The sequence below is a fragment of the Callospermophilus lateralis genome, chromosome 4 (genome assembly GCF_048772815.1).
Source record: "Callospermophilus lateralis isolate mCalLat2 chromosome 4, mCalLat2.hap1, whole genome shotgun sequence".
NCBI lineage: Eukaryota > Metazoa > Chordata > Mammalia > Rodentia > Sciuridae > Callospermophilus > Callospermophilus lateralis.
The window spans coordinates 64690813-64813604 of NC_135308.1; the positions used below are offsets into that span (position 1 = coordinate 64690813).

Sequence of the window (122792 nt, forward strand, 5' to 3'; positions counted from 1 at the left end):
AGTCTAGCAGCATAGAACTATGATTTCAGAGAAAAGGCAAACAAATTAGGTTAGCCCTTCAATCACCTTGGTTTTCTGCCTGGAGAAACCTCTGAGGTTGCAGTGCAGGGAGGAACCAAAGCAGAGCGCAGTAGCCTGAATTGAGGACATGAGTGGAGTTTGAAGAGGCTGAGATGGTGGCAATTTAGAGAGCAGAGTGCCAGAGAAGAGGGAGTTATGAAAAGAAATATATCTAGCAATCTGCAGAAAGCCCTCCTTGAATCTGTTACTGAGCACTAAGCTGCAGATATACAGGGTGAAATTCTATAAGGCTGAGCAAATAATTATTGGTGGTGGGGGTGCTGTAAGCTGAACAATTGTCAAGGCTCATACAAGCCTGGAAAAAATTAGAATAAAGATCAGAGTGAAGAGACTCTGATGGCATTCAATGAGATTCGTGAATGATTACACTTTAGCAGTGGAGATAAATTAGTCCTAGAGTAATAATTTCCATAGATATGCCTTACAAATGCTTAAAAACAAATCTTGAAAGGATCAAACTGACCCACAAGAAACTTACCTACCCACAAGAACAAAGTCCAACAAAATTTAGTACTCAACAGTCATGTTCAAAATGTCCACTATAGAATAAAAAATTACTAGACATGTAAAGAAGCAAGAAAATGAAACCCCAAACTAAACATAACAAACAAAAAAGATCTGCAATACATAAAAAAATAATAAAAGGAACTTATAGAGTGAAATTATTCAAACTGAATAAAGCACAGAGGAAAAAAGACTGAAAAAATTTAGAGACCTATGGAACCATATTAATCTGTTTAGATAGTTGTTTCTTTAAACTGATTTTTTAAAATTCTGCATTATGCATCTGCTATTAATCATATTCAGTAAACTTTTTTTTAGATATTGTATTTCTAGAGGTTAAAAAGTCTTAGAAATTTCATTTAGCTCTTTTTTTGTCTTTCATTTCTCTCCTCATTGTGTCCACATATTTCTGCACATCCTTGAACATATTTAGGACAGCTGTTTAAAACCTTGCCTGCTAATTCCATCTCTCAGTCATTTCAAATTCTGTTTCTATTGATTATTTTTCTCCTTGTTTTGCATCACAAAAAAGAATAGAACAGGCCCAGCAACCCGTAGAGGGGCAGAGCCCCCCCCTCCCCCCGCACCTGCAAGGAAGGCGGACCTGCAACCCACCGCCAGCGTGGTAGACACATAGCCCCGGTTGGGGGAGGGGCAGAGCCGCCACCAGCGCCTGCAAGGTAGACAGACCTGCAACTGACAGATAGAACAGGCCCAGCGGCCCGCAGAGGGGCAGAACTGCTGCCCGCACCTGCAAGGTAGGCGGACCTGCTACCAACCGGCAGAACAGGCCCAGGGGCCTGCCGGCATGGTAGGCACATTGCCCCAATTGGAGGAGGGGCAGAGCCGCCACCTGCGCCTGCGAGGGAGACTTTGCAACTATACAAGAGCAATATAAATATATAGGGGGAAAATTCAATAACACAACAGTTTCACCAAGCAGAAAGAAACGCGAACAGTATGAAAAGACAGGAAAGAAAGGACCACAAGCAATGCAGGTCAACTCAATGTTAGAAGAGGTAATATCTGCAGCAGATGGAATGTCAGATAAAGAATTCAGGATATACATGCTTCAGATGATCTGGAGTCTCAAGGAAGACATTAGACAGCAAAATCAGACAATGAAAGATCACTTCGACAATGAATTACATATACAAATCCAAGAGAGGAGATAGAGGTTATAAAAAACAAACAAACAGAAATCCTAGAAATGCAGGAAGCAATAAACCAACTTGAAAACTCAATTGAGAATACTACCAGCAGAGTAGAACACTTAGAAGATAGAACATCAGACAATGAAGACAAAGTATTTCAACTTGAAAAGAACATAGACAGCTCAGCAAGACTGTTAAGAAACCATGAGCAGAACATCCAAGAAATATGGGATAACATAAAGAGATCAAACTTAAGAGTCATTGGGATACAGGAAGGTATAGAGGTCCAAACCAAAGGAATGAGCAATCTATTCAATGAAATAATATGAGAAAACTTCCCAGACTTGAAGAATGAGACAGAATCCCAAATCCTAGAAGCCTACAGGATGCCGAATGTGCAACATCACCCTGATTCCTAAACCACACAAAGACACTTCAAAGAAAGAAAACTACAGACCAATATCTCTAATGAATCTAGATGCAAAAATCCTCAATAAAATTCTGGCGAATCAGATACAAAAACATATCAAAAAAATTGTGCACCATGACCAAGTAGGATTCATCCCTGGGATGCAAGGCTGGTTCAATATACGGAAATCAATAAATGTTATTCACCACATCAATAGACTTAAAAATAAGAACCATATGATCATCTTGATAGATGCAGAAAAAGCATTCGACAAAGTTCAGCATCCCTTTATGTTCAAAACTCTAAAAAAACTAGGGGTAACAGGAACATACCTCAATATTGTAAAAGCAATCTATGCTAAGCCTCAGTCTAGCATCATTCTGAATGGAGAAAAATTGAAGTCATTCCCTTTAAAATCTGGAACAAGACAGGGATGCCCTCTCTCACCACTTCGTTCAACATAGTTCTCGAAACACTGGCCAGAGCAATTAGACAGACGAAAGAAATTAAAGGCATAAAAATAGGAAAAGAAGAACTTAAATTATCACTATTTTCAGATGACATGATTCTATACCTAGCAGACCCAAAAGGGTCTACAAAGAAACTATTAGAGCTAATAAATGAATTCAGCAAAGTGGCAGGATATAAAATCAACACGCATAAATCAAAGGCATTCCTGTATATCAGCGATAAATCCTCTGAAATGGAAATGAGGACAACCACTCCATTCACAATATCCTCAAAAAAAAAAAATAAAATACTTGGGAATCAACCTCACAAAAGAGGTGAAAGACTTATACAATGAAAACTACAGAACCCTAAAGAGAGAAATAGAAGAAGATCTTAGAAGATGGAAAAATATACCCTGTTCATGGATAGGCAGAACTAACATCATCAAAATGGCGATATTACCAAAAGTTCTCTATAGGTTTAATGCAATGCCAATCAAAATCCCAACGGCATTTCTTGTAGAAATAGATAAAGCAATTATGAAATTCATATGGAAAAATAAAAGACCCAGAATAGCAAAAACAACTCTAAGCAGGAAGTGTGAATCAGGTGGTATAGCGATACCAGACCTCAAACTATACTACAGAGCAATAGTAACAAAAACAGCATGGTACTGGTACTAAAACAGGCGGGTGGACCAATGGTACAGAATAGAGGAAGAAACCAATCCACAAAACTACAACTATCTTATATTTGATAAAGGGGCTAAAAGCATGAAATGGAGGAAGGATAGCATCTTCAACAAATGGTGCTGGGAAAACTGGAAATCCATATGCAACAAAATGAAACTGAATCCCTTTCTCTCGCCATGCACAAAAGTTAACTCAAAATAGATCAAGGAGCTTGATATCAAATCAGAGACATGGCGTCTGATACAAGAAAAAGTTGGCTACGATCTACATACTGTGGGGTCGGGCTCCAAATTCCTCAATAGGACACCCATAGCACAAGAGTTAATAACCAGAATCAACAAGTGGGACTTACTCAAACTAAAAAGTTTTTTCTCAGCAAAAGAAACAATAAGAGAGGTAAATAGGGAGCCTACATCCTGGGAACAAATCTTTACTCCTCACACATCAGATAGAGCCCTAATATCCAGAGTATACAAAGAACTCAAAAAATTAAATAATAAGAAAATGAATAACTCAATCAACAAATGGGCCAAGGACCTGAACAGACACTTCTCAGAGGAAGACATACAATCAATCAATAAGTACATGAAAAAATGCTCACCATCTCTAGCAGTCAGAGAAATGCAAATCAAAACCACCCTAAGATACCATCTCACTCCAGTAAGATTGGCAGCCATTATGAAGTCAAACAACAACAAATGCTGGTGAGGATGTGGGGAAAAGGGTACACTTGTACATTGCTGGTGGGACTGCAAATTGGTGCAGCCAATTTGGAAAGCAGTATGGAGATTTCTTGGAAAGCTGGGAATGGAACCACCATTTGACCCAGCTATTTCCCTTCTTGGTCTATTCCCTAAAGACCTAAAAAGAGCATGCTACAGGGACACTGCTACATCGATGTTCATAGCAGCACAATTCACAATAGCAAGACTGTGGAACCAACCTAGATGTCCTTCAATAGACGAATGGATAAAAAAATGTGGCATTTATACACAATGGAGTATTACTCTGCATTAAAAAATGACAAAATCATAGAATTTGCAGGGAAATGGATGGCATTAGAACAGATTATGCTAAGTGAAGCTAGTCAATCCCTAAAAAACAAATGCCAAATGTTTTCCTTGATATAAGGAGAGTAACTAAGAACAAAGTTGGGAGGAAGAGCATGAGAAGAAGATTAACATTAAACAGGGGTGAGAGGTGGGAGGGAAAAGGAAAGAAAAGAGAAATTGCATGGAAATGGAAGGAGACCCTCATGGTTATACAAAATTACATACAAGAGGAAGTGAGGGGAAAGGGGAAAAAAAAAAAAAACAAGGGGGAGAAATGAATTACAGTAGATGGGGTAGAGAGAGAAGATGGGAGGGGAGGGGATGGGGGATAGCAGAGGATAGGAAAGGCAGCAGAATACAACAGACACTAGTATAGCAATATGTAAAACAGTGGATGTGTAACCGATGTGATGCTGCAATCTGTATACGGGTAAAAATGGGAGTTCATAACCCACTTGAATCAAAGTGTGAAATATGATATGTCAAGAACTATGTAATGTTTTGAAAAAACAACAATAAAAATTAGAGAAAAAAAAATATTTGTTCAAGAACAAAAAAAAAAAAAAAGATAAGAATGATCAAGGACTTCTTGCCAAGACATTGGAACAATATTTGTAAGTGCTGAAAGAAAATAAAAGTCTACCTAGAATTAACTATCCAGAAAAAAATACACTTCAACAATAAAGGACAAATAAAAAACTTTTTTCAAAGTTATAAAAATGGAGTAGGGATGATTGGAAACAAAGTATTGTAGTGTTTTTCATTATATGTGAAATATTATAATATTATTTGAAAGTAGAGAGTAAGGAGTCAATAACAAATATTGTAAACCCAAAATCAACACCAAATAAACAAATGAACAGGGAGTATCAATAAGCCAACAGTGGAAATGAAGTGGAATACCAGAAAAAATAACCTGAAAGACATCAAGAAAATGTGGAAAAGAAACAAAACCCAAATGAGATAAATAATTAAAGAGTAAGAAGATAGATTAAACCCAAACATATGGATAATTAAATTAAATGGAGGCAAGTTAAACACTTAAATTAAAACATAGATTGTCAGAATGGATTAATGAAAAGATCAGATTCAACTAAATATAATCTACAAGAAAAACACCATAAACACTTAGATAGGTTAAGAGTAAAAGAGTGGAAAAATATATATTGGCATATTGCTGAAAGATATATTGCTGGTGTCCAACTACAACTAAAAATTAAATATTTTTTTTAAAAAAGATATATTGCTGTATTGGTTTTCTATGGTTGCCATTAACAAATTATCACAAGCCTGATAGCTTATGCAATAAAAATTTCTTATCTTATAGTTCTATTTGTACACAGGTCTCAGTAGGCTAAAATCAAGGCACTGACATATCTGCATTCCTTTCTGGGAGTACTAGAGGAGAATCGGTTACTTTGTTTTGCCACCCACATTCCTTGACTCATGGTCCCTTCTTCTATTTTTAAACAAGTAATGGTGAGTCTAGTCTTTCTCATATTTCACTGCTCTAACTAACCATACTTTCGTAGTCACATCTCTCTGTGACCACAGTGGGAAGAGGTTCTTTGCCTCTAAGATATAGCACATGATTAGGTTAGCTCCCCTGAATAATCCAGGACAATCTTGCCATCTCAAGGTCCTTCATTTTAAAGACTTTAGCAAAGTCCCTTTTGCCATGTAAGGTAATATATTCACTGGTTCCTGGGGTTAGGCTACAGACATTTTGGGGAGCCAATATTTTGCCTACTACACATGCAAACATTAATGAGAAAACTAGAGTGGCTATCAGACAATTGCCCCTGGATCATTTATCAAAATATACCATATTTTGGACCATATAAAAGTTTCAATAAATTTAAAAGATTGAAATCAATAGAATATGTTCTCTGACCGCAAAGGAATTGAATTGGAATTCAATAATAGAAAGACTTGGAAGTAAACAATACACTTTTAAATAACAAGGGAAATTACAAAAGATTTTGGAAAAAAAATGTAAACAAAACATGTGGGCTGCAGCTAAAGCAGTGCTTGGTGGGAACTTTAGAGATTTGAGTACTTATATTAAATAGAAAGAAAGGAAAAATCAATAATCCAAGTTTCCACCTTAAGCTAGTGATAGAGGTGCAAATACAAAACCAAAAGTAGGCAGAAGAAAATAAATAATAAAGGTAAGAGTAAAAATCAATGAAATAGAACACAGACAAACAACAGAGAAAAAATCAATGATACTAAAAACTGGTATGCTTTGAAAAACTTTGAAAATATCATAAAATGAATACATTTCTAGCTAGACTGATTTAAGGAAAAGAATACAAAAATTACCAAGATCAGGGATGAAAAAGGAACATTATATAGGCTACAGATTCTAAAGAGCTAACAGGAAATATTATGAATAACTTCATGCCAACAAGTTTGACAGCTCAGATAAAACTGATGTATTTCTGGGGAGACACTATACAAGTTTCTTATTGCTATTGAAATAAATTACCATAAACATTGTGACTTAAAACAATGCAATTAATTTATTACCTTATCATTCCATGAGTTAGAAGTACAAAGGGGGCTTCATCTGGCTAAAATCAAGGTATTGGCAGAATTCTATCTCTTCTGGAGGCTCAGAGGAGGAGGATCTGTTTTCCTCCCTATTCCAGATTTCATAGGCAACCTGCATTCCTTGACTCCTGACCCCCAGGGAGCAATCACAGCAGTCTGACCTCCACTTCTGCAGTCACATCTCTTCTCTGATTCTGACACCCTGCACCCCTCTTATGAAGGTATTTGTGATGACATTGGGTTCGCTTAGATGATCCAGGATAATCTTAACAGTTCAAAATCCTTAACTGAACAATATATTTGAAGTTCCTTTGCCATGTAAAGTTACACATTTACAGGTTTGGGGGATTAACAAATGAGCAACTTTGGGATGTTATTCTGACTACCAGAGATAAAAATTACCAAAATAGATACACAAAGAAATTAAATATCTGAATAGGCTTATACTATAAAGAATGTGTATTTGTAGTTAAAAATCTTTCCACTAAGAAACTTACAGGCTGAGATGACTTCAGATTTTAGTCTGTCAAATATTTATGGAAGAAACAAACATTGACTCTTCATATCAAACAGAAAAATTACCCTAAAATGATATTAGAGACCTAAACATAAAAGCAAAACTTATAATATTTCCAGAATAAAACCCAGAAGGACATGTTTATAACCTTGACGTAAGCAGGAACTTTTGATAGGACATTAAAAGCATAAAAAATAAAGTCAAAATTTAGAAGAAAAAGTGCTTCATTAAAATTAAAGCGTTTGCTCCTCAAAATATGTTAATGAAAAAGCAAGCCACTGACAGAAAACATTTGCAGTACATATGTCTGACAAAAACTGCTTTCTAGGATATATAAAGAACCCTAACAACTCAATAAGAAGAGGACAAACAATTCAACAGACACAGTGGACAAAGGAGGTATACGCTGCTAAGTACACAAGAAGATGCTCAACAACATTAGTTGGCAGGAATACACTTATTAAAACCATACTGAAATTGATATAACTATGTATGCACTCAAATTGATTTAAAAAGGGAGGAAAATACCAAATGTTAGCAAGGATGACGAACAGCTGAACTTCATATATTGCTGGTAAGAATAAAAAATAGTACAACCACTGTGAAAAACAACTTGGCAGCTTCTTAGTCGGGTAGAAATGCACTTTCTATAGTCCACCAATTCAAATTTTAGGTTTTTACTTCTCAAAAAACATATGAAACATATGAAGACATGCATACATACAAAGACCTGTCCTTTAATGGTAGCAGCTATATTAAAAAAACAAAACAAAACAAAACACAGAAGTGGAAGCTGGTAACAACCAAAATGTTCATCATCAGGTGAAGAGATAAAGAAATTATGGTATATTTACTATGAATGCTACTCAGAAATAAAAAAAAGAACAAAGTAGTGATATTTGTAACAGAATGGATGCACCTCAAAAATATTATGATGAAAAAAAAAGAAAGACCCACTGTCTGGGGGTGTAGCTCAGAGGTAGAGTGTTTGCTTAGCATGCAGGAGGCTCTGGGTTCCATCCCTAACAATGAAGAAAGAAAGAAGGGAGGGAGGGAGGGAAGGAAAGAAGGAAGGAAAGAAGGAAGGAAGGAAGGAAGGGAGGGAGGGAGGGAGGGAGGGAGGAGGAGTCAGGTGTGGTGGCACACACCTGAAATCCCAGCAGCTGGAGAGGCTGAGGCAGGAGGATCTCCAGTTCAATGCCAGCCTCAGCAACTTAGTGAGACCTTGTTTCAAAATAAAATGTAAAAAATAGGAAGTATTCCATGGTGGAGCACTTGCCTAGCATGTGTGAGGCACTGGATTCAATTCTCAACACCACATTAAGTAAATAAATAAGTAAAATAAATAAAGATATTGTGTCCAACTACAACTAAAACAAACAAACAAACAAATGAATAAATAAATAAAAAGGGCTGGGGAGGTTGCTCAGTGGTTAGGTGCCCCGGAGTTCAATCCCCAGCACTGAGAGAGAGAGAGAGAGAGAGAGAGAGAGAGAGAGAGAGAGAGAAGGGGGGAGATACAAGACAGTAATTATTGTATAATTTCTATTAATATTAAATTTTACAACAAACTAATATGTATTGACAGGAAGCAGGTCAGTGGTTAACTGGGACAAGAGGAATTAACTGCAAAAGAGGTTATTTTTTTTGCAATGATGGCATTTTTATTGCAGTAGTGATTACATGAGTGTATTATTTGTCAAAATTCATTGAACTGTGTGCTCAAAATGAATGCATCTTAGTGTGTATGGATTAGGCCTCAATAAAGTTGATTTCTAAAAATAAAAGAAAAAAATTAAAGAAACAAACATTTGGGCCCCATTCCTAGTGATTCCAATTCAGCAGGATTGACATGGGGCCCACATATCTGCATTTTAAACAAGCCCCATCAATAATTATGCTCCATTTATAAAAATAGTACTGGTCTCTCCAAACACCCAATTCCTGGGCAACCAATAAACTAGGCAAGCAGAGAAAAGTCAAAATATAAGTGTTTGAGTTTTCTTGTGGCCTTGTTCCATCTCCAACCTTCATTATTTAGTTGGAATATCCTCCTGGGTACTCTGATCTCCCAACTGTTGCCTCAGCTGTGGATATACTTGAATCATTCGTTATTTACAGAAGAGTGTTTGCTGGGAAAATAAATGGAAGAAAAGCAAAATAAAAACTCATTATAAATGCAGAGTGACCAATTTATTTGCAGAGAACAAATTCCTTCCTACAAGGTCATTCAAGTCTGGCACCAGGTGGGCTTGGCTGACACAGTTCAGTGGGTACATTATATCCATAAATATGCTTATCCTGGGGGAAGAGCAGGTGGACAGGGAGTCTGATGGGCCACCTGTGTGGAGAATGAAACAGCACAACAACAAATACACTAAAAACATCCATAGTCCTGCCTCTTCCTCATCCCACTTCTAGAAAAGAAGAAAGAGTCATTTCCCTGCCAAATTAGATGAAACCAAAGGGCTCTATTTTCATTCTTTGGTGTTTTTCTGCTACCTGGCATATCTTCCCCATCTTCTGTTCCCCTGCTGTACCTACCTGTTGAAATCTTCCTGTCCTTCATGACCTGGTTTAAATAACACTTTCATCAGGCTTTATCAGATTCCCCGTAGTCAGAGGAAATCTGTCTCTCCCCCATGAATTCCTGTGGCACTTGACTTGAAGAACTCTTGCAAAAATCTTGACTTAAAATTTATTTATCCATGTGCATGCCATACGTATTGTATTAGATTGTGATATACTTGATTGTAGAAACTATAACCTCTGACCTAGGCTAGCTGAAGCCTGAATAGATCCTAGTAGAATGCTTTGCACTTAGTGGGTGTTTTATATTCAATTATTGTCGAAATGAATGAATGATTTGATCCATGCTCGTTTATTCCTATGAATTTTTGCTCATGCTGTCCTCCCTTCCTGGAAAGCCATTCCCACCTCAACTATTACTTCTTCCAAGAAGACCTCCAGATCCCCACATTGTTGGCTTCTACAGCACGCTGGACGTATCTCTATTTAACCACTTGCCACCACCACCATATGTCAAAATTAATTATTACTTGTTTTACCTACTTATTTATAAGCCAAATATTCCATCCTTATCTTACCACCATCCACCCCAGTGTTTGCTAATAGCATGCAATTCCAAAAATTTGAACCGAATGATCTCTTCAGAAGTTTCTGGAAGCATTAGCCCCTGCTACAGAGGGCTGCGTTATTTAGTTTGTGTTCCTATTAGACTGTCCAAAACTGCCTAAAGGTCTCATTCCCAGAGAAAATCCAGCACAGCCTTCTGGCCCGAAGTTTCCACATGACTGAATGAAGCAGCAGGTTTTCCTGAGGGTCTTTAAGTCCCATGATCCCGCGTTCCAGGGAATCCCCAGAAGAATAGATTGTTGAGTACAAAAGAGGTGAGTGTGGCTTCTCCTCGCAAGGTCTTTAAGATGGGGCCCCAGTTCTCTAGGGTGACTGGACACAGAATTTCGGGACCTGAGTCCCAAGAATTCCTCACCTTTAGTGTATTTCTTTCTATTTTGCCCTTGTCCCCTCTTTTCAGTTTCCTCGTTCTCCCAGCCTCTTCCTTTTCTTAACTGTTTCTTTTACCAGCCCCGCTGCACTGTCCCAGTACCTCTGCTTTGGGTTTCTCTCGCTTTCCCTTCCTCGCCAGTCGGATTTACCTCGTCCATCTCGGGTCCCCTTCGTTCGTTCCGCTCCCCCACCCCTGCCCCCACCCCTGGGGCCACACACACGCACCTCTCTGCCCTGCGGGATGAGAGCTTCCTCACCCAGCCAAGACGTGAGAGGGTGGGTGGGTCCTGGCGCCTCGGTCCCGCCCCTTGGTGCGTGTGTGAATGTCTGTGTGGCGGTGACGCGGCGCCGGCGGCAGGCAGGGGAGGGAGGCCGGGCCCGCCTGAGAGGGAGGCGAGCCGACCGCTGGGGCTGCTCGGCTCCTGCGCGCCCTCGCGCTCTCCGCCGCCTGCCGAGGCGCTGGCAGGGCGCAGGCGGCGGCGGGCGGCATGGAGAGCCTGCTGGAGAATCCGGTGCGCGCTGTGCTCTACCTCAAGGAGCTCACGGCCATCGTGCAGAACCAGCAGAGTCTCATCCACACCCAGCGCCAGCGCATCGACGAGCTGGAGCGGCGTCTGGACGAGCTAAGCGCCGAGAACCGCAGCCTGTGGGAGCACCAGCAGCTGCTACAAGCGCAGCCTCCGCCTGGGCTCGTCCCCCCATCGTCAGCCCCGTTGCCGGCTCCCCCGGCCACCGCTCCCGCCGCGGCCCAGGAACCGCTCCAGAACCACGGACAGCTCCAATCCGCCACACCACAGTCCGCGCCCGAGCAGCCACAGCTTCAGCACCACGGACAGCTTCTGGTGCAGCCCCAACCGGGCCCCAGCAGTAGGGCTCACTCACCCCAATCACCCCACCAGCACCCGGTGACACTTGGGGCCGTCGCTGACAAGGAGAAGGAGCGTCCCCCGAATTGTTGCGCTGCCGCCGGAGCCCTCCTTCAGCACAAATCCCCCGCCGCCCTCGGCAAGGGCGTCCTGAGCAGGAGACCCGAGTGAGTGGGGAAGAGATGGGGACTGTTGGGAGGAGAAGCAAGTGGGTGTGAGGAGACAGGGGGGAAATCGGATACACGCAAGAGTCTGAAGGACTAGGGTAATGTGAACTGAAGGAATGAGAAGCTGCCTTGGGGGTAGAAGCGTGTCAAGGAGATTTGGGGAAAAGAAGGAAGGGATATCAGTGTTTGAGGTTTTATGGATATTGGAGCAAAAGGGTTATTCAGACTGTCTTGGGGGCAAAGAAGCAAAGAAATGGATTTTAAGTGATTGGGCTGTTGGGAACTGGAGGGCTTAAAAGGGACAAAAGTGGGAGGAGGTTGTGGTGAAGATTAAACTGAAGAAAAGAGAACCATCGAAGGATTTAAGTTAGGAAAAAAAATTGAGAGTTCGGGTTCAAAAATTATTTAAACAAAGTGAAATATTTTTTTTTAAAAACCACAAAGGTTTGACCAAGAGGCTTCTTAAGAGCTTTAAAAGGGATGGGGTCCAGATGGAGTAGCATTGGAATAGAGAGGAATTCAGGAGGTAGAGGTAAAGCTGAAAGGCAGGAGTGATGTGAAAAGAGAAGGGATCTGAAGACAGGGGGAGATAAAGGGTAGGAGAAAGCATTTCCCAGAGGAGCGAGATGGCTCTTTAACTGATGCAGTGGGAGTCAAAGCCAGGAGTGGCTCATTTAGGGAAGCTTACTCTGCTCTCATCTGAGTGGCCACCTTTCTTCCAAATCCCTGCAGAGCCAAAAGAGTGCAAGGAAACAACTCACCAAGCCAATGAAGGACTCTTGATATAGCTTGGGGATTCAGTCTCGTTACAAAATTTTCCTCTGATTCAAGGAGGATATCTGTGAAAAGTGGTCGGCAGTTGTGGAAAGGGAACAATGATGAGGGAGACAGCTGGAAAACAGTAGTTATGTGGATATAATGCGGCCTCTTTAAATCCGTTATATCTAATGATTTCAAACCTTATTTCCCCTTGGTTATTTGCTGATAACTGGAGTCTCACCTTGGGTACCAAGAGAATGGTACCATTGCCAGCGGGGTTCTAGGACCTCAAGCTTTTTTCACTCATGAGATCCATGAACTAGGAATGTGGGAAGAAAAGATGAAGGGGAGCTAAAATATCTTCTCCTCAGTATCAGGAAATCTGTGATCACATCAGCTTTCCCTCTCTGATTAAACAGATGATGAAAGAACTGCATGGAAGAACAGCCCTGGGGAAATCAGTACCTGGTCAGCACCTGGCCCGGATGATGATGATACTAAAGGAATGGAGGGAATTGGGAGTGGGGGAAGGTGGAAGGAGGCCTAGGAATCTTACCCTCATTCAGTCTCAAGGGTGCTTTATTTCTGGAGGATACTTGTGAAAATTCACTGTATTCCTTAAAAACTCATTTTCTTCCCAGCATTCTTCCAACACAAAACCCCCTCATTTTGTTGGCCCAACTGCTGCAAAATTAGAGGAGGTGGGTCAGGACATGTTAGTTCAGAAGATACATTTGATCAGAATCATGGGATCTAAGGAGTAAAGATCTAGAATGATTCGGCTTGACAGATCTGAAGTATTTGATTCAAGCCCCAAGAAAATAACAACTTTCTTCTTCAACTCACTCAATGGCCCACTTATCCTCTCAGTTTCATGGTTTTTCTTTCTTTATCTGAAATAAAAAGCAGAAAGTCAGTTTTTCCTCAATTCCCATGGCTCAGCAAAAGGCAAAAATTTCCCAAGGTATTATGCAGCCTTTCCCCCAAATATAGGAAAATGAATTATTCCACTCCATCTCTTTAGAGGCAACCACAGCTTCCTGATAATTAATTCTTCACCTGATTCATCTCTTCATGACATTTGGGGTCTCCCTTCTCTCCCACTGCACCCCCACTTTCTTTGCATCTCTTCAGGAGACTGTGTGAGCAAGAAGGGTTGATGACATATCTTTTTCTTGCATAAAGACTTTTTCTGAGGCCCCCACAGTGGTCTAGAGAGCTCACACCTTATGTCCAGATGCTCCTTCATGGAAGCCAGGGACTTAGAATTTACCTGGCTTCCTATCCAGTCTCACATGTCAATACCATGTGATGTTCTTATCTTTCCTTCTCCTCTGCCCTGCTTTTGCTTCTCAAGAGAGCGGAACAAAAATAAGAAATAATTAGCATGATGGAGGAGAGTAGAAGTTATTGAAAATCTTTCATTTAGAAAGTTGTACTAGACACTAAGAGGTTAATAACACCAATAGCTCTTTACTTTCTCCAGAGCTTCAAGCTCTGCCTCTTGTCCCCAGGCCTCAGTACCCAGAGACTTAGAGAAGAGGGATATGCCTGCATTACCTCCTCCCTGCAACTCTCTTCCCCTAGATGTGAAACCATTTACATCTTGGCTGGTGGGATGATTTTTAGACCACCTGTTTCTTTTCCCACTGTTGTGCTTGATGTCAACCCAAATTTCCCTTAGAACCTTGGGAAGGAATCACCATTGCTAACTATGTGTTTGGTCCCCATTCTGGATGTTTGACCTCCTCACACCCCTCTCTAGAGTGCAGGGCTAGATGGAGCAGCGGGCAGGGAGAGATCTCCACGGATAGGGTGAGGTAGGGAGAAGAGCAGAACCAAAAACCCTCTGGCTGGTGTTTCTCCAGGGAGCTCCCTGATGAATCAGTTCTCTATAAGCATGCTGAAGCAGGAAGAAGAGATCACAGAGAGGACTCTGGATCATAATTTCGCTGTAAATATTTTCTCATTCCTCTATGCCTCATTATATAGCAAGAATGTGTTCTGAGCATGGAGACTGAAGAGAGGGTGGTTTCTGTGTTAGATGCATTATTTCAGCACAGAGTTTGAAGTTATCCCCTTAACTCCCTTTCTTGCTCAATTCCAGGAGAGGCAGAAACCCTGGAAAACCTGTGACTACAAAATAATGAATCATTTAATTGCCACCTGGTCTACATTAACATGTGACCTGCCTTCTCTCCCTCCTTCAACTGAGAGACACACAAAGTGGGTGGCATTGGAGGTCAGACTAAGGAAGAAATTATGTGGAGGTGTGTGAGCCTAGAAATATTATGAAAGAAAAATCCTCAAGGGGTTAAAATTCTTTCTCTGCATGCTTCTCAACTCTTGCTAAGCTCTGGCCCCCACTGCTTATGCTTCTTAATGAAAGCAGCAAACATAGCTTTCTCCTCTTTATTTTTTCAATCAAGGCTCACAGCATCTACGGAACTGACTATTATCTCTTTCCTGGTTGGAGCCAGGCCTCAGCCTGACCTGGCAAAGTCCCCTTGCCATGGAAGCACATGACCCTATCTAAAGCTGCTGGCTTCAGTGTGACCACAGCTTCTCTGTTTAAGCAAAATTGCCTACCTACTTGATCATGCATCTACAGTATGGATACCAGCACTTGCCTGTGTCTCCACACCCATAGGCAGGTGATTACTGGAAGTTAGATAAGATTCTTATATTATACTTCAAATTCAGTTTTTACTCTAAGCTCCCTATCTCAATGTGGCTGCAAAGTCTGAATGGCTTAGCTTAATAATTCCTGTCTTCTTTCTTCCTCCTTTGTCTTCCTTTTATATCCTTCCTCTTACTTTCCTCTTTTCTCTCTTCTATTTTTCTTCCTTATTGTTTCCCTTTTTCTTCTCTTTCCCTTAAATTCTTTCTCTCTCCTTTGCTTCCTTCTATCCTTCACTTTCACTTAAGCTACACAGGTTCGTCTCTTTCCTCTCTGCACTTATCCTTTAATCATGAAATAAATCTATTTTTTTCTGATGCTGGGAATGCCACCTGGGGCCTTGCACAAGCTAGGCAAGTGCTCTATCACTGAGATACACCCCCATCCATGCATGAAATAAATCTTGAGTCATCTTTGGAGCTCCTTGGTCTAATGCTGGCTGGAGGCTGGGGATGGCTAAAAGAGCTCTTGCTTTTAGCTGGATGTAGTTTTTAGCCTGAGTTTTCTAAGACATGAACAGCAGGTGTTTCTGTTGTTATTGAGTGAGGTCTGCTTGAAGATGGCAGCTCCTGTCTGCTTGATGATGGCAGTTCCTGTCTGGTCCATCCTGGAAGCTATTAAGAAAGTGTGAAGGTCTATCAGTCAGCCAACTAAATGTATCATGTATCCAGTCCATTCAAAACCCTTCACTCTGTGCTGTAGAAAAATAGGAAAGAAGCAGGTGGTCCTTGCTCAACCCACATGAGACACATATCTGGAAACATTTAAACAAGTGTAAGCATATTGCAGTGATCTAAAGCTACCTTCTATCAGAACAGCACCAGATAAGAAAGTTGTATACATATTAGGTTCAGAGCCAGAGAATTCTTGGTTGGATTTAAGAAAGGATTCATGTCAGGAAATAGTAAAAGTCAAGGATAACCAGAAAGGAAACAACCAGGATGATTCAAATCCTAGAGATGTCTGCATTGCACGTGAATATCATTCCATCCTCTGATGGTACAGCCCCACTCCTTTCGTACCCTCCTGACCTGGAAAGCCTCAGCACACAGGGAATCTATCTTGTGTCTAAAAGGCCTGAGGAAGCATTATACAGCCAAGCCTCACCAATCTGCTTATCCTTTTTTGTCTTCTCCTACCCTCACAAGGGAGAGGACTCCTATTCAATAAGTTGGAAAATAGGGCCAGAATGAAGGCTCATTGAGAAGAGGGAGTATGTGTCTTTTTGCTCATTCCTGGAAGCTGGTGCAGAGTGAATGTGATGTCCCCTACCTTTCCAAGGTCCTGGAATGTTGTTCTTACCTTCCCTTCATCCAAAAGGAACACAATTTTAGAAAAACAGGTCATTTCTTTGCCCCTGGGAAATCCCTGTGCCTTGCTCCACCGCATCTCTCTCCTTCCACACTCTCAGGCCCTTCCCAGACTCACACAGTCAACACCACAGGGCCTTACGAAGACATCCTGGCACATTTTCCCCTTGGCCCAAAATCAAGAGAGAGGAATAGCAATTGGTCCTGCTGATTCAGCAAATATCTATCTGTGCAGCCTGAGTTTCAAAGGTCACTTATGCAAAAAGAAAAAAAAAGGTGGAGGTGAAGTATGTTCTATGGTTTAATAGCTGTCTGTAACAGTAGCACTAATATAAAATAGGAAAGTTCTAGTATTAAAACATTAAAACAACTTTAATACATTAAAAAAAAAGAAATAAAAAAGAAAAAAAGGTGGGGGGCAGATGGGGTCAGGCCTGGGTGGAAAAGGAAAGAAAATGAGGGTGATATGAAAAAGGAGGAGCAAGCTGGGCCAAACAGCTGAGCCAGGGTCTGGCAAGAGGCGCAACTCTTGAATTTAAATCCCATGTAAAGATTTTTAGACTAACTGTTCTTATTGGGGAGCCCAAACATTTTTTCCCACTGGGGTTCAAACATATTCTTGGCAGCTCTGGACACAGGGTAGCAGCAGTTTAGTTAGGGGACACTTTCATTTTGCAGCTGGCAGATTCCCAAATGTGAGGCCATCTGGCAGGATTTCCAAGGTTTGGGCCATTGCAGCAACTTCTTCCTCTGCTTCTGGAAAAGGTTCCCACAGAAGTGGCAAAGGGTTTCTTGTTTCCATGGAGCAAAGGGATGGTCATCTTCATTTCAAGTGATGAGGGCATTAACCAAAATAAAGGGAATCAGGAGTAAGGTGAGGAAGAAGCTGGACTTTTTGACTGAAAGGAGATTCTGGAAATCATAGAGTCACAGAATGTTCAAGATCTAGAGTGTCAGAACATGAGCTTTGGGAAAGACACACCTGGGGAAGAATTGTGTTTCACCATCTACCAGCTGTGAGTCCTTACATTCATTATTGCCTTCCTTTAAGCTTGTTTTTTAAATATATAAAATGAAAAATAATATCTACCTTAAAGGATTGTTTTAAAGTTCAAAAATTTGATATTATCACTTTCTAGCACTGTTCTGAGCACATAGTAAGTGCTCGATACATGCCAGTATTTTTTTTTATTGATTGTTCAAAACATTACAGAGCTCATGATATATCATCTTTCATACATTTGACTCGATTGGGTTATGAATTCCCATTTTTACCCCAAATACAAATTGCAGAATCACCTCGGTTACACACTCACATTTTTACATAATGGCATATTAGTGACTGTTGTGTTCTGCTACCATTCCTATCCCCTACTATCCCCCCTCCCCTCCACATGCCAGTATTTTGACATAAAGAAAGCAGGACCCAGAAAAGATAGGAGGCTCATCTGATGGCAGACAGCAGCACTAGAGTGGAATCCACATTCAAGATTCTTTCTATTCTGCCAGGCCACCTTTTCACATGTGCCTCTTTCTCATTTATTCTGCCTCTGCACAATGGGCACCAAAACTTATTCAGAGGCATGAATGCTGAGCTTAGCTTGAAAAGCAGCCAGGCAGGACAAATCCACCACCCCTTAGTGATCCATACACATCTTCATAGCTGGGAAAGGCGTCTTTTAAGCTTAACTGAAATATTTTTTGTTGCATTTTAAGGTTATTTGTTCTTCTCTTAAAAACACCAACAGATATGAGTTAGTACTAATGCCATATGGTGATAAGAGGGACCGCTACCCTGTTTCCCACTGACCTGTCAAGGACAAAAGTGATGAGTGAAGGGAATGGAGGCTGAACCCAGAAAGCATCTCCCACTTCCACAGAAAGAAAGCTGAATCCATTTCTCCAAATTGTTTCCTTCTAAGGGATTAAAGGTAAAGCTGCTTTTTTGCAGCATTCTGAGGTCAGAAAGCAGAGGAAAGCAGGGAGGGACAGAGAAAAGAAGCCTGATGTGTTGTTGTGAGTGCTCTGGATGGTAATGAGGGGGCTAAGGATCCTACTTTATTTGGTCAGGCCTAAAGGGTAAGAGTCTTCTCTTAAAGACTTTTCTTCAATGAGATATATTCTAGGGGGAAAAGATAAGGCAGGCTTCAAAAATTCTACCCATGGTGGTCATGGCTAAAGACCACTATGCAAAAACTATTAGAGTGTGTATGAGAGAGAGAGTGTGTGTGTGTGTGTGTGTGTGTGTGTGTGTGTGTGTTGAGGCCTGGGTAAGATGGAGGATGGGCTGTTTTGCTGTTGCTCTTTGCTTGCAATATCTAATCTGGAGGGTTATGTAACCAATGATATGCTGAGTGGTACCTATCCTCCCCCACGGGCCGGCTGCTGTGGACAGAGGGCATGACACAGCCTGTCCAAGTCCCTGCCTAGAGAAGGTCCTAGCCTCTGGCTTCAGAACATTCCATCTGGGCCCATATACAGAGACTGGGGACTTTAGAGGCTGGATCAGAGTCCCCCAACCCCTTTGGGGAGTCAAGCAAATGTCAGACCTGGATGGAACCTTAAGGCCACCTGGTCCAAACTTCTCATTCAGCAAATGAAAAAAAAAAAAAAAAAAAAAAAGGTCCTGAAAGGGCAGTGACTGGTGCTTCTAAACTAGTTAGTGGCAGGACTTAGGTTTAGAACTCAGATTATCTTTCTTTTAACACTTAGCTAGTTCTCTTGGTCTTACATAGAGATGAACCAGAAGAGCTAGTCAGGGCTCTTCCATGGGTGTGCTGGACCAAAATTACAGCTAGTAATTGGGGCTTAGGGGACCCAAAGAGGTCCCTCTGCTTTCTAGAATTTCTCACCTATGCTGCCAATTCCACAGTCAGAGATTGCTTTGAGTACTTCAAGGTTATCTTCTTGAATAAAACACAAATTCTCCTAGGACAGGAGAAAAACAAAACATTTATCCCTATCAGTCTTTCACACTTCAGCACGAAAGCATGTATCTGGGCATTTCCCAGGGCAAGGCTTGGTGAGAGGCGATACACAGCAGCACTAGTTGACTATAGGCCAGGCCAGGAGGCTCATAAGGAGCTGAAGGGTTCATGAGGTAGGCTGTTGAGTGTCTAAATGTATCTTTATTTTCACTAAATTTTGCAAAGAGTTGGAATTGTCTTGCTTGACCTTGGCAAAGAAGGGAAAGGGACACCGGGCATCCCACACCAACTGGTTGTAGAAAAGTTATTTGGGCTATAGAAGGGATACTTCTCCAATGAGCTTCATTCATGTGTAAAGTCACAAGAAAACAAGTACATAAAGGGGTATTGTGGAGCTTGTTTGCTTCTTTCTAGGATCTTAACATAATGTTTTTGATAGTAAAATGTCCCAGGACTCTTGGGGTTTGCTGAGATAGGAAGTATGGGTTGGTAGGGGTTGGTGTCCATGAGCCTGAGGAGAATGGGAGATGAGAGCCAAACTCAAGACCTGGGTGCTTAATAAATACTAACTGAATAAATAAATTCATAGTTGTGTGGGGCCCAGGCAGGCTCATGAATTATGGAGAGAGAGAGAAGGGTATGGTATCAGGGTTGAGAAAGAGCTCTGCTGAAGGGAGCTTCCTCCAGGAAATAGGTTGTGCTTGAGCTCAACAGCACAGCTCCTTGCATGTGTGAAACTTGGAGGTTCAGCTCTTCACATTGGTAGGGAAGTAAGGGGGTGATGGTGGATGGAGGACTGCCCATCCCTACTAATGACACCCACCCGAATCCTACACAATCCTACATGTGAGCAAGAAAGCCCTCCTTTCCCTCTGCCCCAGCCTCTGAGCAATCTCTCAGCCTAGGAAGCTTATTAAGAACAAAGTTAATGTTTTATCTCAATGACACTTGTGTGTGCATGCGTGTACACACACACACACACACACACACACACAGCCTGTCAGAAGGTTGGACAAGCAGTGGACAATGGGTCTATGAGGATGTGAGGGAAAGGAGGCCTGAATTACAGCCTGTTTCTGGAGGAAAGAAATGGGCTGGGGTGTGGGTCCATGGTAGAACATGTGCTTAGCATGTGCAAAGCCCTGAATTCAATCCTCAGCAGAGAGAGAGAGAGAGAGAGAGAGAGAGAAGAAGAAGAAGAAAGAAACAGAAAGACAGAGACAGAAACAAACATAAGAGAAAGAGCAACCTGGATTCTGGTCACGACATAGCCAGCACCCAGGCTGCAGGCCTCTCTGTGACGCAGTACCAGTCCTGTTCAGGACAAGTCAGGATCTTGATGGAAGGTGAGTGGGTGTGTGCATGGTGTGGATGTGTTTGAGACTAAGTGGATATGGCGTGCATGGGTGAGTGTGTTGCTGAGTTGGGCTGGGGTGTTGGATGACAATTCACCTCACACCACAGGCTGTGTAAACCTCCCAGCAAAGATCAGCATAGCTTTATCTTGCTATCTCCAATGACGCAGAGTCTGGTCACACTGTCAGGATTCTGGGTTCCTTCTCTGCACAACATGTTTCATCTCTCTTGCTATCCAGTTTCTCCTGGGTCTGTCTCCTCCCTATAAAATGGGGTGAGTCTACAGTCCACATCCATCCTGCTATCAGTACCCTACTGTTTGGAACCCACAAACCAGGCTCCAGAAGAGTGAGCCCAGAGGCAGAAGGCTGCCTGGAGGATGGGCGGTTGCAGCTGGTGTGGTCTGGGATTCTCTACTGAGGTGTAGTGTTTGGAAGCTCAGGTACACTGCAGCAGAAAGCACAAAAATCTGCAAAGTGGTTTTCTTTGGCCAGGGCCTGCTGCTAGTGACTTCTCAAGGCTTTGGACATGCCAGGTCAAAGCAATATTCTGCCTGCCTTCAATCTGGAATGTACTCCTATCCCAGGCAGAGAGGCAAGGGAATTCCACAATTTCTTCCTTGATGAATGATTCCAATCTACCACAATTTTCATTCAATGCATCAATTTAACACAATGATTATTTAAAAACAACAGAAACAAAAAAATCTGCAAAGTGGCAGGGAATTTCTTGCTTGGGCCTAGCTTCAGTATTTCCAGTGCCAAGCAAGCCTCATATTTACAGATCCTGTAATGGGCCTGGATGCTTCCAAACTGGCACTTCGGGTACCTTTGACATTCTAGATGCTTCTTACTAAGAGCCCCTCAGGGAAGACCAAAGGAATTTCCAGAGACAAGTAGATGCTATCTTTTCAAGCATCTGGATTTTGATCCAGAAGCTAGGACTCTGGTTCTCATGCTTCGCCCTCCTCACAGACCCCCAAGCAAACCTCTCTCTGCGCAAGGGGACAATCATTTTTCCTTCTCCTAGTCCCTCTACCCTCAAGTCTGGTGAAGCAGAGCCTTTAGGAGGTTGCTGTAGCAGAGAGGGCCTCCCTCCCAAGAGAAAAATGCCTTCTACAGGACAAGAACCATAGGAAGGAAGCCCAGGATGGGGGACTGAGGGAGACTCTGAATTCACTCTCCCTTTCAGGAAAAATTGTGGTAGACCCCCGTGCGCCCTTTAGCAGGATAAAGTGAATTCCGCAGAGGATTCCAGCTATCAAGTACCCCGGAAATTTCCACTGGGTTCCCTCTGGTCATTAATGCGTACAACCAGGGGCAGCAGAACAGCGTTCGGATCTAACCTGTTCTTTCCTTCCCCAACCTGACAGGGATCCCGCTCCCTCAGGCCCCTCTGCAGCTTCGCGTGCCCCAGTCGCTGGGCAAGCCAGGGGAAAGCCCTTCCTCCTCCTCTGGCCGCGCTCCTGGGGGCTGCTGGCTGGGGAGGGAGCGCCGAGTCAGGATCTCGGTGTGTGGGCGGCTGGCTAGCTGCTGACAAGCAGGATGGGATCTCCCGGCCCACGCGCCCCCTCCCCCGCAGCGCTCGGCAATCCCTCGCGGGGGCGGGGGCGGGCACCCCAGGCGCAGGAAAGCCGCGCGCCCCTGCCACCCCGCGCGCCCCCGCTGCTGAGTCACGCGCTCGGGAAGTGCGGTCCCAGCCACGCGCAGCACCTGTGCGCTCCAGCCGCCGCCCGCTTCCCGGTCCCGGCGCTGCGCACTCGCCCGGTGCCCCTGCCTCCCCCCCTTGCCCGGTGCAGCTCCCGCGTCTGGCTGTGTCTCGTCACCTTCCTCCACCCCCGCGGCCCTCTCCCGCTCAGCCCGGCGTGCACGCGCCGCCGGCCGCCCACGGCGTCTGGGAGCGCCCCCTCCCCGCGCTCCGCCTCCGCGCACCGCCCCGAGCTCCCGAGGGGAGAGAAACGAGTGTCGGTGTCGCGTCACTGCCTGCCCCAGCGCTCAAGGCTGAACACTGGACACTCTTCTTGCCCGGCCTCCCTAGGCCTCAGTCCTCGCTAATGTGAATGGATTCCCTTTGGAGAAAAAGGGAAATTAAGGCGGGAGAGGCCAAGGAAGTCAGGGATGAGGAGTGTTACCGAGTCCAGCTTTTCAGCATCCACCTCTCCTGATCTTCTTGTACCCGCAAGACACCTCCTCTGCTAAAGAATCGCAGCCCTTTTGTCTTTGAAATGTATTTTGTAGCTCAGTTGTAGAATTCTAAAGGATCTTTGGGTCCAGCCTGTGATGGAGCAGGAAGTGTGGCACTGGGTTTGAATCTTAACTCATTCGCTAATTCTATGATCTTGAGCAGGGACAGCTTCGGTTTTCTTGTCCCCACAATGGGTACCAGGAATAGTACCCATCTTGTGGTATTGCTACGAAAATTCAGAAGGAATGCCAATGAAGCGTCAAGCAAGTCATGTGCATAGTGAGGGTTGAAAGTAAGGTACTTGCTGTTATTTGGGGACTGTTTCACTGGCAAGAACTCTCCAGAAAGGTGTTTTGTTTGTTTGTTTGTTTGTTTTTTCAATGGTACTGGAGAGGATGGAGCCCCCAGAGCCTTGGGCATCTAGGCAATCACTCTCTACCCAATCACTCTCTACCATTGAGCCACATGCCAGCCTCAGAAAATGCCTTTTGAGGGTAGAGTTCTTGTCCTCACTCCCACTGTCTTCCATAGGGCTCAGAACAGGACTCCCTCTTCAGTTTGACAGCCCCTCAAACATCTGAAGATAGTCATCCTTCCCTCCCTAGCCGCCTTCCCACCCTCCAGCCCTTGCCATCTTCACTCAGATGAGCACACCCAGTCCAGCACTTCCTGCTCCACATGATTTTGTGGGTGGCTCTGTCTCACCTCAGTGACAGCTCTTTCAGAGCGCAGTGCCACCAGCAAGTCTGCAGCCCAAAGGGTGTGGCCAGATCAGCCTGGGCACAGGGAAGCCCTGCCTCAGCCCCAGCTCCATCTGAGCTCTGGACCTTGCCCAGCTTGCTGTGCTGGCTGGGAACCTGCTGGCTTTCTCAGCCCCAGCCACAGGAGATCTATCCGACACCTATACAATGGGATGTCAATTGCCATTTCTATGTGTACAGGTGACTTTCATTTTTACAAAATTGCTGGGACTTTTCACACAGACCTGTTGTTTTGCATTTCCCCAATCTGATTGTGTTCTTTTTTCAAATCGAATTTACTCTTTTCAAATAGATAACACATGAACCTAGTGCAAGATTTAAAAGATGCAGGAGTTTACAATGAAAAGTGTCTCACTTACCCATTTTCTAAGTATTTTTTTTTTATGTATTTCTTTCGAGGGGTTTTTGATGTACAGTCAAACAACTGTGTGTGTGTGTGTGTGTGTTTTTACAAATGGTAGTATACTATCTGCTGTTCTGCACTTGGATTTCTCCCCCTAATAAAGTATGTTAGTGATCCTTCCATATTCGGTATAAAAAGAGCTGCCTCATTCTTTTTAATAGCTGCAAAGTATTCCATTGCTGGGAGTTTTGGAAGGCATGCTCTGTGTAACCATTCTGGGTGGGCTTTTCTGAGAGTCAGGGGATTGGGTGATAGGCAGACACTGAGGGGCTCCTTTGGAGATTGCCCCTCCAGTTGCTGACATGCTACAGGCATGGGTAAGTTGCAGTAGAAATGAGATTCAGAGACTGAAAACCATGACCCTGCTTTTGTTCCCTGGTGCTTCCTCTGTGGTCCACAGGCTTCAGGTAGGGGAAACCTTCAGAGTATTATAATGTTGTTCACAAAAAGCTGAAGCAAATCCTAACACCCCACCCCCTTTCAGGGAGTTTTCCTGAATTGATCTGAGAAATAAGCCGATGCTCTTGCAAAAGGTGGTTTCCTTCTCTGAATATGCATATATTTTAATGGCATATGCATTCCTTCATTCATTATGCTTAATAAATATTTATTGAGTATTTACTGGGCCAGTTACAACTCTAGGCACTGGAGTATAGCAGTGAACAAAAATCTCCCAGATCCTTTCAAGAAGCTTGCAGACCAAAACATAAACAAAATAATGAAAACTTATAATGCATCTTATGGGATAAATGCTCTGGAGCCGAGAAGGGGGTCTGGGAGTATAAGAATTGTGATTTCAACAGGATACCCTGGAAAGGCTACACTGGGAAGATTAACACCAGAGCAAAATCCAGAGGAAGAGATAGGAGGTTTTCAATGTCTGGGGAGAAGTCTCCTGGCAGAGGGAAAAGCCTGCACAAAGGCCAGAGTGGGAACCAGCTTGGTTGTTCCAGTTCCTGGGAGTGCAGAGAGTAGCCTCAGGTGAAATCAGACTGGTGTGGGATGTAGGGAGAAGGGAAGTGTGCAAGGGTGGAGCAGATCTTGTAATCATTCTCAACTGGGACTTCCAAATCCACCAGGCCATGTTTGGAAATGTGTAGGAGATGTCAGAATGGCCGATGGACTTGGGGGAGGTGGAGTTGCTCTACTAGAATTTAGTGACAGGGGCCATGTCAAACATTCTGTAGAGCTCAGGATGGTCCACATAATGAAGAATTTTCCTGCCAGTGATGCCAGTGTTTCTTGTTAAGGGCATTGGAATCCACTGTGAAATGTTTGGCTTCTACCTTGAGAAATACTGGGAACCATTGGATAATTTTGAGCAGAGGATGCTTAAAAGGAACTTTGAACACTGGATTGAGAATAGACTGAAGAAGAAAGGGAGATATAGAGTGGGGTTTAGGAGAGAGGCTGGCACAAAATCCAGGTAGGAAATGGTTAGTAGCTCAGACCTGGATAGTAGCAGTGGAAGTGGTGACAAGCTGCCCAGACAGTTGTACTTCCTGAGGGATTAATTTGTGTAGGGAAAGACAGAAAATGAGGATGAGTCCAAGGTTTGAGCCAGAGTCACTAAAAGAATGAGATGGGGAAATCTTGGGTATTGAAATTTAGGAGGTCAAGTTCAAGATGCCCATTAGACATTCAACTGGAGATGTTGGAATTGGCATTTGGGATGGCTGGGCATATAAATCTGGGCTGGTTTTTAATCCTTAAGCCTGGACAAGCAGTGAGAAAAGAAGACTAAAGAGAACCTGAGGCAGAGTCCTGGAGCACACCAGTATTGGGAGATGGGGATGATGGCCAAGAAGAGACAACCAAAGGGCAAAGAAAAAAGCTTAGAGAGCAGAGGGGTTTCTAGGAGGAAACCATGAACCTTAGAGTGAAACACTGCTCACATGTGGAATAGAATGAGGAATTGTTCATTGGCTTTGGCTACATTCAAGCAATTGGAGACTTGAAAAGCAGAATTTTGCTAGAACACTGGGATGGAAACTTGACTAGTAGTATGCATTAAAGAGAGAAGGGGAGGGCCAGGGCTGCGGCTCAGTGGTAGAGTGCTTGCCAGGCATGCATGAGGCACTGGGTTTGATCCCAGCACCATATAAAAAATAAACAAAATAAAGATATTGTATACCTCTACAACTAAAAAAATTTTTAAAAAGAGAGACAAATCAATTAAATGTAATGTGTGGACCCTGATTAGACCCTCATTCAAATGAAGCAACTAGAAGACATTTTCAAGACAATCAGGGAAATCTGAAGAGAGACAAGAGAATTGCTGTTATGTAGATATGAGAATGATACTGTTGTTATATCTTCTTAAAGTTCTTACCTGTTAGAGATACAAACTATTCTAGCAAAAAAATGTTGGGAGGTAGAAGATCAACAAAAGGTGTGTTTAAAGTTTTTCTAGTAATAAATATAAGAGTGTTCCCTGATATGTGGAAGCTAGTCCAAAATAAGGAGGAGGAGAGAGAGAGTGAGAAGGGGGAAAGGGGAGGAGGGGCTCCATCAAAAATGAAGGAAGGGCTGGGGTTGTGGTTCAGTGGTAGAGCACTTGCCTAGCATGTGTGAGGCACTGGGTTCGATTCTCAGCACTGCATATAATAACAAAATAAAGGTCCATTGACAGCTAAAAAATGTTTTTGTTTTTTTTTAAATGAAGGAAGACTGGTGGGCTAGATGAAGGGGACTGAGGGAGGGAGAAGAGATAGGATAAGGGAATAACAGAGGAATGAATCTAACTTTCCTATACGCATACGTGAATATACCACAGTGAATAATCTCATCATCGTGTATATCCACAAGACACCAAACAAAAAAGAAAAAAAGAAGTCTAAAAGTAAATAGCAGAAAGATCAGTAGAGGAAAGGAAGGAGAGACGGGGAAGGGAAAATACTAGGGTCTGAATGATATTTTTATTTCATGCTTTTTTAATTATATCAAAATGAATCCTAGTGTATGTGTAACCAAAAAGAAACAATTAAATAGGTTTTTAAAAAGTGTAAGAAATTATGGAATTGAGAGGAATTGTAGAAAGTAGGTATAGAAAATTCTTCGATGGGTTTTACTAGGAAAGGGGGACAATAAATGGGGTAATAACTGAAGGGGAAAGTGGTTTAAGATGAAGGATTATAAGCTGGAAGAAATAATAGTACATTTGCTTTTGCAATACCTCAGCCAACACCATGTATTGATCCTTGCACCACAAGAAAGATCCTGTGCAGAGCTCTACAGAGAAATCTAGAAAGACTCCTATAGGAAGTGAATCATTTAATTACTTTGAGTGCAGAGGAAATATGACTATGTGCTTATAATGGGTTAGGCACTTTGTTAAGTGTTTCACAAACTTTTTTCTCCATATGTCCTAAAAACTTTATGAGCTAAGCTCTGTCCTATATTCCAAGTTACTTGTCCCATTCAAACCCAGGCAGTATGGGTCTGGCAGTTGGGGCTCTTGGCCTCTACTCTCCCCTGCCTTTCTGCAGATGACTGCAGTGTTTCCAGATTTTTTTCAAATGTACTTGTCCTGGCCTCTGCCCTGGGGAATGTCACTCAGCAGGGGACCAGGGGAAGAAGGACAGACAAGCATGCTTTAAATGAAGCTCTCAAGGGATTCAGATGCAGCTCCCTGCTTAAAAACCATTAGGATAGATCAGCCTGAACACATTCATTTATCAACACATACACAGATATTCACACCACTGCTGTATGCAATTAGACTAGCTGGAGCTGAGGGGAAATTTTGAAATATTATGCACTGCTATACAGAAGGGAGGAGAGTAGAGAGAGGGAGCTGAGTGTGTTTATTGTTACTTAGGGATGGAAATTTTTATTTAGGTTCCTCAAGGGCAGGAGTCATATGTATACACTCACTTAACAAGTGTTATTGAACACCTCCTGCTAACAGCACTGCTGTCCGCACAGAGGATTCATTGTGAATAAATCAAAGACCCTGCTATCATAGAGCTCTGAGTCAAGAGGAGAAGACAGGCACAAAACAAGTAAATTTGCACATATGTAATCTAACTTCACAAGGATTGACAGGAAAAGAAGGGGATGAGCCAAAGGAAGGTTTTTGTTGTTGTCATTGTTTGGGCAGTGTTCAGAATGGAACCCAGGGTCTCACACATACATGCTAGGCAGGTGCTCTACCACTGAGTACCCCAGTTCAGGAGGGTTGTTTTGATAGGCAAGACCTTGCTTAGGAGATGACACTGCTGCAGAGAGATTAAATAAAACAGGCAGTAGAGGGGACCGAAGCTAAGCGCACTGACTGCCAGAACCACGCTGCCTGGCTTGAATTGAAACAAGTAACCTTTTCCATGGGGAAAGCATTCCTGGAAAGGGCCCTAGGCCAGAAGAAAAGTATGTGTCAAAGAACCCAGAAAGGAAGGGGTGGCCAAGAGGGGACCCAGAAAGGGAGACAGCGAGAGAGGGGGAGAGGAAATGGGGTTGGGAGGGGCTTTCTGGAGGAGTGTCTGGGTGAGATATGTCAAGTGGGTGGAGACCCTGAGCAAAGGAATGATGTCATCTACTGCTACAGAAAACCGTTCAGGGGCTTGAAGGGCAGAAAAAGGAGACTAGCTCAACAGAGACAGCCCCAGAAAAAAATTCATAATCATTCCATATTCACTCATTTATTCAAACTTTCTTTAAATATCCATGTACTTAATTTTTGCTATGTATTAGGCATTTATGTACTTTATTATCTCATTTATTGACACAATCTTGATGGGATGATATCATTATTCCTATTTCATAGAAGTAGTAACTGAGGCTCAGAGAAGTTAAGGTGACCCACCTAAGGTCACATAATCAAAGTGCTATATTCAGGAGTCACATGAGAGCGGTAGCCTCTTATACCCTGTCTCCACTCTAGGGGGGGTCCCCTGTGGTGCAGAAAGTGCTTCCTCCAAGCAAAGTATAGTCTGGGATATATACCAGTATTCAGGGACAAAAAGGATGGTGGCACTATGCCCATACAACAGTTGTTCATGTTGTTGCAGCTCTGAACTTGGCCCTTGGCCCACTCATCTCTGTCATGCAAGGCAGTACTAGGCTAGAGGGCTGGCAGAATGCCACCCACATGTAGACACAAGATGGATGGTTGGCAGGTCACTGTGGGGCATCGAATCCCTCCAGGGCCCACATGGTCAGAAGTGTTCACATATGGGACGAAACATCCTTGGCCTCAGCTCTGTATGTGTGTGTGCACACACACGCAATGTTGTATGTGAAAAAATATATGTTTGTGTTTATGTATCTGCACATTCAAGAGTGAGTGTGTGTGCATGCACATGTCTGAACATGTATGTGTGCCTACATATGCATACATACGTTTGGAGAGTTTATATTTAATGTAAGACTGGGAGTTCATTTAGGACCTATGGGAGTACACTGAATGTGTGCTTGACATTAGATATGTATGTTAAGAAATGTATGTGTGGATGTGTTGGGCACAAAGGGGCACGTGTGTATGCTTGTATGTATGAATCTTTGCACACCCGATTGTGTGCATGTATGCTGAGTGTTAGAGTTCAGCTGATTTATCAGGAGCAAACAGGTTTTTTGATAAGTGTGTGAGTTGGGTGGATGCCATGAGCAGAGTCAGTGTTGGGAGGTCAGTGAAAGTTATGGGATGGAGTTGGCTGAATGAGGTTTGATTTCTGTTGAATTTTAAGAGCCTGAATGTGTTATTAAGGGCAAGATCAAGGCTCTTGTATTCACAACTGAGAGGCCACCTCCGCTATAGATGCTGGGGGAGCAGGTATAGTGAGTGTGGGAGCCAGAGGCAGGTGCAGCAGTGAAAGGGGAACGGGGGTCATCAGACTTCACTTAGCCTTAGTTTCCCATCGCTCAAATGGCATTAATATAATAATAATGATAGTAATTAATAGAAATGTTATGAATTATCTTATTATACTACATTATTATACATATGATTCTTCTTAGGGTTTTCAAAAGTGTCTTGTAAATGAGAGACTCTGTAAAGGTACAATCATTATTCACCCTCACTAGGTTTCCTCACCTTTCCTGGTAAAGCAGTGCGGCCCACATTCAGCTAAGGGTGGGTTAGTGCACAGTGTAGACGTGCTGTGTGCTGCTCTGGCCTTGAGTAGTCAAGACTTGGTGAGAAGCAGCCTCTGGGGCTGGCATGGGCCTGATGGCCTTGATCTGTCCTCTCAAGCCAGTTTCGCTCAACAGCCAGGCTGAAGTCTGCCAGGTAATAAAGAGGTCTCTTGTGAGAGAAACTGGCAAGATGTAGTGACGGCCAGCTCCGTAATTCATGCTGTGCTGCCCAGTCTGGCACCAGAATCCCTCCTGGCTCCCTACAAAGAGTGCTGGGGTTCAGAAAAACTCGCTTGGGTTTGGACAACTACATGGCTCCAGGCTTGCTGGGCAGGAAGGAAAGGAAAGCATGGAACTGGAGGGCTGGGATGGAGCTAGTCTCCTAATGGTTCTTAGGCTGGGCTGGGTGGTGAGTATGGAAGGAGGAAGGGGCTAGGGCCCCCTGACACATTCAGGTTACAGACTGGGTTTCCTCCCAGAGACTGCTAAGCTGATGCCAAGGCTGTGTGATACTGAACAAGTATCTTAGTCTCTCTGAGTCTCCTCTTCCATAAAATGAGGATTACAATGAGGTGATGTGTGAAAGGAGCTTACACACTGCTTTGAGCATAAGGATGAGTAAGTCTGTGTCTCTGTGGTGTGTTTTTTGTTTGCATGCTCACGAGTGTTTCATGTATGTGCATGTCTGATTCTCCATTTCTCCCCAGCACCCTCAGGAATAGGAACTTATTTATGCATTCTGTCTACAAACAGTATCGGCTCTATGCCACATGCCAGGCCATGTCCTGTACTAGATGTAAAGATGCATTGGTCACAGAAGTGTTCTGGAAAACTCATTCCAGTATAGAGAGATATAACATGCATATAAACAGTGATCCAGCATAGAAAATTTTGATGTTGCAGCCTGTTAGTGCATCAGGGACACCACCAACGGAGCTCAGAGGTGAGTGCTTCTGGCCCAGGTGGGGACAGAGGCCAGCAGAGCTGGGGGTAGGCCCAAGGACAAACTAGGGAAGACTTTCCAGGAGAGATGCCCAGCCCTGGTCCTACAGGTAGCCAGAATCTGGATATTTGGAGTTTGGAGGAGCCTGGAATCTCTGACTGAGGCTTCCATCATCCTTGGTCTGTTTCTTAACTGTAAATTGGGGATATAGATCTAGGCTCTGCTGTTCCCACATCCTTGTTGCAAGACTTTTGAGTTTGCAGCTGCAGGCCTTGGAGAAGTAATTGAGTCTGGAAGCAAAAAGTGCAAACTAATTGGTCCAGGCACAGTACTAAACACTTAGCTCATTTACTTGTTATAGAGACCCTTTGAGGTATATGATGATGATGATGATGATATGCTACTAGTATCCTATTTTATAGGTAAGGAAACTCAGATTCAGCCAGGTCAAGCTACTAAACAGAAAGTGAACTTTGAACTTTGGACTGCTGGAGCCCATATCAGGGCACAGCTGGGTACAGACATTTTCTTCTATGCTTGCCTTGTGCTACACTTTGTGCTAAGCACTAAAAGTGTTATCTTGTTTGACTTCCACAATAGCCTGATGATGTCACTTCTTTGATGACCTCCCCTTTTCAGAAGAAATTGAGACTGAAGAAGCTCAGATAATCTGCCTGTGAATCCACAATCATTGCAGTGGGAAGATGAAGCCTGAATGCAGGCCGTCCTGAGTCCACAGCCTGCTGGTTTCCTGGGAACCATGCCATTTCCTGTTTTTTGAGAAGAGCCTTCAGTGAAATTCCTTCCCCAGAGATTTTTTGGCTCCTCCACACACTCCAAAAGGGGGCACTCCTAGGACCAGAGACACACAACCACAATATGCTATGAAAACTGTAATGAACCATCGCAATATTTAGTGTCATAAAGCCACCCCCCAATTCAAAATACAGTTAAGCATCTGTTTTGCTAATAAATCTGCAATTTGGACAGGATTCATTAGGGATAGTTCCTTTGTGCTCTACCTGGCATGAGCTAGAGTGGCCTGGCTAAGGCTGACCAGACTCATCTTCAGGATGGTCACCAAATGGCTGGCAGGTTGTTTTGATTGTTGGTTGCTTTCCACATAATTCTCTCCATAGAGTTGTTGAGGCTTCCTCCCAGAATGGTGACTGATTTCCTCTTACTTCCATGAAAAAAAAAAAAATGAAAGGAGGAAAACTAGGGCAGATCACTTTTCTGGAAGTCAAGTGAAGAGGTGTTTCAGGAAGGAGGCTTTGGCTAACAAAATCTGTAGGGAAGTCAAATTAATTAGGAACTTGGGTCTGGCAATCAGGAAGACATTGTAGACCTCCCTGGGGAAAGTTCTGCTGGGGTCTGGGGGAAGAACCCAGGTAATGGCCAGTTGGCAGGAGATAAAGGTGAAGGGAAACTCATGCAAGCAGTACTCTTTCTAGAAGTGGCTGAAGAAAGTAGCAGAGAGTTATAATCAGGGGAGAAGAGTCGCAGGAAAATAATATTTTTTTTAGAATGATTTGAGCATGTTTACATGCTTATGAGAATAACAATATTGAAGAGGGAGGAGATAGGATGAAAACAGGGTGAGGCATGAAAAGGACATGAACACCACTCTCTCAAGGTCAAAGGGAGAGAAACAAGAGTGGCCCTAAGTCAGACATATTAATAACAGCTTCCACTATTAAACTAAGTTGTACTGTAAGCGCTTTATGTGTTTTTAACTCATTTCATCTCATACGACCCTTTAAAGAAGATCTATGGTTCAGACATGGTTTCTCCCCATCAAAACTCATATCAAAGTTTGGTTCCCAATGAAACAGTATTGAATGGAAGTGAGACTTTTAAGAGGTGGAGCCTAGTGTGGGGGGGCTCATATCCACCCTTCTAAAGAAATTAATGCTGGTCTCAAAGGACTGGATTAGATCCCATGAGAGCAGATTAGCTTCTGAGGAGCTGGTTATTATAAAAAAGTTATTTTGGCCCCTTCCTGCTCTCTGGACCTCTCTCTCACCATGTGAGCTATATCTTGCATGCACTCTTGCCACATGATGTCATTCACCATCTTTGACTGTAGTTAAGGAGGCCCTCACCAGAACTGGTGCAATGTTATTTGCACTTTCTAGTCACCAGTGTCATGAGTCAAATTAACTTCTTTTCTTTATACATTACCCAGCAACAGAAATTTTATCATAGTGACTCAAAATGTGAAAGAGACCCCTTTTGAAATTAAAAATTCCAATCAAGGGATGGGAGATGAGGAGGGAGGGAGGGAGGAAGTGCTGAAAAGTTATATTGACCATATTATTATACTGTTATATTGTGTGCTTGTGCAAATATATAGCAACAAATTCCATTAATTTGTAAAAGGATAATGCATCAACAACAACAACAAAAAAGTGGGGGGAAAAGATTCCTACTTTAAAATTCAGAAAAAATTTAAAACTCTAAATTATTTTAACTTCTAAACTTTTTCATATTGAGGATGGAGGCCAAGGGGCTGCCTCCTGTCCCTCACAGGTTTCCTGGGAAACCTAAGACTGTGACATGTTTCTAATTAATATAATCTAGCTAAATCTATGCATGTATATCCCCTGGCCTTTAATTTTTTTTTTCTTTAAATCAAATGGCTTCTGTGGGATTGGCAGAGAAGCAATCTAGTTTCTAGCAATCTAGAAGCAACTAGATTGATTCTCCCCAATTTGATCAAACTGCATAAAATTTATGTTTCCTTTTTTCCATCATTTGCCTATTTCTTATGCAGGAAGCTGAATTCAGCTAGCTGGGATCCAGGCAGTTTCCCTGGCTGGGCTGCTGGTAACAAATGGACATCCATTTCGTCCTCATACAACCCTTTGAGAAGTTTAAATATGATTTGTCCCTGTCAAAACTCATGTCAAAGCTTGATTCCCTGTGTACCAGTTTTGAAAGGTGTGGACCTTCCATCCCATTTTACAGATGGGAAATGAAGGCAGAGTTTGTACAGAGGAGTTAGAAAGGATTTCTCAAGCAGGCTTCCTACAAGCAGTGAGGAAAGGAGGAGCAGAACACAACCTGGCTGGACAACCCTGTCCTGAATATCAACAGGCTGATATTTTCTGTTGTATGTACCCCAGCTGCTGGAACAGCTATAAACATGTACCTTATTAAGTGTCAGATTGCACCACTGAGCAAAGGAAATCCTGACCTGAAGGAGGAGATGGGAGACCCAGGAGAAGGAAGTCAAGAAGGTATCCTGGTAGGGCTCTGTTTGCAAGCAAGCTGTGGTTGCTGAGTTCCTCAGTGGCAGAGACTAATAATATCAACAATCATCATTATAAGATTTTGCATCTGTACAGGGTTTATTATGTTTCTCTCAAGGTAGTTTCACATTTGCAGTCTTACTGAATCCCACAACTCAACAAGTTAAGCAAAGTGGGACAGAAACCTCATTTACCATGACCTTCCTCTCCTGAGGAAGAGCAACAGAATGGGGCCAGGTCTCCATCTTCAGCTCAGAGCTATTTCTGACACACCTCCTGGGGACCCTCTCTCAGCCCAGGCCCTGTTTCCCCCATTCATTTGTCCACATCCCCAATTTTCTCATTGTCCTAGTTTCTGGCCCCCTGCACTCCGTTGGCTCAGTGATGAGCCATCTGGTCTCTGAAAATACAATCTAGCTGTTGAAAGAAGGAAAAACACAATGTCTTTCTGCTGCTTGGAAGGGGGTTAATAATTAGGTGATCTGGGGGCAATGGGTGGAGGGAAGTTAAGAAAAAAACTGATTCTAAAGCCTCTTGAAGTAATAAGAACTAAGGAGGAAAAGAAAAAGATTTTGGTCTTTTCACTTTTCAATCAGTTGTATTAAAGTAAAATGACAAACAATAAAAGTCACCCATTTTTAGGGTATAGTGTGATGAGGTCTGATGGATGTCTGCAACATGTAACCACTATCTTAATCAAGATGTAGAACATTTCCATCACCCCAAATGAAACCTGATTCTCTTTTGTCATTAATCCTTCCCCTTCCAAACTGCTGAAACTTACTTTCTGTCACTATAATTTTGCCTTTCTAGAACATCATATAAATGTAGTCTTTTGTGTCTAAATCCCTTCATTTAGTATAATACTTATGAAATTCATCCATGTTGGGATATGTAGCATAGTTCCCTTTCATTGCTGAATAGTACACATTTCATTGTATGGATATACTATAATTTGCTCATCTATTTGCCAGATGATGGACATTTAAGTTGTTGCATTTGTTTTTCTACTCTGAACATTTGCTGCTGTCAAGAGTTTTGTGTCATTATGTTTGTATTTATCTTGGGTAAAATCCTAGGAATGCAATTGCAGGTGCATATTGCAAGTGTGTGGCCTAACTTCATAAGAAAACGCCAGGCTATTTTTCAAATGTTGCACCATTTTGCATTCTCACCAGAAGTATAGGAGAGTTCCAGGTGCTTCACACCCTTGTCAACACTTGGTGTTGTCAGACTTAAATTTTAGTTCCTCTAGTGGATGTGCAAAGGGATTTCATTGTGAGTTTTAATTTGTGTGATGACTAATGGTACTGAATATCTTCTCACGTGTTTATTTTTCTTTGATGAAATGTCTGTTCAAATTTGCTGTACATTTTCCTATCAGGTTGCCTTTTCATATTAGGTTATAAGAGTTATTCATTTTTCTTATTGGTGCCTTTCAAAGAGAAAATTTGATATTTAAAAAATTTCTTGATGAAGTCTATTTCTACCTATTTATTTATAATTTTTGCAGTGCCAGAAACAGAACCCAAGGATTTGTACATGCTAGGCAAGCATTCTACCACTATGTCCCCAGCCCTAATTCTGGCAATTTTTTTCTTTTATAGTTTGTGCTTTTTGGTCTTAAGAAATATTTGTGTAATACTCCATTGTGTATAAATGCCACATTTTTAAAAATACATTCATCTATTGAAGGGCATCTAGGTTGGTTCCACAGTCTAGCTATTGTGAATTGTGCTGCTATGAACATCGATGTGGCAGTATCCCTGTAGTACGCTCTTTTAAGGTCTTCAGGGAATAGCCCAAGAAGGACAATAGCTGGATCAAATGGTGGTTCCATTCCCAGCTTTCCCAGGAGCCTCCATACTGCTTTCCAAATTGGCCGAACCAATTTGCAGTCCCACCAGCAATGTAGAAGAGTACCCTTTTCCCCACATCCTCTCCAGCACTTGTTGTTGTTTGACTTCATCATGGCTGCCAATCTTACTGGAGTGAGATGGTATCTTAGGGTGGTTTTGATTTGCATTTCTCTGACTGCTAGAGATGGTGAGCATTTTTTCATGTACTTGTTGATTGATTGTATGTCCTCCTCTGAGAAGTGTCTGTTCAGGTCCTTGGCCCACTTGTTGATTGGGTTATTTGTGACAAAATCATGGAATTTGCAGGGAAATGGATGGCATTAGAGCAGATTATGCTAAGTGAAGCTAGCCAATCCCTAAAAAACAAATGCCAAATGTCTTCTTTGATATAATGAGAGCAACTAAGAACAGAGCAGGGAGGAAGAGCAGGAGGAAAAGATTAACATTAAACAGAGACATGAGGTGGGAGGGAAGGGGAGAGAAAAGGGAAATTGCATGGAAATGGAAGGAGACCCTCATTGTTATACAAAATTACATATACGAGGTTGTGAAGGGAATGGGAAAAAAAACAAGGAGAGAAAAGAATTACAGTAGATGGGATAGAGATAGAAGATGGGAGGGGAGGGGAGGGGGGATAGTAGAGGATAGGAAAGGTAGCAGAATAAAACAGTTACTAATATGGCATTATGTAAAAATGTGGATGTGTAACCGATGTGATTTTGCAATCTGTATTTGGGGTAAAAATGGGAGTTCATAACCCACTTGAATCTAATGTATGAAATATGATATGTCAAGAGCTTTGTAATGTTTTGAACAACCAATAAAAAAATAAAAAATAAATAAATAAAGAGGTGATTATACCATGAGGCTCTGCTCTCACATAGGTGGTTAATGCCATAAAAAAAAAAAAAAGAAATATTTGCCTGCCCTAAAGTCACAGAGTATCTCCTATGTTTTCTTTGAGAAGTTTTATCTGTTATTTTAGGTTTATGATCTATTTTGTATTCATTTTTTTATATTGTACAAGGCAAGGACTGAAGTCCTTTTTTTGGCATATGGATATACAATTGTTTCAGCACTATTTGTTAAAAATATTCACATTCCCTTTGAATTATCTTGGCACTCTTACCAGAAATCAATTGATGACCTATGTGCTGATCTGTGTGTAACCTCTGTATTTGCTTCAATCAATCCATATGTTTATTCTCATGACAATACCACCTATCTTTTTTTTTTTTTTTTGGTGGTGGTGGTGCTGGAAATAGAACTAGGTCCTCATGCATGTTAGGCAAATGTTCTGCCACTGAGCTACACCCCTAGCACCACACCATCTTAATTAAGGCAGATCTATTTTAAGTCTTGAGGGCACGTAGTGTTAATTCTATAAGTTGTTGGTTTTTTCCAAAGTTATTTTGGCTAGTCAGTCCCCCTATATCCCTAGGAAGAGGAGAATCTTCTGAAAAAAATAAAGATCTGTTTCTTCCTATTTATCATGTTTAGATTAGAGAAGCTTCCTGGAGGAGGTAAGAAAATTAAGAGAAAAGTGAAAAGAATCCAATTCATTTTCTAGGCTTTACCCTCCAGTGAGGGCGGTGTTAAGGGTGGGGCATGGGAATATGATGGAAAGTGAAGTGATTTTAGGGTTTCTCCCTTTCCCTGGAATTCAAGGCAGCTCTTTTAGAGAGTTTCCCTGGAGGTTTCCTTTCAAAGTCTGGGGGGAAAGTCTTCTTGCTTGGTGAAGCAAGCCTCCAGTTTGGTGAAAGGGTAGGAGGGATCCTCCTTCAAAGTTGCCCCACGGAGATTCCTGGGTTTTCTTCCTGTATGTTCCTGCAGAGTCCCTTTTCCAACCTCTCTGCCAATTCCCCCATTGCACTCCTGCACACATCCTCAGGTCTAAACCATGCCACTATTTTTATGGCCGTGCAGTGGAATCCTGAGTCTCAAACTAAATACAGATGTGGGCGGTCATAGGTTTATAGCCTTTCATAATTTTGAGAACCTGGCACCAGTAAAGCTTTCATGATGTCCCTTCTCCTTCCAACCAGACGGCTGGCCCTTCAGCCCCCCTTCTTTCCCCAGCAGTGCCCTCTCTCAGCTGTCTCCTTATTCAGAAGCAGGGTCCTCTTCTCACTCAGCCTCAGCTTTCCTCCTCCTTGGGGTCCCGCCATTGCTTCTTAGCAGATCCTTCGCTCCTGTCTTGCTTGGCTGATGCCTTCAAATTCCCAGAGCCAGCCACTCTGCTGGCCCAGAAACCTGGAGCTTTCTGCTCTGCTCTTCTCTCACTCCCAAGTCCTCCAAGCTCCTCCCCCACCCAGCCTCACAGCACAACCAGGGACCACCAACCTGTGAAAATCCTCAATATCGGTCCTCACATCCAGGTGTCGCTGCCACCTCTAACCACACACCAGTTCAAATGACCCACTCAGACTCATCACTTTAGGAGACCTGGGGTTGCTGAAGCCAGGGAGGACCAAATGTGCCCAAAGATATGGGCCCTGGAATTAAGGGTCCAAGGAAGAATTGCTTTTGTTCTGGATCCTACAGCCTGGTTCATTTGGCATTCCAAGAGCCAAGGACTAAGAATGTGTCATATTCTTTTTCAGGAAGGGTCCCTTTCATTGCCAATTTCTAGTGTCCTTCAGCCCCAGAACTCCTTGGGTTGTGAACCCCTCACATTACAATGTAAATGATGCATGGGAACTGTGTGACAAGGTAGCTTGGAGAAGCCCCTCCCAGGCTCTTTTGTCAGGCCGGTTGAGGGCTGTATGAATTGAAAGCCTGGCTCACATTCCTGATGTACCCCTACCACCACCCAAAGTGTGATGATTGTGCTCGGCCTATGGGGATCATTCTCCTTTCTTTACGTTTCTGGTAGCAGCGACTCCTTGGTACTCAGTGGTAGAGCCCCGCTGGGTTCAATCCCCGGTACCCCCCGCAAAAAATCCAACATCCAACAAAACTTCCACATCTTCCTCATCACTCTAGAGGTGAGGGAACTGAGGCACAGTGAGTTTGTGAACCACTGATAAAATATCAAGCATTAACACACATTACCTCACTTCTTAGGGGAACACTTTGTGGTGTGTGTTATCATCCCCTTTTGTACAAATGAGAAAGTAAAAACTCAGAGGACTTAAGTGACTTGGGCAAAGTCACACTGCTAGTTAGTAACAGAGCTAAACCTGGCAGAGGGCAGTCTGATTTCCAGGATCATGCCCATTACTCCTCTTCAAAAGGTTTCATAGCCAGTGGACATTCATGTCTTCATTCTCTAAACCTGGAGTGGGAGTCCTCAGTACCCAGCACAGTGCCTTGGTGCTCAGCGCATTGACAAAGGTCAAAGTCCTTGTTTGAGTGAAGCTGTAGAGGAGGCTACATTTAGAGTGTGGACTAAGGGATCGGGCCTCATTTGTACTTGTCTGCCTGAGTCTACAGTTTTTCTTGACACTGCACTCAAGCCTCAGTCTGAATCTCTAGTCTCTGTGACATGGCCCTTCCCCTCACTCTTCCCATCCTCCCTGGAAGTTGCCACCACAACAGATGGACACTGGACATCAGAGAATGGGAAGGAGCACAGAGGACAGGAGGAAGGACCCAGGGTTCCTGGGGTGGCAACAGCCTAGGGCTGGTGGATCTTCACAGCCTGTCCTGTCCATGTTCGAGGCCAGGGGCCACAAGTACAAGCTGTCTCTGTCTACAGAAATTAGAGTAAGCCTTTCTCCCCGCAGGAGGGCCAACCTGAGGTCTTGCCACCATCCGACTCCAGACAAGCTTATGGAATGGATACCACATGCCCCAGTTCCCCACATATGGATCACAACCCCTGCGTGTGTTCATTTAAGTCCCTTATCTTTCAAAGCTTCAGTTTTCTCACCAGTTGAACTAGAATAATAGCAACATCTGTACCCTGCAGGGCTTTTAAGGGGAGCAAATACCCAGAAAATGGAACAGTGCATCATAAAGTTAAAGGCCACGCAGGTGAACCTTTCATTCATTCACTTTCCTGATCCAGCTCTTTCCTTCCATCAGTTCAAATGACAGAATGGAAGACAGAATTCTTTCTTCTACCAATGATGTTTCCTACATCCCCGAAGTCAAGCACTGCTGCATTTTATGAGCACCCAGAGGCAGAAATGTCCCTTCAATACAGCAAGAACCAGTGGCTCACAGAACTTCCTGACAGAACATGTTCTACACACTTGATTCATCACTAAAGCAGATGATGACATGCAACATCTCTGCATCCCCATTTCATTGTGGTGGAAACTGAGGCCTGGTGCAGAGTAAAAGAGGGTAACAAGAGTTCAAGCAAATCCTCAAGATGCTGGACATTTAAGCAGAGTACCAAGAAGCCTCTGCTACCAGAGAAGTAAAGAAAGGAGAAAAGTCCCCATTTGGGTGGTGGTAGGGGGTCATCAGGAATGTGAGCCAGGTCTAGGAATCATACAGCCCTCAACCTGCCTGACAAAAAGTTCCTGGGAGGAGCTTCTCCAAGCGACCTTGTCACACAGTTCCCATGCATCACTTACATTGTAATGTGAGGGGTTCACAGCCCAAGGAGTCCTGGGGCTGAAGGACACTTGAAACTGGCAATGAAAGGGACCCTTCCTGAAAAGGAATATGACACATTCTTAGTCCTTGGCTCTTGGAATGACAAATGAGCCAGGATGTAGGATCCAGAACAAAAGCAATTCTTCCTTGGACGCTTAATTCCAGGGCCCATATCTTTGGGCACATTTGGTCCTCCCTGGCTTCAGCAATCCCAGGTCTCCTAAAGTGATGAGTCTGAGTGGGTCATTTGAACTGGTGTGTGGTTAGAGGTGGTGGCGACACCTGGATGTGAGGACCGATATTGAGGATTTTCACAGGTTGGTGGTCCCTGGTTGTGCTGTGAGGTTGGGTGGGGAAGGAGCTTGGAGGACTTGGGAGTGAGAGAAGAGCAGAGCAGAAAGCTGCCAGGTTCCTGGGCCCCAGAGTGGCTGGCTCTGGGAATTTGAAGGCATCAGCCAAGCAAGACAGGAGCAAAGGATCTGCTAAGAAGCAGTGGGGACCCTTTTAATTTTGAGACAGGTTCTCAATAAATTGCCAAGGGTGATCTCAAACTTGAGATCCTTCTGCTTCAGCCTCCCAAATAGATCACAGGCATGCACCACTGCACCTGGATGATGTCAGGGATTTGTGAGAATAGTAAGTTACTATCTGTAAAGTGCTTAAAACCATATTTGCCACATAGTAAATACTATAAAGTTCTAAGACACAATCAATGTTTTCCTTCTCATTTTATCATCTGTATCAAATAAACTTCAGACTTTGTAGTTCCCGTTTTTCCACTGATGTCCTCTTTCTGCTCCAGGATCCATCCATCCAGGACACCACACTGCAGTTGCCATGTCTCCTTGGTCTCTCCTGGTCTGTGACAATTTCTGTCTCTTTGTTGCTTTCATGCTCTTAACAGTTTGAAGAGTATCAGTCAGGTGTTTTATGGAGTATCCCCAGTTTAGAACTTGAATTGTCTGCTAGTTTTCCCTGTTAGACTAGCTAGGGGTTTGGAGAGGATTACCCAGAAGGAAAGTGCCTTTCTCATCACAACTCCAAATTGATTTTTATGGGAAAAAATTCTTTGGCTCCCTCTGTTTGGCTTTCCCTCAGGGTGGAGGAAAGGGAAGTGTGCATGACTGAAGGACAGCTTCAGCCAAACCAAGCTAAGACCTGCCCAGTCAGGGGACTTGGACCATGACCTGGGGCAGGGGAGGTGGTTAGAGGCAGACTGAGCAGGATCAGAAATTCAGCACGGGACAAACCCCAGGAGAAGGCCAGGGGGTCCTAGGGGAGCCCCTTGGCCAGGCTAAGGAGGCTCAAGGAATAGGTTGTGGATAGAGGAGCCACAGGGGAAGAACCAGGAGGTGAGCCCTTCTTGGCTGGACTGTCCTGAGGGGCCCCACTGGTAGAAACCCCAACAAAGATTTTGCCCCCTACAGCTCTGCCAGCCTGAGCCTAGGGTGCAGAAAGGTCAGGATCCTTCAGGCCTATGTTGTTCACTGTATGGGCCAATGCAGCCAAAGACTGGGGGTGGAGGGAAGTCCCTTGGAACCTGCCCTCCACGTCTGGATAGAGAAGCAGCACAGCCCTGGAAGGAAGTCTCTGGGAAATGCAGGGAGGATCAGAGCAGAGTGCCCCCAGGCACCTCTGTGCCAGCAGGGGACTGTCTCCTTGGGCTTGCCTTCCAGAACTGCCAGTGCTGTGGGCTGGCAACCAAGCTGCGTTTGTACTCTTGATGAATTTTGTCAGGAATCCCAAACCTGTCCTGGATACAGGCACAGCTGGTGGCCTGGAACTGGGGGTATGGGTGAGGTATGCCATTCAGCTACCAGGGTTCATCTACCCCTCCATTGTTTGGGCTCTGAGCTCTTCTGGTTCTTGCACTTGTCTCCTCTTCTTCCCCTTTTCCTCAGGCCAGAAAGCCTTGGGTGCTAACACAAGACCTTTTGGTTCCAGACAATTCTCCAGGGTCTCTGATTTGCCACAGGAACCCATGGATGGAAAAGGGAGATGGGGGAAGGACAGACTAGCAGACAACTCTAGGCTTATTCTCCATACCGGGTCTCAGCTTTCTCATCTGTAAAGTGAGGGATCGGAATCAGTTACTTTTATTGCATTATTACTATTATTATTATTATTATTATTATTATTATTATTATTATTATGCTGGGATGGAACCCAGGACCTGGTGCATCTAAGCACATGCTCTACCACTAAACCACATCCCCAACTCTTGCTCTTTTGAAATTTCATATTAATTGCATTAATGATTAATCTGTGGTCTATAGATTACATATAATCTATAATCCAAATAATCTATTAAAGTAATAAAAGTCCAAGATAAAAATTGCTCATGATCCCATTCTGAAATGACATGAATATTTGTGTTGGTTTCTGATGATTTCTAGTTCTTGTCCAGGTACTTATTCAATTTTAATGTATTTCATAAATAGGAATTTATATTTAAGTTAACATTATTTATATTTATATTTCAGTTAACATTACACAGAACACTGTTTTTTCTTTTGTTTTTCCTACCTCAACCTTCTTTTATTCCCCACTCTCCTCCTGCTGCAAAGTTCACAGTTTAGTTTGCACTCATAAAATATAATATACTGATATAGTACCCATACCACACATAGAATTCATATTTGAGGGGAGAGGGGTCGTGACCTATTTTACAAAATTGAGATCATGCTACATACATTTTTCTGCAAATTGTTTTCCTCATTTAGCCATATGTTGTAGAAATCCATTCAGGCCAAGATAGAGTGCTAACTGATGCCCTTTGATAAGTGCATAATTCCATAAGATGAAGCTATTGCAATTGATTCAATCATTCTGTGATTGATGGGGACTTGGGTTATTTCTAGCTGTTTCTTCTTCCCAACTAAAAACAATGCTGCCATAAACATTTTGAATAATAATACCTCTAGGAACAGTTACTTGCATTTCTACAAGTATGAAATACCATGGGTGGGATTGCTGGATAAGACTGCATAAGATTCACCAGTGTCCTTTTTCCCCCAAACAAGAATAAAAATTCACATCTACACAAGTAGTGCATGAAAGCCCCTGTCTCCCCACATCCTCACCAGCACTGGTAGTTAGCAGTCATTTTAATGATTGCCAGTCTGCTTGATGAGCAATGGCATCTCAGTGCTATTTTAATTTGCATTTTCCTGTTTACTAGCAACCTGGAGCATCTTTCCTTGTATTTATTGGCTTTCCAGATTTCCTCTTCTATCCATAGCTATTCACACCATTTGCTCATTTTTTTTTTCTTCTGGGTTTGTCTTTGCATTATGAATGTGTTGGAGCTCAATGTAGGAATGTTTAAGTTGCCTTTTGTGGGATGTAATGCAAATATATTTTCCCAGTCTATTATTTTTCGTTCAACTCAGTAGGGAATCTTTTTCCATACACGATGTTCTCATTTTATTTAGTCAGATATGTGTCTTTTTCTTTGATGTATGAATGTGTGTGTGTGTGTGTGTGTGTGTGTGTGTGTGTGTGTTTGTGGTACTAACACATATGCTAGGCCAGTGCTCTACCACAAAGCAACATCCCCCGTTCTTTTTATTTTATTTTGAGGCAGGGTCTTGCAATGTTGCTGAAGCTGGCTTCAAACTTGCCATCTTCCTAAGTAGGTGGGATTATAGGCATGTACCACTGTGCTGGGCTAGATATGTGTATCATTCTTAATGACTTTTCAAATTCCTGTTTTGTTCTTAAAATCTCCCCAACATATACACTATATTCCTAAATTTCCTTTTGAATTTTTCCTTGCTTTATTTTTTTCTCATTAAACAAAATCTCTCTGGAATTTATTTTGTTGAACTAAAATATGCTCCAATTTTACTTTTTTTCCAGGAGGATAGCCAAATTCAACGTTTCCAATCTCCAAGCCTAGGGGATCCTAGGAGGTAGCTAGGCAGCTACTAATATTGGGGTTGAGGGTGGGGTGTCTGGGAACTGATGTCAGACTCCCTGTCCCCCAATTACGGGGCTATTCTACATTTGCTGTTTTACAAAATGGGCTTCCAATAAAGATCTGATTTGGACAAGGTGTTCTTAAGCCTTAAGGAAGTCTGAAAACCCCTTTCAGATGATCTTTGGGGATCCTCCCAGGCTTGACACTCTCTGACTCCGTAATACTCAGGATATCAACCATTTAGTAAAGAAGAGGAGGTGACAGGTCAATGGAACTTTATCCAGCAGTGACTTCAGCATTAACTCCTGAGTTGGCTCCAGGTGGATATCATACAGCACTTCAGAAACAGATGAGACCTGGAAAAATCATCTAGTCTAGTGCCTCTCAATCTTGGCTGCCTTTAGAATCATCTGGGAGTTTATAAAAAGTCCTGGTGCCCTGGGCCCGTGCCAGACTACGTGATTCAGAATCTCTGAAAATCATTGGAAAAATTATTTTTAAAATCTCCTGGTAAGTCTTATGCAGCTAGGGTTGAGAACGACTTCTGTAGTTCAACCCTCTGAATTCAATAGTAAATATATTGAGAACCAGAAAAAGTGAATTCATATCATACAGCTGACCAGCTATAGAGATGGTACTAGAACCAGGATTTCCATCTCCTGGGTTGGTCTTCCCATCTACATCAAACAAATCCCCCATCAACACCTTGGACTTTCCATCAGACAACACAAAGGGCTCTGAGCGCTATGTACATTTGCATACGAATCAGTATATTCTGGGTGAATAGGCGTAAAGGACTTAGTGGGGAACTGGGTGGTAAAGAACTAACTATGATAAAAGATTGAGCAAGGCACATGGAAAATCCAGGTGTAGGAGCCCACTGCAGGGATGGAGGTGTGGAATAAGGCAGAGTGAGTTGACCAGGTAGGTCAGGGAGGCTTTGTGCAGGAGGTGGCATTTGAATAGGGCCTGTGGGTGACTGAAAAAGACTTGGATGGACAGAGAGTCAATGCCAACATTTCCCCGGAACAGCATTTGGCTGCCTTGGTATTACACAGAGGCTCAAAAGCCAGGGAGGGGGAGCAGCAAGGATTCCAGGCAGGAATGCCTTAGTGTAGGTGGATCTAAGGTCCAGCCTGTCTCAGCCCTGCTCTGACCTTCTCCCTCTGCTCTGCCCACAGGAATGAAACCGTGCTGCATCAATTCTGCTGCCCAGCCGCTGACGCCGAGCAGAAGCCCTCCTGCTCTGACCTGGCCTCCCAAAGGTGGGACATGGTGGCCCTTCCTCCCTTCCCCACCCCCATCTCTTTTCCTCTCAGAGCAGAGCACACAGCACAGTGCTGTTTGGCCTCCTCTTGAGTCTTGTGTGGTTGTTTGTTTGTTTTTATCTCCTTCCCCATCCTTCCATTTCTCATTCTTTCCTCTGAGCCCAGATGAGTCATTCCCAATTTTTAAGATCATTACACCCTGCCATTCAAATTCCAAACCAATGCTCCTTCCTTCTAAACAGGTTGTATAAAGTTCAATTTTGCTAAACATCAAGGGATCTGACTTTGATTTTATATACAGATATGGCAGCGAGTCTGAATGTAGTGGGTACTTAACTCATTAACAGCGACTGCCCATCCTCTATAACAAAGATTTTTTATTTTTCTTTCTAATCTTTCTCCTTCCATAAAGGAGCCAAGGTCACTGACTAATTTTAGGGATTTCTCAACCCTCAGGGAGTTGGTGACAACCTGGCAAGGAAGGGGGAGTGTTGACAAGGCAGGGTTGATGTCACTACCCGGAGCTCTGGTCTTCATTTTTTCTGGGTCATTCCTGCTCCTGGGTCTCCTGTCTCCCTTCCCTGTAGCACATCATGCCCTCATGCCCAGTCCTCCCTCCATGTTCCTCTCCATCTCTCTACCCCTGTGTTTCTCCATCTCTCCTTTTCTCTGCCCAAGTCAGTGCCCCTTTCCATTGCACTTTGATCTACTCTCAGTCTCTTTAGCTTTGTTTTGGTCTCTTCTTCACCAGTTTTTCTGCCTCATTTCTCCACATCTCTTTTTTCTTGACTTGTCTTTACTTTGCTTGAATTCTGGCCTGACATGGGCCCTGTCACCAGCTTCCTGATGTAGGAATGACTTTGGGCAAGTTATTCAACTCCCCTGGGCCTTAGTCTCCTTATCTGTATAGTGCTGGGGGTGGGAGGTGAGGGCTGGTCTGCCTGTCAAGAAAGTAGCATTTAAATAGAACCTAACTGATTTCCCAGCTGTCCAGTGAAGTCAGGTGAGGCAGGTTATTGTCCCTGCCTTATGTGAAAGGGTCAGAAGACTCAGAGATTTGTCCCCAGGAAGTATCTGTGCCTGCACTTGAACTAGGAGAATTTGGCTCCCAATGTTCACCATTTTCACTTTTAATATTCAGTAATTCTATCATCTTTTCCTTTTTATTCCATAGAAAATATCTAGATAGTTTTCAGAAGTGGTGCTATACACCTTCACATTACAGACAATCACCTCCTAAAATTCAATGCTACTTGTTTTCCCTCAAGGGGAAGCCAGCAAAGGTTAGAGAAAGAGACTATGGGCGGTGGGCCCAATAGTCCTTAAATCTAGGACCAAGGGAGGGATGGGACTCCCTGAGTCTGACCAGATTGGAAGATGGGAGGCCAAAGGGAAGGACCAGCCAATGCTCTGGGTAGTCTTCTGGCCAAGTTTTGGGTCAGACCCAGGGACATGAAGACAAATAAATCCTACCTACTTGGATCCCTGGGAAGCCCACACCTAATGGAGCATTAGGATTCCCCAAAGTGAAAATTTCTCACCTAGGAATTAGAAGGAAGAAGAGAAGTGGTAGAATGAGCTAGTAGAAGAGGAATGAAGACAAAGAGCGGAGCTCTGGAATGAGAGTGGCATGGAAGGAAGAGGCAGAAGGGGCCTGGTTCCTTCTTGTGGACTGCCAGTGTTCAGACACATGGCCCGAGTCTCCTTCCTAGAGATCTACTTCCTTGGCAGGGGAGGAAGAGTTTGCCCCTACCCCCAACCCCACCCCATCAGTTCAATTCAACTCAATGGACATTTTCTTGATGCTAAGGAAGCACCAGGCTTCAGTGAGGTTGAATAACTTCCACCCTCAGGAAACTCAGGCCTGGGCAGGGGCAGGCAACAGAGAGCCTCCCTTGGGTTTGCTGTGGTCTTTTCTCTGGTTCACTCCTACCCCTCAGGTTCTTCCTTGTGGCAGAACTCTGCCTACCTGCAGCCCTGGCTCCAGGTGGGAAGGGGTAGGAGGAACCAGCATGCCCAGCCTTGGAGTAGGCACGTGGAAGGTGGGGCAGGGGAGAAGTGCTGCCCTTTGGAGCCAGGGCTCCAAAGAACTAGGGTTGATTCCAAGGTTGGAGTGGATGTTAGGAAATCCATTACCTTATTTCCCAAAAGGTTGGTTGTTTGTCTTCCCCTTAGGCATGCAGATGCTGAGGTTGGGGCTGGAGGGGCTCTGGGGAAGGAGGGTGGGAGGTGGGAGATGCTCTGGATTGTTCATGGAAGAGCCTGAAAGCCCTGCCCACTGCAGCCTCCCCTCTACCTGGAAAAGGAAGCCTGGCCTTCAAGATGGCCCAGGGCTTCAACTGCTGTCTGTCTCTGGTTCCCAGTTATTCCAAGTTGTCCTGTTTGTCTGTATGGTTTGTAGTTTCCTAGAGCCTGTTTTTGTCTGTCTGTCTATCTGTCTGTCTGATGTCAGTTTCTCCCCTTCTTGGGAAGAGGATTCCTGGATGATTTCTGAACAACCCAACAGTCCATGTGTCAGTTGGTCTGTCTATTCTTGACTTCCCTGGGGGAATTCCATCCTAAGGAAAGTTTTCTCCCACCAGACTCCTGCTGTCTTCCTGCTCCCACCATTATCAAAGACCCCTTCACTACCCCTTCTCCCTTTTCCTGAACCAGGTGTCCCACCTCCAAACAGGGTAACCCAAACTTCCCCAAGGAGTTCATCTAGAGGGTGGGGGGCTAGAGCAGGTGTAAGTGGGTCACAGAGGCCCCTGGGCATCCCCTGGAACTGTGAGACAAGCCAGGCTCCTCCTACCAGTCATTCTGGCTTCCTACCAGCTCAGTCAGCCATCAGCCAGATCATGGACTCCTCTGAGGATTTCTAGGGATAAACGAATTGATCTCTACAGGAGATCTCTCTAGGGAATTCCAAACCAATCAGTCAGATCTCAGGGCCTTTGCTATGTGGATCCAGGAAGTTGTGGGAGCTCCCTCACCTTCTCTTCCTCTGCACTATGGTTAAGGCCAAGATCAGTCCAAGCTTGCTCAGCTGTCTGTTTCATCCCTGCCCTCAGGTCAGGCAGTGTCATCCCTTGGGGATAGCTTACTTATCTGATCAGCAGCTGTAGCCTAGTTCAACCCTCAGCACGGAGGAAAGACACCGGGACCTAGAGAGACCCTCATGCTCCTAAAGAGGCAGAGAAGTCTCAGCCTAGTGTAGGGTAGGATGGCATTGCTGGGGGATGGGACAGACTTCTCCACCCACCTGCAGAGCAGCAGTTGGGGACTGGTACAGGAGAAGCTCTTATTTACCAGGGAGAGATGTCCCCTGGCATGGGAAGACTTAAAACTGAGCAAGTCTGGAAGCCTGGGTGTCCTTGAAAGGGAGGCTGAAGCTGGGCACCAGGGACTAGGTACAACAGAGTAGCTATGGGCTAGCAATGGGCTCTGAGTCTGGATCTCCAGTTAGGATCATCATGGGCTCCCTTGAGCCTGGTTCCCCACACACCCCATGACTAGGGGTAATTAGACCTCAGGTGGGAGCTGGGAATTGGGGCTCCTTGCAGCGGGGGAGGGGGTAGGTAGGCACTCATGGTTCTTTCTCCCAGAGGTTGGGGAGCAGGTGGGGCCCCTTCCCCACCTCCTCCCCCAGTGCTAGCTAATGACAGGGCTTTATTCTGGGGAGCTGAATAGGCTTGTAATTGCAGCCCTACTTTTGATACCACAGGGCTCCCCTCCCTTTCAGGCTCTCAGTGATATTAGGAACAATGACCAGGGAGCTGGCCAGCCGCCTCTCAGCATCAAGCAGAATTGCAGCCCATTTGTCTCCGTGGGTGGTAATGGGGCTGAGATGAGGAAGATTGGCTTCTATTAGAGTAATGGGAGGAGGCGGCAGGAGGAGGGGGCGGGGCAGGGGAGGACATAGAGCAACCAACCCCTAGTTGTGGGGAGAAAGAGGAGACCTGGAGTCAGGGGGTGCCCTGGGACCCAGCAGCCTGAACTGCTTCCCTTCCTTCTGGTGCTAGCTCCTTCCTTTTATTCCCCACCCTTCCTCCAGGATGGAAGAGACGCTAATATGTATTGAGCATGCCAGGAACGCTGTGCTAAGCACCCTCCATATTTTATCTCCCCTCATTCTGTGAGATAGATGTGATTCTCCTGTACAGATAAAGGATGTGGAATGGAGAGACATTGGGTATCTTGACAGAGGGACCACTGCTAATCGGATCTGGAGCTGGAAATTAAACCCAGATCTAACTTCAAAACGCAACCTTTTTCTGCAAAGCTGCTGTTGGATTTTTTTTTTTTTTTTTTAAGAACTCAAGAGAAATCCTTCCAGCCATTTCATTTGGTTTCAAATAACATCTATTTCCTCTGATTATTAGTTATACATGCTAGTTGTTGGAAATGTGAAAAACACAGAAATATAAAGAGGAAAATAAAAATTGAATCCATTCATATAAAATTAACTACAGTTAATATTTGAGGATGCAAACTTTCAGTGTTTTATTTTTCTATGATTGGGTTTTACATTTTCCCAGCACTTAAAAAAAAAAAAAAGATTTTATAGCCTGCATTTCCCACTTGGTATACTGTATCAATCTGGAGAGCCTCATTCTTAAACCGTCCCTCCTGAGCCCCCACTCACCCAGGTGACACACCCAGCTCATGCCCTCACCTGCTAACCAGCCAGCCGAGCAATGTCTGCAGTGTGACTCCAGGCTCTGCTGGTGGCTGCAGCTGCTTGATGCCCTTAAGGAAGGGGCATCCTTCCAAGAATGGCTGTCGGGGGAGCCCGGCATTAGCATGGCCAGAGCATCCATTCCGCCTCTCCTCGACTCACCCTGCTGGCTGTGATGGGCCTGAAGCATGATCAATGGACCAGCCAGTGTTTACTCAGCGATTACGGAGCAATTAAATTCCCAATCGATACAGTTTAGTCCTCAAACAGCTGGGCTGGGGTGCTTCTGCGTCACCTGCCTGCTTCATTAGTCACTCTGAGGCTCAGAGGCTGCTGGGAAACCCCCTTTACCCACTGGTGGAATAGAGTGACCAAGTGGGTGGCTCTGGGCCACCTCACAAGGCTTTTCCCCAGAGGGGCATGGAAAAGCCCTTGGCTTCCTTCAAAGGCCCTGAGAAGCAGGCTCCCCGCCTGCCTGGTCCCAGGGCTCTGGAGTCTGTGCATCCTCACATCAGGAAGAAGTGGGTGGCAGGGGGGGCCAGAGGAAGTGTGTGTCTCCTTTAGAGAAGCTGGGATAGTGAGACTGAACCCAGGAGGCCAGGAAATGCCCCTGGTGCCCTGTCACTTCTGGGAGCAGCTCTTCAGGGACTGACGATCCCCACTCCAGCTCTATGCCGACAGAGCAAAGCCGGCCTGGCAGGGGGGCAGGCAGGGAGCAGGCCTGCTCCTTCCTCTACGGCCTTCTGAGCATCTCTCTGTCAGGCTCTTCTGGTCACCATACCTGGGATGACCACACAAAGGGTGCAGAAGAATTTGGTCCTAGAGCTAATGAAATCTGTTCCCTGTCCCTGAGGAACTGTGTTACCTGTCACTTCCCTCTGTGTGCTTTTTGCCCCATTTGTGTCTTCTTTTATTAGACACAAAAACCAAAATAAGTGTGAAAGTACTTGGAGCTGGGGAGAGGTTATTAAAACACAATAGAGAATACAGGTTGAGTGTCCCTTATCTGAAATGTTTGGGGCCAGAAATGTTTAGAATTTTGAAATTTGGGGGATTGGGGGAATATATTCATACACCAAATGAGATATTTTGGGAATGAGACCCAAGTCTAAACAGCATTCATTTCTATTTCATGTACATTTCATTTCTATTTCATATACACATAGCCTAGGGATAATTTTTTTTTGTTGTTGTTGTTCCAGGGATTGAACTCAGAGGCACTCAACTACTGAGCCACATCCCCAGCACTATTTTGTATTTTATTGAGACAGGGTCTCACTGAGTTGCTTAGGGCCTTGCTAAGTTGCTGAAGCTGACTTCGAATTTGTGATCCTCCTTCCTCAGCCTCCCCATTCTCTGGGCCTGAGGGTAATTTTACACAACATTTTTAATAATTTTGTGCATGAAACAAAGTTTCATGGTATGGAATTTTCCACATATGACATCATTTCCATGTCCAGAATGTTTCAGATTTTGGAGCATTTTGGATTTTAGATTTTGATATTAGGGATGCTTAACCTGTGTAAGAACATCTGTGTCTTGTCTTTCGGATCTCCTGATCCTCATGGCTCACCTTAGCTAAAATTGAAACTCATGTTTACAGCCAATGCTTTGTCCAGGCCAATTTCCTTGTATAATTTTCCCTCCCAGACCTTGAGACATCTTTTAAGACTGGCCTGTTCATGTGACCTAGGCTGTCTACCAAGGGTACTTAAGAGACTTAATCTTTTCTTGCTGGGGATTGTGCCATATTAAGGAAGGGTTACTTTTGCAGTGTGATTAGAGGAGACTAGAGAATTCCTTCTAATTCTACATTTCTATTTGTGTCTCCTACCATGGGTGTGGGGAGAGAATATTAGCTATTATATATTCAGCACCTGATCTGTGTTATACAAGTATTATTTTATTTAACTCTCAGTTGTAGCTTGTGAAATGTTATTCCCATTTTACAGACAAGGAAACTGGGGATCAGAGAGGCTGAATGACTTATCCAAGAGCCACATACCTGGTAAAGAGCAGAGTCAGATCTGAACCAAGTGTCTGTCCTTTGCAGGCCATAACTGGCCCAGTCAGATGAGAAAAGGGAGGGGTTCAAGTACACGGGGCTTTTCTTTCCTTCCCTCTACCCTGCCCCACGAGGCTGTTCCCAGACTCATCAGAGCAGCCAGGCTGAAGGGAGAAATGACCCAGGGGAATATTTTTAGGGACAAAAAAAGAAAACCAATTCCAGGTTTTATTAGTTAAAGAAACTAAACATAACTGAAGATTATACTTCCAGAACAACAAGATGAAAGCTACCACAAGTAATAGCTAGCTCTCTCTGTGCTATTGGTAGTTGCTAATGCACTTTGTCCAGTTTTCTGGGAAAACCTGTTTTTGTTTTCTGTACTGAAGAATCTTGTTTGAATTTCTTGGATATTCTTTTCTCATCCCCAGTAAGAGGAACCTCTTTTTGCAGGCCTAGAAAATTTCTAACCCCATGATTTCCTGTGCTTTTGTTTTGCTTTCTCTGCTGAAAAGTCCTCTTTATTCATTCACTTATAACAAATAACCTGACCGTGAAAATCATTTATAATTTTTATAAATGTATCTAATGTATGACCAAAAAAATTAAAAATTTGTTTCTTCAAACCAAGAGGGGAAGAAAGAGAATATCTGTAGCGAGTGTGACTTAATCCGATCAGGTCTTCTAAGGACTTGACTGCCTTTGAGGGGCCTTGGAATGGTTTAAGAAAGGAGGTCCTGGAAATTTCTTTGGTGATGATTAAAAAACAAACAGGAAAGAGCTGTCTGTGAGGGAAGCCTGGAGTGTGCTGCTGCCTCTAGGAGGAGGGAGAGTGGGGAAACAGAGAGTGGGCTCCTGGATGTAGGGGCACCAGCTGAGCAGGAGAGTCGAAGGACCCCTCCAGAAGTGACTGTCTACAGTTTGCAGCTGGGGAAGTACAGGCCAGAGTTGAACATGGGCTCCTGGATCAGGCAAGACACTCTTCTCTAGGCCTGAGTTTCCTCAATATGACGTGGGGGTGGACTGGCTAATTCAAGGCCCCTCCAGCAGCGATTCTCTCAGAAGGTGTCTGCCTTGGCCAGGGATGGGCCACATGAGCAGAGACCAGGAGCATTTACAGAGCAAGACGACAGGTCAGGGATCTGATTAAACAGCAGACCAAGAGGCCAATGGGAAATCCAGCCCTGGAACTATGTGTGCCCCTTGCCTAAGCAAGGAAAGGGCAGAATTCAGTTGCCCAGTGCATGGGGTTTTATTTCTATATTTCACATATTGTTTAAACACTGCTTTTATAATACAAAAGAAAAAAATTTGTTTTTTGTTTTTGGTACCAGGGATTGAACCCAGAGCACTTAACCACTGAGCCATATCCCCAGCTCTTTTTAATATTTTATTTAGAGCCAGGGTCTTGCCAAATTGCTTAGGGCCTCACTAAGTTGTGGAGGCTGGCTTTGAACTCACCATCCTCCTGCCTCAGCTTCCCGAGCAACTGAGATTACAGGCATATACCACCAAGCCCGACTCAGAATAAAATTTTTAAAAGAAGAAAAAATGATATCTCACAGCCCACCTCTTGTTGGCCCTCTTCCCCATGTGTCTGGAGCAGTGCAGCCTAGGTATTAAGATATGCTCTCTAAGGACCCCAGGGAAGAACCAGTCACCCACTCCCTGCCTCCATGCTGGCAGCTCTCAGCACTTGTTCTGGACTTGGGTGTACGGTTTTTTACTCCAAGAACAGACATGATGGGTCATGAAGGAGGATTAAGGGGAAAGTCAGCCCTGACCCTAACAAGCAGCACTTTTAAAGGCTCTTCCTGATTACAAAATTCCTCCCACCCCCTCTCCTGATTCTCACCCCAAGGATCCTCACCTTCTGGCCTTGCAAGAGAATTACTGTCTCCATTTTACAGCTGAGGAAACTCTCAGAGACGATGGGCCACTTGTTCCAGGTCACCAAAGGTAGAAGCTGATAGACCCCGAGTCAAGCAGAATGAGGAGATCCTGGTGTGGTCACCATGTTTTGTGTCTATGCTAAAGCTTTGAAGGTTTGGAGAATGAACTAGGCTATCCAGAGGTTCTTGAACTCTAGGAAAACTGACTCACCAGAAACAAATTTATAAGAGAGTGATATATCTTATTACCATTAATTTACTAGTTCCTAATGAGAAATTATCCAAGAGAACTGGATACACATATTTATTGATGGCTAAAGAATTTAAAAACATGAGCATCCTCTCCCGTTATTTTCTGGGGCAGAGGAATGAGCCCATGTGGTTTTTGAGGATTCCCTTCTGAGAAGGAAAGGAGAGAAGGTGAGGAGATGGTAGGAGAGTGCTTCAGAAGCACTGTGAAGTGGAGCCGGTGAGAGTTCAGACTAGTGTAATTCAAACCCAAGTTCAAGTCCTGGCTTGGCCACTGACAAACTCTAACCTTGGGTAGGTTACTTAGGCTTTCTAATTCTCAGCTTCCCCATCTATATAGTGGGGATAACGGCAGCACTTGCCTCTCAGAGTGTTTGGAAGGTAAAATGAGATGCACTGAGAGGTGCGTAGCTAGCTATTTTAAAGCTGGACTTTCAGGGCTGGAGGTTTAACTCAGAGGTAGATTGTTTATTTGTGTGGTATGTACAAGACCCTAGGTTCTTCCTCAGCACCACAAACACACATACCCACACACAGAGCAGATTTTCAAGAGCAGAGAGGAAGAAGTCAGAAATTAGGCAAGATCCAGGGTCAAGAAGCCCAAGGATGCCTGGGAAATGTTTAGAAAGAATGGACCAACTACTTCAGGATGCACCCAGTGGCAAGCAGGAGGGGACTCGCTACCCTGTATGTGGTTCATGGTCACTGTGTTAGGCGGCTTATAATCGATTTAAAAGGAGGAAAGGTTTATTTTGGCTCTTGGTTTCAGAGGTTTCAGCTTATGGTTGCTTGGCCTTGTGGCTTTGGGCCTGTAGTGAGGCAGAACAACATGGCAGGGAGTATGTGGTGGAGCAGAGCTGCTCACCCCAGGCATCCAGAAAGCAGAGAGGAGGGGGGAGGGGGAGGGGAAGGGGCTGGGGGTCCCAATATTTTCTTATGGGCACACCCCCAATGACCTAACTTCCTCCCACAAGGCCCCACCTCCTAAAAGTGCCACCAGCTCCCAGAGGTGCCATCAGCTGGGGTCCAAGTCTTCCACACAAGGGCCTTTGGGAGACATTCCAGACCCAAACCATAACAGTCCCTGAGCTGTGCCCTTCAGAGAGAGGGTAAGGTCCCTCCTTTGGGTTGACAGGAGCAGAAGAAGCAGTCTTCAGATGTGTCCATGCAAGCCCTGCCTGCGACATATGGAGTATTGGCTAGAAAGAGCCCAACATGAGAGAGAGAGAGAGAGAGAGAGAGAGAAGACTCTGACTCAGAACCAAGGGACCAATTTGGAGCAGAGATCAAAGCAGCTAACGGCCCCGATGGATGTCAATCAAGTCAGGTCAGCAGGCTCAGGGAGATTTTCCAGACATCGCCCAGCACTAGGCAGTCATCGTGGAGGCTGAATGAGACTAAGAGCACAGGCATCTTACCAGGAAAGTCTTCTTGCCAGCAGCAGTTTGACCGTCTGCTCACCCAAAAGGAGACTGTTAGACCCTGGCAGGGAAAGGTCTATGGCCCGGCACTGCTCCCTACCCTGCCCCATGGGCTACTCCCCAAGCTGGGATCTCCGAGTCTTCTTACCAGAACTAGTATGTCCTGCAGAGACAGTGAACAGATGTTACATAGTCCTGTAGGCTGCAGCAGCCCAGTATCGCCCGCTCCTCCTAAACACTTTCAGATATAACCCATGTCATCTCAAGGCGCATGGGAAAGAGTGTGGCCAATCTGACGCTGCCAGCTTGTGTTTTCTACTGCATCAAGAAAGATTGAGGCCAGACATCAGGAAGGACTTCTTGTAGAAGGAGAATCTTGCTCCATAGCAACGAGGAGATCATGTCCAGAATTACTGGTAATTCTGCCGTTTCCTTTTCTTGGGTCACAAGACTCCTGCTTTCAACAAGCACACTGTGACTTCCATAGGCACCTCTAGGCCATCAGAGACCCTATGGTGAAATTGAGCTTGTGAGGCATTGTCCTTCCCTGGAAATAACTCAGGACCAAGGAACGTCCACCTGGTGGGGAGAGTCAGGATTGACCTCGGTTGGAACAGGAAAAGAATGGAATGAGGGACTTTATAGCCCTGAGAATACAAAACACCTGGGCAAGTTGTCGTGGCCTGCCCTGGAATGGGCTGGGTACATAGAGTTTGTGTGAGCCACCATAATAGGCTCTGGGAGGGGCCACAGTGGAGGACACAAGGTCCCCACTCTCCAGGGAGCAATTGATTTATGAACCTGGCACTGAGGAGGCATGGCAGGCCCAAACAGGTGTCACAAGGTTCTTGAACATTAGTTCATTAACTCTCCCATGGAGTAGGTATCCCCATTTTGTACGTGAGGAAACAGGCTCAGAGAAGTTAAGGAACCAGCTCAACCCCACACAGCTGGTAAGCAGTGGGATTTTAAGCAAGGATGGTCTGCCTGGTTCTAAATCTTCCACTTGTTACTCGCTGCTGTCTCCCAGTCTTTCTTACTTTCTGTTATGCTTCTCTTGGCACCATCTCTAACTCGGAGCTTCAGAAATTACACCATACAGAAAGCCCAATACCTCTCCATTGAGACAACTCCAGTGCAAGACACATATAAAAAATGATAGTTCAAGTTGGACCGTTCTTCATTCTAAAGTAACAGCCTTCCCACGGCTCGAACTCTTTTACAATGGTCTAGGGAAAACGGATGATGCTCTTGCTTTTTGTTTTCATATTTGACGGAATGAATGTTGGAAATCCTGAAAAAAGAAAAAGGGAGCTGCTCCTTACGAGCATTTTGCATTAATTATTTCCTCCATTTTCACTGTCTTCTTATGGCCATCTCTGTCCATAGAGAGGACAGTGGGGCACAAGGTCAGGTGACTTACCCAAGGCCACACAGCAGGTGCATGGCTCAGCTGACTTCACACCCAGGCAGTGTGGCCACGTCTGCATTTGTGACCACAGTCGGCTGCCACCACCTGTGGTCTCCCATGCTCCCTCCTCTCAGGGATGCCAAAGGCACTCACACCCTGGACCTAGTTGGGCTGATACCTCTCTTACTGGGTAGCCTTCTCCCAACATCCCATTTCTGTGAACTGTTCTTTTTCTTTTGATTTTTTGTAGTGGGAGTTGAACCCAGGGGCACTTTACCACTCAGCTACATACCCAGTCCTTTTTGTTTTTTTAATTGGCCCCAAACCTGCCATCCTCCTGCCTCAGCCCCCAGAGTCCCTGAGATTATAGGTGTGCACCACTGCATCCAGCTCCATTCACCTGTGGCCCTGGCTGGTCAACCACTGTCCATGTGGAGATCATCACAGATCCAGGCCATGAAGAGCCAGAGGGGGAACACACCTAAGGAAAAACTCCATTTTCTTTCCTAAAACTCTTCCTTGCTGTCATGTTGGGGTCCCACACTGTGAGGCACAATCCAGCTGCAGTCAGAGCCCTGCCATCTTGCCAGCCCTGCCAGCATGGAGTTGGAAGGGCCACTGCCCTTGAAGGTGCATCTCTGACCCTTGTGGATCTTCAAGATCCTGATTGTTCTGGAGCCTCCTCCATTGTACACCATGCAAATTTGGTGCTCATATGAAGAAGACACCAGGAACCCAGGAAGAACATTGCCGATAAGGAGAAGTTATGGTATGAGGAACGCAAATCAGAACTCAGATTCTCCTGAGAAGGGATAGAATACACAGGGTATGAAAATCTTCCAAAGTCCTGTTTCTTGTGTTGGTTACATGCAAATATTTTTCTTTATGTCTCACATATCTGTTGTACATATTTGCATATAAAATAATTCATAAGACAAAAAAATTAAGCAAAAACTAGTGTTCACTAAGGCTTAAATCCTTTTTTTTTTCTTTTTGTGGTAGGGGCTGGACCCAGGGCCTCGTGTATCCTGGGCAAACTCAACCACACTACAACACCAGCCTCAGGCTGAAAAATCTTAAATGCTGTCCAAATCAGCTGTGGGATGATTTTAGGTTGTACGTTCAAGGGAAAATTCCAGATTCTCCCTTTTAAGATGGGGAGATGAGAATGTGAGAAGACAGGAACTGCCTTCTTCTAGGGGGAGTGGTGCAAACAGACATGAAAGGTAAGAAACTGTGAGGTGTACTCAGGTGCCCCGGAATTTGTCGGCTAGGCCAAAGAAAAACATGCAGATGTGAAACTGTGTGGTGCATTAGGGAGGGGCAGGAGGGCATTCTTGATTTGGCTTCCAGATCTGTGCCTATTCATGAGAACATAAAGTGCTTGGAAATAGTCAGGTTCCAGGGGCAATGAGGTAGCATTAGTCAGAGGTCCAGCTTAGGAGCCTGTGAGGGAGATGATATCCTGAGAAGGCCTGGGGAAGCTTCCAGAAGAGGCCTCCATGAGCACTTTAGGGTTCACCATACCAGATGTTAGTTTTCATGGTTGAATGGGCAAAGCAGGAGGGTTCCATATTTACCACCTAGACAGTCAGCAGTGACACCCTACTGTGAGTGGGTGGCCTGGATGGGGAAAGGCTTGAGCCCAAAGAAGTGGCTGTAATTCTTTTGACAGGAAATCCCTAGAGACAAACCAAACCTGCTAGCACCTTTTGGAACAGCTGGGGAACCAAAGCCTGGAGTCTCCAAGGAGTCAACAAGGAGAGAAAATAACTTACTCTCTCAGAGCCCTGGGGGACTGGGCGGGAGAAGCGGCTGTCACAACCAGTAAAGTCAGGACAGACTCTGGAAGTGGCTGAGCCCAGAAAGCCACATCTACCCTCCTCCAGGGGTTCCTATTCTAAGCCCTGACTTCTGGCTTGGTGATGGCCGACAAGGGGCCACAGGCCAGGGGAAGGGCTGGCTGGCTTGGATCAAATGACATAAGGAAGACATGGAAAGGCTTCTACTGTGTCCTTGGCTGTTGGGGGCAGGGGAGGTGGAGCCAGCTGATGGCTGTAAGCAGGAGCAGGGATGGACAGTGTGGGCCCCTGGCCCATGTGAAGAGCACAGGAAGATGGAGGAAGCTAGGCTTCTCCTTCCTCCCAGATGTCAGAGCATCTTGTCAAACTTCTCACTTTATGATGGGAACAGGGCAACGTGGAGAGGGGACATGATTTGCCCAAGGTGACACAGGAGGCAGAGGGTGGGACTCCATCCGACTCCCAGGGCAACATTTTTGAGCCTGTTCTTTGAATCAGCATGGAATGAATTTGTTTCATTCCCTGTCACTGACACTGGTCTTCTGTTTACCTCAAACACTCTTAGCACCGTCTGGGACCCCAAACGATGCTTGGCTTCCCACGCTCAGTGCCTTCATTTTGACCACCTAAAATCACTGCATTGATTCAAAGGAGGGAGCAAAATAAGTGTTTTAGTAACGGTTGAAAAATCTTGAGGGGATTTGAAGCATGTTGTTAGCTTTTGTCTGGAAAATGCTGCAATTCTTTGTCCCAGAAGAGCTTTGAGAATGGCTGGCAGAGCCAGGGATAATCGGGTGCAATTGGCTAGGGCCTCAGGAGAAGCCTCCCGGCCTGAGTATGCCTTCAACCTTCAAAACCCTGCTAGCAAGAGCTCCCATCATTACAGTCATTGCAGAGATGGGCAAACTGCCCTCAACTTGACCTCCCACAAGTGCCCATCATATCAAGACCAGTGACCCCCTCAGGGGTTTAGCCTCCAGGGCCTCTTTATTTCCTTCTCCCAACTCTCTGCCATCCAAGCCAGTCTCTGGCAGGAGAAAGATGGGCCTAGATGTGCCCTCTCCCCCTCCCATGTCTCCCCCTTCCCAAGCAGAGCCCCCTGCCCCCTCTAGTTCTCACTCAGCAGCTCTGCATTTGTTCCTGTCCCTTCAGCTCCTGGCATTGGATAACCTGGCCTGCCAGAGCCTGTCCGGAACCTCGGAGGGGACACTCACTACCCAGTCAGTTCCCTGGCAGGGGCTGTATGAATACTGGTGCATACCTGCCTGTTTCTGTATAAAGGCTACCCATGGGTTTTTGGTCTTTATCACTTTCCTGGAAAAGAGATATTTGCATCCCTGTTTTGCAGATGAGTCATAAGATAAGTATGTTCACTCAAGACCACCCAACTAGTAAGTTGCAGATCTGGGGGCCTTGCTCCTCTCAAGTTCTCTTACCTCTGAATGAAGATTCCCTCAGCACTAAGAATAATGACCACCAGTGTCTGAAAAGCCTGGTGGTGTTGGGTACCCAAACATTTTCTCTGTATGACCAGAGCTGCCTATAGCCCTTGATCAGTTCTCAGCATATGGAAAGTATGCCATGATTACTGATCCATAACAGTGTTTCTAGTCTGGGTCCATGAAGTCTGCATAGCCCCTGATGTGAAGGTAATCATTGACATGTCTCTAGGAAGAGAACCCAGAACTTTCAGCCAAGGTGCTGGAGCCCAGAAAAGTTCTATAGGTCAGGGAGTTAAGAGACCAGGGTAATTCCAGATATCAAGAAAATGAAAAGAAAAAGAAACCCTGGGTATCTATTATGGGGCTGAGTTCTCCAGAAAGCAGATTCTGAGCTTAGTGTGTGGACTTTTTGCTAGGGTACGCTTGGGATAAGTCTCCATAGAAGGTTGGACCTGTGGCACAGCACGAAGCAAAGACCAACTGCAAATGTCCAATAGCAGCCTTGGCCAATCACACCATGAGTTCTGGATGGAGAATGACTTATCAAACGTGTCCTATGTTGGGTCAGAATGGCTGGGTCTGTACATTCCCATCTCAGTTGGTCATCAGATATGCACAGCTCTGGAAGAATGTGACCATGGGACAGGGAGTTCTCTGTAACTGAAACAATCCCTGGTGGGGACAATCTCTGAGGGATGATAGAGCTGACAGCTGAAGACAATTCCCAACAGTACTCCTCCTAGCTGGGCAAAAGGTCCTGCCACAAAGGAAGGTCTAGGTGGTGCTTTGCCAAGTCTACCTCCCATCTCAGTATCTCTGTCCTTGAGAAAGTACATAGGTTAAATGCTGTACATCTGCCCACCTATCCATCCCCCAAGCCAGCCAGCCAGCTATTTATCCAGCTAGCCATTTATTCAAAATTTATGAAACACATCTTACAAACCAACCTATTGTGACAAGCATCTGCGATTAAAAGGTGCACATGGCAGAGTCTGATAGAGAGACACATTGGTGAATAATTAGAGCACAAAGTGGTCATTGCTAAAAGAGAATCAAGTGCCAAGGATTATCAGAGCACATGAGAGGTGGATCTGACTTCCTGGGGGGCAGCAGGTGAGTCTTGAAGAAGTTGACAAGGCAGAGAAAGGCCTGGGTGGAAGGGCAGGGGGGCATGGAGAGAAGGAGGAGATCCTCTGAGAGGTGCAATTGTCTGAAATGGCTTGATGGACATGGGGACAGTGTGGACAAAGTGGATAGGTCACTTGGTGGTGATGAAACTAGAAAGGGAGACAGAGTATGATTGTGAGTGGACTTTATCCACCAGTACTCTGCAGTCACTGGTGGGTTTTGAGCAGAGAATTGGCACTAAAGCACCTGCATTTTAAGAAGTCAGCTCTGATGGGAAATGACAGAAAGGATGAAGAGGTCACTGGGATCCTGGGGGAGTTGTATATGTGCCAGGACCAGGCATGCACAACAGGTGCCTAGTATCCCTCCAAGCATAAGCCAGCTTCTCCCCTGAGTCACCTTCTTTTGATGGGATGTTTGGGTTCATCACACAGGTCATTGTGATCTTGAGCACATGTAATGTTCCTCTGAGCAACTGCTTGTTCCTCATTTTCTCATGCATGGGCTGACCTGCAGATGTATCAGCCTAATGTCTCAAGGACAAGCAAAGCTTTCTAAGAATTCCCTCATCAGGGTGCCATCCACATTCTATTTTTTCCTTCTACAGTTTTACTTATATTGTCACTCAAGGAATTTTTTTCAGCAGCTGGATGGGGAGCCTAAGAGAGCTAAGATCTTGAGGACCCTCCCCTGCCACCACCCTGGAGCTCAGTGGAGGGGCTTAAAAGAAGTTATTCACTTTTTTTTAAAGTGCTATGTTCAAGGTCCCCAAGACCAGTCCAAGCTTTTGTGATCCATTAGGAGGACTCCCAGGACTCAGCATCTGATCAGCTACATGGCTTGACTTGTTATAAAGATAGGACATAAAGCAGAAGCTCAGAAAAGGGGAAAGGCACATGGAATGAAGCCTGGAGGAAGGCCAAAGGTGCAATGGAATGAAGTCAGACCAAGCTGCCCAGAGCCTTCTCCCAGTGGAGTCATGCAGTTCTTCCAGCATCGAATTGTGAGAAGTGTGAAGTGTTGTCTCCAGGGAGGCTCACTGGGAGCATAGTGCCCAGGGATTTTTCATGGAAGCTGGTCCTATAGATGCCCTCTGCCTAGTAGGTACCCGAGTTCTAGACTCCCAGAAGGAAAGCAGGCATTTACATAAACCATTTTGTGCAACAGTTTAGGCAGCAAGCCATCTTCATCATTGAGGGAATGATGGTAACATTCCCGAAATCCAAGTTTCCAGATGCCAATCAAAGACTGACCTTTTAAGAAGGACTTTCCAAGGATAGCAGTTCCAGGCCTGCTGTGAGAACTCTTTTCTTTACAAGTGAATACTCTGTGACGGACTTATGTGTCTTCAGTCTCTTTTAAGTGTTTTTATTAGTGCATTATAGTTATACACACTATTGGAGTTCACTTTGACATAATCATACATGCATAGAATATAATGTGCTTCACTTCAGTCCCCAGTACTTCCTCTTTCCCTTCCCTCCTTCCTCCTCCTGTTTCTCTACTACTTTCCAAGTATACATCTTCCAAAGGAGGAAAATATAGCCGGGCATTGTGGTACACGCCTGTAATCCCTGAGGCTCAGGAGGCTGAGGCAGGAAGATCGCAAGTTCAAAGCCAGCCTCAGCAATGGGGAGGTACTAAGCAACTCTGTCTCTAAATAAAATACAAAATAGGGCTGGGGATGTGCCTCAGTGGTTGGGTGCCCCTGAGTTCAATTCCCAGTACCAAAAAAAAAAAAAAAACTACACACACACACACACTCTAGAACTTCATGGACAAATCATGTGATATGTCCCTTTTTTATAATTACTGTACAATTTAGCCTTTTAGTAGTCTCTGCTACATCTAAGTTTCAATAAATTTAGACGTCCAACTGAAAAGAATAAAAAAGAAGATATTCATGTCACAGAATGAAAGAATGAATGAACCCCATCCACAGGATTCTTGTCCTAAAAATCTAACCCCCTAGCGATGGCAGCTGCTTATGTTGGGTTCAACCCAGCAACTTCTAGAAGCTGAAGAGACTATGTCTTGGAAGGAAAGATGTTCTGGATTCTGTGGATTGAAGAAGATGGTCCCTAAGAAATAGAAGATCCAACCTTCTGTAATAGCCTAGGATGAAGATTCCAACCTTTCCTCAGACTATCTGTAAACATGGAGTGCAGAGTCGAAAACAGCCAAGAACATTCTAGTGATCCTCAGCTACCAACATTCTACTGATGCTCTGAGCACTCAGGGCTCTTCTGTTCCCTAACAAAGTGACCAAAGCACTGGTCTACACTATGGGCACTGGATAAATGTCCATCCAGGAAGTGCCCCACATTGTGGTGGGCATAGCTAATGGGCCTGCCCTTGCAGGTGCTTAGCACACAGAGATTCCTCAGAGGCCACGGATCCCATGAGCTGGTGCCATCTAAAATCTCTTCACCGTATTGCTGCTCCAGTGGGTCATCTGGAGGGCTGGAAAAGGCTCTGAACTATGATGGAAAACCCATGTTTCAGTTTTGTGGAGGTTGACAGGAAGGCCAAGTGTGGAGAACCCTCCATATTATTATTATTATTATTATTTTAGAGAGAGAGAGAGAATTTTTTAATATTTATTTTTCAGTTTTCGGCGGACACAACATCTTTGTTTGTATGTGGTACTGAGGATCGAACCCGGGCCGCACGCATGCCAGGCGAATGGGCTACCGCTTGAGCCATATCCCCAGCCCTCCATATTATTTTTCTGGGGATTTCTTTGAGACTATATGTAGGGGTCTAGCTCAAAAATAAAGCAGCCACCACCACTGTCACCATTTATTAAGGACTTCTGAGTGTCAGGCACTGTCCTAGGGGCTGTGCATGCCTTATCTGTTCCTCATGGCAACCTTGCAAAATTCTTATTAGGATATCCATTTTGCAGATGAGGAAATAAAGCCACAAGGAAGACAGGCAACTTGCCCAACATCACATAGTAAGTAGCAGAGCCACTTTTAACCCTTTCCTGACACGAAAACTCATGTCTTTTGTCCTCTACTATATAACCCGAGACTTTGCCATATTGGTGAGTGCCCTCCAGGTTTCCATTGCCTCCTTCCACCAAACAGCCTATAGGGAAGTCTAGGGCAGGAAGGCAAGGACAAGATCCCCTTTCCAACACTTTCAATATACATCTAGAAGGTTCCAGCCTGTTGGGTCCCTGTGCATAAGCAGACAAAGGTGGAGTGTGTTCTTAGCCAGAGAACCTGGATCCCTGGGGCTGGTGGGCTCTGGTGGACTGGCCTCTGTACACTGTGTGTGCCTGTGTGCATGCCTGAGTTGGCTGTGCACAGCCTCACCCCCAGGCCTTGTGAATGAACTCAAGGAAGAAGGCCTTGTAGCCTTTGTCTATATCCCGAGGGGCAGCCACAAACAGAGGCTCATGCCAAGGGCCTCTGTTATTTCTAAAAGTTGATTTGTTTTAATGCCAATAATTTATTTGGGACAAGGTGACCCCAGGAAGTACCCATAGGAGAGTGGGAAAACAAGATATAGAAGAGAAGGAAGCCAATGTGGTCTTTGTAAATGATCCAGTCACTGCTTTGGGCAGCCAAGGATCAGTCAGAAAATGGTGCAGAATCTGCCTCACAGTTATCCCACCCAAAGGACAAGGGTGCTGTGGCGTTTACCCCCACCCCCTTCATTGTCATTAGCTGAGTGCAGCCATTGAGGGGCATCAATTACCTAGAATCTGTTGCCAGGCATATTCCAGCAATCAAAGCAAGAAAAGGGCTATTATTATAGATATTTGTGGCCCTGAGTAGCCACTAGTTCCCTAAAGAGTCTTGGAGACATTCTGGAGTGAAGCAGCCTTGGGTGTCTGTGCTGAGAACAGGCTGGAGAAGAGATGGTGAGGCGGAGTGCTCCTCCAGGCTCTGGAGCAAGTTGTGCTCTTGGTGGAAAAGGACGATTTTCGTGTTCTCTGAGGGAAGAAAGGGCATATGCTACAGCAAGAGGAGTTGAAGTTAGATCTTAAAAAGAAATTTCTGGTGATGCTAATGGAAAAAAAAAAAAAACATATCAAAGATGCCCAGACCTACATCCAACCATGCAGCTTGACAGGTAGCCACACAAGAAATGGTGGAGCAAAGAACTCTGCAGTAGCAACAAGGGTTCCCTGTTGCCAAGGTCAGCCCATAAGCCATCCTCCAGCTGTGAGGGTTCAGGGGGGTGTAGGAGGACAGATGGAGATCAGGTAAAGAGAGCATTTTTCATCCCACTCCTGGTTATTCTAGCACATCTCTGTGCACCCCAAGAGGAAGAAGTCCTTCTTCTGAGATGAGTTGGAGAAACTTCCATGAAGGCAAAATTTCAGAAGAAATAAGTCCTGAAGTTGCCCATTTCTCTGTGCCAAAGTGCCCCACCTCCTTGGGCCCCCTGCTTCTCCTCTGTAAAAGAGAAAGGGTTGCCAGACTGCATTAGATGACCCTAAGTCCCCTTCCAGTCCTGACCTCTATTCCTGTCTATGTAGAGGCCACTCCCAGGACCCTTGGGTTCTTTTTAATTCACTCATCAACAAGTATTGATTGAGTACTCAGTGTTTGTTCAACACTCACTGGGGAGATGAGAATCAAATAAAATCAGGCCCTGGCTTCTAAGAAGAGATAGAAAGGGGAAAAGTAGTTTATTTATTGAGCATGTACTCTATGCTGAGCACCTTACATATATGGACTCCTATATTCCTCACTATACCCCCACAAGGTAGGCATTAGTACATCCATTACACAGATGAGGAAACCAAGGATCAGAGGCAAAACAGCCTGCCCAAAGCCACACAGTAGTTGGGTTAGGATTTGAGCCCCTGCTGGTAAGCATGATGCTGCTCCTCCTCCAAGAAATAAGCAGCAACTCTCTAAGGACAAGTCCTATCTAGTGTTCTTCTAGAAGGCAGGGCAGTGAAAGCCGCAGTCACCTGGGTAGGCTCCTGGAGAAGGTGGTTTGGCTTTGGGCCTTGAGGGAGGGACTAACTTGGAGATTTGGAGATTATTGGGGGGAGAAAAGCAACCTGAGTTCACTAGCTCCCCAGAGTATGCTGCAGTGTGGCTGCTTCTGTCAGAGAGCTGTCTTCTTAGGTAAGCAGGAGGGCAGCAGCCATGCTCAGCCTGCTAGTGGCTCCTTGAAGAGAAGAGGGGCCAGGAGAGAACAGATGCCTCCTTCAGCCCAGCAGGACAAGATCCCTCTTCCTCAAAGACCCAGCTCCCAAAACCAGAGTCCACCCACTCTAGAGAGGCTTACATCCAATTCAAGCCTTTCAGTATCTCTCATTGCCCAAACTCATTTGGGCTAAAGATGACACTGCTTCTGTGCAAATTCACTCCCTCCCTAAGCTAATGGCCCTGGAGCCAAAGCACTGATAAGTAAAGTAGTTAACACTTATATATAGCAGTGACCATGAGCCAGGCAGTTTTAAGAATTTTAACTAACTTTAGCCGTCCAAATTCCCCTTTAGGTAGATGCCATTATTCTGCCCATTTTATAGATGGGGAAACAAGAGGTTATCAAAGTTAAGTCACCGAAGTTAAATCAGGAACACATAGCTGAGAAGAGGCAGATTCCAGATCTGAAGACAGTCATTCTTAACCTCTCTGCTTCTGGTTTTAAGCAGAGGGTCATGGACTCTGGCCACTGTTGATCCTTTTCTCTATCTGAGATACCCTCCCCAAGTTCAGGTTCACCCCCTTGCCATCATCATAGCCCCTCCCTAGAGGGGACTGCAGAAGACACCCCCAGCGGTCCCCCTCACTGGAAAGGCCCAGTTGCCAGAAAAGTCAGGCCACATGCCTGTTCCCCTCCCCCCCAACCGAGCACCCGTTGCCTTTTGTTCACAGCGATGGCTCCTGCGCCCAGGCTGGTGGGGGCATGGAGGACTCCGTGGTGGCAGCGGCGGCGGTGGCAGCCGGCAGACCCAGTGCCCATGCCCCGAAGGCTCAAGCCCAGGAGCTGCAGGAGGAGGAGGAGCGGCCGGGGGCGGGGGGTGCCTCCCCGAGGGCCGGCCCCCACCGCGTGGCCTCCCCTGGCCAGCAGCAGCCTGCCCTGACAGCGCTCTGCTCCCACGCCCCTGCCGCCTCGGATTACGAACTCTCCCTTGACCTAAAGAATAAACAGGTACCCAGGGCCTCCCAGGGGGGCGGGGAGGGTGGTGAAGGGGCCCTGCCTTTGGGGGCTGTCCAGGGTACCAGGGACCTCCCGCTCTTGGCCCACCTGCAGGCACACCCTCTTGCCCTGTTCTTCTGCATTGAGCCACCTAATCTGCCCTTCCCTGGAGTCAGTTCTTCAGGGAATGAGCCACAGGTCACTGCCCAACTCCCATCCGGGTCCTTTACACGACAGGGCTGTCCTTAGGCAGTCTATGCAGGGACTCTGTCCCCTTCATAATGTGCAGGAAGCCTAAACTGTCCCACAGGCCCCTAGTCAAGGAACCAAATGTTCACTGAAAAAGTCCTCACCTCCACTCTACTTACAAGACAGAGCCCAGCTTACATGTCCACCCAGGGCAAGCCTAATGCCCAGGCACACAGGTGCAAATGAGGTGTGAGCCAGTGTCCTTTTCTAGGTAGACAGAGGATTCCCAAGATTAACCCAGTTCAGGGAGTCTAGAGATCCCCTGTTGGAGAACAAATTCCATAGAGGAGTTCTTGGCCTTCATCTGCTGTTCTGCAAAGCAGGAGGGAAAAGTGGTCAGTCAGACATGGGGTCCCACTGAACCTAAAACAAAGATGATGCCGTTGTATGTTTTAGTGGACAATTAAGGAACCTGAAGGAAGGTCTTAAAATTCAGCCCTCAGAACAAAGCACAGGGTGAAGACAGTCGTGTGAGTGTGTGTGTGTGTGTGTGTATGCACACGCGCACACATGCTTAGAGAAAGACATGATTATGTGATGCTCTTAAGAAATAGCTTTGAACTTGGAGACAGAAATGCGATTCAATCCTTGTTGTTCCTCTGCTAACCTGTGATTTTGGAGATGATAGTTAAGCACTCTGGGACTGGTTTCCTCATCAGCAAAATTGGGAACTAGACTTTGAATCACCTCTAAGATCCCCACTGGCTCTGGAATGTGTAGGATCTAAAGAATCGTTCTTTAATCCAGTGGACAAGGTGAATTTTAGGAAAGGAAGCAAGTAGTAAAGTTATAGGACTGGGTCAAGCCAAATTAACCTCTTTTCTTTCTTTTGGCATCAATCCAGGCCATTATCTTGGATTAGGGGCCAGCTGTATCAGTGCATCTGGCTTTCAGTGAAGTATTTTAACAGAATCTCCCATGATATTTATGTGAACCAAAAAGGAATAGATGGATTAAGTGACAATGTAATCATATGTGTTGTTCTCAACCAGAACTAACTAACTCTCTCTCTCTCTCTCTCTCTCTCTCTCTCTCACACACACACACACACACACACACACACACACATACCTCACCTCCACTTTACTTACAAGACAGAGCCCAGCTTACATGTCCACCCAGGGCAAGCCTAATGCCCAGGCGTGCACGCACGCGCGCACGCACACACACACACACACTGGTTTTCTATCAGTGCCAATTCCAGTGGAGCTAAGTGAGTGCTGTCGTTGGTCCTGTCCAAGTCAATCATTTTGACAAAGAACTGAACAAAGGCATGAAAGTTACATTTCCCAAACTTTCCAAACTTTCTAATGGCATAAAGCTGAAGGAGAACAGCTAGCAACTTGATCATAGAATCTAAGATTTTTTAAAAAAATATCTTTTCAGAAGGATATTTAAATGAAAAAATTCAAATTAAATAGGAAGAAATCTAAAATTTTGCTTGTAACTTAGAAAAGGCTGTAGCACTAGTAAATAGGTGGGCAGGCCAGGTTCTGGGAGAAAGGCTTTAGGGTTTCAGTCTACTGTGAGCTCGAGGTGCACCAGAAGTAAGTGGAGCAGCTGCCAACACAGCACACACACCTTCAGCATCCTTCATAGGAGGGCGAATAAGGCCCCGGCCTCAGGGTTATTGGCCAGGGCCTTGTCTGCACCCTGTGCTTTGTTCTGAAGGCTGAATTTAAAGGTGAAATGAGAATCCTGAGTTTCCTGAAGAAGTAGAGCAGAATGAGTTGGGATCAAATGAAGAACTTCTAGAGAGGAAAGAAAACAAGTTTTAAATATGAAGTACTGGCGTGTGAAAAAGTGACTAGATGTGTTTTTCATCATTCCAGGTAAAAATCGGGTACTGTGATAGCTTTAGGAAGGGAAGGTCTTAACTTATTTAGCAATTAAAATATAGAATACCCAGTAATGAGTTTTTATTATTATTATTAGATGATCCATCAGGAACATGACAGTGTGACCTAGGAGTCACTTGGCCCAGATGAGAGTCCATGCAGTTCCATACCACTCTCTGGTCTCCTTGAGGACACAAACTATCTTGCATTCATTTTTGTACCCTTCCCTTTGCATCTAGCAGAGCATCTTAGACATAATAACATCTCATTCAGTGAGTCTTGTTTTTAAATAACCATGCTATACAAAGAAAGAAGTGGACAGGGTACCAAGAAAGAAAAAAACATGCTCTTACCTGCTACTTGCAAAGATATTGCTGTTCCACTTAAGGGGTATCCAGCTCATAATCCCAAAGAATACTTGTGCTTTGGCTTGGGCAGGAGACTTATTGAATTTTGACTGACTGAGTGGCTATAGAGAATTGTGAAGAATTCTGATTAGTATTATAGACTTTTTGATAATAGGTATAATTCTAACTGATGGTTTTGCATGTCAAGCTGGTAGGATGAGGTCAGTAAAGGTGAGGACTGGCAGAGGACACAGGACCTCTTGCCAAGTGAATCCAGCCTTGAGGAACTCACTTGGCTTGTCCTCTGGCTTGTCTATCTTTCTAGACCAAGCATAGTCTGAGGGTGAGGAAAAAGGGCCAAAAAGGAATCAAGAGCTAGGGCAAGGTGATTGAGAACAGCACATATTTACAAGAGACTGGTCTCTACTTTTCTCTCTTTCTTTCTCTCTCTCCCTTTCTGCCAATGAGCTGTGTGACGATGGGCAAGCAGCTTCACTTCTCTGGGTCTTAGCAACCTCATATATCTCCTTGGGGCTTTTCATGCTGTTCCCTTTACTTCCATCTCTGAAGTTCCCACTCCCGTCAACACTCCCGCATTTGTCCTCCTTGCCTTAGGAATCACCAAGGTACTTCTTCCTCCTCTCTGGCAGCCTCCCAACCCTCCCAAGGCTGCCCAGGACACCCATTACACGCAGGTGCTCTCTGTGGCTGCTCTTCAGCCTTGGATTTTTATTTCCTGTTGACTTGATTCTCCTTGAAGGCAGGGCAAGGGGCTTATTCATCATTATTTCCCTGGTCCTAGAACAGTGCCTGGCATGAAGAAGATGCTCAAGAGGGAGGAAAAATCTAGTGACCTAAGGAGAGATGGGGAGGGGGTCTTGTCTGTGCCCCTGGGAAAACTCCCACTGGTTCCCCTTCTTGAGCGGTGCCTCTTCCAACCTTGTCTCCAGATTGTAGCTGAATCTAACCATGCTGTGCCCTGGTGTGAAAGCCCTTGGTGGCTCCCCGTTGCGTGCAGTACAAAGGCTCCGGCAGACTCCCCCGTCACAGACCCAACCCCACACCAGAGTCCCAGACATTCCTATGGCCGTTCCCTGAACTGTCCAGCTGTGCTTTGCCTCTGGGCCTTCCCCATACCTTAGTGGATGTTACTTCCTCTGCTGAGAATGTTCCTTGCCTATCCACAGTCCTGCTTCACCTGGGAGGACTCCACACATACTTAGGCTCAAGGTGAATCCACTGAATGCCCATAGTTTACTCTGCAATCTGATATTTGTCCCACTCATAAGGACAAGGACCATGTTGTCCTCAAGTCACTGGGTGGAGCAGCTTGTGCACTGAACACCTCCAGGGGCGCCATTCACTTCATATTCCACCGGAGGAGCAGGTGGCTCCCGAGTTGTGCATGCGAAGCTGCCCTTATCTTTCCCACCACTGTTCTCCAACACCCAGCACAGTCCCTGGAGCTTCGGAAATGCTCAATATGGATAACGAATGAATGAATGAATGAGCAAACAAACGAATGAATGAATGAGGCCCAGCCTTGAGTTTCTCTGTTCCTGAATGTCCTTTTCCAAAGCCCTTCCCTATTTTTAGTCTGCTATTTTGCCACTGTGACTAAAAGGCCCAACCAGAACAATTGTAGAGGAGGAAAAGTTTATTTAGGGGCTCATGGCTTCAGAGGTCTCAATCCACAGACAGCAGACTCCATTTCTTGGGGTTCAAGGTGAGGCTGAATGTCATGGTGGAAGAGTGTGGTGGAGGGAAGCAGCTCACATGATGATCAGAAAGCAGAGAGAGACTCCACTTGCCAGATACAAATATACACCCCAATGGCCATGCCCCAATGACATACCTCCTCTAGCCACACCCCACCTGCCCCCAGTTACCACTCAGTTAATCCCATCAGGTATTAATCACTGATTAGTTTGGGCTACATTCTCCTCCAAACCTTTTTACATTGTCTCACATGTGAGCTTTTGGGGGGCACCACATCTATATCATAACAAGGAGATTCTCTTACCCTGCCCCATTGTCCTCTGCTTTTTCTATCCAGGACCCTCTTGCTCCCTCTCACAGAGATCTGTGGGGTTACATCCTAGGGGGACAGAGGACCCCTTCAGAAAAGTGGCTGTGGCAAGGATGTAGAGGGCCCCGGTGTGATTTCCAAATTCATTCAAGCCCTTGAGGGAGTTTGAATCTGGTCTGTACCACTGTTGATCCACGGTCTATCCTGGCCCTTGAGGGAGTTTGAACCTGGTCTTCACACTGTTGATCCACAGTCCATTCTGGCCGTGCAAGTTGCAAAGCTGTCTGTGCTGGTCAAACACCATGAGGCTGTGGAGCTATGGTCAGCAGCATCCAGGTCTTGTTCTCCAAGTCTGGGCCATGGACAGAATCCACGTTCTCCCAGATAGCAGTCCCCTTCCCAAGAGATCTCACACCCTCAGCCACAGGGTCCAGTCTCACCATGGGGCACCTCTCCAAGGAGGAGTGATTGGCTACATTTCTAAGTCACTTCCCCTCTCTGAGCCTCATCCATGCAGGAGCCAAGAATGTCTCTAGGCTCCTTCCAACTCCAAAGGAGGGCCCTGGAGGATGAACCTGCAGAGCATGGTGGTGAAGGCAAGGCACTTCAAGGCTTGTACCCCCATTCAGTTTTAGAGAATAGCATTGATAGTGGCCCTGTGCTTGGTCTGGGTTCACCATGATGTGAAAAACACAGTCCCAGTCCTCAAGGAGGTTCCAGTGGTGGTTACTGGCATGAAGGTACCAGCTAGTGCTAACTGAGCTGTGTGTCAGGCATGGGACTGAGCGTGTGCCATGAACAGTCTCCCAGATCTGCATGATATCCCTGTGGGGTGGGCACTATTACCATCCCCATTTCAGGGATAAAAAGAGTGAGACACAGCTCTAGGAAGTAGTGCAGCCAAGATAAGGTTCCACAGAACATGATTTTAATCCAGTACCTTCTATCACCCCTTGCTATTGCAGTGAAGGGCATAGCCTCCTTGGAAAGAGGTGCACAGGGCCTATGGAGCAGCAGGCTCCTGGAGCAGCTCAATGTGAGGGAGTCTCTGTGACCTTGGGATTAGCTGAACATACTACTCCCCCCCATGCCTGCCTGGCTGTAGTCAGGAGAGGTTCCCAAGGGCAGCCTTCCCTGCTGAGTGCTTACCATGTTTCAGATAGTGAGCCAAGAGGTGGGCATACAGGAGAGACACAATCCCAGGCCTGAGGGAGGCCACAGTCCTATCCAGCACAGGTCTACCTCTCCTGTGGGCCTCCTGAACAACCCCAAAGTGCCTCTTCCCTTCCCAGACTGCTGCTCAATCTCATGCTAGGGTTTGCCTTGTCAAGTTCCAGAAGGTCATAAAACACAAGGTTCTGATGTTCTCAATCGAGAAATCTTAGATCAAAGGAAATCCTTGCTCATGTCTGAAAGTCCCCCTCACCTGGCCCATGTTCCCCAGCTCTATACCACCTCCCCTAGCTAGTTGTCCATGCCACCTCCCTACCCCTACTCCCCCCACCCCCACTCCAATACACTGACTTGGCCACCATCTCTCAGCTAACTTGTCAGGCAATCTGAAAAGAGGGAGCCTGTTCTAATTACCACTGAGAAGCTCATTAGAGATAGAGCCCCTGAGCCCCACTCTATTGCTTCTTCTGGCAGAAGCTGAGAGATTGCTCTCTTGGAAGGAGGTGAGGCCATAATTACCCATGATTCATAGTGCTCAGGGAGAAATGAATAGAGCTGCTCCTTGGCCAGTGGGTTTGGAGACCCTGCATGGGACTGTCCTTGTTCCCACACCCACCTTTCTCAGCTCTTTGGCCTGACCCTGGTTAAAAACAGAATTGGAGTGTTCGGAAGGCCTGGCTTGGATAGATGGAGCTGACCTGGGGCACTGCTGAGTTCTTTAGTCCTATGAGAATGGAGTGGGGGAGCATGGAGGGGAACAAAGGATGGGCATTTGGCTCCACACCTAGATCAGGAAGACAGTCTGGACTTTCATTTCCACTGGGGTATAGAAGAAAGTTCAGTTGAGTTCATGTCCACAGACATTTATTAAGCCCAACCATGAATCTGTCATATTAGGAATAAAGAGACAGATATTAGTATCTTGCCTTTGAGGGATAGTCTGTGAGTGCTAAGAGAGTTCTGGGCAGAGCAGTGACCATGAGCATTGAAGGTGGGCTGCAAAGGATGGAAAGGAAGTATCAGGGGACAGGGCAAGCTGGGGGCACAGCCAGCATGAGACATCAGTGGGAGATGGTTGTACTACACTGGTTGGAATAAATGGAGATGAACCAATAACTGATTTTAAATACCTTTCAGTGAGCAGTCGCTCCACGCCAGGCACCATGCTAGGTGATATAGATGGGTCTGAGGTTGACTAAGTCGTATTTGATACCTCAAATAACTTATGCTCTATTGGAGCGTGGGGGGAAAGGAGGACAGGGAAGGGTGGGTGGGATGGAATACCACAAAGATTCATGGACAAAACTGAGTATCCAAGAGAAATTTGACTCATATTCTGTATGGGGTTCAAAGGAAAGGAGTCCCTGTGTGGTTGGGGAAATTGAGAAGGCTGTGGGGAAGAGGCATATTCAAGACAGGTCTTGAAGAAAGGGGAGCATTTGTACATGGAGGAAAGGGATGAGGGTGAGTGATGTTGAGGCTGAAGGAAAAGGCTGAGCAGATGCCCCAGCAGGAGGCCCAGGGCTGGTGGGGGCAGTAGGCAGTGGAGATGGGGGGTGATGTAGTTTGTGCAGTTAAAACAGAGGAGGCAGGTGCTGGGTCTGGTGAATGGGGGAGGGAGAGGAAGCAGGAGAGAGTTAGAGACTGCTGGGTATTCAATGAGAGTCCCATGTGGTGACATTCTGGCAAGAAAGTAGAGGATGATTGAGAAAGGACAAAGGAAGGGGATGGAGGGTATAGTAGACAAAGCAAAGGACAGGACAAAGGAGGGCCCAAGGACAGACACGAGGCTCCCACCCTGGATGACGGCATAAGAGAAGACAGAAAAGTGATTAGGGTGAGGTGGAGAAAGATGATGGCTTTACATAGATGAACAGAGAGACCAATATGCTATTGGAAATGCAGGTCTAGGATCAAGGGTAGGAATGGAGATTTGGGAGTCATGTACATAACCATCAATGTCATCATCAAATACCTACCACTGACTGAGTACCTGCTATATGCCTGATGCTACATGAGAAAATAATTTATTCCTCATAACAAGCTACAGAATCAGCAGGATGAGCTTCATTTAACAGATAAGAAAAACTGAGAGTCAGAGATGTTAATAAACTTGTCCAAGTTCAGCCAGCATGGAGGAAGTAGACGTTGGCTCATCAATCCACTAAAGTAGAGCAATGTTATGATAGTTGAAGAGCCTCTCTTAAAGAAGGCGAGAGGTGAGAAGACATTAGCCTACAGAACCTGGTGAGAGTCACCACAAAGGCTCTGCCTGAGCCAATTCCCCCTCGTAATTAGTCATTAATTATCAGCTCCCTGTCACTGCTCTAATGACTTCCAACATGGAAGTCATGGAAGATGTCAGAACTGTATGAGAAAATATGTGTATAGAATGGCAGGTGACACACTAGCATTCAGGGATTTTTGTGGCCAGAGTCTAAGATTAAGGAACCATATAGGGGCAAGAAAATCAAGAGGAAAATTTCAACATCAGGAACAAGGAGGGAGGAGGGAGGTTGAGGTGGATGGGCCATGGGAGTGGGAGGCAGAATGTGAGGAGTAGGGCACAGGGAGTTGGATCAGTAGTTTGGCATTCATTTTCAGAGGGAGGTAAAAGGTAGACTTGTTTTCCAAGAAGTTCAGTGGAAAATAGAAGATTTGACTAGTGCCCCAGAGGGAGGAGAGCCAAATAGAGCTCTGTTTTATCCTGGGGAGATTTTGGAGGGTGTGCACCAGCAGGTGGGAAGCAGCAAACAGAAGGGTGAAGGTTGGAAATGCCAGAAGGGGACAAGTAGTGAACGTCCAGATGAGGCAAGAGAGGTGAGGTCATCTGTACTGGGTCAGATGAGGAAGGTTTTTGAGAGTCACAAAAGACGACCTTGGAATTTTTTCTTTAATTTATTCAGTACTTATTCATTGAATATCTACTGTATGCTGGGCACTATCCAAGCATTGGGGATATAGAAATTAATATGGTAGGAACGGTCGCTGCCTCTATGGAGCTTAAAGTCTAGGAAGGACTTGGTGGGATAAAAATTTTTTAAAATCTAGTTGTTGTTTTTTTTCTCTTCTTGGTTGAAGCATAGACATTGACTGGCAGAAGGAGTCTCTGAGGGTTATCTCAAGTCTCCTGCCTCTAAACAGGATGGACCCCTTTACCATGTTGGAACACCTCAGGCAATGGGCTTCATACCTTCTCTCAATTGCCAGAAGCATCTTATAAATCTTGGGCTAAGGTTTCCCTAGGAAGCACTAATAGGCCAATGGGAAAGAGATATGAAGTCAGGGCCTCATGTCAGTTTCTTATCACATCTGAGGAGAGGTAAAAGGGTGATGGAAGTTTAAAGTTAAAAGGGAAGGAAGCAATTTATGATGAGTTCCCCCTCACTCTCTATACTTTGCCTTTGGAGGACTTTCCTGGATAAGCCAAGGCCAAATATCCATTCTAGGCTTCAGGGTACATGTCAGAGTTTACCAGGAAGAATGAGCCAAGCTACAGTGTTCTCACCCTTCTAACATGATTTCTGCTAGAGCAGGAACAAAATGCCTTGGAAGCAGATATCCATATTTCCTTTGGGTTCATGCAGTGCTGCTCAGATAAAGACAAAGTAGACAATTGTCCCATTGGTATTGTAGACAGAATTCCAAGATGGCCCCAGGATTCCTACCTCTGGGGTACAGGTCCTATATAATCCCCTCCTTTCAAATTTGAGTGAGACAAATGAATATGATGGCTATCACTCCTATAATATGTGATATGATATGTCCAACATGACTTTGAGTTAACCAAAAGGGTGGTCCTGGTCTAATCAGGTCTGGCCTTTAAAACAAAAGTAAAACTTTGGAAGAAATACTCCTTTGTGGGCTTTGTAAAAGCAAACTCCATGTTGCTTCTTGGACTATACAGCAGGGAAAAATGGGCAGCCTTTGTTAACTGAGGGCCTCTGACCTACAAGTGTAAGAAACTGGCTTCAGCCAAGAATAGTGAGCTTGAAAGAAGACTTAGATAAGATTTCAGCCCAGCTGACACTTTGGTTTCAGCCTAGTGACATCCTGAACACAGAACCCAGTTGAGCCATGCTCAGACAACTGATTTAAAGAACTATGAAAAAATAAAGGGGCATTGTTTTAAGCCCCTAAGTTTTTAATAATTTGTTACACCGCAATAACCAATACATATGCTATGGGGTTTTTTTGTTTGTTTGTTTGATTGCTTGCTTGCTTGTTTTGTTTTCTGCAGTGCCAGGGATGGAGCCCAGGGCCTTGCACATGCTGGGCAACTGCTCTACACCTGAGCTACATTCCCGACCCATCCTAGTATAATTTTTAAGAATACTTTGAAGACCCCTACAACACTAGGATCATGACACCACTGGTCAAGCTTTCTTCTGCAGCTTAGAGTCTTTTGTAAAATGCAGCTACTTTGGGGAAGCCTCATGGGTCATTTATACCTATATCTGAATAAGCTTCTAATTGCCCCTGGAGAGTAGGGCTAGGGCTGGATATAGGAGGAGAGACAGCGTGAACTTCCACAGGTTTTGGAATAGGAAAGGGCACCGAATGACAAGACTAGAAGAGCCAAAGACTAGCACTGGGGACTTCCCATTTTACCTGGAATTGTCACTAGAAATCGGGTTGTATCCATAAGGTCCCCTGGGTTAAAAGGACACCTCTGAAGGTCCAGGATGTGGGTCACCATCTTACCCTGCAGGGGGGAACAGTGAGCATTGCAGAAGTTGTGGGTGGTATAGCTGCAGCCTTTGTTGGGTTGAGGAAAGCAGGTTGCAGGGTTGTACTGAGGGGTGAACCTGGCCTTTCTTCCTCTTCTCCTCTTACCCATGGTCCCTAGGGAACATGGGAGTGGTGACGTTGCTCTTGCCTGGAGAGGTGAGTCTCAGTCTTTCTTTCCCAATTCTTTGTTCAGGGAATAACACAATATGTAAGAGAAGGGTAAGGCTATGGATAGGACTTTTTTTATGCTGGGGATTGAGCCCATGGCCTTATGAATGCGAGGCAAGTACTCTTACCAACTGAGATATATCCCCAGATAATTTTAGGACCCCAGAACACTTCCTTGCTTCCTAAACTTCTCTGAGAACCAGAGTCTGCAATACCACCAATTAGGCCTCTTCCCTTAAACCTCCTTCCCTTATTTAAATGCAAACCCTCCAGGAGGCATGGTAATGTTATTGGTCATTCACATTTCAGGAGAATACTCTTTCTAGTCCTTTTCTGAGAGTTTTTGATAAAGGATAAAGTGAGAACATAGCAACCTAAGCACAGAGAAGACCATAGGCAGGTGCCAGAGCTGAGATAAGGTGAGCAAGGTCCCTGAACACAAACTAGTCTGTGCCAAAAATTTTCCTGGGGCCAAATCTGCCCAGGTGAGGCAATACTAGCCAGTCCCACCGAACACTGTCCTGGCTGGACAGCTCCCACTGTGAATGAAAGTGTCTTGACTTCTAGAACTGCAGGACACTGTGGCCTGAGACCCACACTCCTGATACACCTCCATCTTTTTATTAGTTTCATATTTATTGAGCACCTATCATATCCCAGATCCTGGGCTGGTACTGGTAATGCAGTCAAACCCTGATCTCAATCCTTATTATGTTTGCAGGAAAAGGGAAGGACCCCAATGCAGTGACATGAATGCTGGGGAGGCAGGGAGGGAGTAGCAGCAGTTGTTTTTTGTATTTTTTTTTCCTTAGCATTTCTGTTTAATTTTTAATGGTTTAATGTTTTTAAATGTGCACCAAAGTAGAAACAATAGCACAATAAACTCACATATGGCCATAACTGAGCTCCAATGATTTTATTAATATTTTTATTAATATTAATATTGTGTTGCTTAACCCTTCTTTTTCTTACAGAGTATTTTAATGCAAATTTAAGATATCATGCGTTTCACCTATAAGTACTTCAATACGCATCTCCGATGGGAACATTTTTGATAACCACCACAGTAGCTATGGTTGGATACGATCAGCAACACCTTATTCCTCTGCCCCTTGGGATATCACCAATCCCCAGAATGGAATCCTATATCCTGCACGGCTAGACGTCTTACCAAGGGCCTGGTATCTGAGGCCATGGCATGGTAGAAATGTTCAGACATGAGCCCCCTAGTTGTCCCCAGCAATGCATTCCTTGGCCCCACCAAAGCTGGACCAGGTGACCCACTGAACTGATTGATATCCGCCACTACCATCCAGGCTGTGACATCCCTTCCTAATGGATCCCTTTCCGCTGTCCTTGTTGCAGATTGAAATGCTAGAACACAAGTACGGGGGCCATCTGGTGTCCCGGCGAGCTGCTTGCACCATCCAAACCGCCTTCCGCCAGTACCAGCTCAGCAAGAACTTCGAAAAGATCCGCAACTCGCTCCTGGAGAGCCGCCTTCCGCGGCGGATCTCCCTGCGCAAGGTGCGGGCGCCCACAGCCGAGAGCCTGGCGGCTGAGAAGGCCCTTATGGAGGGCTACGGCCTCATGGGGCTGCCGCTAGTGCGCTCACCCTCCCTGCCGCCCACCTTCGCCGGCACACTCACCGAGTTGGAGGACTCCTTCACTGAGCAGGTGCAGTCTCTGGCCAAGTCCATCGACGACGCCCTTAACACCTGGAGCCTCAAGACCATGTGCTCCCTGCAGGAGAGCAGCGCTTACCAGATCCACCAAGCCCTGCACGCAGGCACAGGGCAGCCCTGTCTGGAGACTGAGATGCGGGAGCCTGAAAGTGCAGGCGCAGGGCCTGGAGATGAGGCCAGCGAGGCCACCACCGGCCTGCCCCAGAGCCACAGCGGCACCCTCATGATGGCTTTCCGGGACGTCACTGTGCAGATCGCCAGCCAGAACATCTCGGTCTCCTCCTCCACCGCTCTGTCTGTGGCCAACTGCCTGGGCGCTCAGCCTGCCCAGGCCATAGCAGAACCCGCGGCCGGCAAAGCCGAGCAGGGTGAAGCCCCAGGGCAGGAGGCCCCGGAGGCCCCCGCTGTGGGTCAGGGGGATGCCTTCTCCCAGGACACGTGCCCAGAAGTGGCAGTCAGTGGAGCCCCCCGGTCAGTGGCTGCGGAATCCGTGGTGGAGGAGGCTGTGGCCACAGAGGTGGAGGAGGAAGAAGAGGAGACTGGGGAGGCAGGGAAAGGAACAGAGGCCGAGGCGGGCGACAACTCGGAGCAGCTGAGCAGTAGCAGCACATCCACCAAGTCTGCCAAGTCAAGTTCGGAAGTATCCGCTTCCGCCTCCAAGGAGGCCCTGCAGGCCATGATCCTGAGCCTGCCCCGCTACCACTGCGAGAACCCTGCTAGCTGCAAGTCACCCACTCTGTCCACCGACACGCTGCGCAAGCGCCTCTACCGCATTGGCCTCAACCTCTTCAACATGTAAGTGAGCTCTGGCATAGGGCACCTTGGGGACCTGGAGAGGGCCTGGGAGGGACGGAAAAATGGTGGATTTGAATTTACAGGGGACTCCCTCTCCACCAAACTGGGTGCTAGGTAGTTTACCACATCATCCCAAGGTCTTCCCAGGTATTTTTGTGTCACACTTGATCACTGAGATAATATTTAGGAAGTACACATTTTATTTTTCATTATAAATTTATTTTAAGAAGCATTAGAGGGGAAAACATAAAATACAGGTTTTTTACAACTATTACTATTTAAATTGGAGTGAGGGTTTGAAAAGTGAGAGAATTTAAAAGAAAATACAGTGTTGAGTAAATAATAGAACAAACTGTATGAAAATTGAGCAGGAAGCACTCAGAATAAGAAATTAGGGAAACAAACCAGGCACAGTGGCCCATGTCTTTAATCCCAGAGACTTGTAGGTGGAGGCAGGAGGATTGCAAGTTCCAGATGAGTCTCAGCAACTTAGCAAGACCTTGACTCAAGAATAAATAAATAAATAAATAAATAAATAATAATAATAATAATTTTTTAAATGACTGAGGTGTAGCTCAGTGGTAAATTGCTCCTGGGTTCAATCCCCACTACCAAAGAAGAAAAAAGAGGTTGAGGAAACAGCATTATTTCTTGGGATTGGTGAAACGAGGGACTGGGTGAAGGAGAGAGAGTGTGTGAAAAGAATACAGGTAGAGATCAAGAGAAGGAAGGAATTAAAGGAGGAGAGGGAGACAAGGAAGAAAGTATGAAGCAAGCAGAGATGGACTAGAAAAAGAATAGGGGAATGGGAAGAGAGAAATGAATGGCCATAATTCAGAGATCCTAACCTGACTACTCCTTGCAACCAGAATGTATACAGACAATGCCAAATAGAGGAAGCAGACATGCCCCTCCCGTGGAAATTCAAAAACCATGAGATATTCATCACTATCCATTCACCCCTTGCTTCATAGCCCTAGGCTCAGAGCACTGATGTCTCTCCTGCCTACATGTGTGTTCATTTATTCATTCAACTATTATTTATTGAGTGCCAGACACTGCAACTACAAAGATGAGTAAGACCCAGCCCCTGGCCTCAAGACACTCACTGCTGTTCATAGTTCAGCTGACATAAAGCATCTGCTATCTTCCCAATAAGATCTAGTAATATATATTATGCCATTTATAGAAATGAAAATGACTAACAAAAGTGAGGCAATTTGCACACTGTTCAACTCTAGTACGAGGCAAACCTAGGGGAAGCCAGAGTGAACTCCAAATCTCTCTCTCCTTTTCCTCCTCACCTGATGAGCACAGCCCCGCCCTCACCCCTGCCCTCACCCTACCCTCATAGCCACAGCATCAGTTATGCCTACACATAAAAACTCTGAGATACTCCTATCCCTCAAAGCGGAGAGTCTCAAACTATCCCTCCTGAAAGACCAGTTTGGTTTTTTCTCACTTAATATGTTGTGGGCTGATGCTTTTGTAAAACACAATAAAAATGAATTGCTAGAAAAACAATCACATGCTTGGTTGTCCCGCAAATGTCAAAGTGCTATATAAAAGGTTCCAAATGCTTACCCTCAATCTCTGTACTTATCTTCTCCTGAACCAGTAAGATTCAGCCCAGGGAGCAGCATGGGTTTGCAGACTGCATTGAGAGCGCAACTGCCTTAGGACAGGGCACACACCCACACGGAGAGACTCACACTGGAGATCAGTAGCCTTGTCCACCATGCAAAGGAAAGGTGTGAGTCAGTGGCCTTGTCCACCATGCAAAGGAAAGGAGTGGGGTGGAGTGGGAGATCTCACCTCTTTTCCCTCACCCTCTCTGGACTCCAGGGTGGGGACCCGAGATTGAGCTCAGGAGACAGGTAAGAAGGAAGGGCCTCCTCAGTAGACCTGGGAGACCTCACGGTAAGATCCAGAGCGAGCAAAGCAGGGATAGAGAAGGGTGCTATGCCTCCACTTGCTCTGGACTTCTCTTTGCCTATGCAAGACCTCCACATTAACCTCCTTCCGGCGCCGCCCCCAACCTCTGTGTGAGCTGGGTCAGGTGAGGGATGCATCAGCGGGAGATACCTCTTCAGCATAAAGAATCCTGGCATCTCCTAGGAAGTTGGTTTCCAAGGACCTCCGGGCCCTTTTATGGGTTTCACGGGTAGGAAGACAGAGAGGATGGAAGTCAGAGACAGCCTTGGCTCATTCTCTACTACTACTCCCCACTTCCAACCTCTCCTCCAGAAACCCTGACAAGGGCATCCAGTTCCTGATCTCGCGCGGTTTCATCCCGGACACCCCCATCGGTGTGGCCCATTTTCTGCTCCAGCGTAAGGGCCTCAGCCGCCAGATGATCGGCGAGTTCCTGGGCAACAGCAAGAAGCAGTTCAACCGCGACGTACTAGAGTGAGTGTCCCGCGCTCCGGGCTACCCTACTCTCCATCCTTCCCACACCCACCCACCCAGGTTCTCCAGGCACCTCCGCCCAGACTTGTGAAGTCTCCAGTGATTTCCTGGGCGAAATCTTTGCTCCAGCCCCGGCAGCTTCTTGATTGGCTAAGGGGGGCAGAGTCACGTGATCTTTAGCCAATCACTCCCCGCTGAACCAAGCCTCTGCCTCTACCTGGGAGTCATTCAGAGTGTGCTGGGGCCAGGAGCCATTAGAGTCGCTAGGAATACTTCACATCAAAGTTGCTTAAAGTACACCCACCCTGCCACCCTCCAGAGCAAGAAAAAGAGGAGCAAGAAGAAGAAAGTGTGTGTATGGCGGGGCGGGGGTGATGTATCAGCGCCTGGTCATCTCTGCCAGGGAACAGCTCTCTCAGCCCGCACTCTCTGCCAGGGAACAGCTCTCTCAGCCCGCACTCTCACTGCCACCTGTCCAGCCCCCAGGACACGTAAGCTCAGGCACATTTTTCAAATCAGCGGATGCAAAACATGAAGCGGCAAAAGAAAGGGGACTGGATTGAGGGATTTTAGGAAGAAAGAAAGAAAAAAAAAAGAACTGATTTCATAGATAAATTAACTAACAGGATGGCAACAAAGAAAATAATCTCAAAGTCCAATAGAAGGATGTGGTGGGGACCATGAAGAGCTGCCTTTCCTAGTGCTTAGCCAGTATCTCCATCCAGAGTGAAAGGGCAGGGATGGCATTGCTTAGGGACTGAGGATCAAAGCCTTGGCGCCCCTGCTTCCTGGGGAGGGAGAGTGAGGCCCCTGCTGCTCCCCAGTGTTCCTTCTCTCTTTCACTATGCCCCCTAAGCTCACTTCTTTATTGACCGACACCCTCCTTCTATAGGAACCCTCCCCATTTCTCTCCCTTCTTTTCCTTGGGTACAGTCAGCAGAATTGTTTCTCCAGAGGTCCTGGTAGAATCTGCCCCTTTTGTACTTGCTTCTGAAGTATCAAGGGCCTGCTGAGAGAGGGACAGGGACTCTTTCTGTCCCAGGGTTGGGAAGCTTGGGGAGTTACCCTGCCTGTTGGTTGATAGTGTCTCTGAGCCAGGGCTGTGTTACATACCTGTGGAATGGTGCAGGGATGCAGGGTATTGGATTTTGAAGGGTAGATAAGTTGCCTTCTGATAATGGACTAGGCTGGGCATCCCATGTGTTAACGTTATGTGGGAACAGCCATGGCTTATAATCTCAGGGGACTTACAGATCCTGAAGACAGACCCTGAATTCACTCTTGGGGTGTTTGAGTGCAGGTAGGAAAGCAAGGGCTTAGTGCAATCTGAGAGACCTTGAAATCCATGGACGGCCCTTAGTTTGGCAAAGCCAAGGTCCTGCCTCTGACTCCCAGAACTGAAATCCAGGATCTGATGCTCTCAGTGCAGATGAGACCAAGGTTTGGGAAAGGAAAGAGAATAGATAAATGCTCAGCATTTCCCTTTGGCCCTCCTTTCTTCTACCTCCAGCTCCTCTTACCCTTTATCACCACCCCTGCCATGTGGGGTATCCTACAGGGGTGTTCCAGGGAAATGATACAGAACAAAGCGCACATCAGGACATATGAAAGAGAGATCGCATTTTCTTCATTTCCCTCTTGCCCCTCCATTTGCCCCATTGTTGTGGCCTTTTCACATGCCTTTGTCCCTTTCCATTCTCCTCACTTTGCTCTTTCCAGCTGCCCCATGTTTCCAGGGGACCCTGCTGTCTCTCTGCTCTGGGGGCAAGAGTGGACCTGCTCCTCTCACAGGCTCTGAATGTTTTCTTCTGCCCTCCCCAGTCCCTATGTGGCCAGTCTCTGGATCCTGTGTGCCAGGTCCACATTGATCTGAAAAGTGGGGAACAGGGAGTTTTTCACCAGGCCAGGTCAGGCCGAGCAGCATAATGAAGACTAATTGCTGTCCTCCCCAGTGACTGAGTGTGGGGGAGGCTGAGGGAGCCAGCATGGGGGCCTTGGGGCTGCAGACTCAGACCAGCCACCGCAGCCTGTGCTGGGGAGGGACCAAGCTGGGGACTGGGCCAGCTGCTGAAAGGAGTCAGGCATGGAGTAGGTGAGACTGGATTATGCCTTGTGAGCTCTTCCAGTGGGAGAAGGCAGAGGTTGGGACCAAACCTTGGTCCTGCAGCTCTCATTCTTCCCGTTCCTTAGTGCATTTGTCACACACTGGTTGGCACCATGGAGAATCATCTGCCCCAAACACTGGGGTCATGCTTTGTCATTCTGTCAGGTATCCCAGAGCAGCCCTCAGGCTCCAGGGCAATGATGGGTGTCAGGATTAATAGGGAATGAAATGACATTTGTTATTCATTCAACAAACATTGAGTACCTACTGTGTTTTGAAGACACAGTAGGTACTCCATGTTTGGGCATCCTGTGTGTATATGTGGGAATAGGCGTGCTCATGGTGTCAGAGAACTTACAGACCCAGACATCCATGGGGTGAGGTGAAAGATGAACATAGAAAGCAGGTAGACCACGGGGCCTCCTGGGTTTGGGAAGGGTTGTGTGCAGAGCGGAGCCCCGATGTTGTCCTAGTGAATGTCTCCATGCCCCTCGATTTATTCTGCAGCCAAGGCTTCCAAGGTCCTGGCACACTCAGCCTCTGAACTAACTCAGCCCCACAGAAAGGAGCCCTCCTAATTTTTGTCCAGGGACGAGGAGGCCTACTCCTACAGAGTGCCGGGAGGGCATGAAAAATTGAGAAAAGTCAGGCAGTGGCAGCACAACTAGGACGCTGGGGCTTTGGGCCTTCCCTTGCTGCTCCATCCCCCTATCTGGAACCTTTCAGGATTGGCTGCTTTGCCCTTCCTCCCACCAGAGCAAACACACACAATAGCAGAGTCTCCCCATGCCATTTTGCCCAGGCCCAGAAAGCTTCATTGGGATTCTGCACAGCTTCCCTGCCCCCGCCTGGTGACATTCAGCAAGTCGCATCCCTTCTATACAAAGCTGTTTGTTGAATAAAAGGACATAAATCACCCATCCCCTTGGAGACTGAGACAGCCCAAGCCACGGCATGCCCCAAGAAGGAGCCCAATGAGGAGGATAGGGGTGGAATGCCTCTCAGGGGGAGAAGGGTGTGGGGGAGACAACTCTTAGAAGCTAGGATGGAAAGGAGGAGAGGCGGGACCAAAGCCGAATCTGCCCCCTCTGCTGAGTCTGAACATCATGGAGACCCTGACATTAACTTCCAGAATGGGCCCTCGGTGCTCTTGGAAGCCGACGTCTTGGTCTTTTGTGTCTCATTTCTACAGAAGATGCCTTCCAAAAAGGAACGTATTGCACCAGGCTGTAGCAAGTAAGAATGACCTCAAAGGGCCATGCCTACTCTGGGGTTTACCAGTCAAGCTTGTTTGTTGGTTTTTCAAGGAGAAGTCAGTCTCAGTTTCCACATTCATAAAATGGCCATAAAAGGACCTTCCTCCTGCAAATTAAATATTTAAAATACACAGGAAGAGCTTAACTCAGTAATCAAAGCTTAGTAAATGTACTGTAAATGTTAGTTATTTCTGTTATGATCTTTCCCACTTGAAATCGCAAGACAGAAACCTCTCCCTGACCCCAACCCAGGGAGACCTTGAACATCTCAGGTCTAGATTGAAGTCAGGTCTGCCCACTGGATAAAACCTGGCTAGATTTTCTGGAATTTTCTGAGGAGGGGAGAGATGATAAGGGGAGCTCGTTCTGAGGATCACCCTGCACTTGGGACAGCCTTTCTGGATGCAATAAGAGCCAAACCACAGACAAAGTCGGGATCCTTTGAGGATATGTGCTTCCCTCTCTCTGTTTTCACATGGCTGGGAAATTTAGCTCTGCTCTATTTCCTTCCCAAAATGTTCGCTTCAGCAGGTTTGAAAGCCAGCGGATGGGGTAATGTTCCGTGTCGACAGTGAGCGGTCTCCTTTCTGGCCTGGATGAGTCTTTCCAGTGTGACTCACATGCACACGGAGGGCACTGGTATCCATCATTTCCATGAAAATGCACAAAGGGCAACTTCTGCGCTGAGCTGCCAGCAGAAAGTTTCCTGTGTATCCCTTCCCTCCGCCACGGTTACTCCTTCCTTTGTGATGTTTGGGTCAGATTTCATTATTTCTTTCCATTCAAATGTGTTGGCCAGAGTATAACAGATTGTTCTTTTTAGGGGACATTTCAAAATGAAGACAGATTGTCTGTCAAACTTAACAGACTGCAAGGCTCTGGCCTTTCATCACTGGGAAGAAATTATTCAAGAACATCCTGCCCATGGTGCTGCGTGTAATCTCAGAAGAGTTCTCTCATTCCTGAGGAATTCCCACGAGGAGGAAAGGGAGAGCAGGCAAGGGCCCAGGCAGACTCATGGGTCTAGAGGAGGATAGAAGGAAGCCTGGGGCGGGCAGGAAGAGAAGAAGTGGATTTATTTCCACCACTTGAAAACTTTGCACTCCTACTACCTAAAGGAATGGAAGGCAGTGTGTCTCTGTGAAAAGTGGTGTCATTGAGGGACTGGAGGTGCCACTCCGTGGTAGAGTGCTTACCTAGCATATATGAAGCCCTGAGTTTGAGCCCCAGCAGCACAGCAGAAAGGAAGGAAGACAGACAGGCAAGGAAGTGTCTTTGGCTTATGGCCTTGACCCTTTACCTCTCCAAGCCCCTATCCCATCCCCTACCCTGCCACAGATAGACAAGGACTCTCCTGGACAGTAAAATTGTCATGGGAGTTGAGGACTCCCTTGCTTCTATATGTGGACATCTTGGAGACCCTAGTTGAGGGGGACAAACAGTGTGGTCACTTCCACATGTGAACTGGACATCCTGCATAACGGACATCCCTACCACTCTACCCCTTCCTGATCACTCAGGCTCTAGCTCTAGAGGGATCTCACTCAACCCCTGTGTAACCTTCATTTGTAGCTCCAACTGACCACTTTTTTGTTGTTGTCGTTGTTCCAGGGATTGAACTCAGGGGTGCTTAACCACTGAGCCACATCCCCAGCCCTTTTTGTATTTTATTTAGAGACAGGGTCCCCCTGAGTTGCTTAGGGCCTCACTAAGTTGCTAAGGCTGACTTTGCACTCATAATCCTCCTGCCTCAGCCTTGGGAGCTGCTGGGATTACAGGCATGCGCCACTGCATCTGGCCTGACCACTCTTTCATGTGGAACTTTTAGGAGGGCCTTTCAGGGAGTCACCCTTTCCTGAGGTCTTGCAGCAGGGCGTTGGTGAGGGAGCAGGCTGGAAAGCATAATACTGACAGCTCACATGTATCAGGCATTGACCGTGTGCAGCAGGTGCTATTCTAAGATCTCACATCGTGAAGCCTCATTCTGTCTCTGCAATAGTTTTGTGAGTGCTGTTCGTTTCTACTAAATGAAGGAACCAAGGAACAGAGAGGTTAGGTAGTTTGCCTATAGTCACAGAGCTCATCAATGGATGAGATCTAAAGCCAGGCCAAATAAGCCCTTAACCCTATACCACCTAAAGACATGTTCTGCATGCAGTTATAGTCCTGGATAGTCCACTTGCAAAGCCCAGCACCAAAAGACCCCTGGAATGATCAGCTAGTTCAGACTTCTTATTTACCTAGGTAGAAATGGGGGGCAGAGAGAGGATTCCACTCCATTTCTCTAGTGGCAGAGAAGTGGAGTGGAATCAGGTCCTCTTGCATCCTTTGACTCTGCTTTATTTGCTGTGCTCTGATCCTGTCATCTGGGAAGAAAGCAGAGCTGAGAAACCAATTCATAAGTCTCAAGAGGTCTGAGCTAGATTCAGCTTCCTCTCTCTGCTATATGTATATTTTAAAGAGCCATCAGATGATTGTCTAATGGTGCAATTTCAGGCACAGTTAATTGGCAGTGAAGGAAAAGGTGTTTTTCTTGTTTTGTTTTTTGTTTTTGTAGTCCTGGGGTTAAGAAAGGGTATTTTATTTATTTATTTATTTATATTTTTTGGTACTAAGGATTGAGTCCAGGGGCACTTAACCACTGAGCCACATCCCCACCCCTTTTTGTAGTTAATTTAGAGACAAAATCTCACTGAGTTGCTTAGCGCCACACTGTTGCTAAAGCTGGCTTTGAACTTGCCATCCTCCTGCCTCAGCCTCCCAAGCCACTAGGATTATAGTCATATGCCACCATGCCTGGCAAGGAAGGATATTCTCAATATCTAAGCTAGAGGGGACTTTGAATCCACTCACTCACCTGGCATGTCACTCACCAGAAGTGGTCTCCAGATACATAATGAAAACAATAGTATATAAAGCCCTGTTGAAGGGGCTGGGGATGTGGCTCAGGCAGTAGCGCGCTTGCCTGGCATGCGTGCGGCCCGGGTTCGATCCTCAGCACCACATACAAACAAAGATGTTGTGTCCACCGATAACTAAAAAATAAATATTAAAATTCTCTCTCTCTCTCTCTTTCTCACTCTCTCTTAAAAAAAAAACATTTAAAGCCCTGTTGTATCTAGGAACTTTATATACATTATCATCTTAAAATTCATAGCATCCCTGCCTAGTAGATGTGATACGCATGATCTCTGTTCTCTAGGTTAGGAATTGAGGCACAGAGAGATCCATTGACTTGGACTGAGTAGCTAGAGGAGGAAACCAAACTGAAACCCAAGATATCTGACCCCAAAGCTTTGACTTCTTCCTGTGCCACCCACTGTTACTGGCATTGTGTCTTGCTTCTCAAAGTGTGGTCCCCAGACCAGCAACATCAGCCTTACCTGGAAACTTATTGGTGATGCAAATTCTCAGTCTCTGTTCCACTGAATCAGAAATTTTTGGAGGTAGGACCCAGCAGTCTGGGGTAAATAAGCCCACCAAGTGATCCTGTGCATGCTTAAGTTTAAGAACCATTGACCAACAGTGATGCTGTTGGGTCCCTGAGGAAAAGTGTCTCAGGCATCCACCTTGACTTCTAATTTGTCTGGGTAGTTGAAACTTAGTTCTTTGGATTCCTGAGTGCTCCAGGTGTGACTGGCAATCATCCCTTCTGAGGAGACTTTCTTTGTTCCTGTGTTGTCACCAGGAACACCCTGAGTCAGCTTCTCCCTGCTCTGTTTTCTTAGCCCCATCACATTTTCCCAAAAGGCCCTGACCTTTGTGGAACATGTTATGAGTTCTGACTAACAAAAATAACCCTCCGGTGGACTGAGATATTTTTAATTAAATCACACAAGCCAAGAATTGCAGAATCAAACCAGGTTTCTACATCTCGTGGCAGACTCCCCCTGGAGCACAGCTACATACTTCTTCCCAGGCCTCAGCTGGGGCCTCACCTTCTAGATCCTTACCATCTCTTCCGGCCAATTAAAACACCCTGCTGTTGCTATTACCTATTTTCAGCTCCTAACCAGTTCTTTTGTCTGCCAGACACTGTTTTGCTCGCATTTAAAGAAAAAAAAAAAAATGAGATGACGAAATTCATTTTGATCACAGTGGCATAGGACGCTTCATTTCCCCTCAACACAAACTGATTCCACACACTGATCAGTGTTAACAAGCAATTTGATGTAAGATTGTACCTGTTTATACAGATGCAGGAACATCTGTGCTTCTGCATCCCGAGCCCTTGTCAGGTATTTGCTGCAGCCTCTGCGGAAACCTATGGGAAAGAGGGAGGCCCAAGCAAAACCTGCACAACTCGTGATTCTCTCACCGATCAGATCAGCAGCACCTCCCAAGACAGGTCCAGACAGGCTGCCTTGGAAGCAGTCCAGTTTCCCCTGGTTGGTTCTCATCACTGACTCACTTGCATGTGTGGCTGAAGGAAGAGGAAAGCATGTGTACCCTACACCACCTCTGGAATCCTCAGGGTCATTTCCCTGCAGTTGTATACAGACTGGGGTCAGCTCTGGATGATCTTGACAAAGCAGGCTAAGCAATCCGGGGCCACTGGGTGGTCCTTCCAAAGGTGCAGCCACTGGGAGTTCTTCTCCGGTTGACCACATGCACAGGTCCTGTTCATTGATCTCTCATTCATTCATCATACAAACCATGTATTGAGCTCATCCATATACTAGGGATACAGAGGTGAGAAGAGCTGCCCTATCCTGAAAGAGCTCAGAGTGTAAGGAGGGAGGACAGGTAAGCACGCCCTGACCCAGGGAGAGAAATGCCATGGCAGACAGAAGGCAGATCCAGGGTACAATGGGTGTCAGGAATAAAGAATAATATGTGCGAAGTGCAGAGGCCTGAAAGAGGGGCCCCCGGGGGAAGAGGCGGAAGAGGTGAAAGAAGCTGGGATATTAGTGGCACAGGCTGCCTTTTTTGCTGAGGAACTAGGCTTTCATACTAGGAATGTGAGAAGGCCTTGAAGAAACGTAAGCAGGGTAGTAAGTGACAGACTGAGTGTCCTAGAAGAACTATTCTGGAAGATGGTTGGAGGAAGGGAGGCTGTTGCAGTAACAGTAGGAGAGGATGAGGCCCTAAGCTGCAGCAGTAGCCACCAGGAGCGGGGGAGTAGGCAGAACCGAGAGCCTGTGACAGGAGTGGGAGGAGAGCTGGGGGGTCGTGTCACTGTGAACAACCTCCAGAGCTAGTGAGAACTGGGGACACTCGGTCTTTGCATATGGATGTGTTGGTGCTTCCTACCACTGCATTGGTACCAATTATACCGAATATGCTGTATATGTTTTCACTTTAAGAGGGAGGGGAATGCTGGGCTTGGGGACATTTCATCTGCAGAATTTATAAAACTAGACATTGTCAAATATTTACTCAAGCAAGTCAAACTGTTAAATATCAGGTAAAACAAAAGATGTACAGCCTGACTTGCCTGCAAGAAGTACCAGTGCATCCTATGGTCTCATGAGCATTGCCCAGTGATGATATTCCAACCACAGCCCCCCAGGTGCCCTCAGCCAGCCAGATCTCAGAAGTGCCCATCAAGTGCCAGTCAAATGCATAGAGTCGGTGGTGACACAAGAGCTCCGGACTAGGTAGCACGGTACTGGTCTTTCATAGAGATCAGCCAAGGAGCAAAGTAACTAGTTAGTAAAATCATTGCAAGAGACAGGGAAGAGTGGTCAGTGTGTAGCAGTTACAGTTGTTGGAATAGACGAGGCCATCTAGAAAGGGGCCTGGTGACTGTCTCAAGTCAGAGGTCAGATAGAGGAGGAGAGGCACCTCCAGAGAATAAGAGGGCAACCATCAGAGGGATGATGTTGCCAACTGCTGGTTGGATGAGGACAAAGAGTCCACTGGATCTGGCAACATGGTGGCCAGTCGAGTGGACTGAAAAATGAGTGAAAATGAGGAAGCAGAGAGAGCACAAGAAGGGTCATCTTCTAGGAGCATGACTGCAAAGAAGAGTAGTGAGCAAGGAAGGGCCAAGGTAAGGTTTTGATTTGTAAAATAAAAACACGCACGCATTTGGGTGTTCATGAGAGCAATTCATAGAAGGGAGAAATCAAACCATATGCAACAGCATCTCAAACTGAACATGGCCAAGACAAGTTTTGATGTCTTCTCCACTAACTGTGTCCACCCCATGTACTCATCTTTGGGAGTAGCATCTCCGGACTTCCAGTGAAGCCTGAGCTCTGAGATCCATCCTCCTTTTCTACCCTCCCACGTTCCTGTCACCTAAGAGGTTGCTGGGACCAAGCACTCAGTTTGTCTCTGCTGCTTGTGTCTCTACCTAAGCCTCATCACCTCTAGCCTGGATCTCTGCTGTAGCGTCCTGACTCAGGGTCCAGCTCATTCTTGTTCTCTCCTTCATCCCTTTCATTCATTCTCTGCCCAACAACCAGAGAAATCTTAAAACAAAATGGATCACGTCACTCCCCTGATCATTCCCTGCCACTGTATTCCACCACATTCAGGATAAACTCTAAGATCTCTCTCTGCAGGCCATGAGAGAAATTCCCACCTCCATAGTCTCACTGTCCTCCATTCTCCCTGTTACTCTGCACTACATTCGCATTGACTCTTTCTAGGTTCTTGAAAGTTCTTTCCTACCACGGGGCCTTGGCATATGCTCCCTCTTCCTGTTCAATCCTACGTATCTTTAAGATATCAGCTGAAATGTCATGTCCCCAAAGAGGCCTTTAAGGACACAGCAATATAAAATAATCTCTGCTTCGTCCTTTCATGGAACCAGGCCCTTTCTCTGCATAGAACTCATCACACATACAAAGAATTATTTTCAACTCTTCATTTAATTCTCTCTCTCTTCCAGGACGGAGACTGTGTTTGTATTTTTTGCCCACCCTTGCACTCAGGAGTCACTCAATGTGTGTTCATTGAAAGAGAGCCAGCCAGCCAGCCACTACCAGGGTCAGGAAAAGCTCTAGAAGAAGGGAGGTGGGAAGTCAGAGCCCCTGCCGTGGGCTGTGTGCCCAAGCCAGCTCTGAACTGCAGGTGCCCACACAGCCTTCCTGCTGGCTACCGATGGACAAATGCCTCCTCACACACCAATAATCAGCCTCCACACTGTGTTGGAACATACCTCCTGAATTCCTCCCAGGCCCCCACCAGGCATCTGGGGAAGATGGCAGCCCCCAGGGAGAGACACATTAGCACCAGCCACTGAGCCACAGAGAGCAGGGGGAAGTGGGAGATGGCAGCCCTGCTGAGACCAGGAGATGCCCACAAGGAATGTGATGTGTGCAGTCCCCCTGCAGGGCCGACTCTCCTGTGAGCATCAGTTTCCTGAAAATGGCTAATACTGCACAGGCTTGAGGAGATTAAGTCATTGTGTGATTAGTGAAGCACTAAGAACAACACTCATTAAACAAGAGCCTCCCCACTGGCATTTGGACCACATGCTGCCCCAGTGGACACACAGGGGTGCACTGGAGAGGGCCCAGTTGGATCTGAAAGCCTGCTTTCTAGTAGTGGGAGTGTGGGACAAGTCCCTTTGTAGTCTCAGTTTTCCTTTCTGTAAAATGGAAAGAGAATCCAACCAGGGAAGACGTCTGGAATGTATGATGTTATTTGCCTTAAAGGTGATCAACAAGGAGAGGTGACTGTCCTGGGTCAAAGTAGCAGGAAGGATTTGATAAATTGTCACCAGTCTGCTCCCCACAGGGATTCCAGGGTAGGAAAGAAAGGTGGAGGCGGGTGGGGTTTAAAGGACTAGATGCTGCAAAATAGAAGCAATGGAAAGAGAAGTATAGAGGAGAGAGGAAAGAAGAGGTCAAGGTGCTGGCTGAAAGGTACAGGAGAGAGGCCAAAAGAACCATGCTGTGAGGGACAAGGATTGATGATGCTTCCAAGGCAGCAAGACCCTGAGGTGAAGGTCCACAGGAGCAGCACGCTGGGGGGGCACACAGTCCCCTCCCAGCCACCTTCCCCAAGAGAACACAGAGTGCACCATGGGGAGCATATAGCACCTTTAGAGACCAGCTGTGGGCTCGCCCTTCTCTGGGCTCTGGCTAGGGGACGTCAGAATTGGGGAGTGGGTTCTACATCAAACGGCTTGCCTTGGGGAGGAGTACAGAGACTACTCAGCCCTTCCCCTCCCCTACCTGGCAGTTTTGTAGTCGGGCAACTTGAGTTTTTGCCCCCAGGGTCCCAGAAATTCAGGACCATATAACACCCCACAGTGGTGTTGCAGAGAGGAAAGCAGGAATGGGGGGGGGCATCCATATTTCCTTTCATCCCTCCTGCATGATCTCTCACCTCCTTGCACTGGAAGGTGCTGAATTAGAGGCTGCTCCAGCTCCGAAGCCCAGATGTCCTCCCCTGAGGTCCCCCAACCCGCAGGCCCAGGAAGGATTTATCCAGCACTCCCTGTTCTGTGGTTGGTGCTTCCACCTGGCTGATCTCCCAGCCCAGCCTTTGGTCCAGGGCTCTTGGCTCATTACAGGAGCTTTTAACCACAGCCCCAAGCGAGTGAGCGTGCAAACCGGCTGCATGTCACCTGAGTGGAGGACGGGAAACTAGGCCATCGTGCTTGACTGAGCAGATCCCACCCTCTCCAGCTGCCACCTCCTTCCGCCACCTCCCCCAATGGTGCCCTGGCCTCCAGCACACACCTCTGTCATTATTTTTTCAGGGGAAGGACTGGTCCAGAGCTCTGGGGCAGAAGGAACATGGAGAGAGGCGGGGTCAGGGTGGGATATGGAGGAGGGAAGAGAAACCAAGACCTCAGTTCAGGAGCCCACAGGGAAAGGGCAGGGGAGAGGCTGGGAGGGTAGATAGACAAATGGGAGTCAGTCATGGGGAGCAGCTGGGTGCCAGACCACAGGGGCCAAGGGTCATCCTGGGAACCCTCCAAGGAGCCAGGCTTGTTGGTCTGCATTGGCCAGGCTGGGCCCACTGTTCTCCTGCTTGGCTTCCTAGGTGTGGGGGCTCCTGGGGTGAGAGGACACGGTGTGGCTATCTTCTGCTTCATGCCCTGGCCCACCCACCTCAGTCTTCCTCATCTACATCCTCTCTCTCTCTCTCTCTCTTTCTCTTTCGCTCTCTCACTCTGTCCCTCTCCCCCAGCTCTCTCCCCCTTTTTAAGTTGATCTTTCTCCCTCCTTTTCTTCTTTGCCTCTCTCTTTCACTCTCTAGCTTTCCCTGTCTCTTTCCCTCTCTGTCTCATTATCTTCTTGTTCTCTGCTTCCTCTCTTCTCCTTGGATCTGGGTCTCCATTACTGGGTCTCTTCCAGAAAAGCATTGATCTATGGCTCAGTGGTGTTCAACCATCCCCTGCTGGGCTGGGCTGTGGGGACTCACAGATGTGGGCCCGATGGTGCTGTCCTCAGAGATGTGTTACAGCTAGGGAGGGTGCAGGGTGAGGTAATGGGAGCCACCGGGAAATTGGAGTGTCCTCTCACCTGGCTGGACCTGCCCAGTCATCCCTCAGTGCCCACATACTGACATTTTTGGTTCTTATGCTCAGGCAAGGTTCTTGCCTTCAGCTCCCAGCCCATCTCTCTCCGACTCCTACCCAGGCAGACAAGCCCGAGACGAGCAGGCCTCCCCCCCAGCAAGGGGAGCTTGCAGCTAGCTGACCATGGCCATGGCCTTGCCCTTGGTCAGGAAGGAGAGAAGCCTCTAACTACTTCTCAGCCCTTCCCTCCCTCTCTAGAACTCATTGGTGACACTCTCTCCTTTTTTACCCCTGCTCCTGAAAGAAGTGGGGAGGCAGACTCCAAGCCCACCAAGATGCCTTTGGCAACTCCCCTTGCTTTCTCCTGACAGTTGACACCAGAGTTGGGGTCTGTTGGTCTTCTAGGAACATGGAGAAGGTGGGTCCTGCTCAGAGCCCATCCCTCGCGTGACCACTCTGCAGATATTTTCTGAGCCATTGGTGGGTGTGCTGTGGACTGAATCACGTGCTTGTAGCCATGGGCACACCTTGGAGGGCCAAGGAACTGTGAGAGGTGATTAGTGCCTTGGAGTTGGCCAAGGGTGTGGGGGCTGGGAGTCCTGCCCAGCCACATGGTAGCACTACGCAGTGGGGGTCAAGGCTGTAAGGAGCCAGCAGGGAGGAGAGAAATGGGGGGGAAAGAGGGAAAGACAGCTCTGAGTCTGTCAGCAGCTGGGACCGCCTCGTGCTCTGTGATCAGCTTGCGGGGAGGAACAATGCTTAGATGCTCAGGGGAGGTCTGCAGCTTTGCCGGGCCTCAGTGAGCAAGGCCCTTGGGACCATCCCAAAGGAGGACAGGGCAGGATATAGGGGCTGAGGAGGCCCTGGGAGTGATCCAGGCCAGAAAAATGAGACCACTATTAAGCAGGGGGATTGGTTGGTGTCCCCAACTCCTCCTCTTCCCACCACTCACTGCAATGGGACAATTCGAGGAACCCTTCAGGTTGCGAGTGACATTTCAGATAGAAAGTCCCTTGGGGAGCAGGGACTCTGGCCTCCTCCCTCTTCAGAAGAACACACTGAGGCTTAAAAGGGGGAAGTCCATTAACTCAAGTCACAAAAAGCTCAGCCAAGGACCAGGACCAGAACCTGTGCGTCACGGTGCCCCATCCCATATTACATCAGATATGTCATTTACTCCTCAGGGATCCCAGCCTACCCTACAAGCCTCCCCTGAGAACTGGGGTTCCCCAACAGGTCTTTGAAAGATCAGAAAAATACCTTCTATGTATTTACTCTATCTCCCAGGCTGGTCTCAAGCTACTGAACTCAAGTGCTCCTTCCCGCCTTAGCCTCCTGCCTAGTTGGGACCCCAGGCCGCAGCTGTTACTCCATTGTTAAGCTTGCTTTCACTCTGGGCTCTTGGGACTTGGAGTAGGAGGGTCTGACCTCAGCCTCCCCCTGCCTCTGCGGCCTTGGGCACCGGCTGACTGCTCTGTGCCTCAGGTTTCTGGCTTGTGAAATGGAGGTTACAGCCTGTGGCTTGCCTGACAGGGCTGTTGTGTTGGTAGAGAGAAGGTACAAAAATACTGTGCTCTTGGTTATTCCGGAAGACCCCTGAGGGGAAGTGAGCTTGGGAGACCCTATGTCCATCCTTCCTGCCCACTTCAGAGGGCCCTGGCTGTACACCCCCCCCCAGCTCAAGTACAGCAGAGGGTCCCCACCTGTCCTCACCACCCCTCCTTCCACCTGCCCTCAGCTGCGTGGTGGATGAGATGGACTTCTCCAGCATGGAGCTGGATGAGGCCCTGCGGAAATTCCAGGCTCACATCCGTGTGCAGGGGGAGGCCCAGAAGGTGGAGCGGCTCATAGAGGCCTTCAGGTAGGACCCCTTCCCCATGCACATGTGCCTAGAGCATGGGAGTGTGGGTGGGGAAGCAGAGCAGCTGGGATCCCAGAGACCAGAGGTGAGGGGGGATCACCCTTCTGAGGCAGGCATGAGGGTGGGCTGGAGGGAAAGAAGAAACGGAAACAAAGGAGGCAGAACCCCTTGAGCCCTCTAAGCTGGAAGCAACACGGGGACCTCCAGATCGACTGCCCGTCACTCGTCCCCACCAGCCAGCACATTTGTCTTGAGCATCTGTGTGAGGCTGGTCCTGGGGGGCACCTGGGGAGAAGTGCTGCTAGCCTGTCTTCTCAGTGGGGAGGAGGACTGCCATATGGGGCAGACAATCATCTCCCTGGGCCCAAAGCCCTTGAGGAGCTGGGACATCCCCTCGACAGTCCCCACTGCTGGAGCTTGGGAAGCTCGTGGTGCCACCCTGTGTCTCCCCCACCACAGCCAGCGCTACTGCATGTGCAACCCTGAGGTGGTGCAGCAGTTCCACAACCCCGATACCATCTTCATCCTGGCCTTCGCCATCATCCTCCTCAACACCGACATGTACAGCCCCAACATTAAGCCTGACCGGAAGATGATGCTGGAGGACTTTATCCGGAACCTGCGAGGTGAGGAGGTGGGGGCCAGGCCAGTTCATTGTTAATTCTGTGAGTCTGAGACCTGACTGTAGATTGTCAGCTGTTCTCAGGGTCTGGTCACCCAAGGGCAGGGTGGGAAGGTTGCTTGCTCATCTTCAAAGCAGCAGAGGCCCTTGGGCAATGTGAATACTCTCCATTGGATGGCCTGTAGGTCCCGGGCACCAGAGTGGGCACCTGGGTGGCATCAGCCCTTCCACACTCGACAGCTTAGGAGAGAAGAGCCAGGAACAGGGCCTTCAGGTCCTGGGTCTATTTTATTCAACCTTGCAGGCAGCTGTACAGCATCTGCCAGCCAAGTCCTTTGATGTTTTTTGGCATTTTTTTTAAATCAAAGTTATACATGCATATAATTTAATAAGATCAAAATAATTCTATAGGGCTCACTACAGAAAAAAATTAGTCTTTGCTCATCTCATCTTTCTTCTTTTCCAGGGGCAAACACTTTCAACATTTTTAGCTGTTTGTTTATTTTGTGCTGCTGGGGATGGAACCCAGAACCTCATATATGCTAAGCAAGCACCTATTAGCTATTTATTTTGTGTTCCCTCTATATCAATAAGTAACATTGTCCTGCTTCTTTTTTTCTATTCCTTTTTTAATTGGTATAAAGTACATATTATACAAGGTATGCAAATCTGAGTGCTTGATGACTGTTTATCTTCATAGACACCTGTGTGATTGCACCTGTATCCACATACTGATTTTTACATCATCCCAGAACATTCTTCTGTTGCATCCCATTAGATACACTTGCCTAAGCTTAAGCTGAACACTATTCTGCCTTCTAGCACCATTATTTTGCCAATCCTTGAACTTTATATAAATTAGGTTAGACAGAAATATATACAGAGAGAGACAGATATTTATAGATACATACTGATGTGTGCATATATGTGCATAAATACACACATACACATATTGGTATCTGGTTTCTCTTAAACACTACTGCTTATTAGTTTTTTTAATTTTTTAAGCGTTATCTTTTAATTTCCCATTATACAACTTCAGAATTTAGCTCTTGTCCATCTGCCTTCCCCACACCATCCCCATTAAAACTAGTGTTCACATTAGGGAGGTTGGCTACACACAGTGCAAACCTGAGTTATGATTCCTTTCCATTTCTATTTTCCCTGGAGTCAGTATATTTTTCTATTTCCTTAGCTCTCTAGATACCTGCCACCAGTCCATCCCGTCCTTGCCCCTGATTATCCAATTCCTGTCAGTCACACAGACCTGGGAGGAACCCCAGGACTCCCATCCTCTTGCAGCTGTATCTCCCAGGGCCTCTGCTTCTGCTCTATCTGGATGGTTGTTGGGCCAGGCCAGCCACAAGCCATCATCCAGGAGTCTCCTGGGCTGGATTTCTTGTTCCTAAATATCATAGCTTCCTCATTTTTAGATGACTTTCAAAGAAAAGGCATCTTGTAGAAAAACATTTTTGAAAACTTGCATTTTCAAATATACATGTTTCTATTTGCACCTTTGATTAGGAGTTTGCTGGGAACAGCAAATGTCCAACAGAATTCCAGAAGTAAACATGTAAATGGGAATGTTAAAACTTTGCCATCGTGCCTTAGCTGACAGTGCTGCTCTACTGTTTGAATTCCTGGCCTTTTTTACACACTCTTTTTCTCTCTTTCTGAAAAGTTGTTGATTCTTCTGTTTGCCTTTCATGTTTTCAATTCTCATAATGATGCGCCTTGCTAGGGTTCTGTTTCCACCCACTGTGCTCAGTACTGAGTTGATCTTTACAGCCTAAAAACACACAACCTCCAAATGTGTAAGGTTCTCTTAAATATTATTATCTCTTATATTTACTAAATATTGTTAATCCACAGGGAATTGCTTTCCAGTATACCCCTCAGATGCTCAAGTGCCTTTTATATATAAAACCTAGGCACATCCTCCCATACACTTGAATTCACCTCTAGGTTACTTATAATATCAAATGCAATGCAAATAGTGGTCTTGCTGTTTACATAGCACCGTTTGGGGAATAATGACAAGGAAGGGCAGATGCAGGCTTTTAGAAATATTTCTGTTTGTCTGTTGGTGGGAGCCCACAGACACAGAACCCGTGGACACCAGGGCACACTGTACCATGTTTGACCATTTAGTTTCTCCATATTTTCTGTACTTTCTTCACTTCCTGTTATTAAGATTTTGGGTCTTCTACTTGATCTTCTAATCTTTATAGTTTTCTATATGCCATCACTGTTTTCTTGATTGACTTTCTGGAAGATGTCCCTCAGCTTTAGCTTTAAAGCCCCCTACCAAGTTTTTCATTCCCACTGTTACTGTTTTCAATTCCAGTAACTTGTTGTTGTTCTCTGAATGTTCTTCTCTTATAGCATTTTATTCCTGTTTACTAGTTGCAATATCTTCTCGTAGCTCTTTGAAGATATTCATATGTTCTTATTTGTTTTACTGGCTACCTGCTTGCCTGTTCCTTCTGGGTTCCTTTTTCCAGTTATCCTTTTATTTCTTTCTCTTTTATGTTACAGACCTTCCAAACATAGTTGATGAAATGTGGTTGTCTGTAGTCAAGAGGGAGCTACTGAAAAGCTGATCTAAAGCTGTGTGGGTGCAGGTGAGGCCTGCTCACTTGTGGCCTTTCTTGGGTGATTTAGTTAAGATGCTCCCTGGTCACCTGCTACTGCAGTATCTGTAGATATTTTCTTTTCTATTGGTTGATTTTTACCAGAAGATAAATGTCCAACCTTTTGCTCAGAGGGTACAGTTCTGGCTGCCAGTGTTCTGAGATCTTTGGGGGAAACGTGGTCAAGGTCTCTCAATACATAGATATCAACCTCATCTTCCTGTTTTCAGCACAGAGTCCCACCCCTGGCTGGGATTGAGTTGCCCCGGCCCCAAAATTCCTGGTTTAGCCCTTCTTCAGGATTTAGTACCAGTCATCTGCTGAAAGAGGAGGAGACAGGACAGCTGTCTAGCTCATTTTCCACCTGTGTTTATCTCCAGTTCACCTACACTTCACTCTCTGGGGTTCTTGTTGCCACCTGTGGGGTGTTGGGTGGCTTCTAACCTCTGCTAGTTTAGGTTTCAGCTGTCTTAGGTTTGCTAATCCATCCCATTATTCACTTGCCAGACCCCAGGGTGCTCTGTCCCTTTCCCTCTTGTCTGTCTTAGTGGATCTAGGCCTTTTGGACATCCAGAGAGCATCAAGGTAGTCTTGAACTGAGAACCTGTGTTCCTGCTCTTTCTCACCCACAGCCTGATTTCTTCAGGCCCCTGGGATGCTGCAGGGCTTGTTTTCCTGACTTTAAAAACCAAGATCAGACATGGGAGAAGGAATGACAAGACAGGGAGTTAGGAGGCATGACGTCCTCTCAGTAGTTGGGAAAGCTCCTTTGAGGGCATTCGCCAAAGTCCTTCTATTTTTAATTTTTCCCTCTTATAAAAGAAGCATGTAGACACTAAAGAAAGAGTTGGGGAAAAAAGAAAAGAAAAATAAAAAAGGGTTGGGAAAAATATAAAGAAGAAATATTTCTTACTACCTGTTTCTACTTCCAAAAGAAAATTGTTTTCACGTGGGTCTATTTCCTGCTAGGACACTCCGTTGCCCGAGTGTTGACCTCACGGGGACATAGGAGCCAGGGTGGAGGGCCTCATTACCTGGGTCACCACAGGCAACCTACCAGCTTCTCTTTCCTGCCTGTCCTCCGCCCCCTCCAAAGCTCCCAGTGACGGGAGAGTCTTGTCACCCATTCCACAAAGATCACTCAACAACATACTCCCTTTTGGAGGGGAGGGCCTGGGGGGGGCGGATCCTAAAGAGAACAAGACAGAACATCCCAAAGATGCTTCTGGGGTGGGGCTGGGGGAGGTCAAGACAGATCCTCAGAAGGCAGTGGGACCACAGAAGCAAAGACACTTAGCAGGAACATGGAGGTTGTATTGGGCCATCAGGAAAGGGTCCTGCCAGGTGAGAGTGGAGGTTCTGACTGAACACGTCAGCAGATGATCCTGGAAATGCCATGGGGCCATACCTCCTGAGGAGTGTGTCCTTAAAGAGGATGGGAACCAGCTCTTGAAGGCTTTGGAACAGAGACAGGAGCAGGGCCTGACAAGAGCAGGGCCACCCTCCCTGAGCTTGCCTGGTAAGGTTTTGTCCCCATGGTCCAGGGCTCTGACCCCCACTGTCCCCCTCTTCTCCTCCTCCTGCTCCCCCTCCCTGTTGGCAGGTGTGGATGATGGTGCTGACATCCCCAGGGAGCTGGTAGTAGGCATCTATGAGAGGATTCAGCAGAAGGAGCTCAAGTCCAATGAGGATCATGTCACGTATGTCACCAAGGTGGAGAAGTCCATTGTGGGCATGAAGACAGTAAGTGTCTACCACGGAGCACCACTTTCCCTGTGGGATTTGGTTTCCTCTCCCATGGCTACCAAGCCAACCCTATCTCACATCTTCTTTCCTTTCCTTCTTCCTAACATCTCCTCCCACTCTCCTCCTTACCTTTTAAAAACACTTTTCTGTTATCCATTCACTGTGTGTCAGGTGCTGCGTCTTGTTCTTTCCCTTGCATAATATCCACATTGCCTCTTGCCACCAGCTGCCACAGCAGGACAGACTACAGTGAAATGTCAAGAAGGACTGCCCTGTGGTATAAGGTTGAAGCATCTGAATGGCCAGATGGAGAAGTTTAGAATCCCTTTCCAGGATGGCATGGATACCAGGAATTCCTGGAAATGGGCTATAGACTGGTGCCTGAAACCATGGAGGTGCCCCTTCATTGTAACCTGTGTCACAGGCAATGTGTTCCAAGTGTGTAATGATATTTTTAATTCACTGTGGTCTATTTATACATGCACACAGCATAATTTTGTCAAATACATTTCACATTTCCTTCTCCTTCCCATTCCTCCCCTCCCCCCTCAACCTCCTCCTCCTACTCCACTGGTCTTCCCTCTATTCTTCTGGTATCGGACTCTCCCCACTCCCATTTTTCCCCTTATTTTGTTCCAGCTTCCACATATAAAACATTCAACCCTTGATTTTTCTGAGTTTGGCTTATTTCTTAGCATGATGTCCTCCAGTTCTATCCAAGTACTGGCAAATGCCATAATTTCATTCTTTATGGCTGAGTAAAACTCCATTGTGTATGTATGCCACGTTTTCTTAATTCATTCAATTATTGACAGGCACCTGAGTTGGTTCCATAACTTAGCTAATGTGAGTTTGTGCAACGATTTTTCAAGTGAGCATCCTGGTAGATTACAGCACTACTCACATGGGCACAGAAGTGCTTCATACCATGAATATAAAGGAGGAAGAGCAGGTTCCAGTCCTTCCTGACTGAATGGCTGGCTTGGGGAGCAGGCTGGAGAACTTGGGGGCCTCCTCCAGGGCTCTGTTAGACTCCCCCTCCCAGTCTGCTTTAGCGCCTTGGTGGCTGAGGTCTGTCTTAGGCCTCTGTCTGGTTTGTAAATAGTTTGCTTCTCTTACCCACTAGAGAAGGTTCGTGTGTCCTTGTAATCTCCTCGCTCTTGCACACCTGTACTTGGGTGTGCAGTAGAGAAAGGGGTGGAGGAGTCATACGTACAAGTTGCAGCCTGGAACGTGGGGATGCCCTTAAGGTCACAGAGTGGAAAATGTTGATAGTGGCTGGATGCGAACAACTGATGGCTCTTTTGGAGTTCTTTTCCCCACTCCTTAATCTCCTCACTCCCTCTAGCATAACGAACCCCTTCTCCTCTGGCTTTGCTCCCCGAGAAGTGCCACGAAGGGAAAAGGCCCCAGATGAGGAGAGAAGAGGTTTAAGGGTCAAGTGCAGGCCCTGCTATAATGGCAGAAGGGCATCCCCTCTTCCTGAGTCGGCTCCTCTGCTGGAAAATGGAGCGGGGTGCCGGGTAGGGAAGAGCTGGGTGCGGGGTAGGGAGGAGGTGGATGCGAGGTAGGCTTAGCCGGCGCCTGGGTTCCAGGTGCTGTCGGTGCCGCACCGCCGCCTCGTCTGCTGCAGCCGGCTCTTCGAGGTGACCGACGTGAACAAGCTGCAGAAGCAGGCGGCGCATCAGAGAGAGGTGTTCCTCTTCAACGACCTGCTGGTGGTGAGCAGAGAGGACTGGCCGGGCGGGGCCGGGCGGGGCCAGGGCTGAAGCTGCCCCAGGCCCCCCTCCCGGCTCAGTCTGGAATGGGACTCGGATGTGGAGGGGGGCGCCCAGAGCTCGCAGACAGAATGCTCTCCACACCGTGCCTGAGTCACCGTTTCCCTGGCATTTGCACATCATGGGTGTGAGGTAGCTCAGGAGAATGTGACCCTTCCTACTTTGTAAGTGGAAGCAGAGAGATGTTAAATGACCTATTCGTGGTTACACACCAAGGTGGCAGTGAAGTAGACCCCAAACCATCTGCCTTTCCATGTTAACAAAAAGAAAAAATCCTGGGACGGGGTGCACAGCAATGTGCTTCACGTTTCAAGGCCCGGCAGGGACCAGCCCACTTGGAGCATGTGCTACGCCTTGATCTGGGGAGAGCTGGTTGGGCGGGGGTTGCACGTGAGCATCCTGCTCACATACACATACATACATACCACTGTGGGGTTCTTTGCTTTTTGAAAACAAGTATGCAGTCACCAGATCTTTAAACAGTGTCAACTATGTGCCAGGCATGTTCTAAGTGCCCGGAAACAGGGGTGAGCAGGTTTTCAACAAGATATGTCTTCCCGCGGTACCGCCCCCATCCTCTCTATCCAGAGCTTCATGGGCATCCGCTCTCACTCCTCCACTGCAGCATGTCAGTCCCACCCCCAGCGCCTACCCTAGGGGACATACACTGCCCACCAACACCTCCACCACGAAGGCCTCCTTCCACAGAGCTGTGATGCCATCTTTCTAGAGTGCACGTCAGGTCCCACCTGGGCTCCAGATGGCCTTCCCCAGTCAGGGGAGGGCCCAGGTCTTTGGACTGCATCTCCTACACACTCCTGGGGCTGCTCTAGAGCTCTGGCCCCAGGGGCCGCTCCCACCAACCAGGACTGTCTTCTGGCTGCTCCTTCACTTCCACTGGACCTTGGTGTGGTGTTCGCCCTGTATTCCCAAGCCCAGTTCACAGGAGGTACTAATAAAATATTTATATATTGAGCAAGTGGCTGGCTAAGCTTTCATTTTAGTATGCAATCTCAGTTCAAATACCTCCTCTCCAGGTAGACCCTCCTGCCCACCAAGCAAGGCCCTTCACATTTTGATCCTTACCCTGTTTCATTTTCTTCAAAACACCAGTTTCTGAAATTACCTTATTTCCCCCTTTCTTCGCTGTGTTTTATTGATTGATTGAATTACATCTCGGCTGTCTTCCTCCCGCATCACATCTTGAGGGCAGGGGCACTGTCTTGTGCCCTCCTGTTGTTTTAGTCAGCTTTTTCATTGCTGTGAATAAAAGATCTGACCAGAACAATTTTAGGGGAGGAGAAGTTTATTTGGGGGCTCATGATTTCAGAGGTCTCAGTCCACAGACAGCCGGCTCCATTCCTCAGAGTTCAGGTGAGACAGAACATCATGGGAGAAGAGTGTGGCAGAGGGAAGAGCTCACGTGATCAGGAAGCAGAGAGGGAGGCTCTACTACCAAATACAAAATATATACCCCAAAGCTATGCCGCCCACCTCTTCCAGCCACATCCTACCCTCCTTCAGTTACCACTGGGCCAATCCCCATCAGGGGATAATTTGCTGATTGGATTAAGACTCTCACAACTTAATCATTTCTCCTCTAAACCTTCTTACATTGTTTCACTTGTTAGCTTTTGGGGGACACCTTACATCCAAACCATAACACCTATATTCCCAGAGCCCAGTTCAGAGGAGGTGCTAATAAAATACTTATATACTGAGCAACTGGCTGGCTAAGCTTTCATTTTAGTAGGAGAGGGAGAGAGAAAACAATTAAGCAAATAAATGAACAAGAATATCAGATGGGAGTAAGGTGTTACAAAGACAATAAAACAGGGTGACAGGTCAGAGTGACTGAGGTCAAGGGAGAGGCCTTTGGTTTGCTTTTGGTTTATGTTTTACATAGGATGATCCAGGAAGGTATCTCTAAAGAAGTAGCATTTGAGTCAAGACCTAAGTAATGAGGGTAATCCAGCCACACAGAAAGCTGCAGGAAGAACTATGGAAAGGGAACAGCATGTGCAAAGGCCCTGAGCTGCCCCTTTTCAAGCTGCAGAAAGGAGAACAGTGTGCCTCCTGCATAAAGCCAGTGTAAACATTGGCCAGATCCAGTAAGGCTTACAGGCAAGGGCAGGAAATGGGGACTGGCTTCAAGTGCAGAGGCAACAGCCACAGGTAGGTTTTCATCAGTGAAAAGCACACATGTATATCTGTACATGTATATATGTGTGTGAATATATCTTGAACGCATGCACATGTGTGTGTGTGTGTGTGTGTGTGTGTGTGTTTGTGGGTTGATTGGTGTATTCAGAAGTGTCCCTGGGTTTTGGTGCATGTGTGTGTGCATATGCAGGTTGTCAGGAATCCACCGTAGTCAGTAAATTTTCCTGTTCCTCTGTTGGCAGATTCTCAAACTGTGCCCCAAAAAGAAGAGCTCCTCCACATACACCTTCTGCAAGTCAGTCGGTTTGCTGGGCATGCAGTTCCACCTCTTTGAGAACGAGTGTAAGTTCCCCCCCCCTCTTTTTTGGGTGGTAGTGCTAGGGATTGAACCCAGGGCCTTGTGCATGCCAGGTAAGCACTCTACCAACTGATCTATATCCCCAGGTCTGGAGTATAAGTCTTGAGGATGAATGAATGACCCTGAGACAGGCACATGGGGGGAGTGGAGGAAGTAGAGGGAAAAGGGCTGGGGGGCAGGTGAAGGGGCAAGTACCCAAAGACTCCATCCCTTCCCCACATCTGGCTGGCTCTAGCCTTGATGCTGCTGTTGCTCACAACCCTTGGGGTCCTGGGGCTGGTTTCCAGATTACTCTCATGGCATCACACTGGTGACCCCTGTCTCGGGCTCTGAGAAGAAGCAGATGCTGCACTTCTGTGCCCTGGGCTCTGATGAGATGCAGAAGTTCGTGGAAGACCTGAAGGAGTCCATCGCTGAGGTGACAGAACTGGAGCAGATCCGGATAGAGTGTAAGGACACGGTGGCCTGGGACTCCCCGAGGTGGCCAGCAAGGCCAGCTTATACACAGACATGCCTCTTGCTCCTGGGAGCAGCCCCACTTTGGACCCGCCCACACTCCCCACCTCAGCCTCTCCCAGCACCACCGCAGGCTGCTGGACAAATGGGGCTGATGTGGGTGTGGCTTTACAGTTAAATGAGGCACACTGGAGCATGCACACAAGCGGAACCCAGGGCTTCACACACACACATTAGGCAACCTCTCCACCACCGAGCTACACCAGGTGAGGGGTTTTGAGCAAGGGGTCAATATGACAGGGCATCATTTTTGGAACACCTGCTAGGTGCAAGGCAGTTTATCTATGTTCTGCTATTCCTTGCTGTGACCTTGAAGACAGATGTATTTGTCCCACTTTAGAGATGAGGTTCAGAGAAGGAATTAGTATGTCCAGGTCATGTCTATGAGAAGTGGAGGAACTGGCATTTGCATTTTAAGTCTGGTTTCAAGGTTCTTGTTCTTTCTACTCTGAGATTGGGAGAAGACGTTCTGTTTATAGTTTCCTAAGAAAATAATTGAAATCAGAGTAAAACAAAAACCACCAGATATAGCTTAGGTCACTGCATGGTGCGGCTAAATACATGCACATTCCTTTCTGCAGTGTTTGCTCATTTGAGTTCTGTGCTGTCACAAACAGACTCTTTTCAGGGGCTGGAGTGGATACCCAGGAGGCCACCTTAGCTGTTGTTCTAGAACATTCTTAAGGATGTTCACATCTCTTATGGTCAAAACATCTCAGGTGGCTTCCACACTGCCCTGGGGAGCCATGGCACACTACCAGCACTAGCGGTTGCTGGAAGAGACATCTTTTTTTCCCATCAGCTGTGGGGCAGCCTGTAAATCCCTTCCCAAAGCAACTGAGGAGCAGATATTGTCAGGATCTGCTATGTCCAGAGGGGAACATCCCCTCCTGCTGGCCAGGGCAAGGGAGCAGGGAGAAAGGCTTAGGTTCCTTTTTCAGTCTTCAGGTGAAGACAAAGGGAGGAGAGATGATAGGCTGGCCATGGGGCAGGCAGGAGAGGAAGTCAGAAAGTGAAAGAGAAAATGGAAGCCAGTAGCAGCTACCATGAATTGAGCATCACTGCATGCCAGGCACTGGGCTGTAGGCAGAGCCTATCAGTTTTCACAACCACTTTCCACGGGTGTCTATTAATCTCATTTTTAAAACAAGGAAATTAAGGCTAATAGAGCTTAAGGAAGGTGTCCAAGTTCTCAAGGTAAGTGACAGCAAGCGCCGCACCCAGTTTCTGCAGACTTCTTGTATGTAATTATGATGCTAATTTCTCCAAAGCCCAGAAGGCCCTCTGGAACTCTCCAACAATTCTCAGTTCAGTAAAAATATGAAGTATTGATGGATGTTGTGATTCGGGCAATCGGGACAGATTATTCTGGTTTGGGGGCTTTCAGTTCAGTGTCCCTAGATTCTAGACAACCAGAGAGACAGAAAATGGAACCCAGGAGAGCAGCTTTAATAAAAGGAACTTGAGTTATGTCTCCTGGCACAGAGAAGCTGAAGGAGTTATTTAATAATGACTGTCGGATCTCCAGTGATGGTGACTGGCAGTTTTCTAACACCACGGGGAGAACGAGATGGAACAAGTTTCCAGTCCAGGGAGAGGCATTAAAGTGGAATGCCAAGATAGATGTCCTGGCCACACGGGCTGTGCAAGCCCTACAGATGCCCAGGTAGGCAGAATCTCCTTCTTGAGAGAAAGCTTTGAGCACATGCAGAAGCCCAGTAGCTGGGGTGAGCTTAGTTCTTCCAGATAGACTTGGATGGACTAGATACACCGACTTTGCCTTCCCTGCAGAGAGGCACAGAAAGCTAAGATAACTTGCCTAATGCCACACAGCTAGGAAGCATCAGAGCCAGGATTCCAGCCCAGGTAGTTCACCTTCCTCAGACTAGCCTCTTCCACTGCCCCTCTGGCATTCCAGCAGATCTTGCCATCTCAATGTACAGATGAGACTGTGGCCCCAGAGAAGAGTTAACTGGACCTTGAGTGCCATGCCAGACCCTAAGATCCCTCCCTGTAGCATGTAGTAGGGCTCTCCTAGTCCTCTTCTGGCTCTCCCCACTTTTCCTTGCTCACCTCTGTGGGGTAGAATTTAGGGTTCCTATCTGTTCATGGCCTCTACCTTCCTCAGGGGAGCTGGAAAAGCAGCAGGGAACAAAGACGCTCTCCTTCAAGCCTGGGGGAGCCCAGGTGGACTCACAGTCGAAGCAAGGATCGCCTACAGGTGAGCCTCAGCTCTGCCCCCGGTCCCTGGCCCACATGGACACTTGAGGCACTTGCACCTGGCTCCTGGGTGATTTGGGTGGGAAACATGCCCCTTTCTCTAGCCATTTCTTTCTGTTGTGGAGCTCCAGGGTTGCTGTCTTTAATCTCATGGGCTGCAGTAGGGAAATGAGAAGGAAGGTGAGAGAGAAACCTATCCATTTTGCAAACTGCACCAGAGTTCTGGAGCCCATGAGAAATGTCACAATGCACTTTGGCGAAATCAAGTCCTGGCCCCAGATGGGAGGAGCAGGGTAAGAAGGAAGGATGGCCAGGTGGGTCTGGGTCTGATCTTGAATCTTGCTATGCCTGGTGCAGAGCCCTATTCTTTCCCTAATGAGACCCAAGCCCAAGTCAGCCTACCCCCAAATCCAGATGAGCCTCAAGCTCAACTTCTTCAAATTGAATTGTTTCCTGGCCAAGTTGAATAAGCTTCAGACGTGTCCCTTTTGCCATGGTCTCTACACCTGCTTCTCCCAACCCCTGCCATGCCCCCTCCTTCTATCTGCTGCCCCGACTTTATTCATCATTTTCAGGGAGCACCACCTCCCTTCCACCAGCACCAAATAAAAGGAATGGGGAGAGATGGCATGAGACTTACACCCCTTCCCAACAGAACCCCAGCAAACCATTCAGAACTGTTCAATAACCCAGTCATTCAGTGTCATGTTCAAAAAATGCCTACTGAGTATCTGCTGCTCTACATGGAGCACCAGAAAACCAGGGTCATAGTAAGGTGTCAGCCTGAGCTGAGAAACTCCAGTGGGTTCCATGTGGTCTCAAACTCTCCATAGCTGTCCCCAGATACAGGGACTGGTCACATCAGCGGGGACTTAGGATTCACTTCCAAGCAAGACATGGGGCTCTTTTTGCTGCACAGAGATTCTTACTATAGCTGTCATCTTTGCAGATGGTTGGATCTGCCATGGTGCATCCATAATTCTCCACCCAGCCTGTTAGGGGGCCCCTTTGTTTCTATAAGGTCATAGGATGTGGGTCACTGGTTTTTGCAGGGTGGTCTAAACCCCACAGCTGGCCCTCAGCTGTGATTTACACCTTCTCACCCACAGCCTGTATCCCCGCTGGCCTCTCTTTTGGGAGCTGCAAGCACAGGTCAGGCCAGGATGCGCATCCCCAGGGACTTGGCCAGCACATCCCCAGGGACTTGGCCATCGGTGGCCTCAGCAGTGAGGCGTTTGTCTTTCCCAAACAGTCGTGCTGCTCCCTCTTGCATTTTGGAAAACAGAGGGCTGTACACTGGCAAGGGGAGCTGGCACCCCCAGGAGTTGAGAAATCAGAGGGGCTCCTGCTGGGGGTGGGTGGAAACCATCAGTGACTTAGCCAGAAAAGTCATCAAGCTGTCCCTGGGGGTCCGCAGGGTCCCTGCTGCTGTGCCAGGCTAGGCAGAATGCCTTACTAGTAATTACAGGCCATTATCGGCTCTGATGCGTGTGGGGCACCATGTTTTGAACTGTGCAGGCCTCAGCTGATCAAGTCCTCACCACTCAACCAAGTCACAGGGACAGAAACAAAGTCAGGCTTCTCCCTCAAGGGGCCTGTGGGTGAAGGAGGCAGATTACCATGATACCCACAAACCAGGACTCACCCCATCAGCCAGCTTTCCTAGTCCATTTTGGAAAGGCTTTGACTGTGGGGAATTAGACTCCACAATGTCAACATCAGACATCTGCTAGTGTGTAGAGACCCAGAGATATGCAGCATCTTGCCCAGATTACACAGCCACTGAGTGGTAGAACTGAGTTCCAGCTGCATGGAGATTCTTACCTGGACAGTGCAGCCTGTCATCTGCACAGATGGCACTTACAGTATTGCCCTCACCAGCTAACAACAGAGATGCTGGAGGGGAGGAGTAGGGTGGGCCAGGTTTCCCTTCAGGACTGGTAGAGAATGAGCCTATGCTGTTTGCATTCAAAGCCAAAAGGGAAGCCGCGCTGGGGGAGAAGCCGGTGGAGAGCTCAGGGGAGGTAAGTGGAGGCCTGGTTGTGTCCAGGTGAGTGAGTCTGTGCCCCTCTTGTCCTTCTTCTCACCGTCTCTGTTGTTTCTCTTCTCAGGTATTAATCAATGCCTCCCCAGCCCGACTCACCATTTTACCAATTTCAAGAGATACAATTAAAAGTTACTGCTAGCATGGGTAATGCCACTCTTCCAGCCCCCAGTTAAGCTACAAGCACTTTCTGCCCACTCCCCAGCCCAGCTGTCCCTGCTCATTGCCCTCCAAGGCCTAGCTCCCAGACCAGCCCCATGGAAACAAAGCCTATGACACCCCCGTGTCCCTCCCACCCATGCTGTCCCCGTATTTACTTCCCCAGCAGACTCTCCACTGCTCTCCAGTATTTGCTGTGTTAGAGAACCCAATATTCCCTTTTCAGGTCCTCCATCCCCGTAGGAGGGAGCCTGGATTCCCTCTAGAAAGTCACCCATTAAATTCCCAAAGTGAACATTTCTCCGGCAGACCAGCCCTTTTGGATACCTTCTAGGAAAGATGGAGAATTGAGAGTGGGAGCAAGGGGGGAGGGGTAGCTTCTCCTCGGAACATCAGGTCCCCCGGAAAGCTGGCCCCCTGGGGACAGTGATGTGCACAGGAAAAAAGGAGTCAGACTTGGGCTGGGTCATCTTAGAGGTCTTCCTGGGGGAAGAGCTGATTAATATGAAGACCAGCTGTGTTGGAGGCAGAGGGTGGTGTCCCTCCCTAAGCCACCCAGGAAGGGACTGGGGAAGTAGCATCTGGTCCCTGCCAGCCCCAGGGTGTCTCCCCTGTGGGGGACCATGGAGTTGCCCTGGCATGTTGCTGGGTCCCAGCCCTCCACACTGGATCCTCACACCCCAGTGAGACCCAACCTTACTCCTTTGCTGCCAGGCCCCTGGGGACCTCTAACTGCTCAAACAGATGATCCTTTCCCAACCCCCACTTCAAAGTGGAGGCTCCCACCCAGCTAAATAAGGGAGGAACCCCACCTGGAGTCTGCCCAAGTCCTGGGAAGCCACAGGATGTCCTGGGGAGATCAGTTTCTTCTCTGTCCCCTTGGCCCCCACCCCCCACACACGTGTGTCTGGAGGAGGCACCTTTACTCGGAGGAGCTTCCTGCCCCAGCAGCTGACCAGCCCCCAGGGTGGGTATTCCATCCCCCACCCTCCTCTCCCCATCTTCCTGCAGCTGCCCATTCTCAGCCTTGCAGATAAACACGCCCAGTTACCAGCCCACCAGCTTGTTCCGCCAGCCCTGCCCAAGCCTTAGTCCAGGCTGCCCAGGGAAGACCCCAGTTGAACACCCTGTCTCCCCTCCTACCTGCCCTTAGGGGCCATGTGGCTATCTGCAAGGCTGCTACCCCTCAGCTAGCTCCAGGGCCCTGCCAGCCTCTGCTCCCCTGCACAAAGGGCAGCCTCTCTACCCCATGGCCTCTCAGCTGGACCCCAAGCTCTCGTCCTCTGCCCTCTCCTCCATCATTGCCTGGCCGAGCCCCTCTGGCAGGCGCTTCTCCATCTTCTCTGAGCTATTCTGAGCTGCTACTCATGTTCCATCCTCTCTCTCTCCTCTTTCTTTCATGAGCAGGGAGGTGAGAAGGGGGTTAAAATGATAGGGAATTTTGCTGTCACGTCCTGCTTTTCACTTACTGACCATCAAAAATAAAGGACCCAGATTGGGGTGGGGGCTGCAGTGCAGCAGAGGAGAACTAGAGCAGGAGGTGGAGGGAGATTCTGGAAGAAGCCAAGAGCTTCCGGCCTCCTGGGAGCAGCCGAGGAGGAGGACCAGGAAGGTTGGGTCTGGGCTGAGTGACCAGGTGTTCTCCCTGAGAGGGAGCACTGTGAAGGTGGGGACAGGGAGGCAGATGGGCCCTGAGCTTAGCTGTTCTCAAGCCACTTGTCTCCTGGGGAATAGTTCAAAATACAAGCAGGTGGGGGAAGGTGCCCATGACCTCCAGCAGTGACTTCTGCTGAAGTGAGGACCTAGAGGCTCCGTGAGAGGAAGGGTGGCCCCTAGCTGTGCCCTCTCCTGCCATGTGTCTTGAGGCACCTTCATTTGTTTAGGGGGATCTCAGACCTGGACAGTCAGCCTAGGACAGTGCAGTAGGAAGCTGAGGGTGAAGGATAAAGCCTGTAAGGTGCTGATGGTGGCAGTGGGGCCCGTGGGGCCTTCCCCTCAGGAGGGGAAGACCCAGGTGGGGAGCCTTGAGAGAGAAGCAACCCACTGGGAGGACCTGTTTCCAGAAAAGGGGTCCCTGAAATTATACTTTTAGCAATAAACAGAACTAGGGAATGCTGGGTTAGGGCTCAGAGATAGTTTGGGATTGGACCACCCAGTCTAGGCCTGAGATAAGTCCCCCTCCCTGTAGCTTCAATGTCCTCCTTTGCACTGTGAGCAACTGGCCCCAGGTGGTGCCCAGGGACAGCTGACAGCCCAGTAGGAAGCATCTTCAGAGAGGGGAAGGGTTCCACCCACCCCGCTCAAAAGGCCCCAGTGTTTGGAGAGGATTCTGATATGTCATATCTAAGGTTGGGGGCTTGGGTGTGGCATGGAACAGGGTAAGAAATTAAGTCCTTCTCCTTCCAGAAAATTCTAGCCCCCTTGCCACCCCTTTTCTCCACCTTTCCCTGCTAGCAGGATGAGGCGGGGGAGTTCATACTGACCTCCGTAGTCTTACCATACAGGTCACCTCCCCCTGTTCCACCCAAGGGTTAAAGATGAGAGCCTTTCCCCTCCTGTGGCAGAGCCCAGTTTGAGATGGAAAGGAGGGTGGGGCCTGACTCTGCCCTTGGCTGCCTGGGCTGTTCTTGAACTCAGGGTCATGGGCTTGAGGAGTCTAGGAGGATGGGTAGGCCCAGAACACCCCTTTCAGGGGTCCCCAGCATTCTGAAGTTGGGGCACCTTTAGGTCAACAACAATGAGGCTTCCTCTTCAGCAAAGCTGGAGAGAGGAAATGGGTTTGAAGAATCCAAAACACCAGGCTCTGCCCCTGTGCCCAATCCGGGACAGTGTCTACACAGTGTCTGGGAGGCCCTGAGCAGATACAGATCATTACCCCTACCTTTCAAGCTTGGTCAGTACAGAGGGCCGTAGGAAGGAGTTAGCCCTTGACCTAGAGCTTCCCAGCAAATCCACGAAATCAAACTGCAGATTCAGGCAGAACCCATCTCACAGATGAGGAAACTGAGGCCTGGAGTGCTATGGTTGCCTGTGGACAGTCTCTTACCTCCTCTGTCCCTGCTGCACAAGAGCCAGAGTCAGAATCAGTTTTCCTCTGGGTAGAGAGATGGGTCTCGGGTCAGAGAAAGGGCTGAGAGTGAGGGAGGGAGGCAAAGGGAGGCTCAGGGTAGCCAGTCCTAGCAACTGGGAATTAGTCTTGTAACATTTCATGCTTCTCTGGCTGTTTCTAAACTAGGTGTCAATTCACAACAGGCTTCAAACGTCCCAGCACAACCCCGGGCTGGGGGCCGAGAGGGGAGCACCGCAGCTGCCAGACCTGCAGCCTAGCCCCTTGAGAGAGCAGCCCCCGCTGCCACCGCCACCCACGCCCCCAGGCACCCTGGTGCAGTGCCAGCAAATTGTCAAGGTCATTGTCCTGGACAAGCCCTGCTTGGCCCGCATGGAGCCCCTGCTGAGCCAGGCTCTCTCCTGCTACGCCTCATCCTCTTCTGATTCCTGTGGCTCCACACCTCTGGGCGGTCCAGGCTCCCCGGTCAAGGTCATCCACCAGCCTCCACTGCCCCCGCCCCCACCCCCCTACAACCACCCACACCAGTTCTGCCCACCGGGCTCCCTGCTGCATCGGCGCCGCTATTCCAGCGGCTCAAGGAGCCTGGTGTAGACTCTGTCCCCCAGCACCCTGCTGTCCTAGGAGAGCTGTCCACTGGGGGGGAACTTGGGCTGTCCTTCGCTGCTCCCCACACCCTGGCACGATGTGTTCCTGGTCACTGATCACTGTCATTTTGGAAAGAACCCCAATCCCTGGAACATGGGTTTGCTTGGTCCAAACATCCTCCCCTTACTCAGCTGAGCACCCCCTCCCCCAAGAGGGGGAGACATGGCCAGATGAGGTGACACCTCCTCTTCCTATGGCTACCACTCTCCCCAGTTGGACCATGAATTGAAGAAAACCAGAGATGAGGGACTAACAGGTGGCCGGCTCTAAGTCTATTAGTGCCAGTGGCCAGCAGCAGAGCCCTGGATGGAAGGCAGCTGCCTCACAGCCCCAGACCAGATGCATCTGTGGCTGAGTGGAGGAGAGTAGGCCCTGGTCCCTGGAGGTACCAATGAGTGGGAGATGTGAGAAGGGGGACTTTTTCCCCTGTCCCCCAGGCCTGGCAGTCTCAGGGGGCTTCTCCATAGTTCCCCAAAGACATTGGCTATTCTGACCATGTCTTTCCCCTCTCCTCTTCCTGGGGCTTTTCCTGAGCTGGCCTGACTCCAAGAGGGCTTCAAGAAAGGGAAAGGGGAGCACTCCGCTGTCTCTGGGCCAGGTCAACAGGGCCATGGAATTGCTGGATCATATATCTGCCAAATGCACTTTTTAAAAGCATTTCTTAATCTCCTGGCCCATAAATAATACCCAGTCAATGCCAAGAGCACACAGGCCCTTGCACATAAATACACATGAGAACCAATGTGGAAGCAGAAACAAGGGGATGAGGCAGTGATTTGCCCAGCAGAGGTGCCACTTGCACCCGAGGCAGGGCTCCTTTTTGCATGACTCTGTGGCCTCCAGGAGAGGCTTGGGTGCGGAGGCAGGCAGGAGAAGTGGGGCTCCAGAGGCACTGCATCTCCCCTGCTACCCCCAGCCTTTAAATAGTCCCCCTTCTGGAAGGTATGGACCCACTTCCAGTAGGGATGGCTGAGAGTCCTGGACTCTCAAAAGTGCAAAGGACTATAATCCTGGTAACCCAGGAGGCTAAGGCAAGAGGATGCAAATTCAAGGCCAGGCTGGGCAAATTACTGAATTTTCTCAAAATTTAAAAAATGGGGTTGTAGCTCAGTGGTAGAGCAGGGTTCAATACCTAGTACCAAAAAAAAAAAAAGAAGAAGAAGAAGAAGAAGAGGAAGAAGAAGAAGAAATTGCAAAGGAGCCAAGCAGGGCTCGCTGACTTCCCAGGGCAGAGCAGAATCAGAGCCAACCTCAGGTGGCCACATGGAGCCCAGGGAAGTGTCCTCTCCCCAGTCAGATGAAAGGCAGCCCATCCTCAAAGACCACAGAGGCAGTGCCATCCTCCCCAGTCATGACCCTTCTAGGAAGTGTCTATCTCAAGCCAGGCCAGTCTCTGGTCCTGTACCAACCACTGTCGCTCCTTCATTAAGATTCCCCCACCCCGTCTCCCACTCAGAGCCTGTTTTTAAAGCACCCAGAAAGATACAGTGAATATTGCCCAAGTCTAAATTGAATTGGCTTCTCCCAGCCCCTACTGCACACCCCAACCTGCAGTACTCTGGGCCAGGTAGGAGGCACAGATAATTCCTGGCTCTCAGAGAGGCCAGATGACCTAGTTTCTTATGTACATGTGTGGTCACCCAGACGTCATTATGATGTCACCCGGTGAGTTTATTTCTGTCTTTGTCAGCCCAATTTCCATAACTCATAACTTGCAGCCAATTTGCTGGCTCCCCTGGGGCTCCCAGCCCATCTGCTCCTCCCTGTCCTGGCTGCCTTGGCCCCCTGCAGGGTCTTTTCTGTAACAGGAATGTTCCAGTCAAAGCCTTTGGAATGGAGCAGCTGACAGATGGACAGATGGGGTGCACAGGTCAGACACCTCATTGCCCTTGGCTAAGAGGTGTCAGGGCCTTGGGAGGAAGTAGAGTTGCAGTATGGAAATGGATAAATCTTGAATGAAGGTGAAAATTATGAATAGGAGGCAGGGTATGAGCTATGAAAGAATGAGCTATGAGCGCAGCTAAATATATTTGTGGGGTGGGAACCATGGATGCCAAGGGCTGCCGAGGAAGAGGCACAGCCCAGACAACTTGGTCCCCAGCATCTGGACCAAGGTCTCCTGCTCACATCATGCTTCAAGCTGAAAGAGTGCCCTCCCTTCCTGTTGATGGGCACAGTAACACTGGCCCCCCCAAAGGCCTGACTTTCCACGGCTGGGGTCTTAGGGTTGGCACATGTGTGTACTCTATCTGCAAAGGAAGCAGATCAGCATGGGGTCATGGGCACCCAGCAGTTCTGAGCAGGGAGGGACTCTGACCCCCTGATCACCTAGGGCAGGAGACAGCTGGGCCTCCTCACCGTCAGGGGAAGTCAGAATTCCCAAGATCTGTAACTTCCCTACCCACTTAGCCAGCAGGCTAAGTCTGAGACCTGTCTCTGTCCTTTTCCACAGAGACCTAGGAGAAGCCTCCTGTACCTCCTCATGATAGTGGTTCAGTCCTCCCAGAGGGCCTTGGCAGAGATGCCCTTGGCCCTCCTGCTCTCCCAAGAGGGCAGTGGAGTGCTGACTGAGCCCCCAGACCCAATCACCCCAAGATGGCCCCACTTCATCAACTCTCTAGGCCTTACTTTAGGGGACTTGGTCCCTTCTCCCAATTTATCCACCTGGCCCCAACTCCAGAATTGAGAGTGGGGGATGAAACTAGCTTTCCCACCAGCTTTTGGCCAAGTCCCACCTTCAGTCCTGAAACAGGCCCGGCCCCAGCAGCTTGTCCCAGAAGCCTGCCTGTCTGTCTGTTTGTTCACAAAGATGTCTTGCTTCCACACACACTTTTTGGCCCTGGGCCTTTGATCCCTCACCCATTTGTCCCCCAGAGCCTGCCAGGATGTCTCTTGTGCCCAGTAGGCCTCCCTGACAACCATCCATCTGTCTGTTCCTGTGTTCAGCTGTATGTCCCTTCTCGCTGTGCCCCTCCTCCCCGCGTACACCTTTCACCCCACTGGAGAGACACCTCTCTAGGGAAAGTCAGGGTGGCTGCACCCAGCAACTAATCCAAATGGCAAATATTTTGTAACAAAATAGCCCAGAGGTATTTTATCTGTTCAATTCATAGAGTTTTAGAGATTATATTGAAATATGTCACTTGAGCCAACTGTGTCTGTTGTTTCATTTGTTTTCACAGAGGGAGGACCCACCTTAAATCAGAGCATCTTCCTGGTTAGGGTCGGGTCAGAGGATGTACTGGTGCTCTCAGCCCTTGATGTTTCCCCAATCTTTCACCTGAACCTGTTGCCCTTTCCTTCAGGAAACAGGGCTGGCTAGACCAGGCCCTGCCATCGGGTTTCAGCCTATGGGAGTTGATTTCAGGTGAAAAATCACCTGAGGTTAATGATCAAATCTTGTCCGTGGGATGGGCTCCCTCCACCCAATGGACTCTTGCTCTCCACTGCCTTCTTGGGGCAGCTGGGGGTGTCAGGCTGCTCTCCTCCACTGTGGCAGCCATTCCAGGATAAAGTATTTATGTGACATTGTTGGGAAGTCCTGAGATGGGGAAAGTAAGGACTGGTCATCTAATGGGAGTGCACTAGGGCAGAGCTGGGGAGCAGGGCCAGGAGATTGCCTGTGGGTCCAGATCTGCCTCTACCACCACTGCCATCACCACACACACACACATAGAGAGCCAGCTAAGAGACCAGGTTACAGTGGAGACTGGAGGCAGCTGCAGAGGGAAGAAGTATTACAACAATCAGTGTGCACCGAGGCAGTGAGGGGATGGAGGCTAGGACCCTCCCAGCCTGCTTGGTTTTCTGCAACGTAGAGCAAGGGTCCATTGGTGGGTTGAGGAGCCTATCCCACTGACCAGATTGGATCATTAACCTCAGGTGATTTTCAGTTATCCAAGTGTAAAACCTAATGACAGGGTCTGGTTTGACAAGCCCCTGGGGTCTACTGTTCCTGAAATGGAGGGGCAACAGGTTCCAGTGAAAAGATTGGGGGGGAACATTGTTGGGGAACATAATTGGAGCCACAGAGAGCAATTTGGCAAACATTTCCTGAGCCCTACCACGTGCCTGCCAGGTCTCCTGCTGGGAGCTGCAAGAGTTGCCAAGATTCTGAGAAGGATAAGACAATAGCCTGTGGCTGTAACACAGGGTGAGGGGACTCTGAAATGTGGGCTCCTGAGAGACACAAGGGCTTGGCTGAGTCAGAGCCACGTGCAGTGCTCAGCCCAGCTCTGCTCTTTGCTCCACCGTTAGGTCCTGTTTTCTCCTAACTGGGGACAGAAGAAAGAGCCTTGCTGAGTCATCAGAGGACCTCACTGAGGAAGGAGAGCAACTGGTCAAGACGGTACCTGCAAAGCAGGCCCCCAGCTCTCCTGGGGACCAGAACTCTGAATGCCCAGGAATCTAGACAAATCTAGTGCCCTCCCCAGGGTCCCACTGTCCCCTGTAAAAGGGGACATGACCTCACACTTTTCCCAGGAAATAGGAAATTCCAGAAAAAGCAGAAGCCAGCTAGGACCTGTCCTATCCTGGGAATTCTATGACCCAGGAAGCTGAGGACTGACCCCTTGAGAATACCCCAGAGGGGACCTAGCTCAGCCCAGCCCTGGGAGAGGGCCTGAAGCCAAAAGAACCCCACTGTTCAGATGCAGGCGGGCTACACTGGTCTAACTTTCTGGCCCCTGAAGTCATCTAGGAGGAATTCCTATCCCTCCAGTGAGAATGGACACCATCATATTCTAACAAAACCCTCCAAATCCCTCTGAATCCATCTGCCATTGAGATGGAAAGCTCTGATCCTTTTTGTGATGGTGGAAATTCACACTCATCTGTCATTGACTTCGAATTTTTGCAGGAAGGGGTCCTGGGATTTATTGGTTTCTGGCTGAGAGCAACAGGCCAAACAAGATGGCAGTGCTAGAAACTAGGGTGAATTCAATAACAAGCTTGTGCACACCTGCCAGCCAGCAGAAACCTTCCACCTTCCAAGTGTCTGGGCACTTGAATGAATGGGATAAACAAAACTCCTGCTTACAAGTTCACATTGGGGGTGCCATCCAAAAGAAACAAGAAATGGACCAGTTATTTCAACGTAGAGGTTGGTGACATGGTAGGAGTCATGGGGAAGGCCTATATTAGAATGAAACTTCACAGGGCTCTCCAAGGAGGGAATTCTCCAGTCAGGGTCAGGTCTAAGGACCAGTGAATATGTTCAAGGCCACCTCTACAGACTAGAATGAACATATCTTCATGAGACGGAAACCAAGACAATCTGTCAAAGGACCATAACCTGATATATAAATTTACTTGCATGAAAGAAAAAAAAATCATACTCAAGTATACAAATGGATTGAAAAACCACCTTCACTGAGGAAATTATAAAATTGGTCTTCTAAATATTCTATCCAGGTCAGATAGTTACCAGAAGCACAGAGCAGGGAAAGAAGTGGTGTGGGGACAGGTAGTCAGGTGGCTCCTAGAGGCAGGGGTAGGGGCAGCACTAAGGCTGGGTGCACAGGCAACTGTGCTAGAGGGCCCAGGCCATCACAGTAGACCCAGGAAGCAGACACCAGCAACAGTGAGGCCCAGCCACCCCAACATGGGGCACCTGCTGTCCCAACAAGTATGCTTAGGTGATTCTCCTGATGAAAAAGGAATCCATTCCAGGGCTTGGTTAGCCAGCTGGCAGTTATGTTAGTTAGCATTTCATCATTGTGACCAAAATGACTGGTAAGAACAACTTAGAGGAAGAAAAGTGTATTTGGGGCTCATGGTTTCAGAGGTCTCAGTGCATGGTTGGCCAACCTCATTGTTCTGGGCCTGAATCAGGCAGAACATCGTAGTGAGAAGGCATGGTAGAAGAAAGCTTCTCATCTCATGGAAGCCAGCAAGGAGAGAGGGGGGGGCTTGGGGAGCACACAGGAGTCAGGGACAAAATATAATCTCTGAGGGCACACCACCTCAGAGTGACCTATTTCCTCCAGCCACACCCCACCTGCCTACAGTTATCACCCAGTACTCCTTTCAAGTTATTAACCCATCAAATGAATTAATCCACTAATTAGGGTACAGCTCTCATAATCATTTCACCTCTGAATGTTCCTGCATTATCTATCACATGAGGTTTTTCTGGGGGGCACCTCATATTTAGACCATAGTAACAGTCTACTGTCCACCTCCTCCCCTGTGACCCCAATCCACGAAGACTTGGGTTTTAAGTTATAATGGGATGGATTCTGTGGCTTATTGCCAGTCAGTCTTGCAACTGACAGCCTCTCACACCTCAGCACAAACCCCACAAAACTGAAGCCAGATTGACAGCAGGACTGGCACAACATCAACATGGCCGTGTGCCTTGGCCTATCTGCCCTCCCCTCCCAGTCCTTACAGATGTGGCTAACTGATCACTGC

General features: G+C 47.0%; 1 protein-coding gene across 2 annotated transcripts; it reads left to right on the plus strand.

Annotated features, from left to right (window-relative positions):
- Positions 1 to 11431: 11431 nt before the first annotated feature.
- Positions 11432 to 116324, plus strand: Iqsec3 (IQ motif and Sec7 domain ArfGEF 3). Of its 2 annotated transcripts, XM_077109217.1 has the most exons (14): positions 11432 to 11976; positions 46139 to 46222; positions 68088 to 68364; positions 80253 to 81367; positions 83615 to 83776; positions 98302 to 98424; positions 98884 to 99050; positions 103283 to 103422; positions 105021 to 105146; positions 107609 to 107708; positions 108012 to 108173; positions 110369 to 110461; positions 112435 to 112484; positions 115899 to 116324. In XM_077109217.1, the coding sequence occupies exons 1-14, from the start codon at positions 11432 to 11434 to the stop codon at positions 116322 to 116324; spliced, it is 3570 nt and encodes a 1189-aa protein (XP_076965332.1). The 2 variants fall into 2 exon arrangements, with proteins under 2 accessions (XP_076965332.1, XP_076965333.1); XM_077109218.1 differs by lacking the exons at positions 11432 to 11976; positions 46139 to 46222; positions 68088 to 68364; positions 115899 to 116324 and adding an exon at positions 112572 to 112646 and having other exon boundaries at positions 80259 to 81367.
- Positions 116325 to 122792: the final 6468 nt, after the last annotated feature.

Bases quoted from the DNA above. Each gene is read 5' to 3' on its own strand.
- Iqsec3 (XM_077109217.1), top strand. From the start codon at position 11,432: ATGGAGAGCCTGCTGGAGAATCCGGTGCGCGCTGTGCTCTACCTCAAG. The intron at 68,365-80,252 runs GTACCCAGGGCC...TCCTTGTTGCAG, and splicing joins TTGACCTAAAGAATAAACAG to ATTGAAATGCTAGAACACAA. The intron at 112,485-115,898 runs GTAAGTGGAGGC...TTTCTAAACTAG, and splicing joins CGGTGGAGAGCTCAGGGGAG to GTGTCAATTCACAACAGGCT.